The sequence below is a fragment of the Vulpes vulpes genome, chromosome 14 (genome assembly GCF_048418805.1).
Source record: "Vulpes vulpes isolate BD-2025 chromosome 14, VulVul3, whole genome shotgun sequence".
Classification (NCBI taxonomy): domain Eukaryota; kingdom Metazoa; phylum Chordata; class Mammalia; order Carnivora; family Canidae; genus Vulpes; species Vulpes vulpes.
Genome location: NC_132793.1, coordinates 129,345,183 through 129,489,361, shown reverse-complemented (window position 1 = coordinate 129,489,361; position 144,179 = coordinate 129,345,183).

Here is a 144,179-nt window from a genome sequence, read left to right as displayed (position 1 = left end):
TCAACCATTTAAGCCCAGACAGCACATAAAACTTATAGCCACACACACACACACACACACACACACACACATACACACCTACCTCTCTCTCTACTTTTTACTTACTAAATTTTGCAGTTCTATATCATACTGCCATAACCAAATAACATGCAATGAACAAGACAGATAAAAATCTCTCACTCATGAAACTTACATTCTCATTGAAGAAGCAGAAAACATACAAGCTATTTAAATATCAGATATCTTAGGGGCACCTGGGTGGCTTTGTCGTTGAGCATCTGCCTTTGGCTCAGGCTGTGATCCTGGGCCTTGGGATCAAGTCCCACATCAGACTCCCTGCAGGGAGCTTGCTTCTCCCACTGCCTATGTCTCTGCTTCTCTCTGAGTCTCTCATGAATAAATAAATACAATATTTTTTTAAAAAAATCAGTTATCTTAAAATGCTAGATTAAAAAGTAGTAAAGCAGAGAAGGAGGAGTAGAGAGATGGACAAACAGAGAGATTCCCCTGATATTAACAGTGTAGGCCAGTTCTTCTCATGGTACCCTGAGAGATAGAAAAGCACCCAGTAACACACCTTAACAAACCAATACATTGCATCTCCCTTGTGTTCTACTCCTTATAATTAAAATAAATTAAATCAATGTTTTTCCCAGAAAATGCTTTGAATATTTCTGCTCCTATCTTATACGATACAATTTGTTACATGACTAAACAAACTCAAGACCAATAATGACTGATTAAACCAATAGGGAAAAACAAATTCTAGAAGTAGGGCTTAATATGCATTTGCACTACTTATCATCTAAAACCCACATTCATTTAGAGTCAGAAAATGTCTTAGAGGAAGGCTGACTCTATGCTTTATCTTCAGGAACTTGAACTAGAAATCCTTGAACCTCTGCACCCAATTTAAATGATCAAATATATGTAATAAGTTTTAAGTATACAGGGAATACATAATTATTTTCAAATATTAACATTGCTTGAAGTGGATGAAATCACTGGTTATTATTTATTTATTTACTTTCATACGTGCATGCAAGTAATTTTTTACTACTTTTATAGACTTTTGAAGAAAGTAAATATGCAAATAATCTCATTTGACACCCAAATAATGCTTAAAAATTGAAAAATTCTATTAAATTAAATACATATTTTGTTTAAGATTTTATTTTTTATTTAATTATGAAAGACACAGAGAAAGAAACAGAGACATAGACAAAGGGAAAAGTAGGTTCCCTGCGAGGAGCCCAATGTAGGACTAGATCAGGGGACCCAGGGACCCAGGGATGACCTGAGCCAAAGGCAGATGTTCAACCACCAAACCACCCAGGCATACCTAAATACATGATTTTTTAAAGGGACAATTTGTCTGAAGGACTTTTTTAAATGTAAAAGTATAGCTATTAAAAAAGGGAGAGACCAAACTAAAGAGAAACAGAGCTTATTTTTATTTTAAAAGATACTCTTACACTCATGGCATCAAAATAATAAAACTAGTAAAACTCCTGGAAAAAAATCAACAATATCTTTTATTTGGATTGATCTATCACTGCTATATTAATTGTAAAATAGACATGTAATAATATGAAAATGGATAATTTCAGATTCTGAATTAAATGGACAATGGATATTTTAAGAATATTATGCCTGAATCTTTTGTTTGGGGAATACAGTGTGGTCACACGAGTATTTGAATAAATATGGTGAGGTTTTGTTAATTATAATCTCATGATGATAAAGGTTTTTTAAGTAAAAAATAAATTCATAATTGTAAAAATTAAAAAAAAGAAAGAAAACTTTTCCTATCTACTGAATTTAATATGAAAACATCACCAGATCAAATTTTGGTTTTAGATTAGAGTAGATTTATCCTTCTCTAAAGAACAATTATCATTTAGATTTTATTCTACTTTAGAAACATCTCTTGTAGAAAATTTATATTCTCCTTAAAATCATTGAGATCACAAATAACATATAAATGGTTTAGAAATATGACTACTATATGTACCAATAACCATATAGTCTAGATAATTTTTCAACAAGCCTTTACTTCATATGATTTATTTAACAACCAATTAAATATATAATATCAAGTATTTGTCATACTCTGCATAGGTAATGAATTTGTGTAGGGAAGTCTCAGTTAAAATAGAATGAGGCATTCTGCTTAGATTGACTTTTGCATAAATATAAGCTTTATAAGAAAGATACCTTGATTTCTCAAATATAGATGTTATGTTACCATACGCTTAACGTCATGAGCAAGGAATTTAAGTTTCCCAATCATGTTCTCATAAAAGTTTATCTAAAATATCAAAAACAATGACAAATTTTGGAGTGACTGACTGATAATGCATCAGTTAACCATTATTGGCTAATTTAATGGCATTAAATTGACTTGAAAAACTTGATAATTGCTAATAATTACCTTGCAATACATGTGCCACAATCTACTTCCAAATTTTTAATGAAACTGTCTTTTAAAAAATTATTTTTCAGTCATAAGAAATTTACCTCTATGGCACACAGGAATCAAGTAACAAGAGTCCTAAATAACAATAATCCCAACTTATTTTCTGTGTCCACAGGCTTGAAATTTGTAGCAGAGCAGTTTTCCTTTGAGACTTCTGCTGCTGAGATTTGTGCTTAACTTGGTTAAAAAGTGATTTTTATCATCTATTCTCTTTGCCCTCTATAAACATGTTAATTGTGAATATTCAAGAGATATATACATATATATATATATATCACTTTCTTGGTATTTAACTTCTCAATAGTTTCTATATCTTTAATTTATACAACCAAAAGATGGCAGTGCTTCATCAAGTATTTCACTATATGCTTTAGTATTTATTTTCATGATAGTCAAAACCTATTGGGTGCAATTTTTATACTTAAGAGTAAAACTGTATTCAATATTAACAGCTCTCTAATAAATATTTTAATTTTGATCACTAAATTATTTCTTTTAAAAAATATTTTAAGAAAATAAACGGCCCATAATAATGTCAAGTAGAGCATACTCTGAGTGCATATTTTAAACACATTTTTTCACACCCCTCCTGGCTTTATTTGATTAGTCTCATATGAATCTCACTGCAGATGGATCTTTGAAGACCTGTGGAGATACCTCTCTATTAATACAATGATCTTGATTCATTTCAAAGAACTTGAAGCCTGTATTTGTGCTTTCCTATGTGCCACCAAAGTGAGGCTGAATCTTAAAAACTGTCCATTAGCTCAAAAGTTTTGACTCTGCCTCTAACAAAGGCAGCGCCCAAGTATTTCTAGTTAATACAGCATCGATATAAGGGAGAGAGATTGCCATGTTTAAATATGACAGTACTAAAACTCCACTGAAGTTTTGAGAGTAGAATGATAATTAACTGAACTTTTAAAAAATGTCCTGCACTCCCTGTTGTATTAAAAGCTAGTCTTCTCTGATGATCTTTATCCTTTTACCTACCTTTTGATCACCCTAACCAAATCTCACAATAATCCATTTTAATGTAATATTTTTTAGCAATATATATTACATCACAAATGATTTCAACTCTCCATATATATATATATATATATATATATATATATATATATATTTCCAAATTTATTTTTAAATCTCTAATTGGGCCTCTTGCAAGAACCCTTGTCAATACTTAATACTGTATTATTTATTGTTGAAGGTCAAAATCCAGATATTATACGTGTATTTTCAAAGCTGCCTACTGAACATTTCTCTCAACTTGACTAAGTTTTATACACGTTTTTTGTTGACTATTGACCTCCTGACCTCCCTTTTCTTAGAATATTTACTTCAGACAACCTGCAGTTGTAAGTTCTTTCTCTGCTCCTTTGAGATGTAAATCTTCTCCCACCCTATCGCCTTTGTTTTTCTCCAGGAACTGGAAGTCATCCTTTGAAATGTAATCAGCAAAAAGATAAGACTGCAATTTCCCAGTCTCTGTGGGAGGGTAAGAGTCTAATAAGTGCCATTTAGCAAACACACAGGTTCTAATCACATTGATCAACCCTTCCCTTACTGCCCTCTGCTACTTTTCCACTTGCTCACTGCTTAAAAACTCAGTGCTTAAAAACTCTCCTGTCTTTTGCTTTAGCAAAATTGAGTTCCATCTCTTCCCTTATTGCAACAGTCTTGAATAAAGTCTTTGCTTGTTTAACTCCATTTGGTGTAATTTTTCTTTGACATTATTTTGCATTGTTGAAATTGCTGAAAGAAAACATGTCACAAAAGGATCCCAGTGATTCTCTTTATCCAGAATGTGTCTGAACTAGAAGAAACTAGAGCATGTTTTTTCTCTTTGTTGTTTTTCTTTATTAAAAAACAAAGGTCCTGTTGTTTAATTAAGTATGTGCAATTTCCAGAGAATGTGAGGGGTGGATCTTGGGGCTCCTGGCAATAGCATCCATTTCTTTTTTAACCTCATTTTCCAGTTTCTTCTGTAACTTCATGGAATCACTTTTCATTAAGAAGTCATCAAGAAGATTAGAAAAATGCATTACATTAACAAAACCTATCCCCAAATTAGGTAAGTGCCAGTCATAGGAAAGGTGTTGGAGCAATAGGCCAAGCACAAACAAGAACAGACTCAGGTTTTGTGGAGTTTGAACTTCATACAACCTGGGAAGCCTTTATTACAAATACTAACACAATATTTTGAATATAAAAGTTATGAAAGCTGCTCCCTGAGCTTAGACAAGTAAGGTCTAAAAAAATGAAGGGCCCTGAAACTTAGGCTCTATTACCTTCCATTCAATCTTCTCTGAAACGCAGCTCTTTGAAACAATGATAGGTTTAGAGGGTAAGGAAAACCTGGGTAGCTTAGTTGGTTAAGCGGCCAGCAAAGTCATGATCTCAGGGTTGTGAGTTAGAGCCCTGCATTGGGGCTCTATGTTTGACATGGTGTCTGCTTTTAATTTTCTCTCTCCTTCTCTTTCTGCCACTCCTCCCTGCTCATGCTCTCTCTCTCTCTCTCTCTAAAATAAATAAGTAAATAAAATTTTAAAAAAAGAAAAGAAAAGAAAGTGAAGAAAACAAAATAATCCTAACAAGATGACTCCATAGCAAGCCGTTGATCTGGAGCCAGAACTCAGAATTCACAGACTCCCTATGCAAGGTATGAAGGAAATTTAGAGCTCAGAAGCTAAAGCATATCTCAGAAGAAAGCAGAAGAAAAGTGTGAGATAAAAAACAATGATAAAGATTTGTGTTAAATAATTAATGGTTTCCCTTTCTGCCTATTTTTTTGAATATTATCCTATCCAATGGACTATATCCTATAGTTGAAGTCAGTCCAGGAAATACACAAAGGCTGATTAAAAACTTATCTAGAGATAACCTAACAGGATAAAAATATTGGTAAGTATACATTATGGATTTACATATATGCATATATATACATACATATAATATATACACATACATATTATTACTTATATGTATTTATTATCTGCAACATATAACCTCTACCTCCTATGTGTATCTCCATCCCATACTCTCTCAATTTTTGGTACAATTAAAATAAATAGGAGACCATAAAATTAACATCTATTTGTAGAAATTATTTCATCTTGGGCATGAGATTGTATGTTTTACTATAACTGACCATATTTATTATCATAGTTGTATTTAGTACCTTTTTTTACCCTCCACCTAGAAATGGCCTTTACATCACATCAGCCATTACTAATCAGATTACAGATAGAGAAGGATGCCAGGGAAGAGGGTCATTGCCAAAATAAGGTGAGTTTCCTGGGCCATTTACCTACTGTAAGTAGCTGCCAAAGAAAATTGTACTTGAAAGGAGGCCAGGTTTACAGAATTTCCACAGATGAATCTCAGTGTATTTGTATTTTGTTTTAGGATTCCAAAGCCTTCTTTAAAAAAAAAAATTATTCATGAGAGACAGAGGGAGAGAGAGAGAGAGAGAGGCAGAGACTTAGGCAGAAGGAGAAACAGGCTCCCTGTGAGGAGCCTAATGTGGGACTCGACCCCAGGACCCTAGGCTACAACCTGAGTTGAAGGCAGACACTCAACCACTGAGCTACCCAGGCCTAAGATTCAAAAGCCTTCTTATGAGGAAGGGAGATGAGAATGAGAATTTGAGAGCTAATCTTCACTGAGCTCTCACTACATATCAAGCTCCCATAAGTTCTTTTAGCCATTGTGGCAGCTTCATGAGGAGATACTATCCCATTATTATCTCCATGTAAAACTAAGCCTTAGATCCTGGCCATTGTTAGTTGTCAAAGGTGACAAGGCTGGTAAGTGGCAGATTGATTACTTCTTCAGTGTGTCTTTCTTGCAACTTTACCTCCATGACAGCAGTCATAACTGTCTGTTTTGCTTTCTCTATGTGCACCTCCAGACCTGGCATAGTGGATATTTACTAGATATTTATTGGATGACTGAATTATTCAGATAATATGATGGTGAGACAGCTTTATGTGTATGTTATAAAAAGTGTTATGGGATAGGAGAAACCTTTCTGGATGAGAATTACAAAAGGTGTCTTTAGTTCCAAGTGTGATCAATAAAAGACATGTTTTCACTTAACTAGTGGGAGTTCTGTATGTGGCTCTCAGAGAGTAGTAAGTAAGTGAGGATGAGATTTTAAATAATACTAATATTGCAAAATAGGTACTTATTGTCAATTATCTGACTGGAACTATTGGCATTATTCATTACTGCTTTAAAGATTTGAAACATAATTTTTAAAATGAAAAAAAAAGTTCTCTTTATCATTTGCATAAATAACTATACTGGGTTATCTAATATGCTTTAATTGAATACCTTTGTTGCCTAATAATTCAGATAAACAAAAACTATAATAACCATAGCTCAGCTATAATATAGGAAACAAAAACTACAGACAAGTAAAAAAAAAAAAAAAAAAAAAGAGTAATGGGTGTGTCCAATGTAAACTGTTGAACATAATGCCACTGTTGAACTTTGGCTATATTTACTTACCTATAAATCCGCCTTAATTGGGGGATTGAACAATCTGAAACCTATGCAAAATTGTGCTCCTGGGAGTTTCTCAGTCTATTTTTATTTTAAAAAAATGTTAAGAATTATTTCTTTGTCACTGCAGATGTTTCTATGACAGATTTTTGGGCTTGTTTTGTACTTGGTTAGTGTTCAAAAGAGAAAGTAGAACAAAATGTCTTTTCTTTATGCACAATTTTCTAAACAATGTCATTTTCATAGTTTTTATATTTTAATTTTGTTGCCTGGATTAAATGCTAATAGGCTCCCATCCCTCTAATTTGAAATTAAGTAAGTTAATTAATAAAATTATCTTTTATTTGGTTCCTACTATTGTTATAAATCTTTTGACACTATGTAGATTTTATATATGTATCTATGTATTATACCTTTTTAACCCATGTGCTATGTTACATATTATAAATATGTATATTTTCATTTGACTCTTTTTAATGCTTATAAGAATCTGTTATGTTACTATACTACTATAGTTTGATTATGAAATATTTATAGGCAGTTAATTTATTTCTCCTAGCATTTTAAACATTTTAAAGCTGAACAATTGATTTTCTTAAAATGCTGACTTTCATTAAGTCTTCTACTCTTCTCCCATTTTGCAGGAGTGCCAATAAAGTCTAGACTTACCTAAGCATGTCGATTTGCAATCAGAATTAACTTTCTAACATACAGCAACCAAAGTTCTCCTTTAAGCAATTTAGAAAGGCCCATGGAGTCTGCTGACAACAAGAGAGCTTCTTTGTTAAACACATAGTCTAGTAATAAGTGAATGATAAGCCAGTGCATCTAGACAGGTACTCAGCACTTTTATGTGGAGTCTCTTATTTCTTCTGCAGACCCAAAAAATATGGTCATGATGCCAAGTTCTAAAATATTCATTATCTGCTTCATTTGATCTATAGAAGATATTAAGAATCTGTTTTGAATCCCAAATTTCCTGATAAAACAAAAGTCAAAGACTAAATAGTAGGATATGTATATTAGAATATATTGAAGCAAGTTGAAGTTAGTATAGTGACCTTTGGTAATTTTCTTCTGAGACTATGAAACTGCATTGATAAAGTTTTTAATTATTTTTAATAGATGATTAAAATTGTATCATGTTCAAAAAATCTTTTTTAAATGATAGCAAGATAATTTCCTTCTCTGAATATAAAATATGTACATTGTATCATGCCTGAAGAAATGGGCCATTAATGATTTGTCTCTGTTTTTTCTTTTGAGAAATTTATGTTAGGGAAAAAGAAAGAGGAAATATAAACTTAAGGAAAATACAAGATAAAACAATATAAATATGAATAAAGATGATGTTTTAAGAGTTACTAAGATTGAGTAATCACCTCTACTTTAAGGGGAAAGAAGTGTCAGCACAATTTAGTGTTTTATAAATAGGAAAATGTGTGTGTGTATTCAAGTTAAGGGACATATTGTGAGAATAATTATATACAATGAAAATAAGACAAAACAATTGACATCAATTCTTGTCAATGGTGTGGTGGTGATGGCTACCCATAGATTATCAACTTACTGTTTACTAATTATTAAGTATTCCAGACTTAGTGAAGTTACTGGCTAACTTATAAATTTCTGTTCAGTAGGCATGCAAATAATTATGCTATAGATAACGCCAGGAGATTATTACTCTGTAAAAATAGCCAATTTTGTACCTGATGCAACAACCTCATCCTAACATTTTCCTTAATTGCTCCCAAACGAAGTCTTCTCCAGTCCCCTTTGAACTGCTCATAGAATTGCACTGGTTATTATATTTTATTAATTAATGAGTTACATGTAATATTTTAAAGATTTATTTGTTTATCTTAGAGCACATGGAGGGAAGGGGTTAGGGGAGAGGAGGAGAGAGTCTTAAGCATACTCTGAACTGAGTGCAGAGCCTAATATGGGACTCGATCTCACAACCCTGAGATCATGACCTGAGTTGAAACCAGGAGTCAGACACTTGACTGCCCACACCACTCAGGCTCCTGAGTTACATATAATCTTTTATCTTTATGTAAGAATTACTTTTATTAGTGCTCTGAAAATTGTTATACATACACAGACACACACACACACACACACACACATATGTATATACACACCCAAACACATACAAATACTCTCCAGGAAAATGGAAGAGCAAATAGTATGGAAAGTGAAGTGAGAATCAAATGGTAAATAGTTGGACAATGCTAGTTGAATGAAGTGTTACCTTTGAAATAATTATTAATTAATTAATTAATTAATTTTTAAAGATTTATTTATTCATGAGAGACACAAAGAGAGAGAGAGACAGGCAGACACAGGAAGAGGGAGAAGCAGGCTCCTGGCAGGGGTGTGGAACTCGATCACAGATCCCAGGATCATGCCCTGAACCGCAGGCAGACGCTCAACCACTGAGCCACCCAGGCATCCCCCCATCTCTTATTTATTAATGTCATTTTATTATCTCCTGAATCCAGGTGAATTTATTTTTAAAATTTATTTATTTTTTTTTCCTGGATAGGAAGTTGGATATTCCTTTTAACATGAAGGTAACCAATAACTCCATTATTCTGCCACATATTAAAGGAACTTGAACTACCCTCTTCATACAACTTAACTGTTTTAATTTCACCTTGTTTTTGACACCAATCATATTTTTTTAGGTAAATGATTGTTGAGATTTACCAATAGGTTCACAGATGTTTTCATTTGTTGCATCACATCTTTATTCAAATTCTATTCTTTATTCTGAGTTCCTTATTACTCACATATATTCTTGAGTATTTTTTTCTTTCTAGTAAATTTCATAAAGAATTAAACTATCTCATAATTGTTGGATTGCAATCTTTATACTTTCCTTTTATTGTATTTGCATATTAACTGAATCAACAAATGTTTTGAGCACTTTTCATTTGTCAGAAGTTGTTCTAGGTGCTAAGACTAGTACATCCAACCAAGAGACAAAACTGCTTTCAGGCTTGCAATCAAGAAGAGACAGTTCATTAAAAAAAAAATACAGCATACAGTGTGTCTGATGGTCATCAGGGGAAATAATTTAAAAAATAGAGAATATCTGGGCATGGGGAAGGAAATGCCAATTTGTGATAGAATCACTGAGAAAAAAACTGCTTGGTAAAGTGGCATCTGAGTACACATCTGGTGAAATGTGGGTGAACCAGGCAATGATAGAAGTGTCCAAAGGATTATAGAGAGGATGCACAGCAACTGGAAAGCTTCTGAGCCCAGAGAAGAGAAAGGACAGCTATAGAGTTAGGATGGCTGAAGTGAAGTGAGTATGAGAGCAGATAGCTTATATAAGAGGGAAAGAACTATTAGAAGCTGAAGTAAAAAAAGGCATAGCCTTTTAAGATCTTATAGACTTTGTTCACTGGCTAAGAGCTTTGGCTTTTAGAGGAGTGGCTCTATTTGGCTCAGGGAGGAATCAGAGTTCTGTCAGATTTATTGTTAAAAAAAAAAGTTTGGGGAATGTTAGACATGTTCCTTACTTGTAGGCTACTACAGAATATTTTGAGAACTTCCAAGAGTACTATCAAGTCTGTGATATTTAACAGGATGTTTCTTGCTAAGAACCTCAAAGGTAAATTATTCTAAGAGCACATTGTGAAACTCTGACGGCCAGAATTTATTACAATAGCCTCAGATTTGCTCTCTCTTCAGACTGACTTCTTCTTAAACATCCTAATAAGTTTTGCATCTAATTTGTAATAAGGGTTGTTTACTTCCTGTACTTAAACCACTCAAATGGCTCCTTATAGCTTTTAGGATAAATTCAAAACAAGGTCCATGAACCTTGTTTAATTCCCATGACTCACTCTTAAACATAGAGACTTTTAACCATACTGAATCCATTGAAATTCTTAAAATGACTCTGCTTTTCTTTTTTTTTTTAAATAAAGATTTTATTTATTTATTTATTTACTCATGGAAGACACAGAAAGAGAGAGGCAGAGACATAGGCAGAGGGTGAAGCAGTTTTTCTGCAAAGAACTTGATGCAGGATTTGATCTCAGGACCCCAGGATCACAACCTGAGCCAAAAGCAAGGGCTCAACCACTGAGCTACCCAGGCATCCCATCTGCTTTTATTATATCACCATAACTTTCATGTACTTTTTGCTTTTTCTAAAATGACCTTTTCCCTCCTTTGCTATTGACTAAGTTCTGTTCATTGTTTCATACCTGGCCCTTCTTTGGAATAAGTTCTAACTTCCTCCTCACCCTCCATATGTTCATGCACTTCTTTTGTGTTCTCCTACCTCCCAAGCACCCATTGTGCCCATGTCAAAATATTGCTAATCTGTATTTTTTTCTCCATGATATTAATTTCCTAAAACAAAGCCTGATACATATGGGGAATACATGGAGTCAATAAAATAATACATTCATAATTCATTCAGTAATACATTCATAATTTTGTGTTCATGTAAAAGATTAGGTGAACATTTGCAGTTACAATTTTAGTAACTGCTCTTTTTTTTGTGGCTAAGTGCTCCATTTTCCATGCTCCGATATTCCATTCCAGTGTTTTTACTTGTTTTGTTTTGGTAAAATTATAATTGGAATAATATAGTTGGAATATATGTAGAAATTTGTTCTCATTTTTACTTAACAGGTTCTTTGCCCTAAATGGTTTTTGTTAATATCTTTGTGTAGTGTGACTTTGTTTCCTCTTATGTATTGTTATTAATCTTAGGAATCAAGTATGACTGTGATGATCCAATATTTAATTCCATTTAAACTTGACATGTTTTCTTTTTAATATGATTATATTATATATGATTATATATTTCACACTTTTCTTGTAGATAATGTTCACAAAGATCTAGCAAGCTGATTTAGTGATTGCATTTTATATAAGTATTAAAAATGAAAATTATTTTATAAGATATGCTTGTATATTTATATATAAATAAAATAAAAGTATGAATGTGACAAAGACATCTGAATAAAATACATATTGGGAATAATATAATATGGCAGACAAGGTTTAAAATTAGATATCTAAATTTCCACCCATATGCATTTCTCTAAAGAAACTCAAATTCTGCAGGCAGCAGTACTGTATTATTGCATAACTTGTCTACTCTAATTTGAGAGATTGATAGATTAATTTAAAAAACAACTTGGTTGAGTATGTTACTGGCTACCTGCCATTTTTAAATGGCCCCCAATAATGGTTTTGTGGAAATTCTGTTAACTAGTGTGCATTAAATTGAATGCACTTAGGTTGCAAAGACTTTCAGCTAGTTTAATAATGCAGATTAAAATACTACAATACTACAGTATAATATTAATAAATCTTCAATAATTATGTCTTGTGCTTTTAGCAAAACTGTATGAAATGTGTTCTAAAGAAAGAAAATAGACAACAAATTTATGATTTAAAATCTATGAACTTATTGGACAAGAATGATGGTAATATTTGTATCTATCTAGTAAGAATGATGGTCTTATATATTTATGCCTATGGTAATATATATTTTTATGTGGATATTGGATATATATATATATATATTATTTAGGCAGGAAGGAATATATATTCCTTTCTTAGGAAGTAAAATAAATCTAACTTCTATCTATGCATCTATCTATGCATCTATCTCTATCTATCTATCATCTACTTAGCCCTTTTATTTTATTTTATTTTATTTTTTTATTTCGCCTTTCTATGTAATAATATGACATTATCATAATACACTGAATGGCTTCGTAAGAATTTTTAATTGTTAAATTAGATTTGAATATAAAATATGTGAATACATTAAAATATAAAATAAATCTCACTTTATATGCTGTATGTTCTAAATATTTTCAGCTTTTTCTTTTTACTAGAAATAACTTGACAGTAGGAACCGAAATGTAGCACCTGGAAACAATTTGAGTATGGATCTTTCTACCACAGTATTTGTGCTAGGAGGATTTGTTCAATCCATTAAGGTAAGATGGTTCTTGATGAATGGGTACACAAATAGCAGTGCAAACATGTATATAATGTTCAGCAATATATAGAACTACTAGTAGATAGAACCATTTGAAAAAAATCTCAAAGGCATCACTCTAAGTGGAGGATGACAATCTTAAAAGGCTACATATTAATCAATCTACTTATGTGACATTTTGTACAAGGAAACATGTAGGTGCAAAAAGCAGGTCAATGGCCTCCAAGGTTTGATCTGAAAGGAAGGTTTAGACTACAAAGGGGCATCATAAGGGAATTTGGACATAGGACTCTCCTTTATTTTGATCGTATTTGATAGTATTCACTAAATATCCTGCATGTGTTTAAACATATTAAGTTTTCCTGTATATAAATAAAAAGCAGTTAAAATACAGTACTGTCTCTACACATAATTTAGTTTGCTTTCATATAAATTGTTACTAACCATATTCTTCAAATTTTCTTTAGGTTACAATTTCTAGAACAATTTTGATACGTGATTTAAAGATAGATTTATTTCACTCATTAATGGATTTATTTTCTCATACTTTAAATTTCCTCTAATGATTCCATGTCTTTCTGTTTTGAGTCAGTTTACTAGAATCTCTCTCCCAAGAAGAAGAATAACCTTGCACATTTATTATTTACACAATTGATTCTTTTTTTATCATATATGTCCCCCACATATCTTATATACTTAAAAAATTAACCCCCATTAAACAATCTGTTTTGTTTACATCCATATTTTCCTGAGAAAGGAGTGTTTATAGTATGGGTCAAAAAATGTATATATATATATTTTTTTTGTTTTTTTTTTAAAGTGGAGGAAGTTTATTTATGGATGTGGGGAGAACATGGCAAAGGCTCTCAGGCTAGCTGGCAAAGGGACAATCAGTGCAGACCAGACACAGACTCCTCAAGCCAGGTCTGGGGGTGCTTAGGAGTGGTCAGGGGTGGGGTGAATGGGCCTTCAGACCCCAAGCTAGAAGATGGAAACCCTGCTGCCTGGTTCCCAGCAGGGGAGCTGGCCAACAATCCTCAATAGAAGAAAAAAACAGGGAAGGATCCCAAGGTCATGTGAGTGCGTACAATATTTCTTATCTTAAAAATGGTTATTTTATTTTACTTATTGCACGTAGGAAACTTGTTAGTCATTATGAAGCATTGTGGTTACTCCAGTGTGGTTACTACTTTATTTATCTGTTGTTTTTAACATATGTTAAAACAACAAACATATGTTTGTTAAGAACCTACTTCATGTCAGGTACAATTCCACATCATGGAAATAAATGTTTAATATGACTTGAACTCTGCTCCCAAAGACCCAAGAGGCATTAAAAGAATAATAATTTCATGGTACAGTAAATATACATAATTATGGGGGAGTTCATAGAAAGGAAAGAACATCTTGGCTTTAGGATTTAAGATATTAGAGATGCATTAATTAGTGTGAGTCTTGGGGAAGCCTGATTGGCTCAGCGGTTTAGTGCTGCCTTCAGTCCAGAGCTGATCCTGGAGACCTGGAATTGAGTCCTACCTCGTGCTCTCTGCATGGAGCCTGCTTCTCCCTCTGCCTGTGTCTCTGCCTCTTTCTCTCTCTCTCTCTCTGTGTGTCCCTCAGGAATAAAAAAATTAAATCTTAAAAAAAATAATTTGGAAGATGGGTATATGGTTGCCATGGTGATGTAGCATGGCACAGGGCATCACAACAGAGGGAAGGGTATGCTATGGCTTAGAAGACTAACGATAATTCAAGGCTAGTATTGGAGAGTGTGAAATGTAGAGTTTGGGTACTTAGGAATGTTCTAAACCAGACGAAAATATGGTTACAATATTAATTTGGAAAACACTGAATAAGCTGTACACTTCAATATTGGTTTAGAGAGAAGTGAAATTTATTTTCATCATTATACTGCAAATATTTACCTTGGGTTTTGACTTTTCAATGTATGGAATGGATTATGATCTGTTTACTGGTAAAAGTGGTCTATAAATTATTTTCTAGAAAATTTATTTCTAAATATTTTTAGATAATAAATAAAATTCTTAATTTCTGTATGTGACCAATGTACTAATTTGATTCTAGATATTTAGATCATGTATATCTAGCCTTTCTTAATGAAAAGTAATCCAAACATTTCCACATGCTTATCTCTTCTCTGGGCAAGTATCTCTCTTAACATTTGTGTAGTTAGACGACAAACCAAATCTAACTCTTTCCCTTCAAAATCTAACAATTTAGCTGAGAGAATTCATTACTATAAGCACACACAAAAAGATAATCAACAATTAAAGCCATATTTATGTCATAAAGTAGAGAAGTGAAAGATATCACTGATGAGAGGACTACAAAAAATTCTATATTATGGGCTCATACTTTTTTAAAAACAAAAATTTAAGAAAATGAATTATGTCTATTAGATTTAGAAGCAGAGACTATTTTTTATTACTTTAATAAGTATACCTCCATATACACATCACTATTTATCTTAATAAAAATCTTTAATTTAGCTTTTAAATAGCATTTCTCAAAATGTTATCACACTAAAGAGAAGCAATGGAATGTAATAGAATGAAATGGAATGGAATGGGATACAGAGTTTGGCTGAGAGCCATTACTCATAATATACTCTTTTATGGAGTTAGACTTGTAAATGAAGAAAGAACCACTTTAAAAAGCAATAAAAGAAGCAAGCTTAAAAATATTTTGAACTTATGAATAAAATCATTACTGAAATTGAAAAAAAAAGTGAGTATCAAAGGTCCAGAATTTTGGCAATGCAAAATTCTATGCAATTACTCAGAGCATTTTTTTGACTTGTGTATCTCTGAACTGAGGATGTATTTTACCCGTTTTTCATTCATATATTCAATTTATTTAATAGTGTTATTATATTAATTTAAAAATCTTAAGTGTTTGCCTAGCTTTAGTTAGATACTACATCACCTAAATTATTAGGTAATGCGATAGCTTGAATATTTGTGCTTCCTAAAATTTATGTGTTGAAACGTAATTCCTCATATGATGAAATTTGGAGACGAGGCTTTTGGGAGGTGATTAGAGCATGAGGGTAGAGCTCTTGTTGAACTAGATTAACTCCATGATAAAAGAGACCTGGAGAACTCCCTTGATGTTTCCATCTTGAAAGGACACAGAGAGAAGACTCCTGTCTATGAACCAGAAAGTCACTAGACTCAGAATCTGCCAGCATCTTGACCTTGGACTTCCCATTCTGCTGAACTGTGAGAAATAAATTTCTGTTGTTTATCAGCCACTCAGTCAATGGTGTTTTTGTTATAGTAGCCCTAATTGACTAAGACAGAAATACACAGCACAAATATTAGCACCTGGGAACTTAAAATATTTTAATCAAATATTGTAATAGGCTTCTTGTCTGCTGTTCAAAATGAGTCTCATAATTTTGAAATCTATTTCCTTACTTTTTGTCTAACTTAGAGAAGTCATATTACAGGTTTTCAATAATTGGTAATTTTGTGCATTTTCATATGTTAGATTAAATAGATTTTTAAAATATCATGAATGGATAAACAAGTTCAATTATGAAATAAATATTACATTTGATCCTTAAAAATCATGAGAGAGAGATATTGTTATTCTAATTTTGCAAAGGAATAAAAATAAAATATGAGAGTACTAGTGAATTTCTTACATGAGATTTTAAAAGATGCAATTTGAATCTGAGTCTACATGACTTCAACTTTAATGTAGTGAATACCTAAACGCAATAAAACCCATCAATAATGAACACAAGAAATCTGAACGTTTGTAGGTTTTTTACACATGCTAAAAAAATTACCTGAAAAACGCATGACTTAAAATTGCTAAATATATCCACTGATATTCAATGATAACCAATGAAAATACCATCTATGTACCTAGTTTCCTTGTATATAGATAAAAAGAAAGAAAGAAAAAGAAAGAAAAGGAAAGAAAGAAAGAAAGAAAGAAAGAAAGAAAGAAAGAAAGAGAAAGAACAAAAGAAAGAAAGAAAAAGAAGAAGAAAGAAAGAAAGAAAGAAAGAAAGAGAAAGAACAAAAGAAAGAAAGAAAAAGAAGAAGAAAGAAAGAAAGAAAGAAAGAAAGAAAGAAAGAAAGAAAGAAAGACAAGCCTCAAAACTTTGATACAATATGTTAACATTTGTAAAGAATATTAAACAATGCCTAGAACATAGCGAATTCTTTATAAATGTGAGCTTTTACTGTTTTATGTTTACAATGCTGGTATTATGTTGGTTAATGTATTTTTTTCAGATGTAAATGTGAGTCTTTTGGAGAGATACACCCCTGAAATTATGTGGATAAAATATTTTAAGGTCAATTTTCCTTAGCCTCAGCTTCATTATCTCATGTTATCATTAATTTTAAGGTATGAATCCTTCCTTCTTCTATTTTTAATTTTCTCTCATCGCCTATACTTCTTTTTCTCTTTACCTTCTTCTCTTCTTGTAGGACTTCAGATTCTTAACAATAATTGATAACTTGAACCATAAAGGTTTGAAATCTGGCACCCAAAATTGTTCAGCAGTGTATTTCCAACCACTTATCTTTAATAAGTAGAAGTTTGTGTCTTCAGCTCTGTTTCCACAGCTTTCTCACCCCATGGAATTGCCAAATCTTAGTAGGATGTTACACTTGACCCAGACACAGAATACTTCGAAGCTAAGAAAAGTGTTAAATTCTTTCCAGAATTATTTGGAATTCACTATATATTGCATAATAATGTTTAACATGAATCCCAAAGTTTTTACCATATCCTTCTTCCTAAAAACATGAACATTTGGCTTGGAACTGAAAAGTCTGTTAATTAATTTTGAATCATTCCCTTTACTTTTCTCATTATCACTGACAAGAAAGTGGAAAGCATATCAGCTATCAATAATCACAAAGCATCAATAATCCTTTTTATACCCTTTTATGCCCTTTTTAAACCCAAATGCTGCCTCTATTTAAATATACGTTACTTTTGTACATTTATTTAGATCCTTCTATAACATTGCCCTCTTAGAATGTACTATACTCTCTGAATATTATTTTGTTCTTTGCAAAATATCCCATTTATGTTCTATTTTATAAGTAAATGTAAGGAGCTTTCCTCTAACAGCTACATGAAGTATCAGTCTATTTTCTTGCCCTTCTGTCCCATTACAAACTTCTCCTTCCACCTATTACCCTCGTTTTCTTCCTATGGAGGTCTGAAGTTCAGCCTAGATAACAGATCTTTTATTTTCATTTTTATCTTCTGCTCCACGGCGATATACTAAACAGGTTACATTGATGTTAGTAACTTCATAGTTACATTTCTGCAATCACTCCTACATTGACCTATTCCCCCTCTCCATGACAATTATCCTCCAAACTTTCATTTCTAATCGACACACAACCACTGAAATACATATTGTTTATATCACATTCCACCATAAGTCTACTTGCACAAGTTACTAGCCTTTAACAAGCCTACCTACTGGAAGTTAACACAAAATCCACGAAATAGCAGGCAGTGGTTTTCCAAAGAGGCAATACTGCTTCAGAAACTGCTTAATGTTTGTTTGTTTAATTTAATTTTTTCCTAATGGGAGAGTCTATGATACTCAGTATATGGGGCCAGGGTTGTAAAAGTTCCCTTGTGAATTGTAGATTACAACAGAGTAAAAAATTGTCCTGTATACCACAAAATTTTAATTCCCATTCATCAATCTTACTAGATAATCAGATAAGCAAGACAAAACAAATATAAACAAAAACCACCAGAACCATTCATAATGAACTGAGCCTAGAATCTGTTTTTAACATGTGAAGACTAAATACTTTAATGTTTTATATACTATTAACCTTCCTGCAACTGTATGATTTAAAGAAAAAGAAGTTGTACTTTAATTTCATCAGAACATCACTTACAATTATTATTCACCACGTAAAGCACTTCTGACTGGCTTATATTTGAATCATCAGTTTCACATCCACAGTCTGTATTTGTAGCTGTTACATGGGAATACATAACAGTGGAGATGTGGAGCTACTTCTAATAGACTTAGAAGTAAGAACATACTATTTAAGTAGGGACAATCTTGAGAGTGGAATCTAGTATTAAAATAATTGTTACATAATATTTTTGAAATGCTAATTTTGTGATAGTTTTTATTATGCTGATGGATTTATAGAGTGGTTAGATTTAAAAGTGATTTTCAAAAATAAATGCTTCCCAAAAAGTAGTATATGTTACTGTATGTTGAAGCAAAATAATGTTATTGATTTTTTTTTTTTAAGATTTTATTGATTGATTGATGAGAGACACACAGAGAGAAGTAGAGACACAAGCAGAGGGAAAAGCAGACTCTCTGCAGGGAACCCAATGTAGGACTCGATCCCAAGACCCCGGGATCACAACGTGAGCTGAAGGCCGATGTTCAACCACTGAGTCACCCAGGAGCCCAGGTTATTGATTATCTAACATTTTAAAAAAGAGGATATCTGTTTCCATAAATAATGAATTAATTGGGACCAAAGTTACCTGTAAACAACTAGAAAATCAAATAAATGTGAAAAAAACCGTTTCTAGACATTGAATAACAAGGACTTCAGGAAGATGTACATTTAAAAAGGAAAAGATCTTATTTATTTATTTGAGAGTGAGAGAGAGCTGGAGAGATCACAGAGGCAGAGGCAGAGGGAGAAGCAGACTTGAGGCTGAACAGAGAGTCCTATGTGAGTTGATTCCAGGACCCTGAGATCATGACCCGAGCCACAGAGAAGGCACTTAACCAGCTGAGCCACCCAGGTGCCCCAGAAAGATGTACATTTTGAGGAGTAAACAGATGATATACAGACTGAATTAGGTTGAAATAAACTAAACAGGTAGATATCTCTCTATCAACATTTGTAACATTACTTATTTTTTCAGAACCTGTCAAATTTTTGAGGGTACCCTTGAGGCAGAAACTTTGTTCTACCTCTTTTTGACTCTGTATCAAGGGAAAAGCCAGTTTCCCCACTGGATTTTTTAGTCACTATGTAAATTTAAGCTTATGACTTAACAAATGTGGTTCTAAATTTACTTGATTTCACTGTAATTTTTTATAGTCTTCTCAAAAAAATTACCTTTGTTTTCTGAGCAGTCTTGTTAGCTTCTTATTCTTGAGTGTTTTTTTTTAACAGATAGACATTCAAACCTATTTATTCTGTCTTGTTCCATTTGGGATGTATCTACTTTTTATTTATGAACACACACGTCATCTGTCTGAGATCTCCTTGGTCATCACTTCCATTTGTTAAGTGATAATATTGTGGGAGAAATATCCTGAGAGGGAAGACACACCAGCTAAGGTTCCAAGAATTTGTGTGCTAATCCAGTTTTATTCCAGATTGCATTTATACTTACTGAGAGAAAGAAGGCCCATTCCTTCTTACATTCCAGCGGCTCTGGTATAACTGTTTTCTTACGGAAAAAAATTCTTGCTTTTGCTTTAGAATATCTATGTACTCTTCAAATAGAACAAGCTTTTTTCTTTTTTTTTCCTCTATAGCACATATGTTAGAGACCTAAAATTACCACATTTAAGAAAGAGCACATGATGATAATTTAGACATTGAAAGATAAACCTACTGAAGTCTGGCAGTTCTTAATTCTCTATTCTCCGGAGCCCAAATTAAGTCATTACGTTCCCTGTAAAATGTTTTAGGTTGCTGCAATACCAATATGAATCTTCTAATTGCTCATTATTACTGCTTAGTTCTTCCACTGAAGTGGAAGTATCACACGAAACTATTCCAAAATAATAATCCTTTTAGTCATGAACTACTGTACAACAAGGTAAAAAAAATCACTTATTTGTTAGAAACTAAACAAGTCTCTGCAGGTGAAAGGATCCCACTGTGGTTCTTATTTACCTTCCCTTGATAAGAGGACATTTGGATACACAGGCTATCATATTTTATTATCACAAATGTATAATGAATTCTGGGCATTTTTGTGTAACTTATCAACATATTTTAACAACGTAGTGAATTTATCTCTACATATATAGCTTTCCAATGATCATAAAGTTAGATTTTACCAAGATCACATTTCTTTTTCCAGTAGAGAAATTCAGACTCTACTTTAGAATGACAGTAAACTTATTTGAAAAGCAAAAGGCACTGTGTTATATCTAAAAATCATTTATTACTTTACAAATGAGCCATTCTCCTTATATACAAGAGGATGAACTCTTGAGTTAGTGGAACTTCTTTCCTTTGTAAATGTAATATAAATGAAAGAAAAACAAAGAAAAAAACATGAGAAGTGAATTCAGTTCTCTTTACTCTGTGATGCTAGTGTTCTGAAAACACTTTTTAAAATCATGAATGGCAGTTGGGCCATACAAACTTGAATTCAAAATCCAAATTGAATTATGAATTAAAGTAAATAATCTTAGAGATTACTTATTTGGAGAAGTTATAATTTAACTAAGATATGTGTGCCTCTCTAGGAATTATTTTTAGCATCTTGTGATTATCTACTAAGCCATTCTCAAACATGTGGGTTACTTTTCTAATATCAGTAATGAGTTGTACTAATCTATTGACACTCTTTCAGTCACGCTTCACTCTTTCAGACACCTATTCAGTCTTTCTTCTGTGAATGCTCTTGAGGGAGATGTGTGTAGCCTCAGAAATACTTTGGGGAATGGATCAGAGCTCAGTGTTATTTGGGATGGTTCTGAATCCATTGTGAATTCTGTCCTGCCAATGAGCTTGACTCTAGTCAGATATTCTCTAAAAACCTCAAAACATCTGATTATTTTATGGTGTAATGTCTCATTTTGAGTAGTTTCATGAGTAGACAATGTTCCTACATCTCTTCAGTCACTCTCTCAAGTATTCTGGTTTCATTCCTTATGCTGGTTTCAGGGATGTGATTGTACGAAGAGAGCATGTAATGGAGATTCCTTTGGGAATATCTTATGGTCTCTTTTCAAGTCGTTCTTTCACTGATGACTCCCTAGGCTGCATAACCCCGTCACCCTTCAGGTACATAACCCTTCACCCTCAAATATTCAGACCTTCTAATGTCCTTTTATCCATTGATTGGTTGAGTAGAGACTTGAGCAGCTTTTCTTTCTTCTCTATTTTTGATGCTCCTTCATATGAGTTGCAGGAATCACTGAGGCAAAATCTGTATTCTCAGAAGAATGAAAGCAGATACGCTTCTCCATTTCTTCCCAGCTTCCCAACACCATAGTTCTTATTTACCTTGGTGGGAAAGGATGCCTCCACAAACTCCTGATTGCAAAGCAGAATAGAAAAATGAAACAAAACAAAACAATTATCAGCCTTTTTTCTCATATGGCAACAAATTCCATGGAACACAGGTCAAACTTTCTTACCAACTTTTTGATAGATTTTAAGGAGTGATGTGAAGGTGTAACTGGCAAATACCCACCATTTGCTTCAACGTGGATGGAACTGGAGGGTATTATGTTGAGTGAAGTAAGTCAATCCGAGAAGGACAAACAGTGTATGTTCTCATTTATTTGGGGAATATAAATAATAGTGAAAGAGAATAAAAAGGAAGGGAAAAGAAATGTGTGGGAAATATCAGGAAGGGAGACAGAACATAAAGACTCCTAACTCTGGGAAACGAACTAGGGGTGGTGGAAGGGGAGGAGGGCGGGGGGTTGGGGGGAATGGGTGACGGGCACTGAGGTGGACACTTGACGGGATGAGCACTGGGTGTTTTTCTGTATGTTGGTAAATTGAACACCAATAAAAATTAATTTTTAAATTAAAAAAAATAAAAATAAAATAAAATAAAATAAAATAAAATAAAATAAAATAAAATAAAATAAAAAAATAAAATAAAATAAAAAGGAAAAAAATTATTTCCAATTTATTAAAGCTGCAGGAATGAGATCTGGTCTCAGCTTCTTCTGAAAAAGCATAATCTCATGATTAATGCTCTTAAATGAATGGCTAGGGACACTGTAACTTAGAATATAGTATTAATATAAATCAATAATAAACATAGCCAGGATAACCTAAAACATCATTTGCAGTTACATCAACTTGTCAGACTTTGATTTCTATAATTTAAAATTCTTATTTATAGTAATTAGCATTCCTCATCCATCTTTTTTGGTATATAGTTTTTCTAACTCATTATAGGTAGAAAATTTAGAAAGATATAAAGATGTCACATAATTTTTTTAAAGATTTCCTAAACTGGTATATGCAAGGCAGTGATATAGTTGCCCCATCTAAATATTCCCTTGGATCTTCCATTCATTTGATCATTCTTCAAAAAGTATAGAGATCCAATACTAGGAACAAAAAAGTGGTGCTCTTCAGGAGTATCTCCTCACTTGCCTTCTGGGGATAAATGATTCCTCTCTTTTCCTTGACAAATCTCTCCTAAGAAATTGGTCACTATCTTCCGCAGAACCTTTTCTTTTCTTTTCTTTTCTTTCTTTTCTTTTCTTTTCTTTCTTTCTTTTTTTTCTTTTCTTTTCTTCTTTTCCTTCCTTTTCTTTTCTTTTCTGTCCTCTTCATTTATTTTCATTTCTATCGTATAAATCACTATATGCAACCTTTAAATTTATTTTTAACACTATTGCTTATGTTTCCACTTAGACATAAGCTTCTGAAGGCAGATATTTTTCCGGACCTTCTTTCTGTTGCATTTCCAAAATGTAAACACGGACTGACATGTGAAACTATTCCCTTTTAAAGTAAATTAATGAATCCATAAGTGCATATTCTCTAACAAAAATGTAAACGAACAAATTCTTTACCCTGATCTATAAACGCTTTCCTCTAAATTGTAAATCTGCCTAATTTAGCTAATATCCAGGTTAACCTAATTCAGGATAAGGTTTAAGTCCTTCAAAAATTTCAAATTAAGTTGACAGAGAAGTACTTATCCAAAATAAAATAAAATAAAATAAAATAAAATAAAATAAAATAAAATATAAAATAAAATAAAAAGACCAGTTTTGCTCATTCATCATGAGAGATAGATGATACATGAAGGAATTGGACAACACATGAAGTTTTCTAAACAACTTTACAGGTGTGTGGATGAATATAAACTAAAGGGTTCAGTGCAACATAAATGAAAAAGTTAGAACTAATGAAGACCCCCTAAGATGAGTAACATTATATCCATGGAATAAGAAGGAAAAACTCACAGGAATATTTGGAGTAAGCAACAAAAACAATAATAAAACTGGTGACATAAACAAACATAACATGCAGAATTAGTAAAATATTATTAGAATTATCATGGGTTGATTCAAACAGTTTTATGTAGAGGAGATGTGTAAAGTTAGACCAATCCTTGCCAAAATTAATGGCAAGAATAATGCCACACTTATACTCTTCTTCTGTAGGTGGTAGAAAATTTGTGGTTTAACTTTGATAAATGATCCTTTGGGGGTGTTTGGTCAACTAGTAATTATATTTTTCCTTTTGTGTGTGTATGTGTGTGTGTGCGTGTGTGTTTGCTTTTATTTATCTTAACTCTAAAGTTGATGAATCATTACTTCATTTAAATTAATCAATTAATATGCTTATTTACTTTTACCAATAAATTCTACTGATCTTATCTCTTTTTTTTATTTTTCTTCATGTTCTTTTTAATTAGTAATTATTAATATCCTATGCAAGGCATACAAAGTTTTTCCTCTTTTCTTTAAGAATTTAATTTTTCACAAAAACTTTCAGCTTCATTTGTCGCCACACTTATGAGTTTTACATATACTGTAGTTAAATCTTTAATTAAATGAAATTACATAAAATTATCATTTTCCTTGAAGCTGGAGCTCAATTACTTTTTCAATTTTCTCTTCTTTTTTCTAGTTTCCTAAGATGGAAGCTTAGATGATTGATTTTAGAACTTTCTTCTTTTATAAAATTCCCTCAAGTACTGCGTTTTGCTGTATCCCACAAATTTTGATAAGTTGTGAGTATTATTATTATTATTATTAAGGTTAAAATATTTTTCAATTTTATTGAGATTTATTTTTGACCCTCTGTTATTGAGACATGTGTTGTTTAATCTTCACATATTGGGATTTTTAGTTGTCTTTCTGTTGTTGGCTTCTGTTTTTATTCCAACCTAGACTTAGAACAGACATTGTATGGTTTCTGTTATTTTAACTTTGTTAAGGAAGGCATGGTATATGAGTGATATAAAATTATCAAAACATGATGGGATACTTAATAATACAATTTTCTCTTTTAAAGGACTAAATGGGTATTTGTTTATTGTTAACATTTATACTTTCAAACTGGAAAGAAACTGGGGATGTATTTCCATCACGTGCAATGCATTTCAACATAAATGTTTTTAAATAAAGAGAACAAGTCCTTTAATGTGAAATGCATAATAAACAGTACTCTTCAGACGTACTTTCTGGAGCATCTGGATGGCTCAGTTGGTTAAGCATCTGCTTTGAGCTTAAGTCATGATCTCAGAGTCCTGTGATCAAGCCCCATATTGGGCTCCCTACTCAGCAGAGAATCTGCTTCTCCCTCTCCCTCTGGCTCTGTCTGCCACTTCCTCTGCTTGTGCCTGTGCTTTTGCTTGCTCTCTCTCAAGTTCTCTGTCAAATAAATAAAATTTTAAAAAAATTAAAAAGCCTTTCTTCACAAGTAATTTTTATGAAATATACATATATACATATATATATGTATGTATATATATAATTATCATTTGGGTTAGAAGAGCTTTTAGTCAAATGATCTAATTAATATTTATTAAAATTCTGAGTGGAGCTATGCTCCTATCACCTCAAGTCTCCCCTTCAAATGCCAAGTTTCAGCCACATTACCCTTCCTACTTTTTGAACATGCTAGGCACTTCCCTTTTCAAGGTTCTTGCAACTAGCCATTCTTTCTTGAATGCCTCTTCCTATATGTGCATGTGACTCACTGCTTACTATCTATGAGTCTTGGTAGATTCCATACTTCTCATGGAAACCTTTGAATGCTTACTTAAAGTTAATTTTTTTTTTTTTTTACTTAAAGTTAAATTTAAAATCCCAACTACAAAGGCTTTTTCTGTTTCATTTTCCCTACTTCATTGTACTCGAGAGTACTCATTATCATCTTTAACACTTAAAATATTAATACCTATTATTATTTTTTGTCTTTCTTCATCTCTGCAGAAGAATCAGATCTCTGAAGGTAGTGATTCTTCACTGTCTTATTTGCTAATGTATCCCAGTGCCCATTACAAAGCATACCTTCAATAAATATTTCTGAATTGAAAAAAAAGAAAAGTCCTTAAAATACTGTCTTCTACTTCTGGTTGACTCATTTCCATCTATTAGTTTGATCTTACACAGTAAAACCAGTACCTTTCTCCCATAAACTTAAATTCTTCCTTCTCACTAAATCCTAAAGTAAGTACTTATTTCTGCTTCTATCATAATTTAAGGGTAGAGGAAATTATAAACTTCACTCTTAAAATGTTTGGAAAACTTAAATGACACTTTTGTTTGAATCATTTTAACTTCATTTTCTGGTTATTTGTATTGTCTTACTAAAAATATCAAATTTCTAAAATATCAAATGATATTAACTTTTATGAAAATAAATTTCAGTGGCGCTTGTGTGGCTCAGTGGGTTAAGCATCTGACTCTTGGTTTCAACTCAGGTCAAGATCTTATGATCATGAGATCAAGTCCCACATAAGGATCTGTGGTCAACAGGGAGTCACCTTCAGATTCTCTCTCCCTTTCCCTGTCCCTCGCCCTCCCACTCACACACACTCTTTCTCTCAAATAAATAATTTTTTAAAAAAATCTTTAAAATAATTAACATAAACTTCAAAGTTATTAATATTTTCCACAGAAAAGAAATATATGTTGGCATTTTAAGTGCTTTCTTTTGTTTTCCTCTCTATTTCTACCTTACAAAATTCATGCTGCCCTATTTTTAACAAAATTTTCTTTTTTTTTTTCCAAAATTTTCTTTTGATGTCCATTAACATAATAAATGGTTTTCCACCACTTCACTTTCAATCTGGAGGTGTCTTTGGGTCTAAAATGAGTCTTTTGTCAGCAGCATATTGATAGGTCTTGTTTTTGTTTTTGTTTAATTTAATCCATTCCGATACCCTTTGTCTTTTGATTGGAGGATTAAGTCCATTTACATTCAGAGTAATTATTGAAAGATATGAATTTAGTGCTATTGTATTACCCATAAAGTCATTGTTCCTATAGATTGTCTCTGTTTCTTTCTAGTCTTTGTTACTATTGGCTCCTCTTTCCCACTCAAGTGTCCCTTTTAATATTTCTTGCAGAACTTATTTAGTGTTCATGAACTCCTTTAGTTTTTGTTTGTCTTGGAAACTCTTTATCTCTCTTATTCTGAATGACAGCCTTCCTGGAGAAAGTATTTTTGGTTTCATATTTTTCCCGTTTAGCAAATTGAATATATCATGCAACTCCTTTCTGGCCTACCAGGTCTCTGTGGACACATCTGCTGCTAACTTTATGTGTCTATGATGGTAGGTCAAGGATCTTCTTCCCTAGTTGCTTTCAGAATTTTATCTTTACCTTTGTATTTTTCAAGTTTCACTATGATATGCCATGGCATTGTCCCATTTTTGCTGATTTTGAGGGGAGTTCTCTATACCTTTTGGGCTTGAATACTTGTTTCCTTCCCCAGATTAGAGAAGTTCTCAGCCATAATTTTCTTAAATAAACTTTCTGCCCCCTTTTCTCACTCTTTATATTCTGGAACTCCTATGTTATGGATATTATTTCACTTTATGGAATTGTTGAGTTCACTAAGTCTTTTTTTTTTTTTTAATTTTTTATTTATTTATGATAGTCACACACAGAGAGAGAGAGAGGCAGAGACACAGGCAGAGGGAGAAGCAGGCTCCATGCACCGGGAGCCCAACGTGGGATTTGATCCCGGGTCTCCAGGGTCACGCCCTGGGCCAAAGGCAGGCGCTAAACCGCTGTGCCACCCAGGGATCCCGAGTTCACTAAGTCTTACTTTGTGGTCTTGTCACTTCAAGAAATGTTTCTGGTGTATGCTATGTGCACTCTGCTGTTGTATTTTGGCTGTTCTTTCCCACTGGTCAGTATGCTGCAGAGCTCCTCCTTATCTGCCATTGGGAGTGCTTTACCTTTTTGTAGGTACACTTTGATTTGTTTGTTTAAAAAGTCTGGAAAAAAAAGGAAGGAAAGAAAAAGAAAGCAAACAAAAAAGCCTGCTTTCAAAAAAAAAAAAAAAAAAAAAGGGATCCCTGGGTGGCACAGTGGTTTGGCGCCTGCCTTTGGCCCAGGGCGTGACCCTGGAGACCCGGGATCAAATCCCACATTGGGCTCCCGGTGCATGGAGCCTGCTTCTCCCTCTGCCTGTGTCTCTGCCTCTCTCTCTCTCTCTCCCTCTCTCTCTGTGTGACTATCATAAATAAATAAAGAAAAAAATATTTTAAAAAAAGTGAGACAGAGAAAGGAAAGGGAACAGTAAAAAATAAACAAACAAAAAAGACTATAAACCTGATTCCAAAGAAAAAGAAAGAAAAAAGGGAAAAAAAAGGAAAAGAACAAAGACCAATCCAAAAAAGAAAGAAAGAACAAAAGAAGAAAGGAGAAAAAAAAAGAGAGAAAAGGAAATGGAAAAACAAACCAACAAAAGTACTCTAAGCCTGATTCCAAAGGATAAAGAAAAAAAAAGTTGAAAAAAAAAAAAATATATATATATATCCTGGTCCTATTTTCACCAGACAGCAGGGGTCGCTGTGTGGCACCATATGATCACCATATGATCAGACTTGTTGGCTGTGTATGCTGCCTATGTTGCTCCTTGGAAGCAGAGGTCCATTGTGCTGGCTCAGAATAAAGAAAAGCACTTACCTAGTGGCCACTGTGTTGCTCTGATCTATGACCATGTTAGTAGTGGGGTGTAGAATGGGGACATCAGGGGATCTCTCATCATCAGGGGATCTCTCACCTCCTGCTGTTCAGGAAGCCCTCTGGAAAAGCAAAGATTGTCAGCATACCTGGAACCCAGATCAGTTGTGTTTCACCCCTGGCATGTGGCTGGGATTCAAAACCCCAAATCTTAAAGGAGCCAGCACCACTGGGATCTGCTACCACCTCTGATTAGAGGCTCACTGTGCTCTGACCAGCGCCCTTTGTCTCAGAAAAACAGTGCATGCCTGTGCAGTGTGTGGAATCCATGGTGTGTCACCACAAAAAGCAGTGACCACATTATCCACCCTCTGTACCCACCTTTGTCTCCTACTGATGAAAGGCCATTTGCGGGCACCTGCAGGGTCTTTTGTCCTTTGAGAGGCAATATACCCTCTTCCAAATGTACTAGAAAAAGGGGAATGATGTCTTCCAGGGTTAGCTTTCCTCTTCCAGAATTCACTTCCTTGCACCTTGCATCTGCCACTCTATTTCCCTCCAATTGTGGACATTCTTCCAATCCTCAGATCAATTTCCTGAGTATTCCAAGTGATCTAACCTCAATATAGCTATGTTGGAGGGACTAGGAAAGCCCAGGGTCCCTCTACTTCACCATCTTAACTCTCATAAGAAAATTTTCTTAAATAACATGATAAATCATATTATATGGATGTGAAAATTTTAGTAAAAAATTTCCCTGCTTTGTCAAGGAAATTATTTCCAATTAATTTTGAACTAATATTAAAATGTTTATGCAATTTTGGTAAACTATTTAATACTATCTTATCATGATATAGTTCCAAAGACTATAGATTAAACAATGAGAACATTTTAAAGATTTTGTTGTGCATTTCCAATTTTCTTTCCTATCGAACTTCACCAATATACACTTCCTTCAGATATTAATGGAATATTGCTTTTTATGAAAACCAATGCTTAAGTTTCTTAAATAAATGTTCATTAATTCAAGAGATATTGCAACTCTTTTATTATTTTCCTTTTGAGATAGAAGATTAACTAACACTTATCAGGTCTAAATTAACTACCTATTTATATCATTTTCCCAATAATCTATTAATGGTTGAGTGATTTTATCTGAATCTATAAACTGATTTGATATATGAAGGCTACCTTTTTATCATATATATTTGCATACATTTCAACCAAATGATTAACTTTCTATACTATATAAACTTATTATGGATAACAATTTTTAGTGATCCATTTCTTTATTTTTGGTTTATACTCTGCAATATTCTAGGAAAGTGCCACCTTTCAAAACAGTATATCAAAAGGCTAGAAAATTAGGCAGCTAAATGTAAAAAAGAACTTGTGTTTTTTTCATAGCAAAAACAATTAAATGCTTTACAGACATGACTACCTCCTGACCTATTTCTAGCAGAGGTGGTATAGCTGTCACTATAAATTTGATCTCTGTTGTCAGATTACCAGAGTTAAAATCCCAAGTGTACAAATAGCTAGTCATGCAACTTCAGGCAAATTAATTTCTCTGTCCTTTCCTTGCTTCATCTGTTAAAAATGGGAATTGTTATAGGATGGATTATGTCTTACCAAAATTCATGTGTTGAAATCTTAACCCTCAGTAGCACTTCAGTGTAATGCCTAATAGTAGGAGAAAGGGTGTTTAAACAAGTAATTAAAGCTAAATGATGCCGTTAGGTTGGGCTTTAATCCAATATAACTGGTGTCCTTATAAGAGGAACTTCTTATAAGTTAGGCAGGAAAGGAAAGACCTTAATAAGACACAGAGAAAAGAGGTCACCTATAAAAGAAGCACAGGGGCTTTGGAAATAAATCAGTCCTGCCAACACCATGATCAGAGATTTCTCATCTCCAGAACTATAGAAATAGGTTTCTGCTGTTTAAGCCACCCAATCTGTGGTACTTTGCTATGGCAGGTCTAGAAAATTAATATAGGGATCATAGTTTATCTAACTTATTTTATTGTCATAATGATTCAATAACATACAAATAAATTACACAGAATACTATTTGGCACATTGGAAGAGCTCAGTAAACTTTATCATTCATTTTTCAGTGATATTCTAATGAATTTAAAATATAAGTTCAAAGAAGGCAGACAGCAGGTATAGGAATACATTTCAGACTATAGATGATTTACAACTATTTTGTTAATTATATTAATATCATATATTTCCAAGTCATAAATTCCATTTTCAATATACTGTTCCACGTAAACAAATTTGGCAACGTAAGCAGTTGAAAGAAAAAAAGAAAAACAACTAAACCAAAAATCTTGCCATGTGGAGAACCATCCTGGATTAATGTCCTCTTTTCAGAATATTACTAAAAACTAGTATGTTCAAAATGTCCTTTGAAAGATCCAGCTGAATGGTATGTCTAAAAAGAGAGCTAATAAGGAATTAGGAATCTGGGTTCTTTTCTAAAGTACGTTATGAGCTACTTATCACTACTACAGCACCACTGACAACAGATACTATAAATAATTTTATTCTCTTATTTAGTTCTTATACCATGCTAGACACCAAATGAACATTTTCAAAGAAATGCCTGACTTCAAGTTCATAACAAGAGGATTAGCTATGAATTATTACTATTTTCATTTATACATGAGAAAAAAGACTTAAAAAGTTTCAATAATGTGGTTGAGTTCCCATAGGAAGACCTTGAAAGAGCAAGGATTCAAGTCCATTGTACTGAGTCTAAAGATACTGATTAAGGTGCATTGTGAACACATTCACTCTATCAGGGCTTGTCTTTTCTGGGCCACCACTGTGAACAGGAAAACATGAATAATACAATATAACTTTTTTTTTATTTCTAAATTGGTGTAGTCCAATGACTTCAGAGTAAAATATCTATAAATTATACAGGAGTGAAAAAATGATTTGCCAATTGTTCTTTGAGAAAACTCTCTAGAAATTAAAGAATTAATGTCAGAAAATGCTGATGGTGAATATATTTTATACTTTTTTACTGACAAAAATTTATCTCCAAAAAATCCACAGAATAATTTATATATTTGTTACCTATCAACAGAGATACAATTTTCTTCTTCCTATCAGTCACCATAGCTTGAAAAGTATAGAATTTAATATAATATTCACAAAAGCTGACTTTTTGAGGATTTAAGTCTCCACAATATTTGCATGATTTTCTTCACATAAACAGATAAACATACAAAAATAAAAATGTAACTGTAAACTAATTTTCTTATGACATATTTAACATACACTTAGTGCAAGAGACAAATATCAGCAAACTTGATTTTCACTTTCACAAATTCATTAGCTGAGGTTTTTGGGGAAAACTGTGTATAATTAAATATATTTTTTAAGAAAGAAAACTCCTAGACCCTTCATTTTCTAAAATAAAGAAAAATAAGATTCTTAAATCACAAATCTTGTACTCCTGCATCTCCCAATAAAAATGATTTTTCTATTTCTTACTATTAATCTTTCAACCTACTGTTCAAAACAAAAATTATTCTTCCATCTTGTCATGAATCTGTCAAAGGCACTGCTTCCAACAAAATTGACTTCTCTAATTTATGTTTCTTTCCCTGAATCTCTCAAGCCTGTGTTCCCAATTTATAAAATAAAAAATCTTATTCTGTATTTTTGAGGTCTTTGGGTCACAGAAAAATTGGATTTGCATTTTGGTTAAACTTTCTTTCTAGTGAAAATATTTGTAACTAAATAAAATATTTATACTGAATTTGCATATATACTTTTTTTCCTTGCATAAGAAAAAAAATATTTTTAATAGACTATTTGAGCCCATGATCCTTTGAGAACACATAAATGACTTATTCTTAAAACATCTATTTAAAATCATAAAATAGGATATATTTCATGGCTTGTTTTATAATCATATATTACATAAGTAGTTCTTCCATTTTAGCAAGATTATATATATATATATACATATATATATAAATCCTCTGTAAAATTTCATTATTTATTATATATATATTTTTTCTTTTGGGGGGAAGATCTGTAGGTGCAGTGAAGAAGGGAGAAATGTTTTTTAATTGGATACTAAGTGGCAAACAATATTTGGTACGGTATGTCCAGCTAGTCAGATCTTTCCAATATTGTTCTAAATATCTGTATAAGAATTATATCTGTTTAGTGTCTTATAATACAATTTGGGATTGTTTTTTTCTTCCAAAGTTATATTTAAATTCTATTTAGTTAACTTATAGTGGAATATTAGTTTCAGGTATACAATATAGTGATTCAACACTTCCACACCATACCCAGTGCTCATTTCAAGTGCATGCCTTAAACTTCATCACCTGTTTAACCCATCCCCCACCCAACTCCCTTCTGAAGACCATCAGTTTCTTCTCTATAGTTGAGTCTATTTTTTTTTGTTGTTTTCCCCCCCACCCCCCAACCCGGTCATTTATTTTATTTCTTAAATTTCACATGTGAGTGAAATCATATGGTATTTGCCTTTCTCTGACTCACATATTTTGCATAGCATAATACTCTCTAGCTCCACCCATGTCACTGCAACTGGCAAGATTTTTTTTTAAGTGTGTGTGTGTGTGTGTGTGTGTCATATACTTCATCCGTTCATCAGTTGTTTGATACTTGGGCTGTTTCCATAGTTTGGTGATTATAAATAATGCTGTTATAAACATCAGGGTGCATGCATCCTTTTGAATTAGTAGTTTTGTATTCTTTGAGAGGATATCTTGTAGTGCAATTGCTGTACTGTAGGCTAATTGTACCTTCAACATTTTAAGGAAACTCCATACTGTTTTCCAGAGTGGCTGCCCCACTTTGCATTCCCACCAACAGAACAAGAGGGTCCCTTTTCTCTAAGTCCTCATCAATACCTGTGGTTTCTTGTGCTGTTGGGTTTAGCCATTCTGACAGGTGTGAGTTACCTCATTGTGGTTGTGATTTGCATTTCCCTGATGATGGGTGAAGTTCAGCATCTTTTCATGTGTCTGTTGGTCATTTGTGGGTCTTCTTTGGAAAAAGGTTTATCCCTGTCTTCAGTACATTTTTTAATGGGGTTAATCATTTCTTGGGTATTGAGTTTTATAAGTTCTTCATATAGTTTGGTTACTAACCCTTTATCAGATATGCCATTTGCGAATATCTTCTCCCATTTCATGGGTTGCTTTTTAGTTTTGTTAATTGTGCAGAAGCTTTTTATTTTGATAAAGTCTCAATCATTTGATTCTGCTTTTGTTTCCCTTGCCTCAGGAGACAAATCTACTAAGTCACTACAACCTATGTCAAAGAAATTACTTCCTGTAGTCTCTTCTAGGACAGTTATGGTTTCAAGTCTCCCACTTAGGTCTTTCATCCATTTTGTATTTATTTTTTTGTGTATAGTGTAAGAAAGTGGTCTAGTTTCTTTTGAAACTGCTCTTCAGTTCCCTGAACATCATTAGTTGAAGACACTGTCTTTTTCCCAGTAGTCTTTCCTGCTTTTTGAAGATTAATTGACCATATTGTTGTACATTCGTTTCTGGGTTTTCTGTTGTGTTTCATTGACTTTTGTGTCTATTTTGTTGCCAGTACATACTATTTTGATTCTTCTAGCTTTGTCATATAACTTGAAGTGCAGAATTATGCCTTCAGCTTTGCTTTTCTTTTTCAAGATTGCTTTAACTATTTGGGGTCTTTTGTGTTCCATACAGATTTTAGGATTTTTTTTGTTCTAGTTCTATGAAAAATGCTGCTGATATTTTGATAGGGATTGCATTAAATGTGTAGACTGTTTTGACAGTATAGACACCTAACAATATTTGTTATTCCAGTCTCTTATAATACAATTTGAATTAATCATGTAATAAACATTTAATTGTATAACCACTGGCAGTTATTATGTTTAAAAAATATATTTAGAGAAAGAGCACCTGGGTGGCTCAGTTGATTGTCTGCCTTTGGCTCAGGTCATGAACCCAGAATCCTGGGATGGAACCTGCATTGAGTTCCCTGCTCAGCAGGGAGTCTGCTTCTATCTATCCCTTTGTCCCTCCCCTGCTTGTGCTCTCTCTGTCAAATAATTAAATAAAATCTTAAAAAAAAAAGATTTAAAAAAAACTACATTGGTCATAACTTACAGACTACCTCTTATCAGAGTTGGCAGTAGAAATATTTGTTTTATTTATTATTTATTTATTTAACAGACATCATAACCTCCTCACCCTCAAAAGTGACAAGTGACTGACTCATTGTTAATCAGAAGGAGAATTGTTCTCATATGAATGATGTGATATTTCCTACATATTCTACTTAGTGGAAAACAAAAGAGAGAAAACAGAATCATTGCTTCAGCCAAAACCCTCACAAAATCAGTGATAAAAAATTCTCTTATTAAGACTTATCAGGTAGTTATGCCTGCAGGCATGTCCACAGGCATTTTGCAAATTTAGTACAACATAAAATCTTTACACGTATTTGTTTGTTAATCCTTTTCAGGGCCAGGACTTATATCATAGAGAGAGGGAGAGAGTAAGATAAGGAAAAAAAATGCCATTTATTCTTGATGAGCCAACTATTCATTGGCAGAGACAATGGAAATATAATAATTAGGCAGCATATCTGCCATCAAATTTTGAAGAGTCATGTCAAAAAGTAAGTTAATTCAGAAAATTGTTGATACCAAGAGATAGAAATTGAATGAATAATGTATATATTGCAAGGCATATGAAATTATATTATTTTAAATTAATTATAACTATATCAGGATTAAATCAATCATATGAGAGAGTGGCCAAAAGTGACAAAATATCTTGGAGATAGTTTGCTAACAGTATGTTAAAACTATCAAGTTTCCAATTCCAAAATATTACATATCCCATTTATAACTTTCAGTATGTATACAACAAAAATATTTCTTTTTTATCCTTGAGTAATTCAAGAGAAGTCTATGGAGTTTTCAGGAAACTAAAAAGAAAAGTTATCTGTAGAAAGTAACCTATAAGTCAGGTTCTCTTCAACACTGGCATGTTGAAAGAAATTTTAGGATAATTTCAATATGACTTCTCTATATAGAAGTACCACTTGCGTCTTAAACATAATTACTGGTAATAATTTGATATATTAAAATTGTAATCCTTTTTTACTTTTGTTAATATTATATTGTATTTCTCCTAACATTAAGAGTTCTCAAAAATAGTATTAGCAGCTGCAAAATATATTATAGTTGACCCTTGAACAATGCAGGGGTGAGGGGTACTGGCCTCCCATGCAGTCAAAAATACACATATAAATTGTGACTCTCCAAAAACTGAATTACTAATAATCTACTGTTGACTAGAAGCCTTACCAATAACATAGGCAATTAACATGTATTTTGTACATTGTATGTATTATATTCTGTATTCTTATAAAAAGCAACCTGGAGAAAAGAAAAGGTTACTAAGAAAATTATTAGATAAGGAAACACAGCTACAGTACTAATATATTGAAAAAATCCTCATATAAAAGTGTCTCTGTTCTGTTCAAACTCATGTTAAGGGTCAACTGTATGTGAAAAATCATGTAAAAATGAACATTTAAACATCATAACTCACATGTTTAAATAGAATGAATACTTTTTTAGAGGCAGTATATTTTTATTTTAGACAATTGAATGATTTCATTATTGGTTTCTTTTTTCCTTTTTATTTATTTAAAAAAGTTATTTAAATTCAATTAATTATCATATAATGTATTATTGGTTTCAGAGGTAGAGGTCAGTGATTCCTCAGTCTTATATAATACCCGGTGGTCATTACATAACATTCCATCCTTAATGCCCATCACCCAGTTACTCTATCCACCCACCCACTTCCCCTCTAGGGACCCTATTTGTTTCCAATGACTTCTTTAGCAAAATATAGAAAAGTACCTGTTTTACTCCTTTGTAACTTAAATAATAGATTTTAGATTGGTGTGTTTGTATTTTATTTAAATAAATATTAAAAAGCTGCATGTTAATTGCAACATTTCATTTATATACCTTATTTACTTTTTTGAATCACTAACTTACATTGCTTTGATGAAATTGTTAAGCTTTTTAATCAAAATAACATTACTACCTAGTATGAGATAACCATATTTTAAAATTATATTTCAGGAATTTTAGTTGAGATAAAATGCTATAAAACATTTTGAGTGAAAATCCAGAACAAAAATTCACAATTCAAAATCTAATGTATGAGATATGCTAATAAAGTACTTAGTACATCTAGAGGTTATGAAAAAATATGGTCATAAATGGAAATGTGTAGCCAGCTGATATGAAAAATAGTGGGAATTTTCAATATAGTAAAAAGGAGTTAAACAGAAAGCATAGATTATGGTGGGTAAAATGATCCATAGGTACCAGTAAAACAAATACAATGGATGAAGTTCTGCTAAAAGAAAAGTTTTAAAACTTAATGAAAAAATCAAGTTATGTGCTGCTTACAGGAGAAATATCTAAAACAGGGAACAAAAGGCTTTAAAAATTAGCTATAAGACTATACCAACTGAGATCAAGATAGTTCAAAATAAATACAGGTATATTAATATAGTAAATATATATCTGTGAAAAAATATTTTAGGGAAAAAGACAGACCCTAAATAATAATAAAATAGTAAAATTTCCTCAAAAAGAAAATAACCTAACTAAAATTATGGAAATTAATAATTAATATAATTTCAAAGAGAAGTTATCAAAATCCACACAGTGACATTGTGAGGTTTTCACATCTTTCCTAGGTGATTCATAGTGTGCATGTTTGTTGGAAATGGTGGTTAGTGTATTTAATATACATTAAATGTATTTATTTATTCCACATGTGGAAATGTGGTTAAGTATTTAATATATGTATTAATTGAATTGCAAAGTTTGGCTATAGGATTTTCATTCAAATTTTCTAATTTTTCTTTTCTTTTTTTTCTTTTCTCTTCTTTTTTTCTTTTCTTTTCTTTTCTTTTGTACCATAAATCTTTTTAATCTAAAAAAAAAGAAATCTAGTGATAAAAAAGAATAAAAGGATAGGAACAAGTAGAAGAAAAATAGCAAGCTGGATTTGGTGAATACGTTTTGAACTATACATCCAAAAGTGCCAAAAAACTCGCTTTTTTTCTTTCTTTTTAAGATTTTATTTTTAAATAATGTCTAAACCCAATGCCGGTCTTGAAACTATAATCCTGAGATCAACAGTTGCATGCTTTACTGACTAAGCCACTCCAATACCCCAAATTAATCATTCTTCTTAAGATGTAGTAGACTATTTTCAAACCTGGTCTATCTGGTCATAAAATAAATATCAACATATACACAGAAATGTTGACTGTGAAAAATAAAATTAATTTTGACCCTTTTTACCTTCTCTCGTCATATTATAATCAAATTAAATAGCAATAGAAAAATTTAAATTAAATATATTTGGATATAAAACAGAATTATGTAGAGATAGCTCATGTATCAAAAAGACACTTTTTTTGAAATTAGAAAATACATATATTTTCAAATACATGATTTCAATTGTCATCAAAATACCATATTGCAAAATATGTAAAATGCATTTATAATATGGGGAAATGTATCTTTTAATGCTTATGCTTGGGAAAAAAAAAAAAAACCACAAAAAAACCCTAAGCCTGGAAATGAATGATTTAATCATCCCAGTTAAAAGTTATAAAACTAAACGTAAGAGACTCCTGGGTAGCTCAGAGGTTTAGCACCCCCTTCAGCCCAGGGCATGATCCTGGAGAACTGGGGTCAAGTCCCACGTCGGGCTCCCTGCATGGAGCCTGCTTCTCCCTCTGCCTGTGTCTCTGCCTCTCTCTCTCCTTCTCTCTCTCTGTGTCTCTCATAAATAAGTAAAAATTTTAAAACAAACTATAAAAATAAAAATAAGTCCAAGTAATTGGAAGCAAAGACAGCAAACGTAAGCTCAGAATCAAATGATTATTTAACAAATTTTAGAGGATCAACAAAGCCAAAAGCATTTTATATGACAATTATAATAAAATAGAAAAGACCCTGCTCATACAGATTTTAAACAAGATAAGGAGAGGAGAGAAAGAAGAGACAGAGAGAGATCACAAATAAACCTTATTAGAATTGAAAGAGGGCACAATTACATATATGGAAGTAATTTAAAAATCAATGAATATTCACTTTATGCCAATTAATTCAAAACTTTGCCAGAACTAAAACAAGAACAGCAAACCTGCACAAGAAATATAATCATTAAAGAAATGGAATCTATCCACAGGATATAAAACTCAATAAAACAGGAGGCACAGCTCTTTTTACCAGTAAGTTCTGTCAACAATCGACAAATGGATTTTTATCAGTTTTTTGAATATTCAAAATTGGAGTCTCTATGAATTCTTTGAGAAAATAAATAGAAAATGGTAAGTACTCATTTTAGAAAACCATAATAATTTGGTTACCTGTGATGGGCAGAAATCTAGAGGTGGTTCTCCCAGATTTCCTGACCCTGATACTCTTATCAAATACTGATCAAAGTGCTATGAAGGGTTTTTACAGATGTAAGTTGGCTTTAAAATATGGGGATTATCTGGGTGGGTGTAACCTAATCACATGAACTCTTTAAACACATAAATCACAGATTTGGAGCACTTGGATGGATTCAAAGCAGGATTTTTGGTTCCAGGATATAGGGAACACATGAAGAGGAATGCAAGAAGCTTCTAGAAGTTGAGGGCTCCCCCCCAGATTTGAAAAGCCAGCAAGGAAATGGGGACCTCAGTCTGCCAACCTGAAGAACTAAATTCAGCTAACAACCTGAATGAATTTGGAAATACTTCGTCTTGGGGCACCTGAGTGACTCAGCGGTTGAGCGTCTGCCTTTGGCTCAGGTCATGATCCTGGGGTTTTGGGATCGAGTCCCTCATGGAGCTCCCCATGGGAAGCCTGCTTCTCCCTCTGCCTATGTCTCTGCTTCTCTCTGTTTCCTTCATGAATAAATAAATAAAATCTTAAAAAAAAAAAAAGGAAATGCTTCTTCCCCAAAGGTGCCAGATAAAAACCTCCCCTAAATCTTTCTTTTTAGTATCATAAGGTCCTGGGAAGAAAAATCCAGGTGAATCAGCCCATGATAACAATAATTGCTATTATTATTAAAGATTTATTTATTTATTTATTTATTTATTTATTTATTTATTTATTTTTTATTTATGGGATTCCTAGGTGGCTCAGTTGGTTAAATGTATGACTTTGCCTTAAGTCATTATCTAAGGGTCCTGGGATTTGGTCCCACATCCGGCTCTCTGCTCAGCAGGGTAACTGTGTCTGTGTCTCTCCCTCTCCCTCTCCCCTTCGCCCTCTTGTGCTCTCTTTCCCAAATAAATAAATAAATCTTTTTTCTAATACTTATTTATTTATTTTTTAGAAAGAGATTGTGCACATGAGCAGATAAACTCCGCTTTAATATGATGAAGTAGAAGGAAAACACAGAAATTACTGGAAGACCTGTTTTTATTGGTGGATACAGCAGAACTGGGATTGGATTTTAGTTCCCTCTTGACCATTTTGCTAGTTCTTTTGTGCAAAAGACAGCGGGCAGATCTGATGGCTCCCACAGGTTGTAGGATAATACCTCACAGAGGAAATGATATTATTTCTATAAAAGACTGGATAATTGTACAAGACACATCTCCTGAGACATGACATGGTCATCTCAGTTTCCTTGAGGTTTCCAAAGCAGTTCCTAATCTAGCTGATATCTTGGTACACCAGAAAACCATTTCCAAAATACAAATTCTGTCAGACTGTGAAGCCCGAATTCAAGCTGCCAAATAAAAGTGGTTTCTCTGTTGTGTAAAAAAATGTTCAAATGCCTGAAACTAAAGCAGTAAATACATCACTTTCCTTATTGACTGGCTTGATGGAGATTTCTACCAATGTATGTCGGTTTTAAAAGAACTTGCGGGCTTCCTCTTTATCACAGTGTTCTTTATTGCTTTGATATTATCATAAACAGTTAAAACACAATATTTTGTATCCCAGTTAAGAAGCCCCTAAAAGCAACGAAAGGAAAGAGAGCACAAATTATGTATCATGTGTATCTGAATATAGAAAATCATTTGTTTAAATAAAGTCAAACCAGGATCACTAATTGTTGCATCTTTACCCCCTAAAGCTGTGAGAAATTACTGCTGTGCATGTATATAACAATTAAAATGTGTTGACAACAATTTAGTTAGTATCCACTGAAATTGTTGAGCACTCTTCAAAATAGAAATCAAAATGAAATTGGTCAGACATACTATCATATCTCATAATTTTTGGTATCTGGATAAAAAGCAGTCATTAATATGTGTGTATTTCTAGCTTCTGAATTAACAAGGATATGGATGATGGCTTTTTGTGGTTTCTTATCTCAGCTCTTCTTTCTTAACAGATGAATGGCATGCTGATGTAACTCAGCATTTCTGTGGACTTTTGTGCCAAACCAAAAATATTATGGATTCAGGTTGACTGTATGACAGCTCTTCTAATTTCTAATCATGTCAGTTGTTTCTTGAGTCATATTCTAAGTACTAGACAAACGTGGTTAGACAAAGAAGCCCTTTGCAAAAAAGCATATGTGTGTGTGCCTAAATTTCTTTTTTTTTTTCTAAATTTCTAATTTTCCAGTTTTTTATTGTCATTGGGGGGAAATATTATTTTTTTCCAGAAAAAAAAAAAACTGGCTGAGAATCAGTGTGACTCCCAGCCAACATACAACTTTAGTCAGTGTCTGAAGTCTTACTTTGGCTCATAAAATACTTAAATCTAAACTTAGATAAAAACCACAGAATTATCAAAATAGTTCAAATATTAATATTTGAAATACTTTTAGTGCATACAGTTAGTGGAAAATATTTGCTAAATGAGCACATTAATTATTAAATCTTCCTGCACCTTACTATGGGAAACCCTGAGAGATTCAGACATATGTTGTAGTCCTGTAAATTTGGTATACATTAAATGACAAAAAGTGTGTAACAAAAGAAACAAAGCAGAGTTATCTGTCAATCCTATAGCTTATATTGTTCAATTGAGCAAATAGAAGTTCAGGACATGCGTATGTGAATGCATGTGTGTTCTGTGTTGCAGTATCTGCTCAAGAGACAAAGCAGGGTGTTACATTGCTTTGGGGAAGTGGACTCCTTAGTGGAGCAAATAGACAAATACACCAGTAATTTCCATGTGATTTGAGTCTTAAGGTATTATAAATAGCAAGCCAGGCTGACGGAGAGGGAAAGCACAAATGTAACCTGAGGGAAAGGCGTTTTGGAACAGTTGATCCAAACCCCTAATAGCAAAGGACAGCATGAAAATTGGGTATGAATACTTTAAGCTACGAAAATATAAATGGTGAGATCTTAGTAGTAACAATGATGAGGTTAATGATCATAATAAATTATAGTTAACAATACATAAAGCTAATTGAGAACTTATTAGGATTCTTTATGCCTTATTACATTATTAATCTTCACAGTGTAGTTACTATTATAATCAACTCCATTTTACCATATAGGAAGACTGAAGCAAAGAAGAGCTCATAAATTGCACAAAAGTACACAGATAATAAGTTATAAAGCCAGGATTTGAACTAAAAAATTCTTGAAATACCATATATAGTTTATGAGGTAACCATTAAGCACTTATCACTGTTCTAGTAATATGTCTTTGTAAATATTATTTTATTGTGGTAAAATAAAGATAAAATTGAGCCTTCTAACCATTTTAATGTATACAGTTGAAAAGAATTTAGTGTATTCACAAAGTTGTAAGACCATCACCAGTTTCTAGTTCCAGGACATTTTCATCATCCCAAAAAGAAGCTTTATATTCATTAAGTGGTCATTCGTATGCCCTCCTTGTTTCTATCTATTTCTATCTATTTCTATGCATAGGGCCATATACATTTATGTACTCATATATTTAGCTTGCTTTCCAATTAGTGTATTTGGCTCATTCTTACTGATACAGATGTGTTGCAATAATTTTATCAACTTTTAATGTGACCTTGTTTCATTCTTGATTTTGACCATATTTGATTTTTATGCAAGTCTAGATAAAAGTCATTTGAAATTAATCCTTTGAGTTTTTATTCCATTGATATTCACTAATAGTATGAGCAGAAGTGCTCAAACCTATGCTTGTTCCCTTTGAAGATCATATATATGTTTTTGCTAATTTACTTAAACTCTTTTCTTTGTCGTTGGCATTTTGCAGTTACTTGGTGATGACTGTAGATGTGGAATTCTATTCATTTGTCTTGCCTAAGATTCATGTAGTTCCCAGAATCCCAGTTTTATTGTAAATCAATTCTGAAATGTTCTTATCTGGTATATCTTTATATCTAACTTCTTCATCTCTGTAGATAAGTATAAAATCTCTCATATTACTCTCCAATCTCTCAATTCCCCTTTTATTTTTCTACATTCATTTCTTCATAGTGGACTTGGAGTAATTCTATCAAGATCTATATTCCATTTCATTCATTCTTCCTCTTTCTGTCCGTTCTCATTTTTCTCATCTGAAGACCTCTTTTTCCATTTCTAAAATTTTTGTTTTGTCTTTTTCAAACCAGATTCAGCATTTTGATAGCCTCTTTTCTTTCACCTACTTGAACATCACATTTTATTATTAATGCATATCAATCATATTTTTAATATTCTACAGATGATTTTGATTGCTTTGTATATTCTGTTAACTCTTGCATGGAGTAGCCTGTTTCTTTGATTATTTTACTTTCTTATAATTAGCCCATGCCTATTTTACTCACTATATTATTCAGAAAACTTTGAAGGCCTATGATTAACATCTGTTGCTACAATGAGTCTATGTTTACTCCTACAAGGTATCTGAGTATTGACAATACTCAGAAATTCTACATAAATTTTGTGCTTTAGGTTTGGAGTTCTTAAGTAATATATTTCTTGTCTCAAATCCACTGAAGGCCAGACTGAAGATTATGATGAATCACGGAAAGTTCTCTGTACCCCATCTCCTCATTTGTCAAGCTTAATTATGGTCTCCTTGTTTGGGGGCATGTTTTCTCCCAGTTAGATATTTTATTGAGCAATCATGTTTAGGAGTCATGGCTTTATATTGAAAGGCTCTTGGTTTGACTTTTTACCTTTCAGTCCAAGGATTTTTGTTTATCTTTACACTTGTGGGATTAAAACAGTAAACTAAAACCTCTTATAATTTGCATATTTCCTCAGGACAAGTGTAGCTTTTTTGTGAGTTTTCCTCTTTGAAGTTTTGTTTTCTTACAGAAAATTATTTTTTATTTCAACTTATTTTAATTTTTAAAAACTTCCTGGCTAGTCATACACTTGTAGATTTTTAAACAGTATTCAGTATTTTGAGGTAGATTTCAGAATAGTGTGCCATATTGCCAGGAATAGAAGTTCTGTCATATTTCTTCATTTTAGTTAGTATTTGAGGCATAATATTTTTTTTTAAAGTGGGGAAAGAGTAATAATCCTGACAAATTCTTAATAGGCATTCAACATCTCAGATTTCATTTTTTTCCGCTTACAATTAATGATGTTGATTTATTTTATAATCAGTAAATTATATAATTTGAAATAAATTCAAAGTAACAAAGACTATATGACATGCATTTTCAATTATTCAAAAGGAATAATTTCCAGATAATCTCCAGATGCTTTCACTGAGTGCAAATCCCCTGAGGGGATTTGTCCATCCCTGTCTTTGCCTAACAGTACAGACTGTTTCTATTCTCTGCTATTCTCTGTTTCTTTGGCTCCTACCCAGATTTTCCCCTCTTCGCCTACTACTTTCAATTTATGACTCATTCAGGTTTATCCTTTTTAATTTGGCTGCTCCCCAAGTAATTGCCTTTTGGAGTACATACTTCTCTACCTGCTCAAAAGTTCTTAAAAAAAAAAAAAGTGTGCTTTACTTTCTCATCTACTTCTGACTTGATAGAAAACTCAATTTTCCTAGTTCCCCAAAACACAAGTCACTCTGATTCCTTGGGGAATAAAGTATTCAAATTATGTATTTATTTAATATGGTTAATTGAAATGAGAGGCAATTGTGGTGAGCACTCTAGTTTATTATTTGACTCATGTTGAACTGGTGGGGTGTGAATCCTTCCTCTCGCATTAACTAATTAACTGTATAACCTTGAACAAGTTAGTTTCTGAACCTGAAAAATGAGAATAATGATAGTACTTCAATGATAAGACTGTGTTGGTAATTAAATAAGAAAAAAAGTTAGGGTTTTGTACAGTGCTCTACATCTAGATATATACTCAAATGAGCACACATACATACACGTATACATATGAAAGCATAAGTTTAGTATGTATAAATTATATTGGAAATATGGTTATGAAAATATATTATTTATATAAATTTATATTTTAGAAAATATGTAATAGTACATAAATGAATAAGAATATAGATATAATATGGGCTATAGTAAAAATGCCATTTTAGATATTAGAGAGAAAGGAAAGGAAAATAAAGATATTTGCATGAATTTTTAAATTTCTTTAGATCATCTGATAATAATTTAATTTGCCTAAAATCTATATATTCTTGCTCCTTTCTCTTCACCCAAGTTTTATTCCACTTCAATAAAGTCACTTTAGTAGCTCCAATTCCCACTGATGTCTATCTATTCCAAAATAGCATAAGTCTATATCAATTTCATTTTATTATTTGATCCTCTTTAGATATATGTAGTTTTCCGTGATCTTGACTATAAGTCTCCTAAAGGAGATAACAACAAAGTCATCCTTCATTTAGCACAATATTTGAAACATAGTAGACATTTAATAATTATTTGCAAGGAGGGACTCCTGGGTGGCTCAGTGGTTGAGCATCTGCCTTCAGCTCAGGGCATGATCCCAGGTGAGGTGATCTGAGTCCCATATTGGGCTCCCTACAAGGAGCCTGCTTCTCCCTCTGCCTATGTCTCTGCCTCTCTTTGTGTCTCTCATGAATAAATAAATAAAATCTTTAAAAAATAATTATTTGCATGGAAATTATTGAATCTTGACTTCTCACACTTAAGTGTCTCAAAAGAAATAATCTTAGCATAAAGTTAGATAACTAGTGGACAGAGGCAATTATTTTAGCAAAAGAACACCCAAACAATTACAAGTAACCTCTCCCCAAGAGATCATTTTCAACATTTTATTATCATAACCCAAGGCAAAAGAGAAATCAATTACCGTGTTATTTACTTGATGATTTAAGGGAGAACAAAGGAAAGGAAGAGAAATTATTGCTTATGTAAATTTTTCTAAGCACTTTTCCACACTAGGTACTCCAGAAAATATAAGTTAAAGCATGGGAATGAAATATGAAATAATGTTTATACAACAGTTGTCTCCCCACCTTCCCTCAGCCCCTTCCCTTGAACATCTTTAAGGGTAAAGGGAAGGTTTATTTATGGAGACATGGCATCAAGAGTCAGTAAAACTAGTCAAAACAGCCACTGTGCTGGAAATAATTTTTAATTAGAAGCGTTCATATAGAATTTTGAGATGACCAGCTGCCTTTCTCTAGCTCATTGGAGAATTCCTTTTACTAGGTATGTATCATGATACACTCACAGATTCTGAAAGACCACAGAGATAATGACTATGACTGGTTACTAACTAGGATATTCTCAATGGGGAAAAAATGGAAAGATCACTCATTGTCTGATTACCTTACATCAATGAATCTCCATCTTCAGCTTAATCAGAACCACCTATAGGGCTTATTAGGACATAGATTGCCAGGCATTTGAAGAATCTCATAGATATGAAGACTAACAGGAGGGAAATGGCAAATGAATAGTTAACTCTAGAAAGAAAATAAAACCTATATGTAACAGGAAATATACATCTGATTCAATATTTTCATGTACAGAATAATTAAGCAGTTTTTAAACAAATGCAATGAATTTTGAGGAAATGTCAAGATGATTGAAAAAAATGAAAATCTTAGTTTGCATGATAGAAAACAAATAATATCTAAAATTAATAAATAATAGAAATAGCAGACAAGCTATGTTATTTAGAAACATGCATTTTAAAAACCATGAGAAAAAAAATTAAAAATTTTTGAATATGAAGTTGCTGGATTGAGTTGCCTGGGTAGCTCAGTTAGCCTTAATGCTTGATTTTGGCTCAAGTCATGATCTTGGGGTAATGAGATTGAGCCCTGCATCTTCTCCCAACTCAGTGCTGAGTCTGCTTGAGATTCTTCCTCTCCCTCTGCCTCTGCCCTTTCCCCTGCTTGGGTGCTCTCTAAATAAATAAATTTTTTTTAAAGGAAATATTTTATTTATTTGAGAGAGAGAAGGAGGAGGTGAGGAGAGTCAGAGGGAGAGAAAGAGAGAGAGAGAGAGAGAGAGAGAGAGAGAGAGACTCTCAAGAGACCCTGTCCTTGCTGAGTGGGAGCCAGAGGTGGGACTGGATCCTACCATCCTAAGATCACGAACTGAGCTGAAATCAAAAGTCAGAGACTTCACTGACTGTGCCACTGAGGCAACCCTAAATAAAAGTGTAGAAAAAAGAAAAAGAGTTACTGGATCAATGGTACTAGGGATAGGATGGTGAGAGACATAGGGCATCCTGTGAACTTGGATATATTCTTTATATTTCTGCTTGACTTATAATTATATGCATGATTTTTACTAAAATAAAATCAATTTTAATATACATAATTTAAATACATCCTCTGTAATTTAATTTACCCCTATGATAAGCTACATTATTTTCTTTATGTAAAATCTTAATACTCTAATATTAATTTAAAGTAACATTTAATGTAGTCAAGTCTCAGACTTAGAATAGTGCTCCTTTTAATTTGAATAGCATGTATGAATTTCAAAGAATATGAAAGTTGTTTTGTCATTTTTCATATTTCTGAAAGTGTGAAAACTTTAAAGGTCATTCTATAAATATTCTTCAATTACTTTTTAAAATTACATCACATAGTGATAGATATACTTTTAAAACATTATAGAGCAAATAATTGCATTTTATAATTGCTAATTAGTTTAGTATTCAAAAGTATTTACCTTTAATTTTAATCCTAATGCTATATTTTAGTGCAAAAAAATAGAATTCTGTATTAGATTCTCTATTTCCTATATCACAAATATGCCCCCCCAATATTCCTTTTGGTAGATCAAATCATTTATGAGCATTTATAGAATATATGTGGGCAGTGAATTTTTGAAATTTTATGTGCCTTATAATACTTTTTTTTTCTTTTTTTTAATAATAAATTTATTTTTTATTGGTGTTCAATTTGCCAACATACAGAATAACACCCAGTGCTCATCCCGTCAAGTGCCCCCCTCAGTGCCTGTCAACCATTCACCCCCACCCCCCACCCTCCTCCCCTTCCACCACCCCTAGTTCGTTTCCCAGAATTAGGAGTCTTTATGTTCTGTCTCCCTTTCTGATATTGCCTACCCATTTCTTCTCCCTTCCCTTCTATTCCCTTTCACTATTATTTATATTCGCCAAATGAATGAGACCATATAACGTTTGTCCTTCTCCGATTGACTTACTTCACTCAGCATAATACCCTCCAGTTCCATCCACATTGAAGCAAATGGTGGGTATTTGTCATTTCTAATGGCTGAGTAATATTCCATTGTATATGCCTTATAATACTTATAATTCACTCTCAAACCTAAATGCTATTTGGGAGAGAATAAGAATCCTTTGTAAATCCTTTATTGGAAATCAATATTTTAGAATTTTCAAGCCCCCTTGTGTTATTGTCTTCTAGCAACCATTGTTGTTTTTGAGATGACCCATGTGATTTTGTTTCCCAATGTCTCCCTCTCTATCTCCTCAGTATATTCTTCTGTGTCCTGTCTCTCTCTTTGTCACTCATTCTTATAGAGATAGATGGATAGATAGATAGATAGATAGATAGATAAATAGATACTTTATCCAGTATAATTGAATTTGCACGTTTGTTTGTTTTGTGTGTGTGCGTATGTGTATTTTTTTCTTATTTATATTTGGGGTGGGGCTTAGAAATAAATCCATACCAAATCAATCAGGATGTTTCTTAGGTGTGTAAATCCTTTCCTAATAAAAAAAGGAAACTACTTCTTCCAACTAATATTTACTTAATTGTTATTATCTATCATGTAAACACATATTATAACTACTGTACTATATAAATCTAGTAGGACAAACATAATTTTGACACAATTATTCCTCACCTTAAAAATTACATGAGAATGTTCTAACTGTATTTAATGAAAGAAAGGAGAAAAGCAAGCCAGCAAGAAGAAAAAAAAGATTGCTTTTCTGTCAAACATGTCAAGCACTTAAAAATTTAATACCATCAAATTTAGACCATCATATCATATTGAGTTGCTCTTTCATAAAATCTATGCCCTTGTTTATGATTTTAATCTACCTAGAGATCTATGTATAGATAAAGTAACCATTCATTACTGTGATGGTTAATTTTATGTGCAAATTTTACTGGTCCATAGGGTCCCCAGGTATTTGATAAAATATTATTCCAGGTGTGTCTGGGAGGTGTTTTTAGATGACAATAACATTTAAATTGGTAGATTTAGTAAAACAGATGCCCTCCTTAATAAGAGTAGGCCTCATCCATTAAGTTAAGGTGTGAATAGAACAAAATGACTCACTTTCCCCTAACTAAAAGAAACCCCTCTTGCTTGACTTCCTTAAATTAAAATATCATCAGCTTTTTGCTACCTTCAGACTGGGGCCAAAACACCAATTTTTCCTAGGTCCTAAGACTGCTGAAGTTCTGAGTCTGGATGAGATGGTGCTCTGCATTGGAAATACAAAAATGAATAAGATACAGTTGGGGGTTTTTTCGAGCAGCTTATGGAAAACAAGACATATAAACAATTAAAAATATGTTCACTATAGGTAAGAAAAATAATGAATAATCCCAGAATTTAAAAAAAACAAACAAACACACAAGAAATGCTTAATAAAGTGTGTGGGCTTTAGAATCTAAGTGTGGATCTAGGTGATTATATTCTATATGTGATTAAAAAGTTGTGTTTTTTTGTTTGTTTGTTTTGGAAACCTTCTATAGAATTAGAAAAACTAGGGCAATAGCTCTAAAACAAAAGATTTTATTATGGCAGGGAGGCTATGCTCAGAAAAGGGAAATACAAGAGGAAATAAAGATATGCTAAATTCAAAAAATGTTTCACTGTTTGTGTGTGATTGATTTTTGTGAAATTGTATCAAGTGTCTCTTTCTCTTCCTCAGCTCTTTTTAAATTTTTTGTTATAAAATATCCTTTTCCAATTTTCAATCCGTGCTTTTCTCTTTTTGTTAGAGAAGAGATTTGGGAAACATTTGCCATGGCTAAGATTGTGCTGTAGGCACAGTTTTCCACTTACACAAGTTTGAAGCTACTTCAGTATTCTCTTAAGATTCCATGAAATTTAAGTCTGCTGGCTGGACTGATAATCATTGATCTGTAAGGCCTTTTTCAGTCCAGTTACATATGATCCGGGCAGTTGTCAGTTAGTGGAAGTTTCTCTGAGTGCTTTTCAAATCATATTAAATCACAGATCACTTGGAGTGCTTTTTAAATCACAACATCAAGAAAATGAAAAAAAAAAAAAAAGGAAGCTGGGGATGTTGAAGAAGTTAAGAACCAATTTCTCCAGAATATGTCACATTGGCATGCTGACCATTTTGAATGGGAGGAGATTAAGGCCCCAAAGATTCTAGAAGAGCTTTTTACCTTCCCCTCAACTACCTCTAAGAATTTAGATAGAGGACCTGGTCTAGGAATAGAGAGAGGTTTCAGCAGAGACATCCAGAGAGTACAGACTAGATGTGGTAAGCTGGGGGAGCCTGGCAGACTTTTATTTGTTTAAAGTCCTGTATCCCCAGGGTGCCTGGGTGGCTCACTCAGTTGAGTCCAACTCTGATTTCAGCTCAGGTCATGATATCAGGGTTGTGAGATTGAGCCCTGCATTGGCCACTGCACTGGGTGTGGAGCCTGCTTGAGATTCTCTCTTTCTCTCCCTCTGTCCTTCCCCTCCTCCCTCTCTAAAAAATAAAAATAAATAAAAATAAAAATTAATTAATTAATTAATTAATTGATGCAACATTCTGTTTCCCATTGTCTCTTCATTGCATGACAAATGTTCATTTATCAAATATTTGTTCTTCTCAACTTTCTGAAAACTGTCCTCCTTTCTTAGAAGCCCCAGATCCCAACTCCCTTCTTCTTAGCTCAGAACAGTATATAAGCCTCAATTGTCTGACTGTTGGGGGAGCATCTCACTGTCTTTGTGGGGCTTATATATAAAGGAATTCAATTTCTTCTTCTCCTATTAAACTGTCTTATGCCAATTTAAATAATAAATCAATGAAAAAAAAACATGGAAGAGAAGAAAAAAATTTCTTCCCCTATAATGTAAATACAAATTATTTTGAGGTATCTGTGTGGCTCAGTTGGTCGGCCTTCTGCTGAGGTCATAATCTCAGGGTCCTGGGATCAAGCTCCATGTGAGGCTCCCTGCTCAGTGGAGAGTCTGCTTCTCCCTCTCCTTCTACCTTTCCCCCTTACCCCCCCACCATGCACTTTCTCTCAAATGAAAAATTTTGGAAAAAATGGCTGCAAATATACATCTATCTGGCATTTATCTTAGAGAAAAGTAAATGTGAATTAAAAAAGCAAAATTTATATAAATAAAAGATATTTGATAACACATGATACACGTTTTAAGTCATATACATTATGTTCAAAACAGTACTTCTTTTTAAAAAATATTTTATTTAAATTCAATTTGCCAACATAATGTATGACACCCAGTGCTCATCTCATCATGTGCTCTCCTTAGTGCCCATCATCCAGTGACCCCATCCCACCAATCCATCTCCCTTTCTGCAACCCTTTGTTTGTTTCCCAGAGTCAGGAGTCTCTCATGGTTTGTCTTCCTCTCTAATTTTTCCCCACTCAGTTCCCCTACTGTCCCTTACAGTCTCTTTCACTATATCTTATGTTCCACATATGAGTGAAACTACATGATAATTGTCTTTCTCCAATTGACTTATCTCACTCAGCATAATACTGTCCAGTTCCATCCATGTCAATATAGATAGTAGGTATTCATCCTTCCCGACAGCTGAGAAAATATTCCATTGTATATACACTCCACATCTTCTTTATCCATTCATCTGTCAAAGACATTGTGGCTATTTTCAAAGTTTGGCTGTTGTAGACATTGCTGCTATGAACATTGGGGTGCAGGTGTTCTGGCATTTCACCACATCACTTTGCTATATCCTTGGGGTAAATGCCCAGTAGTAAAATTGCTGGGTTGTAGGGTAGCTCTATATTTTAACTTATTGAAGAACCTCCACAATGCTTCCCATAGTGGCTACACCAGCTGCATTCCCACCAAGAGTATAAGAGACTTCCCCTTTCTCCACATCCTTGCCAACATTTGTTGTTTCCTGTCTTGTTAATTCTAGCCATTTCCACTGGTGTGAGGTGGTATCGCATCATGGTTTTGATTTGTATTTCCCTGATGGCAAGTGATGTGGAAATCTTTTCATGTGCTTATTGGCCATGTGTAGGTCTTCTTTGGAGAAATGTCTGTTCGCGTCTTCTTGCCCATTTCATGACTGGATTGTTTGTTACTTGAGTATTGAGTTTGATAAGTTATTTATAGATCTTGGATACTAGCCCTTTATCTGATATGTCATTTGCAAATAACTTCTCCCATTCTGAAGGTTGTCTTTGAGTTTTGTTGACCATTTCCTTTGTTTTACAGAAGCTTTTTATCTTAAGTCCCAATAGTTCATTTTTGCTTGTGTTTATCTTGTCTTCATAGAGGTGTCTTGCAAGAAGTTGCTGTGGCCAAGTTTACAAGAGTTGTTGCCTGTGTTTTCCTCCAGGATTTTGATAGATTCCTATCCTACATTTAGATCATTCAAGAATTTTCAGTTTATCTTTGTGTCTAGTGTAAGAGAATGGTCCAGTTTCATCCTTCTGGATTTGGCTGTCCAGTTTTCCCAACACCATTATTTGAAGAGACTGTCTTTTTTCCATTCGATGTTCTTGCCCTCTGTTGAAGATGAGTTGACCATAGAATTGAGGGTCCATTTCTGGAATCTCTATTCTGTTCCATTGATCTATGTGTCTATTTTCAACCCAGTACCATACTGTCTTGACGATCACAGCTTTGTAGTACAGTTTGAAGTCAGGTGTGTGATGCCAACAACTTTGGCTTTCTTTTTCACATTCCTCTGGCTATTTGGGGTCTTTTCTGGTTCCTTACAAATTTTAAGATTGTTTGTTCCAACTCTGTGAAGAAAGTCCATGGTATTTTGATAGGGATTGCATTGAATGTGTAAATTGTTCTGGGTAGAATAGACATTTTAACAATATTTATTCTTTTAATCCATGAGCATGGAATGCTTTTTTTTCCCCATCTCTTTGTGTCTTCCATGATTTCTTTTGTAAGTGTTCTGTAGTTTTTTAGGGTACAGATTTTTTACTTCTTTGGTTAGGTTTGTTCCTAGGTATCTTATGGTTTTGGGTGCAAATGTAAATGGGATTGATTCCTTAATTTTTATTTCTTCAGTCTCATTGTTAGTGTATAGAAATGCAACTGATTTCTGTGCTTTGATTTTGTATCCTGCCACATTGCTGAATTACTATATGAGTTCTAGCAATTTTGGGGTGGAGTCTTTGGGGTTTTCTATATACAGTATCATGTCAATGGCAAAGATGGAAGGTTGACTTCTTTGCCAATTTGAATGCCTTTATTTCTTTTTGTAGTCTGACTGCTGAGGCTAGGACTTCTAGGACTATGTTGAACAACAGTGGTTAGAGTGGGCATTCCTGTCATGTTCCTGATCCTCAGGGAAAGGGTCTCAGTTTTTCCCTATTGAGAATGATATTCACTGTGGGCTTTTCATAGATGGCTTTTATGATATTGATCCCTATGCTTTGAGGAGTTTTAACCAGGAATGGATGCTGTATTTTGTCAAATGCTTTCTCTATATCTATTGAGAAGATTATATGGTTCTTGACTTTTTTTATTGATGTGATCTATCACACTCATTGTTTTACAAATGTTGAACCACCCCTGTATCAGAGGGTTAAATCCCATTTGGTTGTGGTGAGTAATTATTTTAACGTACTATTGGACTCTATTGGCTAGTATCTTGGTGAGAATTTTTTCGTCCATGTTCATTAGAGATATGGATCTGTAATTCTCCTTTTTGGTGGGGTCTTTGTCTGATTTGAGGACCAAGGCAATGTTGACCTCATAGAATGAATTTGGAAGTACTCTTTCCATTTCTATCCTTTGAAACAGGTTTAGTAGAATAGGTATTACTTCTTCTTTAAAAATTTAATAGAATTCCCCTGGGAAGCCATCTGGCCCTGGACTTTGTTTCTTGGAAGCTTTTTTGATGACTGCTTCAATTTCCTCACTGGTTATTGACTTGTTCAGGTTTTTTATTTCTTCCTATTTCAGTTTTGGTAATTTGTAGGTTTCCGGGAATGTATCCATTTCTTACAGATTGCCTAATTTGTTGGCCTATAGTTGCTCTATATGTTTTAAAAATTCTTTGTATTTCCTTGGTTCGGTTGTGATCTCTCCTCTTTCATTCATGATTTGATTTGATTTGATTTGATCTTTATTTATTTATTTTTAAATATTTTATTTATTTATTCATGACAGACACAGAGAGAGGCAGAGACACAGACAGAGGGAGAAGCAGGCTCCTCACAGGTAGCCTGATGTGGAACTTTATCCCCAGATGGGGATTACACCCTGAGCTGAAGGTAGACACTCAACTACTGAGCCACCCGGGCGTCCCAATTCATGATTTTATTAATTTGAGTCTTTTTTCTTTTCTTTTTAATAATCTGGCCAGGGGTTTATATATCTTATTAATTCTTTCAAAGAACCATCTCCTGTTTTCATTGATTTATTCTATAGTTCTTCTTGTCTCTAGCTCAATGAGTTCTGCTCTATCATGTTATTTCTCTTCTGCTTGGTTTAGGCTTTATTTGTTGTTCCTTCTCCAGTTCCTTTAGGTATAAAGTTAGTTTGTGTATTTGAGATTTTCCAATTTTTTGTGGGATGCTTGTATTGTGATACATTTCTCTCTTAAGGCCACCTTTGCTGTATTCAAAAGATTTTGAACAGTTGCGCTTTAGTGTTCTTTAGTTTTCATTAATCTTTTTAATTCTTTTCCAATTTCCTGGATGATCCATTCATCTTTTAGTAGAATCCTCTTTAACCTCCACAATGTTGAGTTCTTTCCAAATTTCTTCTTGTTATTGAGTTCTAGTTTCAAAGCATTGTGGTCTGAAAATGCGCGGGGGATAATCCCAATATTTCGGTATTGGTTGAGACCTGATTTATGACCCAATATGTGGTCTATTCTGGAGAGTTCCATGTGCACTTGAGAAAAATGTGTACTCAGTGGCATTAGGATGGAATGTTCTGTATATATCTGTGAAATCCATTTGGTCCAGTGTGTCATTCAAACCCCTTGTTTCTTTTGTGATCTTCTGCTTAGAAGATCTATGTTTGGGACACCTCGGTGGCTCAGCGGTTTGCCGCCTGCCTTCAGCCCAGGGCATAATCCTGGAGACCCAAGATCGAGTCTCACATCGGGCTCCCTGTGAGGAGCCTGCTTCTCCCTCTGCCTATGTCTCTGCCTCTCTGTGTGTGTGTCTCTCATGAATAAATAAATAAAATCTTTAAAAAAAAAGAAAAGATCTGTGTTTTGCTGAGAGTGCCGGGTTGAAGTCTCCTGCTATTATTGTATTTTTATCTATGTATTTACTTTGGTAATTGATTGATATAATTGGTGGATCTCACATTAGGGGCATAATTGTTAGGTCTTCTTGTTAGATAGAACCTTTAAGTATGATACAGTGTCCCTCTTCATCTCTTATTACAATCTTTGGTTTAAAATCTAATTTATTTGATATGAGGATTGCTACCCCAGCTTTCTTTTGAAGACCACTTGCATGGAAAATGGTTTTCCATTCCCTCATTTTCAGTCTGAAGGCGTCGTTAGGTCTAAAGTGAGTCGCTTGTAGACAGCATATATATGAGTCTGGTTTTATATTCAGTCTGATACTCTGTTTCTTTTGACTAGATCATTTAACTTGTTCATGCTCACAATAACTATGGAAGGAAATGAATTAGTGTCATAGTATTACCTATACAGCCTCATTCCTGCAGATTGTTTCTTTGGGCTCCATCTTCACTTACAGGGTCCCCTTTAATATTTTTTACAGAGTTGGTTTGGTGGTCACATACATATTCTTTCAGTTTCTGTCTATCCTAGAAGCTCTTTATCTCTCCTGCTATTCTGAATTACAGCCTTGCTGAATAAAGTATTCTTGGCTGTATGATTTTTCTCAGCACCCTGCATAATATATGCCAGCCCTTTCTGGCCTGCCAGGTCTCTGTGGATAGATCTGCTGTTAATCTGATATTTCTCCCCATATAAGTTAGGAATTGCTTGTTTCGAGCTGCTTTTAAGATTTTCTCTTTTTCCCTGAAATTTGTAAGCTTCACTATTATATGTCTGCATGTTTATCAGTTTTTGTTGATTTGGGGGGGGGTCCGCCCTATCTCTTGAATATGAATGCCTGTTTCCTTCCCCAGATTAGGGAATTTCTCAGCTATAATTTCTTTAAATATATTTTCTGGTCCTCTCTCTATCTTTCCACATCCTCTGGAATCCCAATAAGATGAATATTATTCTTTCTCAAATTATCACTTAATTCACAGAGTCTCTCCTTATTAGCCTTAGTAGTTAGAGCATTCAGTTTAGACTTCATCTCAGTTAAAGTATTTTTAATTTTGTCTTGATTAGACCTAAATTCTGCAGTTAGAATCTCTAGAGTCCTTTATGCTTTTTTTCAGAGCCACCAATAATTTTATAACTGTACTTCTGAATTGTGTCTCTGACATCTTACTTAAATCCATATCCATTAGATCTGTGGTAGTGAGTATTACTTCTGGTTCTTTTGTGGTGAATTTTTCCTTTTAGTCATTTTTCCCAGTGCAGAATGACTGTCTGAGTGAGCAGACTCAAAAATATCAACTATGACCTAAGTCAAATGCATCCTAGACAAGTCTAAAGAGATCAGGGACCATGAAATAAAGGAAATAAGAAAAGAAAGACCACAAAAGTGAAAAACGAATTTAAAAATTAATAGTAAAAATTAAAAAAAAAAGTGAGGAGAGGAAGTGGTGAGGGAGAAGAATATAATCTCAGAGTGAACCAAGACAGTGATCCTCTTGGTTCTGAGTATACTTTAGACTGTATGGTAGAAGGTTCTAAATTCCAAAATTATAAACAAAACAAAACAAAACAAAAATATGAAAAAAATTATATAGCTACAAAAATTAAATTGAATATGTTGAAAAGAAGCCAAAAATGAATAATATATCTATGACCTGTAATTGTAAAAATATGAAAGTCAAAACGGAAAAAAGCTTAAAAACAAAGAGTTGATAAATATTGTATTTAAGGCACAAAAAAGAAAGAATATTGGAAATTTTTATCCTGAAAGAAAAAATGAATCATAAGGAAAAAAACCTCAAGTTCTATATACTATTTTCCCTCAGTCCTGGAGCTTTCCAGTGCTGTTTGGTCAGTAAATTTGCTGTTCCCCTGTTCCCAGTTAGTCTTCTGGGGGAGCAACCTCCTATGCTAATTCTCAGGTATCTGTGCCTGGGTGGAGCTGCTCCACCCCTTGCCAGATGTCCAGGCTCAATGTAAGCTGCTTACCTTGTGGGGCCTTTGTTCCCTGGGGGCTGCACCTCACCAGGGTGAAAGGAGAAAAAGAAAAGTGATGGTCATACCTCTAGTCCTGGAGTCAAGAGTTTCCGGTAAGTACTAAACTGCAGTCTCTTAGCGTGTCCTGGCTCAGACCCTCCTGGGGGCAAGCATTGGGACACTGCTTCATACAATTTGAAGGATGCCTCAAAGTGGTAGAGCTTTCACCATCTTGTGCACCCACCAAGTTGACATTTCTTGGGAAGAATAGAGGATAGCCTGCTTCTGTCCATTGCCAGGCCCTTGTAAGAAATGACTACTTTTTCTCTCTGTAGTGTTCCAGATGTTCTTTCTTTACATCAGATTGAGGATGTTCAGGATGTTTTGAATGTTATCTAGGTAAGTTTGGGGGACCAGATGAAATGAGGACCCCTACTCTTCCTTCATCTTGCCTCCTCCAACTGTACTTCTTAAATATGTATTTTTCATAAATGTCTGTGGAAAACTCTATTTTTCTCTTCTTAAAATCGTACAAGTTACTTTTGGCAATACTTGCGTATCAAGGCAAATGGATTTGACTAATTCAGTAAAGATGGTATTCCTCTCATACAGATAAATATATAAGAGAACATAATTTACATTAATGTCATTATGATAGAGCCAAACTTACATTTTTACTATAAGGCTGATATTTTTCAGGCTATGATCAATCATGTGTGTATATATATATATTTAATATACAAGTACCCTTAAAAACTAAAGCATACAAAAGTAAATCAAGACGATATCTTTTAAATTGTAATTCACATTTTAAAATTTCAGTAATATATAGTTGAATAAGCTATGAATTGGATTTTAGATTGTATTTAACATGCACTGAATAAATATAATCTATATTATTCTTTTATAAGTGATTTAAGTTTAAAACAATTTAAATACACTATTGATCAATAAATTGCTTTTGTTCCATTGGGTTTTTACATTGTCAACAAGTACCTGGAAGTCTAATTACCTATAAAAATATTAAAAACATTATAAAAGAAGAAAAATCTAGTAAGAATTATTTAAAAGTTTTAAAATAAAATGTGTGAGCTGTTATTTCACTTTCCATATTGAATAAGGTAAAAATTTTCAAGAATCTTAGGAGCATTTCTGAAGTCATTATTCAGGAACAAACAATATTTAGGTCAACAAATACCAAACTTGATTTTGTTATGGTTTAAGTATGTAACTCATAGAGAATCAGTGGTCCTATTACCTGATTTTATAGCTATGAAAATATGTAATGAAATGTTCCCCCATAAAAATATAGGGGAAAAAAGTAGTTCAATCTATAGGATTGTTTTCCTTCTATCAAAATTGAAGCAACTATAATTCAAAACAAGAATTCTGATTGCTTGCTCTTTTATAATAGCTGGTGTTATTAAACCAAGCCTGCAATTCCTCTGGAAAACATTTTCTATATCTGAATGCACTTGAGTGCACTTTGTCTTTTTCTCTTCACTCTCTCTCTCTTTATATTAATATATATTAATTTATTAAAAAACTTTTTGGTTGAGGGGATGGATCATGAGTATATTCATACTCTTATTTTAAAATGTATCATTGGCGTTTCTGTTTATACAAGGGCCACCATGTAGGGCATAAATAAAGCTTTATAAAGCTGTATGTGGCAGCCAAATGGAACAGCAAGGTTGATCAGGAAAATAAATAGAAGTAAATTTACATCTAAATAGCTATCAAATTGAATTATAATCCACTTATTGAATGCTTTTTACATATAGAAATATCTGTGGAGCATTGCAAGGAACATTATGAGTTATAATATCCACTTAGAAGAAGCATTTATCTCTTTTTGAGAAATGAGTAAATAAAGAGAGGTAGATTAGAAAATTAACATTCATTTAAGTAATAGTTCAAGAAATGTCCAAGAAGCATAGGCTTATGTGTCATAAGCAGAGCAATTAATTTGATTGAATGGCAGAAGATAATGTGACCAGTGATTTTTAGGGAAAACAAAACAAAACAAAATAAAAACCTTTTAAAAAGATAATATACTAGTCAGGGCTCTCCAGAGAAACAGAAACAATATCATGAGAGAGGGTGAGAAATAGAAAAAAGATTTTAAGGAATTCAGTGTATGCCAAGGACATCTTGCAGGTCTGAATTTTGCAGTGCAGTCAACATGCTGGAGATCCAAGGCAGAGTAAATGCTGCAACTAGAATCTGAAGTATAGAGACAGGATTCCTTCTTCCTCAGAGGATTTTCTTTTTTGTCTAAGGCCTTTGGATAAGGACCTCCATACAGTGGATGGTAGTTTATTTTACTCCAAGCCTACTGTTTTAAAGTTAATTTCACCTAAAACATACCTTCACAATGTCATCTAGATGGTTTTTGACCAAAAAACCATCTAGATGGTTATGGTCTGGGTACCATAACCTAGTCAAGTTGACACACAAAATTAACTATCATATATGGTATTTGAAGTTAATTTGAAGAATATTTGGCTGAAAAAAGTGTCAGAAATCTAGCCTGGTGCTTCCAAACTCTCTGTAAGGCAATATTTTAATATTATAACACTAAGTTGTATATTCCAATAAAACTCTTTGAATGCCCATACAAATAATTGCTATTTATTTCCTATATTTTAAAAACCTCTTCTATACATAAATTTTAAAAAGAAAAACTTAAATATTCAAAATGTCTGGATTCTTTCTTCTATATACCTTTTCCCCACCAAGATTTCAATTCAGTTTTTATAGTGCTCTCCAACTATGGAATATTTTGTATTCATTGACTTTCACTTGCAGTCTCTGAAATCAGACACTATGCCTCTGATGCCTAACAAATCACCTTTAATATATTTAAAATGATGTTAGAAACCAATACAACCATTCACAAACAATGTATTCCAGGATATTCTTTATTTGGTTACTATACTGATCTCTGGGTTTAGTTAAGAATCCTCTTGGAAAGAGTTTTTCAAATATAATATTTCTGCCTCATTCTTCAGTCTCTTCTTGACATGCACCAGCTGGAGATTTATCTATGTTATTATGCAAATAGACATAATTAAAAATTAATAAAATCTCACATTTATTATATGAAACATTAGTTTGTTGCTACATACTTGTTTTTTTTTTTTACTTTTTTTTACGTTTTTAATCCTCATCACCTATTTCACCCATTTCCCCAACTCTTCTCTCCTGTAACCATTGATTTGTTCTCTATAGTTGAGTCTGTTTCTTCCTTTGTTTCTTTCTCTCACACACTCTTTTCTTTACTTATTTGTTTTTTGTCTTAAATTCCACATAATGAGTGAAATTATATGGAATTTGTCTTTATCTGACTTATTTTGCTTGGTATTATACTCTATAGCTTCTTCCATGTTATTGCAAATAGGAAAATTCTATTCCTTTATAGCTGAATAATATTCCATTATATTCCAAATATAATCAATATTATATATATTATATATATATTATATATTATATATATTATATATATATTATATATTATATATATTATATATATATTATATATTATATATATATTATAATATAATCTGGCCAAATCATGCTGTGGTCTCAAGGAAAGATAAGGCAGCTTCTATTTGCAGAACGCTCTTCAATCAACAGGAGCTCTTTGGAAGAAATGGGTTTAAATACAGGATATTCCAGATGTTTCAATCCTCATCCAAGGACCTGCTCTTCAGTGATGACATGGCATGTTTGGCTAACCCTCAGGATGGAACAACTTATTGAAAATACTTAGGACCAGAGTATCTTAAGGCTCTTGATATCATGGGACAATGTTTACACTCTGAACTTCAAGATGCCTGTACATTCCATGTACATTAAAAACTGATCAAAGTGGGCAACCACAGAGATGCTCAGTGTCTGCAAATACGATGGAGACACATCCTTGATTGTCTGCATGTGGGCTTCTATTAACCTCAGTTGTTTTATAATGTGTGTTATAACTGAAACAAAAATTAAAATGAATAAAAATTATTGTGTTTTCTCAGAAAACAAATATATTCCACAATTTGGCTATTGTAAAAAATGCTGCCATAAACTTCAGGGTGCATATATTTTGAATTAGTGTTTTTGTATTTTGGGGTGAATACCCAAAATATTCTGGGATTATGGGATTGTAGGGTAGTTCCACTTTTAACTTTTTGAGGAAACTTCATACTGTTTTCCACAGTGGCTGTACCATTTGCATTCCCAAGAGTAGTACAAAAGGGCTCACAATTCTCCACATCCTCACTGACATCTGTTGTTTCTTGTGTTTTTGATTTTAGCCATTCTGAGAGGTGTAAGGTAATATCTCATTGCAGTTTTGATTTGCATTTTCTTGATCATGAGTGATGTTGAGCATCTTTTTATGTGTCTGTTGGCAATCTGTATGTCTTCTTGGAAGAAATGTCTATTCATGTCTTCTGCTCATGTTTAAATTATTTATTTTTTGACAAAAGACATTTTTTGCTCCAATTTTTTTTGCTAGATGTTTTTCCTCCCAGCAGAAGGAAGGAAATAATAAAGTGTGGAAATAAATGATATAGAAACTAACAAAATAAAACAAACAAAAAACCCCACAAACAAAACCAACCAACCAACCAAACAAACAAACAAAAAAACACAAGACAAAACAAAACAAAAAAGCAATGGTATTTTCTTTGAAAATATCAACCAAACTGTCAAACCTCTAGCCAGACTCAAACAAAAAAGACAGAGAGAGAGAGAGAGAACCTAAATACACAAAATTACAAATCAATATCACAAAAATACAATTGTAAGAGAATACTATGAAAAATTATATGCCAACAAACTGGACAACCTACAAGAAGTGAATAAGTTTATTGAAATATCTAACATACGAAAATTGAAGCAGGAAGAAATAGAAAATTTGAACAAACCAATTGCCAGCCCTGAAATTGAATCAGTAATAAAAAAACTATCAACAAACAAAAGACCGGAAGCAGATGGCTTCATAGAGAATTCTCCCAAACATTTAAAGAGAGTTAATACCTATTCTTCTCAAACTATTCCAAAAAATAGAAAAGGAAAGAAAAATTTCAAATTCATTCTTTGAGGCCAAAACCAGATAAAGACACCACAAAAAAGAAGAAAACTATAGGCCAATATCTCTGGTGAACATAGTTGCAAAAATCCTCAACAGAAATAGTAGCAAACTGAATCCAACAATATATTAAAAAAAAAAAAAAAATACACCACAATCAAGTGTGATTTATTCTCAGGATGCAAGGCTGGTTCAATTTTCACAAAACAATAAACATGATACATTACATCACTAAGAGAAAGGATAAAAACCATATGATCATTTCAATAGATTCAGAAAAAACATTTGACAAGCACAACATCCATTCATGATAAGAACCATCATTAATTAGAGAGAACATATCTCAACATAATAAAGCCCTTATATGAAAAACCCACAGCTAATACCAGTGGTAAAAGAAAGCTTTTCTCCTAAGGTGGGGATGAAGAAAAAGATTGGGTCTACTCTCACCACTTTTATTGGACATGGTTCTAAAGTCTTAGCCACAACAATCAGATAATGAAAAGAAACAAAAGGCTTCCAAATTGGTATGGAACAAGTAAAGCTTTCACTATTTTCAGATGTCATGATACTCTATATAGAAAATCCTAAAGAGGGACGCCTGGGTGGCTCAGCAGTTTAGTGCCTGCCTTTGGCCCAGGGCGTGATCCTGGAGTCCTGGGATCAAGTCCTGCATCGGGGTCCCTGCATGGAGCCTGCTTCTCCCTCTGCCTGTATCTTTGCTGGCTCTCTCTCTCTCTCTCTATCTCTCTCTGTGTCTCTCATGAATAAATAAATAAAATCTTAAAATAAAATCTTAAAAAAAAAATCCTAAAGACTTCCCCAAAAAACTACTTAAGCTGATAAATGAATTCATTAAAGTTACCAGATACAAAGTCAATGTACCAAAACCTGTTGCATTCCTATAAATGAGTAATGAAGCAGCAGAAAGTGAGGTTAAGAAAACAATCCTATTTACAATTGCACCAAAAACAATGAAATTATCTAGGAATAAGCTCAACCAAAGAGGTGAAAGACCTTTACTCTAAAAACTATAAAACAGTGATGAAAAAAATTCAAGTTGATTCAAAGAAATGGAGAGACATTCTATGCCCATCAATTGGAAGAACAAATATTGTTAAAATGTCTATACCGTTGAAAGCAATTTACATATTTAATTCAATCCCTTCCAAAATACTAATAGCATTGTTGCTACATACTTTTCCTCTCCTTTCATACTCCCCAATGGATGTATTTGTTATTTGGTTTCTTGTTGAAAGTGAGGAGTCCAGCTCTAGGCCAAAATGCTATATGACTTTCACACCCCTCCCTTGGGAATCACAAAAGTTTTGGCAGGCGGGCCTCATGGGCTGCCTTCTCACACCAGACTCAGTGAACAGGCAGTCAACACTCAGGATACCTGGCCAGTCATGCTCTTTTGTTGCATATTTGCAGTCTTACTCCCTGGGAGTTAATTCCTAGGTCCCTTTATCTGAGGCTGTGTCCAGAGTCTTCTTCAGGAATCTGCTGAAGCTTCTTTATTAGGAAGAGAGAAGGAAAATACTGAATTCACGCACTCAGTAGTTTCCATTCCCATTCATTATGTCTTATCCTCATCGCAGCCCCAGGATCTATACATCCACCCCAATCTTCTGTTTGGGGCTGCCTTCGTGGTGAGATGATCCCCACATCTGTCTTTGCTGATTTTCCTGACCCTCCACTGGCATTCCGTTCTATGGGGGAAAATGAAACAGGGGGAGTTGGTGTTTCCTCAGGTTTTAGCCTCCTATTTATAGCATTACAGTAAGTGATTAAAGCCTTCCCTCTTCCATTTTTTGGCTTGTTGCTTTAATGGGCTATTCTGATATTTGGCAGCTCAACTGAGCTCTTGACAAAATGTAGTGATGAATTAGAACAATAGCTTCAAGTCAAAGCACTTGGCCAGGATGCTCTCTTACTTTCCCTGGGGATCTTTAATATTTCTCACTTAAGACAAATTGATAAAGGTACACAAATATACTCCTACAACTAATTTGAGAATAAATATTATTTTTTAAAATTATTCAAATTATCATAATTTTATCACCATCATTTCAGCTCTATGGAAATAGATCTGGGAAAGTTTGTTGGCAGGAACTCACTCTTCTTACTGATGCAAACATTCATTCATTTACTCATTCATTCATTCACTAACTATTAAATATTTATTGAAGAAAGTCCATGTAAAATTATATAGAATATGGTTAGCAAAAAGATAAATAAGACATATCTTTTTTTTTTTTTTTAGAAACAGAAATTTGGTGTAAGACAGATTTATAAAAACATAAATACTTTATTCAAGTATAAGGAAACTTGAAAGGGGTCACAGAGGTGATAAATTAAGTTTGGGTATGTAAGATGTCATTTAGAAGATAACATGCCACCTTTTAAAGAATAAGTAGAAGTTTTCATAGACAGAAAAAGTGCTAGAAGTGGTAGACAAAATTTAGGGAATGTAAGCAACTTATATAGGAGTATACAGAAAGTCACATGAGTGTGAAAATGCATGCCATGCCAGTGTCTAGAGAAAATTCAATGCTGCCAGAGAGGACATAATTGGTGCAAGATGGGACTGGCAAAAATACATTTTGATAAATCTCAGGTATCATGCTTACAAGTTCTAACTTTATCATCTAAGAAAGGAGGTAATAGAGAAATGCACAAATGGAGAATTAATATAACAGCAATTTTTAAGATTAGGCATTCTGAGAACCTTGTAGGTGATGTATAATAATGAAGAAATAAATTATTAACAAGAAGGCCACTTAAGAGTATATATCAATACCAAAAGCCGGAAAACCAATACTAGTCTTCACCAAAAGGCCTCATTAGCATAACATGCAAAGCTTTTAGAAAAGATAGATATTTGGGCTCCCATCCAGGCTTTCTGAATCAGAATTTTAGGAGAGGTCTGATTATGTGTATATTAAAATTTTCCATAGGCTTATCTGATGTCTATAATCTGTAAAGTACCAATGGAAAATCACAGTGAAGACAGAAGTCAGAAATAGTTTACATCGACATGGATGGAACTGGAGGGTATTATGCTTAGCAAAATAAGTCAGAGAAAGACAATTATCATATGGTTTCACTCATACGTGAAATATAAAAAAACAGCAAAGAGGATCATAGGGGAAAGGAAGGAAAACAGAATGGAAAGAAGTCAGAGAGGGAGACAAATCTTGAGAGACTCTTAACTATAGGAAACAAACTAAGGAGTTCCTGGAGGAAAGGGAGAGGAGATGGGGTAACTGGGTGATGGACATTAAGGAGGGCGTGTGATGTGATGAACACTGGGTGTTATATGCAAACAATGAATTATTGAACTCTGTATATGAAACTAATGATGTACTATATGTTGGCTAATTGCATTTAAATTTTAAAAAAGAAGAAAAAAAAGAAATAGATTCAAGATGTCTTTCTGAACTGGAATCAAAACACTTTGATGTATTCTTATTGTTGTGGTATAATATATTGACTATAACTAAGTAGATAGTGATGATATTTGACAATATTAGAACATAGAAGAGAAAAATCTTTGGAATAGTAGAAAAGAAGTTAAGTTTTCAATATATAGATACTAGATTTTATCAGCATAATAAATTATACACTTAATTCTTGTATAGACTCCTCGCTATCCAAATACGTTTATACAGTTTTTAAAGCATTTATATAATTTTTTTAAAAAAATATAAAAGCATTTACATATATTCTATGTCAAATTACTTACACATTACTGGTTTTATTTATGTGATATTATAGTTTCGATAATATTTCGACCCAAGATTCCTTTTATTTCTTTTACAGGAGAGATTTTTTGTTATTGTTTATTTTATTATTTTTTAAGACTAGGTTCATATTCCATTTGAGTACTTTGTGTTGAGTAACTGATTTCCAGATTTGATATCCAATGACATAATTCCATTCTGAATCCTCAGGATAATGCTGCTCATTGCCTGCAACAGCTGATTACTTTCTCATATGATGTTTACTGTCATCTCATAAATCTCCTTGGATTTGTCTAACCAATTACTTTTTTTTTCCTTTGGCAAGGCATCTAATTTCTATAAAATTCTTGAAATGATCTGTTCCTGTTCATAGTATTTCTTAAGCTATGTGTTCGCTTTATATTCTGGTTTCACATGGTATATACTTTCTAGGAATTGAAATATTTTCCTAGGAATTGACATTTTTACTATAAATTTTCATATTTCTAAAGTCTAGAATTACATGAAATAATTTTTCAAAACATATCAAAATTATTTGTATACAGTATATCATTGTAAAGATGTTAGTATCACTGTCATTTAAATGTTAATATGCAATTCTGACAGTTCATTTGTCTGTCTATATTATTAGCAAATAGTCAGGCAGATGTGCCAGAGAATGTTTTTCTATTTTATAATTGTAAGGACTCACTATAGGAAATCACAATACCAACTTTAGCAAATGCAAAAGTAATCTAGGATTTCATCTTTTAAAATGGCTTCAGGAAATCACTAAAATGAACTTGGAACTATTTATTGGTGCTATATACAAAACAAAGCTTTGTATTTGAAAGCACACACTCTAATTTTGGTAGACAGGATTTTAAGATGCCCCCCATAATTTTGTTCCTTGCTGTATAAACCTTTCATAACCCCCTCCTCAAGAGGCTGAAAAAAGTGAATATGATGGGTATCAGTCCTGTAAGCTTTTTTACTAATTAGTTAACTTTGATTAAAACAAAAGAGATATAAGGGCTTGATTTAACCAAGTGAGCCCTTAAAAAGACTGAGCCCTTTCTGAAGTCAGAGACATCGGAAACTGAGGTGGACTGTTTGGGGGCCAAATGGCTCAGGACTGCAGATGGCTTCTAGAAGCTGAAAGTGGTTCTCATTGAACAGACAGCAACAGAGAATGAGGTTCTTTGTCTTCTTGTATTGTAAATAAATAGAAGAGAGAGGCTTCTGACCAAAAAAAAAAAAAAAAAAAAGAATTTGAAAGATCTTGAGCTCCACAAAGGAGAAGAACTCAGATGACACTTTGATTTCAGCCTTATGATTTCCAGAGCAGAAAGCTCAATTCAACCATGCATGGGTTTCTGATCTATAGAGGTCGTGAGATAATAAGTGAGTATTGTATTCTAAGTTGCAAGTAGCTAAGCTTGTGGTGATTTGTTAAACAATATTGAAAATAAATGCTTCACTTTTCTCTGGAAATGCAAATGTGACTTGAAAGTTGTACTGGAATATGAATATAAAAATGCAAACCCTCGAATTTAAAGGTGGCCCTGAAAGTGCACTTTTGTCTGTTCGTCTCAAAAGTATAAGCTGGCCATCAAAAAAGGGTTTTCTCGGTTCCTTCCTAGAGATATTTTATTTCCTTTCCAGTTGATGCCATCGTATTTTAAATTTCTTTTACTGTCCTTGTTGAATCAGGTATTCCAAGAAAGAGGAAAACAGCCAACACGTTGGTCGAGTTTATTCAGTGAATGAAAAGTGAACTAAAAAATAAATCTTTTAAGTTTAATATTAAATTACTTTCAATACTAAAAATGGAAGATATTTCTTAAGGATTTATTAACTGTGGAATTCACAAAAATAGTGTTACCTTAGCAACTCATGACACAGAAATTAAGCTGTCAAAATCTTGATCATTCAAAAAGGGTCACTGATCTTCGTGTCAACACAGCAGATGAAAAAGAGCTGTAGTGATGTACTTTGCCAGGTTTTTGAACTCTAATAAACAAGCCAAGCTGTGTTTATGAACTGCCTAAAATAGACAAGTGGAGAATACAGCAGTATCTCAGTATGCCAAAGCAGATTTACAGGTAGTTGGGCACAGCACACCTGCCAACAGAGTCTTCCTTTACTAACTCCTTTTGTAATGAGGGATACCAGATGTACCCCAAAAAGCCAAGCAAGACAACCTCTGCACTTGCCAACTCATGGCTTTATCAAACTATCTGTCATTAAAAAAAGATCCATTGATCCATTAGGTCAGTGTTTCCCTTCGGGAACTCCAGGGTGCCTTTTGACTTGAACCTTGGAAATTAGCATAAAGTTTTCAAGTCCCTAAATATATCAAGTAAAGATATCACTATTGCCATTATGCTGAGATAAAAGAGAGGTCAAGAAATAAAAGTTAAAAAAAATCCCATTACTCATTTCTCCAATGCATCTTTACATGGGCTACACAAGTTTATTCTAGCTTGCTTAGTTCTTGATAAATTATTGGGGAAATTATTCCAGAATATACATTTCACGTGGCTTCAGTGAGGGCCACCTTTTGATCATATCATGCCATGTACAATAATTTTAGCCAAGAAAAATAGGAAGGATTAGATTTGTTTCTGATCAGTTTATCTCTCAGAAACACCTTATTTCTTAGGAATCTCTCAATGATATGTTTGAAACAATAGTATTTTACTACTACTCTGGGCATCCAATCTTTGTGTCAGCGGAATTAGTAAACGAAAGACTGTTTCAGTTTCAGCACAACTGTTTATTTTGACCACATTCCCGATTCTCTTTTTATTCCAGATTTCAAAAGAATGAATGTATAGATTGTTTAATTCTATTAGCCCACTGTAGATTAATAATGGCCAAATAATAGTCTTCCAAAGATAGCCACATCCTATTCCTTGGCAGCTGTGAATACGTTTTGGTTACATGGCAAAAGAGACTTTATAGATGTGGTTACAATTACAAATGGTGAGATGGGAAGATTATTTGGAATTAGTCAGGCTGGCTGAATCTAATTACATGAACCTTTGCAAGAAGGGACAATTCTCCAGCTAAAGTCAGGGAGATGAGGTAGAAAAAGAGGCAGGACTGATTTGAAGTATAAGAGGGACCTCATCTGCTCTTGCTGGCTTTGAAGATGAGGGAGGCTGTGTACCAGGTAATCAGGCAGTCCCTGCAACTGAGAATGACCCCTGAGCCTAGAACCAGAAAGTAAACAGGACCTACAATTACATGAATCTGAATTTAGCCAATAATCTGAATCAGTTAAAAGTGTATTATGCTCTAGAACCTCTAGACAAGGACCAAGATCTGTGGACACCTTGACTTTGGTCCTTTGAGGCTCTGAGAAGAGAAACTAAGAAATCCTACCAGATTCTGACCTACAGAACTGTGAGATAATAAATTTCTTTTGTTGGAACGCCTGAGTGGCTCGGTGGTTGAGCATCTGCCTTCAGCTCAGAGTGTGATCCCGGGATCCAGGATCAAGTAGCACATCGGGCTCCTTGCAGGGAGCCTGCTTCTCCCTCTGCCTATGTCTCTGCCTCTGTGTGTCTCTCATGAATAAGTAAATAAAATCTTTAAAAAAAATAAATTTCTTTTGTTTGAAGACACTAAATTCATAGTAATTTTTATGGCACCAATAGAAAACTAACACACAACAAATTGCTCATTCATGACATTTGCTATCTGACTCAGTCTGACCCAGCTCTATTATTTAATGATTTACTCTATATTCTTATTATTTCCTATGGTTTTTCTTGCTCTAGTCCCGAGTGTGCTGCACATTTCCACTCCAACTGTAGAAGTCCTGGCATTCACCTTCTGACCCTTGGAAAGATGAGGGGAAGTACAGTTTTGTAAGGCCATACACTGTTGACCATACCTGAAAATCTAAGTGCTGTGCTATTTGCCATTGTGCTCACGTTTCTAAATAAAATCTCTCCAGAGCATTCCACAGAACAACAAGATAGACCTGGGCCAGGAGCCAATTCCGGGAGGCCAGCCAGCACTGGATATCCAAAAGGAGTCTGGATTGTGGCCACAGTCAAAGGAAACAGATAGAATACTATCATATTGTAAGTGGGCACATTCTATTGTTAGCCGACTTCCTTCCCTGAATCTTGATGAAATGGCCTCCATTCCGATATGAATGCCCTTCTCATTGAGCACAGCTAGTGATGGCGGCTGGTGATGGCGGCTTCTTCTTCTTTATCTTCAGAATGTTCTTTGTTGCTGCCTCCTTCTCCTTCTCCTTTTCCCTCTTTTCCTTTGAGTGCTGTACAAGTGTGTGTGTGTGTATGCATATATACACATATATAATATTATATTATGTACATCATGTTGTATAATAACATATAGTAATGTATAATATGTACATAATGTATATTATGCTGATATCATATTTAGATGATTCATAAACAACCAAGCCCATGTGATATATTAGAGAAGCTAGTATGCAACTTAACTATTTTCATTTATTCTCCTTTCTTTAAGATTTTATTTACTTATTCATGAGAGACACAGAGAGAGAGGCAGAGACACAGGCAGAGGGAGAAACAGGCTCCATGCGGGGAGCCCGACGTGGGACTCGCTCCTGGGACTCCAGGATCACGCCCTGGGCTGAAGGCAGTGCTAAACCACTGAGCCTCCCAGGCTGTCCTTCATTTATTCTTTTTAAAAAATTAACATATTTTTATAGAATGGTCACTAGGATAGATGCTAGGGATATAGTAATCATCATAGTCCAACTTTCATGGAGTTTTAATATAAGTGAAAAGTAGGTATGAAACAGGTAAGCACATATTTAATATGCTATAGGGTACATATCTCCATTGTTATTCCAATATGTGGAAGAATCAAGGTATAATGACGAAAATTAGGCAGAGTCAAGATAAAATTAAACACAACAACAATCTTTGAATGAAGTAATATTGCATTATTGAATGTAGATGTAAAGATTCAATAGGAGCTAACTAAGCAAATTCATGGAGAAAAGAATTGCTAAAAAGGGAAAATAATACTATGGGGATCTAAAGATGGAATGTGCTTGGCACATTTGAAATAGGAGAAGGCTAATGTGATTGGAGCCTAATGAAAGTGGGGGAGAATTGGCAAAGAATGAAACGCATATAGGAACCAGGTTATGACGGGTATCAAAGGAATTGTTAAATTTTATGAACTGTAACCTAAGAACACTAGAAAAATATTAAAGTGATCTAAGCAAGAAAGTTAAAGAATCAAACACACACATACATACACACACAACTAAAACTAATGCTTCACGTATACACATAATTTCCTAATGAAATACTTGTAGAGCTAAGAATTATGCAATGTGGTGACAGAGGCTTATAAACTATTTTTACTATTTCCAAAATAATGGTTAATAAGATGCTAAAGATTCTCCACATTACATTTCATTGCTTTGGCAGAAACTCTCATTACAGGAGGTTCATACTGATCAGAAATTCTGAATACAATATTTCAGATAATCTTCAGGGAAAAATAATTTTTATATAAATAATGTTTGTGGAAAGAAAATGAATGAGCAAAGTGCTAATCGTGTGAATTTTGGAATGATTCTTTAGTACTTTTCAGTATGATATTTTAGGCAAATATTAATTATATTCAGTGAAATCTGGTGCTCCTCCCCTTTCATTGACAAGAAGGACAATCTTTTCTTTATATTTTTTTATAGGGCACAGCTATTTGACTAGTTCTCCCAATGGCTGTGAATAGAAATGAGTCCTTTGCTTGTGAAAGTATTTAATTGCTGGTGTGAGATCCTCTACTGTGTTCCCCTCCCATGATAGTGCTGGCAAAGGGCTTCAGCTGAGAGGATGGAGCCACAGAAACAAAGAATTCTGTGTAGTGGACACTAAAGCACCTAGAACCACACTAGTGTCTGCAAGATTGCAAAATAAGCCTTTTGTCTTACAACAAATAGCTTAGCCTATTGTAATTTATACATTATTATTTTGGTTTTACCTTTTATTTTAATTTTCAATAATAGAAACTTTAATGGTTCATGTCCATAACTACATTAATTTTAATTCAATAGCTAGTTGGCCATACTTATTCAACATTTTTAATTGCCAAATGACATAAGAACTTACCTGCATTTGTTCTAGCTCCTTAAAATTGAGCTTCATTTAAGAGGTGCTCCATTAAAGCCTCCACAATTCCATGTTAAATTCAGGTTTAAGTGGCTCTGAAAGTATTTCCATCTGCCTTTTAAATTTTACAATTGGATAATTAGAGGGAAAAACCTCAGACAACTATACAACATATAAAGATGACAAGTGAACCTGAGGCTATTAGATCAGTAATATATAGAAAGAAGTTAATACTCAAGTTACATAGACTATTTAAAGTAAATAAGTCTTATCATTTCTTGGTTTTGTTCCTCTGAAATATATTAGAGAAACTATTCATTCCAAAACGTTCACTATTGACTTTCTTATTTTCTTTTTCCCCCTTGGGCTTTTGTAACATTTCACCCTCCTGATGTAAATGAGTTTAAATCATTCATCCAATTTTCTGATTGTGCTTTCAAGGGGTATTCCAAAATGGAGCTGTTTTCCATATTTCTGTGCTCAATTTATTAACACTTTATACACGCAAATTAAAAAGTGTCAGTTTCTGTTGACATTTCCTTCTCTGAAAATAAGCAGTCATTAAATCATCAAGGTTTTCTTAAAATTTTAAGCATGCTATATTGCTCCATGCTTGTATTTCTCATAGCCATGGCCTTTGGAGCTATCCTAACTCATTCCTAAAACTTTACAAAGATTTCATGTCAGGCACATAAGTCGACCTGTCTCAACAATCTTCACGTTTTTGTGTATCTTCAAACTGCTGATTATCAGTCTTTACAAAGCACTGTTTGAATTATCATAACTTTCTTCCTGATGGCTTTTGCTGACTCTCTTAGTCCTACTAAACTAAGTATATATCGCTTTCATTTACAAATGTATCTACAGCCTCAAAATTTGTCTTCTTTTCATTCTAAATACCATTGTCCATTTTTGTAAAAACTAACTATCTCAGAAAAAAAGTTTTATTTTCTTCATCCATGCCTGGGCTCACAGAGTTCTCATCCACTTATTTCTCTATACTCCCAGGTATGCTTTATGTTAAAGTATTCAAGGAAGGTCTAAACAATTTATACCAATTATTCCATTCTCTTTCATTGTAATTAACTCTTGAATATATCTTACAATAAGGCCCAGGCAATTCACTCTCTCTGTTTCTTTCTTACTGCTGTATATAGTTATTTTCATATTAATGCTCAATATCAATGTTTGATAACACTAAAAATTGTATGATTTATTTGTGATCAAATATACTATATTTTACTTGCATGACTTGAAGAGCATAACATTGTATTGTCCATTTTATAAACAATAACAACCAAAAAAGAAATGCAGTGTTAGCCCAACTCAATTGTTTTAAGAATGGATCATCTCTACTTTCTCGAAAGTTTTTCTTTTTAAAGAATGCTTGCCTGTATGGTAGGGACAAAATAATAATTAGCATTTGACAATTCTGCCTTGAGACTTGGAGTCTTAAAAATGCACTGAAGTAATTTATAAGGCATTTGATAAGGTGAACTGATGATTAGATGTAGGTTACATCCCAGCATAAACTTTCTCAAATTGTTCTACTAAATTTAAGGCACTGATTGAGAGAGGATTAAGTGGTGTTCAAGAACTACTTTATAATCTGCAAGGTAACACAAGGGCTGTTTTATTCCTTTATCCTACTTTTAAAAGCTATTTTAAGCAAGAAGTAGCTCAGACAGCTATATTTTTTTTCCTTTGAGTTTTTACTATCTTTAGGCATTATATGCCACTACAGTAATCTGGTAATTTAAGACTGATCAGACAAATAAATCATTATCAGTTTGTATTATGCTCAGACTGCTTGTATTCTCAGAAAAGCATTTAACCATTATAAAATTATTCTTTTTTCTATTAATTGCAATACTTCATGGTAATAAACTACTATATAATAGTGGGGCTATCCAAACTAGCTTAATGGTTGCAAAAATTAGAGTTCATAGTCACAGGATTATGCTTCAACTTTTAATATGATACAATATAATGTCTTTCAAAATTTGCTCTCACTAAATTCTCCTAAGGAATTTTCCATCGGCCCCCTCTCACCTCTTGAGAATCATCAAACTACTTTCTCTCTGCATAACATACTGTAATTTTTTTTTGCTTGCCTTTCATCACCTCAAATATTTGCATGCACTATTTTCTCTATATGCTCCCTCCACCTGAAATGTCTTTTATTTCTTTTTATCTATGTAGGAGATTTCCCTATGAGAAGTGCTGCCTAAATACAGTTAGGGTCTTTTATTAGGCTGTAACTTCTCTAAGAAAAGAGAATATACAGAAATTATATTACCTATCTTTGACCATCCAAAATATGATGAATTATCAGATACAAAATAAGCATTTAATAAACACTTGTTGTATGGAATGATTAATGGAAAAAGGACTACTTTTATTCAAAAATAGATGTCTAGAAGACAAAAAGGTACAGTAAGAGATGAAAGGTTGCTACCATCTGTACAGTTGGGAAGAGCTCAGATAATTTTTTCATTGTGTTCAGTACTTTGTCATATATATATGTGTGTGTGTGTGTCATATATATGTGTGTGTGTATGACAACATATATGTGACATATATATATATATATATATATATATATATATATATATATATTATTCTTACCTTGATGTGGAACAACTGTAACATGCATTTCAGTTCTCCACTTTAGAGGTGCTCCTTTGACAAGTTTTAGGGAATTTAAAGTTTAAAAAATATTGAGAAAATCATAATAAGGGAGAATTATTATATGTAGAGTTTTAGTCACACACATGATTTCACGTGTATTATCTTGCAGAAGTCTGACACGAGAGGGGTTGCATGCTCTGCAGAAGCTTGGTCCTGGAAATTTCACACACAATTCAGGAGCTTGGCACTAACAAAACCAAGGAAATATAAGAGGCTGCCTCTCAGAAGCCACCTGTGCTGTAGAAAGAAGCCTGAACTAAAGAACCTGCCAGTCTCAGAAGCTTAGCTCCAAGAAGACCGCCCACACAGCAGCAGCCAGATGCTGGAGAAGCCATGTCACTGCAGAAGCTGCTACAGAGGAACACACCAAAACTAAAAAGAAAAGCCTTCCACCTTGTTAAATCTCTCTACTGCTTTCAACTGACAAACATCATTCCAGTTAGCAAAGGAGAAATATTAGTATCGCCAAGCTCCATTTTCACAGAACAGGCAATAAAGGGTAACAATTTGGTCATGGGAACCCCTATGAAATGAAAAGTGAATGAAGGGAGAAAAAAGAGAAAAGTAAAGAGGATGCACACAATAACTAGAGAAGTTATCTATTTGCTTTATAGAAGTCAAAATGCTTAAGAAGAAGGAAATTAAGACAAGAAAGGAAGGTGAATGTCATGAGGTGGAAAATAAATGGCAACGAAATCATGAATACAAGAGCAGGTGAAAATATCATGGATAAAATTTTAAAAGTTATATATATTTATCTTGTGTTTATAACAGTAATCCTAGCTACAAGATTGATTTTTCTTTTTTAATGGCTTTTTGTGTTCTATATCTAATTCTTCCTAAAACATTATATTTGAAATACAAATTTTATAGTTGTTTAAGATTTTAGATAGGAAAAATGTAGAGAAGATATATCACAATACCAACATAGACTTAAGAAAATATAGTCCTTAAAAATTTACTATGTTTTATAATACCTATTTAGCAGATAAAGTTCACAGGCCACAGCTTTAGGAATGTCCAAGATTAATTAGATTTCACTTCTTCGAAGCCGTATATACAGTGCATTAATATACTTATTTAAATAACTAAATAGTCAGGGCTATTAGATCTTAAACATAATGACTTATTTCTCTGAAATAGGGGAAACTATGCACTGATAAAAAAATTTTAATGGGGAGATATCACAAGCATATTTAAATAGGAATTATGTAATATTGAATTGGATTCAATATATATTCATTAATAAAGCAAAATTATAGGGCCTGTAACTTGACAGGAATATCTTCTCTAAAAATTTAACAAGCAGGATTTTAAAAGTTATTAGGATTTCCCTTCAACCATATTTAAGATAAGCTTTAAAGAAACAACAAATTCCTAACAACTCTTAACAGAGTCTATTCTATATGCTCCACAAAATGGAGATACTGCTTATTATTATTTAAGTGGAAGTGCTAACAAGTCTAATTTTAATCTCAGTCATGTATGTTTTCATTTTGTGCTTTTTCTTCTCATCATGCAGATTATTTCCAATCTGGATCCTAGACTTTTTTTTTTTTTTTTTTTTTTTTTACATTTTATTTATTTATTTGAGAGACAGAATGAGCGCGAGAGAGAACACAAATGGGTTAGGAGCAGAGGGACAAACAAACTCCCCTTTGAGCAGGGAGCCTGATGCATGCAGAGCTTGGTGCAAGGCCCCATTCCCGGGACTCAGGGATCATGACCTGAGGTGAAGGCAGATGCTTAACTGACTGACCCACCCAGGCACACCTGGGTCCTACTCTAATAGGACATATAAAAGGCATCTGCATGAAAAAATCAAGTAAACATTTTAATGATTTAATATTTGGTATTTATGCTACATAATGAGTTAAGTTTTTTTAATTTAATCAATCAATTTGAAAAAAATTGAAAAGAGGATATATCTGTAGTTATTTATGTTCCTAGTGGTTAGAGCACATCATTGACATAATGTTTATAGAAACTTTACTAGTAAAGTAATTGAGTTATCTAATAAAGTAATCAAAGGGTTATTTTATTTTTAACTAATAAATATAGAGTGTGTTATTTGTGAACAAAATATTTCTTTGACTATTGTTAGGTCAAGGAAAAAATTCACAAACAACAAATACTTTAATAGAAATGTAAAATGATTATTTTGTCTCAAATCTTTTATAAATGCATAAACCACAAATATAAGTACTTATACAAATAAAATAAAAATAAATAGAAAAGTGATAGTAAGGTTAAAATAGTTATATTTTAGTTTTTGTACTATATTATTTAAATGACTGACGAGTTACATAAAAAGTGATGTTTAGCGTCTCCCCACAGGAGGGATTTGAGCTGAAACAGAAATCTCATTTGCTACTGATAGTGATGGGATGGATGGTCTCTCTATGAGTAATAATCTCCACTGACTTCAGAAATATACTTTTGTCGAAGCAGGTTTTTATCCTTACCTGACAAGAAAATGTGACCACTGCTTTTGTCACCAATATAAATTGAGCTGCCCCAATTACAAACACATGGTCATTTTCTGTTTGTTGCAAAACTAATGTTGTCTATTATTGCGATGTATTACTTGAAATGTACCAACATATGTATCCTGTGATTATTTGCCATCTACCGTTGGTATCCAAGCATCAGTCATTTTGTATTTTATTCTTTTAGTGCTCTTTCTGATCCGGTGCTCAGATTTATGGTAAAGTGTTCATCAATCAAACTGGCATTGCTTTTAGTCACATTTAGGGGGAGAAATGGTTTAATTTAATCAACAAATGCACATGTTCTACTTCTATGTATGTAACTATAGGCCCCATTGCAATTTTAATAGCTTACTTCAGTGGTTTTGGGAGGGCTACCATTATTTATACAAATACATTTGAATGCTATTGCCAATTAACACCTCAAATGAAAAAAAGGATACATGAGGATCTTCCAGAAGTTTTGTATGCCAATACTTTTACAACTGCTACTTAGAGCTGTCCTCAAATAGTAGACTATTTGACTGTTGCTGCCAATTGGATTTCCTTAACTATTATTTCCCTTTAGCCAAAGGCACAGAATGTAGAAAATCTATATGTAAGGGCTTTGGTAGGAACTTAGCTATTTATCATTCGTGTGAGCATCAAGCAGGCCAGGTGTACTGTTTATTTTAATGAAGCCAATATTGAGAAGGAAGTTCAGGATAACAACACAAAGCATTATTCACTTTTTCCCTTGTTTGCAATTGCAAGAATGTTGCAAAATAGCCTCAGCTTTAATCCTTTTCACAAATGCTCATAATAGAGAAGCCACTTCTATTTAGGTACCACTTGTGCAGCAATATATATATATATATAATATATATATGTATATATATAATATATATATTGAGTATAAAGCTTCTTCTAAGAAATTGCCATATTTTCTGATATCCAGACCATAAGACAAAAAGAAAAAAAATAGATTTTATTCTGAGGAAAAGAGATGATTGAAGTCTAGAGGCAATCTAAATAGACTGTTTTTGAGTGTGGAATCAGTGTGTAGCGGTGATCTGAAGGTAATTTTAAAGTCCTTTGCCTTCTTTCATGCATAAATGTTTGGCACAACCTGGTTCCTCCACCTACGCCTATACTCCAGTATCAGGCAGGAGGGGAAAGTTATGGTGAGGCTTCGAGCTGATAAGCAATAATGCTGATTCAGGTAAAGATGCCTAGTCTGACACCGAAACAATATGGGGCGGTAGTAATGGTGAGAGTACGCAATAGAGAGAAAGGGGTGGCATTCTGTAGAACACAGATACTACTCTAACACCCAGCACCCTACTGTGCTCCTCCACGGGAACATTTGGGAATGTCTAGTGATTACTGCTCCGTTACTGTGTATATTAGAATAATATTTTAGAATAAATAAGGGAACACTTCAACATTTTATCAGAATGAGAAAGATACTATAAAGGATATACAATAGTTCTCCCTTACACACAATTTTAATTTCCATGGTTTCAGTTATCTGTGGTCAATTGCTGTCTGGATGCAGATGAATCTCCTGAAATTACATCAGAAGGTCAATAGTAGTGAAGCGCTATGTCCCATGCCTAAGTCATTCACCACCCTTCATCTCATCTCGTAAGCATTCTATCATCTTACATCAATCACAAAAACACGAAGGGTGAGTGCAGTATAGGGTATTTTGAGAGAAAGAGTGAGAGAGGGAAACTGTAATTTTATTGTAGTAATTGTTCCAATTTAGAGTTGATTGTTGTTAATATCTTACTGTGTTTAATTTATAAATTAAACTTCATCTTAACTATGTATATGCCAGGGGAAAAAAAAAACAGTATATACAGCATTCTCTACTATCCATGGTTTCAGCATCTATTGGGGTCTTGGTGGACTGTTGAATTTTCTCCTAATCCCACAAGTTCAGTTGCTTTTTGGGTGTTTTACAGAATAGTAGACTTTTGATTTTGTGCCTTACGGTCAACAAGTTTGAAAACACATGGAAGGATGAATATTAACTCCATCTATACATTCCGATAGACTATCAGCACAGGGTTGGGTTCTAGGCAACATGAAAGTTTCAACTCTGGTAGGAAAAAATTGAGAAACATCGCAGTTCTTTCCAAATTATCCATATTTGCATGACTTTTTACAGTACAGAGTACCTTTAGGGGTAACATATATATTGAAGAAAACCATCAGAGAAGGGATAGTTTCAGGAGATAAGTAGAGCCCAGGATTATAAGATATTTGAAGCTGTTACCAAACCAAGCATCTTTTTAATTCAGAGCTGCTTACTATCTGTCTCCCTCTTGAATTCCCTTCCTGGAGAGTTGCCTCCAGAAATATCTCATTTCATTTGGATCTCTTCAAGTGTCACCTTGTCAAAGAAGTCTTTCTGGACTACAATATACTATTCGATTCAATAGTCCTATCCTGTGTATTTTCCCTCATAATGCTCTTACCATCACGTAGATAGGCAAACACTTTCTCATTCACACTCACATTTAAACATATACCCATTATAACCTCTGTCCCTCGAATGGAATGAAAGCTTGATCACCCTTGAAGCTCTCTCTGTTTCACTATCCTCGATGTCTAGAACAATGCCTGCCAGGATAGGTCACACTCAATAAATATTTGCTGAATGATTGATTATCGATGTATATATCAACCATTTTCTTCATGAGAAAATTAGTTGCATCCTTTCAATTTATGTGGTATATAACATGACAATTACTGAAACTTCGCCCTTAATTGCAAAATATTATTCAGCTTTAACTACCACAAATCAATAAATACATATACCCACAGTCCCTTTTAAAAAATAATATAAGTAGCTACCATGATGAGTACTGGATATTAGTATCCCTCCAAACACACATATATGAAAATAAGGGTGAACACATACAATTCTACTCTTTATTGACAATTGTAAAATGAAAACAACAAAAAAACTAAATATTTTCATGGAACTACCTATAGCTCGATATATTATTGGATGCTTTGCTATGTTTTGTTTCTTGACAGCTTTATTGTGTATAATTGAAATGTCATATTAAATTACACAGATTTCATTTTTTTAAGATTTTATTTATTTATTCATGAGAAAGAGAGAGAGAGAGAGAGAGGCAGAGACACAGGCAGAGGGAGAAGCAGGCTCCATGCAGGGAACCTGACGTGGGACTGGATCCCGGGACTCCAGGATCACCCCCTAGGCTGAAGGTGGCCCTAAATCGCTGAGCGCTGGGGCTGCCCAATTACACAGATTTTAAAGTTTTGATATATGGATATACCTGTGATGCAATCAACACATTCAAGGTAATGATCATATCCATCACCCAAAAAAACTTTTCTCATGCACCTTTGTCATCACTGTCACTAGCACATCCTCATAACTCCCTTCCCAGGCAATCACTGATCTGTTTTCTCATTGTAGATTCCTTTGTTTTTCTAGAATTTTATATAAAAGGAACCACATACTATGCATATTTATGTCTTTTTTGTTTTGTTTTGTTTTCTCTTAACTTACTTATTTTTTATTTTTATCATTGTTGAGAACATCAATTATTATTTTTTGAGAACATCAATTATTTATTCCATTTATTGCTGGGTACTATTAGATGAGCTTGTGAATTCATCCATTCCTTTTATTGATAGGCATTTAGGTTCGTTCCAGTTTTAAGCTGCTATGAACATTTGAATTTGAGTACAAGTTTTTGTGTGGACATGTGCTTTTAGTTCTGGTAACTAAATACCTATAAGTAGAATGGTTAGATTATATACAAGGTATACATTTAATATTTTAAGAAGTTGCCAAACTTTTTTTCCAAAGGGATTGTTTCATTTTACTTCTGGCTACCCAGTAAATGAGAGTAGTAATTTCTATACACCCTCACCTACACTTGGTATGATAAGTCTTTCTAATTTTAGCAATTCTAATGGGTGTGCAGTGAACAGCTCACTGTTTTCAATTGCACTCTAATGGCTAATGATAGTGAGCATTTTTTCTTGCACTTATTTGCCATATCTAAATAATTTATTCCACAGGGCATCTTTTAAATTTCTTGCTCCTTTTTGACTGGTATGTTTGTATTTTTTATTATTGAGTTTTGAGAGGTCTTTATATATTATGAATACAAGTCATCTTGCAGATAAGTGAGTCGTAAATCATTTCTCCCAGGCTGTGGCTTGTCTTTTTATTCTTTTATCAATGTTCTTTGAAGATCAGATGGTTGTAATCTTTATGAAGTCCAATTTATCAATATGTTCCTTTGCAGCTTCTACTTTTGGTCTTATATCCAAGAAATCTCCATCTAACTTAAATTCATAAAAACTTCCCCTTATGAGCACTGGGTGTTATTCTGTATGTTGGTAAATTAAACACCAATAAAAATTAATTTATTAAAAAAAAACTTCCCCTTATTTTATATTCTACAAGTTAATAGTTTTCAATATTGATATTAGGCATATCAATGAACTTAAATCATTTTTAAATATACATAATGTGTAAATCAAAGTTCATATTTTTGCATATGGATATTAATTATTCCATAGCATTTTTGGAAAGATTGTATTTTCTTCACTGGATGGCCTTTGCGATTTTATCATAAATATAAATAATGTGTCAAAATGTGTAAGTATAGGGCCCAACTCTATTCTGAGGTATTAACTTGTTTCTTTTTCTTATTGCCAATATCACACTCTACTTCATTCTGTAGCTATGTGAATTATGTAATGTTACTCCTTTAATTTTCATGTTTTCAATTTTTTACTATTCAATGCCTTTTGCAATCCCATATGAATTTCAGAATCAGCTTGTTAATATATACAAAAAAAAAGTGCCAGGATTTTGATTAGGATGTATTGAATCTATAGATCAGTTTGGAGAGAACAAAACTCTTTAGAAAATTGAGGCTTCTGGACTGTGAAGAGGGCACCACATTTAGATCTTATTTAAATTCTCCAAAAAAGTTTTGTAGTTTCCTAATAGCTCTTATATATCTTTTATCACATTTAAATCTAAGTGTTTATATTCATGATGTATTTAATTGTTCTTTTTAAGAATTTTATCATTGTTTATAATGTATGCAAATACAATTGGCTTTTTATTTAAGTTTTTATGTATTTATTCATGAGACACACACAGAGAGAGAGAGAGAGGCAGAGATACAGGCAGAGGGAGAAGCAGGCTCCATGCAGGGAGCCTGACGTGGGACGGGATCCAGGTCTCTAGGATCACACCCACGGCTGAAGGCGGCACTAAACCCCTGAGCCACCTGGGCTGCCCCAGTTGGCTTTTTCATATCAATGTTGTACCCTATAGCCTTGTGAAATTTACTTATCAGTTCTAATATTTTAATGTTATTGTATATTTCACATAGACGACCATGTTGTCTGTAATTAAAGGCTGTCTTGCCCTTCCTTCACAATTTAAATATCTTTTTGGGGGTAGGCACCTGGGTGGCTCAGTGGTGGAATGCCTAGCTTTGGCTCAGGTTGTGATCATGGGGTCCTGGGATCGAGTCCTGCATCCGGTTCCCTGCATGGAGCCTGCTTCTCCCTCTGCTTGTGTCTCTGCCCGCCCCCCTGTCTCTCTTTCTCTGTGTCTTTCATGAATAAATAAATGCAATCTTTAAAAAAGCCTTTTTTTCTTCTTGCCATAATTATTGTGCTCCCTACCTCTTTCAGGATCACATTTAATAGAAGTGGTGAAAGAAGATATACATGTTTTTTTTCCTAGTCATAAGAGAAGAATTCTTCAGTCATTAACCATTAAATAGGATATTAGGTATATACTTTTTCATAGATGTCTTTTATTAGGTGGAGGAAGCTTCTCTTCATTTCTACATGCTGACAATTTTTACATGGAACAGATGTTAAATTTTGTTCAGTGATTTTTGTACATCTATTAAGATGATTGTATGATTTTCTATTTTAGTTTAATATGGTAAATTGCCTTGATTAGTGTTTTGATGTTAAAACAGTTTTTAATTTCTGGGATAAAATTCACTTTGTGATGAAGTTTGTTATTTTTACATATCATTGGATCCCATTTGCTAATCATTTTTTTTCCTTTTTAAGAACAGTGTACCTATATTCATAAACTATATTGATCTATAGTACTTTTATCCTATATTACCTTTGCCAAGTTTTAATATAAGGCTGATGTTGTTTTTTTTTACTATCTTGGGAATTTTTTTTAAGATTTTTATTTATTCATACGACATGCAGAAAGAGAGGCAGAGACACAGGCAGAGGGAGAAGCAGGCTCCCTGTGGGGAGCTGGATGTGGGACTCAATCCCACGACGCCAGGATCACGATCTGAGCCAAAAGCAGACACTCAGCCACTGAGCCACCCAGGTGCCCCACGATCTTGAGAATTTTTAAGTTATTTTTATTTTTCTGGAAAGTGTATGCTAAATTTTCATGACTTTTTGCAAAAATTTTTGCAAAACGTACCAGGGAAGCCATCTGGGCTTTAAGATGTTTGTGTGTGTGTGTGTTTGTGTAGGAAAGTTTTAAGTACAAATTCAATATTTTTAAATTTTAATATGCCGTTCAGGATATCTATGTCTTCTTACATGAGCTTTGATAGTATGTGGCTTTTTATTATTATTTTATTGTTTTATTACTGTCTGTTATTTATAGCTATTCTTTTGGTTTCATTGACATTAATTTTTGTTTATTTTTTCCACTTTATTCTTTGTTTTTGACTTAGGTTGAGTTAATTTATTCAGATGGAAGCAGTTGAGAACTGAGATCATTGATTTGAGTCCATGCATCTTTTCCTATACAGCATTTTAAGACAGAAATTACCTCACATGTATTGCTTTACCAGAATCCCACAAAAAGTAATATATTGTGTTGTCATTTTTATTACATTAAACATTATTTTTTTCCTCCATTGGGTTGTTGGCTATAACTCTTAGCTTTGTTATTTTAGACGTTATTCATGTGATATCATACCACTTATTGTATAAAAAGTATACAATATACTTCCCTTTCTATCCTACATTTTTTCTTCGGTTATCATCAAACATTTTTACATAAGTTAAATAGTCCAAACTGAATTGCTAGCATTTTGGTTTAATAGAAAATAATATGTTATCCTTATGTTTTATTGTTACGATGCTATGTTTTTATTATTATGTTCAAAGAGCCAATTATTTTTAAGGATGTGAAAGTAAAAATACATATAGTTACATTTTCTATCTGTTGCTCTATCTATATTTCTACCTACCATTATTCCTCTCTCTAAAGAATTTCTGTTACACTTCTTGAAATATAAATATACTTGTGATGAATTCCTTCAACTTTTATATTTCTCAAAACCTTAGTCCTCAAGTTTTTTGTTTCTTTTTAGAGAGAGGGAGAGAGCAGAGCTAGGAGGTGCAGAGAGAGAGACAGTCTTTTTTTTTTTTATAATAAATTTATTTTTTATTGGTGTTCAATTTGCCAACATACAGAATAACACTCAGTGCTCATTCCGTCCAATGCCCCCCTCAGTGCCTGTCACCCAGTCACCCCCATCCCCGCCCTCCTCCCCTTCCACCACCCCTAGTTCGTTTCCCCGAGTTAGGAGTCTTCATGTTCTGTCTCCCTTTCTGATATTTCCTACCCATTTCTTCTCCCTTCCCTTCTATTCCTTTTCACTATTATTTATATTCCCCAAATAAATGAGACCATATAATGTTTGTCCTTCCCCGATTGATTTACTTCACTCAGCATAATATCCTCCAGGTCCATCCACGTCGAAGCAAATGGTGGGTATTTGTCGTTTCTAATGGCTGAGGAATATTCCATTGTATACACAGACCACAGCTTCTTTATCCATCATCTTTCGATGGACACCGAGGCTCCTTCCACAGTTTGGCTATTGTGGACATTGCTGCTAGGAACATCGGGGTGCAGGTGTCCCGGCGTTTCATTGCATCTGAATCTTTGGGGTAAATCCCCAGCAGTGCAATTGCTGGGTCGTAGGGCAGGTCTATTTTTAACTCTTTGAGGAACCTCCACACAGTTTTCCAGAGTGGCTGCACCAGTTCACATTCCCACCAACAGTGTAAGAGGGTTCCCTTTTCTCCGCATCCTCTCCAACATTTGTGGTTTCCTGCCTTGTTAATTTTCCTGCCTTGTTAATTGGAAAAGTGATTCAATAAATAGGTGCAATAGAATTCATGTGTGAATGGAGAATTTTTGTTTAACTTAGTGTTTGTTACTTAGCCACCTCTACATTTTTAAAAGGATATTTTATGCAAAGTTAAAATATCTATATGGTATGCTGTGTTCAAGGGCACAGCTTATAAGCTCTTATAAACTACTTAGTTTTTAGGTTACTTACTGATTTATTAAGGGTTATTATCAAAGGAGAAGATAAATATATAAACTTAATCATAATTTCTTGAGTGTTAATATATCATTTGTATATTGCAGTAATGCATAAAATTTCCTTTTATTAGAGAAAGCTTAACTAAGCTCACATACAATTAGCTATATTTAGAGAATTGTGTATCAAATCTACAAATGCAGTTCTTGGTTAGATTGGAAACTCCTTGCCCCACCTCCCTATTAGAAATATATAATTTTAAAAGTCATAGTTATAAAGAAATAGACAAACCACCAGTAAAGCTAAAATTATGTGCAGCCTCATTTGAGGAAAAAAGGAGTGAATAGGATAATGTTACATCAAAACAAAATCACTGATCCAAATATAGAAGTATAATGAATGTAATTTCCCTTTCTTTAAGAAAATCTTTGTCAACAATCTCTTTACTTTTGCTTTTCAACTAAGTTATTGCTTGCAAAGTTAATGTATCTTTCACAGAAAAACACTCTCATTTTTAATGTAAAAGAGCAGTATTGTATAATCTACCATAATGATTTTTGTTGTATATCCAGATTGTACTTCAAAATTTATCTTTGATCATAAAACCACAACTATATAATAGAGTGCAAATAATGCAAATTAATTTTAATATGTAATTACATGTATAATGGCTCACTGAATAAAAGTTAAGTACAAATTAATGCAGCAGAACATAAAAAAATATTAACATACCACAATGCCTTTACTAATTTTAGCATCATCCCTGTTATTTTTCAAGATAATTATATGTATGACGGTTCCATTTTGTTTTTCATTTCTCACCCACCCATTATTAAAAAATAAAATGGTTATTTAAAATCTCTGAAGAATAAAATCCATTGTTGATAGAACAAATTCAAACTTCATTACCAACATTTGTCATAATCACTACAAGGGTCTAATCACAGATTTCCATCATTATCATTAGCCCCATCAGAGAGATAAATTGCCATCACAGAGGATGATATAAAGAGTAAAACCAGGTGATCTGAATGCAGGAAATTTTTTCTGTGGCAAAGTTATTGAGACGTAATTAAAAGAATATTCACTATTTGGCAGCTTCTCATATGTGTATCATCTAATTTAATAATCATAAAACCTTGTCAAGTTGTAATTTTTTCAATAGTAAAACTAGAACTTGAAATCGGAATACGTGACTCTGTAGTCTGTGCTTCTGTTATTATACATGAAGCCAAGTAATTGATACTTTTCATAGTGCCAGTGCTTGTGAAGTATTTAAATAATTTATAGCAAATTTTTACTCTACTCTTGATTCCCAGTTTTTCATTAGAGAGTTTAGGCATGAAATGTGATTAAAGGGTTATAATAGAACATTAATTTCACCTTGAGTTATTTTTACATTACTTTTTCTAAAAACACTGTCAAAGTGCTACATATGGTGAATAATAGTGGTAGCAATAAACATTTTAAATAATTGTATTTGAATTAATTTTCACCTAAATAAATGAATTAATAAATGTAGGTTTTCAAGTACTTCTGCTTGAAAGATTGCTTCAGACTCTCTCTGTTTCAGAACACTTTATTTGGTCTTGTCCTCTCTTTATCACTTTCTTTGTCTATCTTATCTATGGGAGGGGATTGACATTTTATAATTGTTCATTATTATTATTTATTATATATACTCCTATTTTTTAAAGACCTTATTTATTTATTTGGGGGAGAGAGAGAAAAAGAGGGGAGGAACAGAGAAAGAGAGAGAATCTCAAACAGACACCATGCTGAGTGCAGAGCCTCGGGGCTTGATCTCACAACACTGAGATCATGACCTGAGCTGAAGTCAAGAATCAGATGCTTAACCAACTGAGCCACCCAGGTCCCCCCCTCCCCTGGGTTAGTTTTTAATATGAATGTAGATCAGATGATTGTTTTGTATTTTCATACATTAAAAGTTCCTGAATTTAATCATAATTTACAGTTGTATCATACGCCTTTTTCACTCATTTATTCATACTATTTTTCACTAATTTATTCAATAAGAAATAGTTGTATAACTACTATATAGAAATGGGTGGGAGACATCCCCAAAAGTGTAGGGCAAGAATGCAATGTATTTAACATAAGGTGGTTCAAAAGACCATGGTTGACCTGAGAGACTAGGTAGGGCTTCTTACTCTGCCTGACAAACAGAGGCTAAACGATGGCATGAAAATAGTCCTATTGTATTCATGGCTGATGGAGGTACAGAGGCTAAAACTATTGGAGGCAAAATTGGTTTTAGAAAAATAGGGGCAAACTTTGATTTGATATGATTTCTCATGAATTCTCAAAGTGTCAATTAATTTATGTTCCCTTTGACAAAACTAGTCAAAAAGCTAGAATTATTCCTATTTTGATTGATTGATTGATTGATCAGATTAATGGAGCTCTCTTTACAGGAAGTAAGATTTACAAACTGTAACTTTGGGCAAATTACTCAACCTTTCTAAACTTCATTTTCTTTATCTTAAACAGGGTGTGATCATATTGCATAGTCTCTTACCTTTATATACTTGTTCTGTGGTTTAAATAAATTAATTCAAGAAAGAAAGAACCTACAACATTCCCTAATATTGAAAGTGCACACTCAAAAATATTAAGCACTGCTACTTTGTATTAAAATTGTAAAGTAGAAATGAGGAAGTGGTTGCCAATTTCTCATTCTTTTTTCCCCCCAATGATGTGCTTTATCCTTTCTTTTTGTTAAGGTTCATATATGTATCCACATTCTACTCTCCTTTTTGCATGATTAGTATCTTGTTAATTTTTTGGAACTCCGTAAAACCCTCTACGTTACAATTTTTCAATATGTTGCTGATTTATTAACAATCTTTGTGTGTTCTTTTTAGCATGGGATGCTCTCTATGTATATATGGTGCTGATTTTATTTAAGATTGTTTTAGGAGACTTTAATCAAGGATGTTTTTACCTTCTTGGGTTAGCTTGCATTTTGGTTGATTTAAAATTATCACTGAGGAAAGATCTGTAGGGCCAGAAACTTCGGGATCATTCAATAAAGATATTTTTCCAGTATTCTATTCATTATCTAGATAATACTATGTTGATTTATGCCCTCTCTCCCTCCCGTATATCTAAATATTTCTGGAACCTCTGCCTGAAATGACAAAGCACATCTATTTGCCTACAGTTCTGCATCTGTTAACAAGGGTTTGGGAGTGACTATGATATTCTGTTTCTTTAACATAGATGGTGTCCAATAGCCATGCCTATTCTACGTGTCTTTAGTCCCTCTTCCTTCTTGCATAGTAAATAGCAATAAACATACTGGTAACATTCTGAGCAGACCCCTATTGCACAGAAGTAAATGTTGCACTCATTTCAGTTATTTTAAGATTGTCTATGAGAGATATATCCACTTTTACTGTATTGGTTTGAGAATATTGGTTAAACCATAACTTACTACTTTATCTCTTTAAAAATTTTCTCTTCAGAGGCACCTGTGTGGCTCAGTGAGTTAAGCATCTCCCTTCAGCTCAGGTCAGGTTCTCTGGGTCCTGGGATCCAGCCCTACATTCGTTCCCCACTCAGGGCAGAGTCTGCTTCTCCTTCTCCCTCTGCTTTCTGCCTCCCTCCACTGCTTGTCTCTCTCTCTCAAAAAAATTAATAAAATCCTTAATTTTTTCCCTTGAAAGAGTGGGAAAAATCACTAAATGTATGGTAAGTATTACTTATTTCTTACATTTAAAACATTGTTTTAAATAATTTATATGACCTGGCTATGTTTTGATAATTATTTTGATGTTTGCATATTGAATATCTACATATTTATTTTCTGTGTGGAATGCTTTTCAGGATAAACATCACCCTGGTAAGTGAAAACCATTAAGACTGGAACTACTAATTTTGCTTAGGACAACATTTAATGTTTCAGGAAATGTGAATGGGTCTAGGTCTTTGCAAAAGAGGAAAACAGAGAACTGCTTATCTCATTAAAAGAAAAAAAGTGGAAAAAATAAAATAAAATAAAAAAGTGGGAGGAAAAACTTGGCTGGAAGAAAAGAATTGCACCTTGAAATATATCTCAATATTTAACTAATTGTCAGCAAATACTTTTTTTGGTCATACTATAAGAGATTCATGACAGCTAATAAGAACGTAAAGATATAACTGGCTTCAGACTCTATAATATATTTGCAGAAGCAATATATCTACATATAAAAAAAATTAATCATAGTCAATATAAATATATAGGACATTTAAATAGCTCCCTATCTCCTACCAACTTTCCATGTCTTTCAAGTAACAGTCATCTTTTAGTAGCTACTGTATATCATGACCCAGAAGGTTTTCTTACTGCTTAACAGTAGAAAGCAAATAATTTATTCTTATTTCATCTTAGTGCACAAGGTGAGCAGCCATCACTCAAAAACTGTCTATTTTATTTTAATTGACCTTTAGCCCTTTTGGAAAGTGAATCCTTAAATACACATTAATGAAGAACATTTAAAATCATTGTCAAAGCTCAATGTACAATTTATTTTATCTATATTTTCAATGAACCAATGACACCACACCACTATTGCAACTTCACCTAGTTTTGTTTAGAGTAAAAACAGAGGTCTGATTGTTACAGGTTGTGAGAAAGAAAACCGGCAGGACCAAAATGACATCACTTAGGCCAAGTCACAAAACCAGGGCTTAATACCTAATCTAATTGCAGTTGCAATCTCCCCCAAAGATGTAAGTCTTAACCTGTCAAGCCAGGAATTTTCTGATCAGGGCCAATGAGGCAAGCTGTCATGTTATCTCTCTCTATTCCCCAAAGATGAGGTCATTTGCATGATGAGACTCCCTAGTCTTCCACCTAAGTAAAGGTGACCTTGCCTGGAAGAATTATTTTCTTTTCCTAATAACTTTCTTGCCCTACCATCCTTCTTATGAAAACCTTACATTTTGTTAAACTCCTAGGAGTTTCCCTCTATTTGCTAGATAGGATGCTTCGCAATTCATGAATCATTTAATAAAGTCCATTAGATCTTCAAATTTACTTGGTTGAATTTCTTTTTTTTAAACAAGGTCAATCCAGATATCTATGAACATGAAGTATCTAAGAAATTTAAATCATTTCAGAATTAAATACAATAGGACAGCCTGGGTGGCTCAGCGGTTTAGCACCACCTTCAGCCCAGGGTGTGATCCTGGAGGCCCAGGGTCGAGTCCCATATCAGGCTCCCTGGATGGAGCCTGCTTCTCCCTCTGCCTGTGTCTCTGCCTCTCTCTCCCTCTCTCTGTGTATCTCATGAATAAATAAATAAAATCTTTTTTAAAAAGAATTATATACCATAACTGATGATTCTATTTTAACAATGGTATTTTTTTACCTATAATACATGCACAAAGCCAAAACAAATTCTATTGCTAATATTTTAAGGGAAAAGTAAGATTATGTTGAATAATTTTGCCAAGTTTCAAATAATATAAACAATACAGACAAAATAATGATCTTCTAACATCAATTGTCTTTACTAGAAACCCACAGAGCTAATAAGTGATAGCTAAGCCAAGTGGAAAACTAACATATTTCTTCTCTGCAAATATTTGTTTAAATTAAATTATGATCTCCAAATACAACAGAAATTGAAAGGTCCCAAATCACTAGTCAAACAATAGTTCTCAACATATTTTATTCACTTTTTACTATGGAATTTAGGTACCTGAATCAGTTGGATTTTAATTCAGAGCTAAGAGAAGAGATAAGCAGAGAAGTAAACAGCATTGTCAACATTTCTAGAGATATATCTGATTAATAGAAAGAGCTATGCTGGGGGGCACCTGGGTGGGTCAGTCAGTTAAGCATCTGCCTTTGGCTTAGGTCATGATCCCAGAGTTCTGGGATAGGGCCCCACATCTGGCTCTCTGCTCAGTGGAGAGCCTGCTTCTCCTCTCCCTCTGCCCCACCCCGCTACTTGTGCTCAGTCACCCCTTTTCTCTCTAGCTTTCTCTATCTCAAATAAATAAATGAAATCTTTAAAAAAGAAAGAACTTTGCTGGAATATTGCTGTATCTATTCTTCCATCAAATTATATATAAAAATCAATAAATTGTTTATAGACAAAATGCTTTCCATTTGTAATCCTAATACTAGAAATAAAGTTCAAGGACACTGATGTGTTTGGCCAAATGTACAATTGCTTAAGATGTTTGTAAATATCTTGAAAAAACTGAATTCTTGCATCAGCCATTCCAAATATATCCCTAACATGAAAAATCTATCTGTCAATTCTTCTACTTTGGGCTACTCTTTTGCAAGTGTCTTGGTTTGTGGCATAAACTACAGCTTCCTCTGGAATCTTCTCTATGACCTCTACTCTATTATATTTGCACCTTCCTGTTCCATAGACTTCTTACCTTCAGCATCTCTTTTTTTTTTTTTTACTCAAAAGTTAACAACAACAACAACAAAAAAAAAACACATGAACAAACAAACAAAAAGCATCTATACCCACAAAAATGTCTCTCTCAAACTATTATTTTCCTTCATGTTGCAGCCAAGCTTCTAATATTTTCTCAGTGTGCACTTTCAGCTTTAGCTCAAATTGTCTCTTCAGCTTGCTATAAAGTGTCTTCCACTCAACATCTGTGAAACTTCTTTGAATATGTTTAATATCTACCTCTTGTTTTATACATAGATAGATATATATAGATCTATCTATAATTAAACACCACAACCAAGTGGGATTTATTCTACTTCATATATGCAAGTCTGTTTTAACATTCAAAAATGAATTATTGTTAATCCATTATGTTAACAGACTAAAAACGAAAAATACCACGATCATATCAATTGATAAAAAAAAATTTTTTTTTTGACAAAATCCAGCACCCATACATGGCTTTAAAAACTCTCAGTGGGCAGTCCAGGTGGCTCAGCGGTTTAGCGCCACCTTCGGTTCCGGGTGTGAATGTAAGAGGACTTAGAGCAGCTGCAGGCATTTCAGTGCCCTAAACCACTAGTGCAAATGGTGACTCAGAGAAAGTGGAGAAAGCAGATCAGGGGAGAAATATCTGATTTGCATATCTGCGTTTGAATGAGCAGAGTGATTTCCAACGTAAAAGGCAACTTTTGAGTTTTGTTGGCCAACTTTTATACAATCAATTAGACTGACTTTGTGACAGTCCAGATCAGTCATCACAATGAGTGAAAGCAGTGAATCGACCCTGCTACAATCCAGTGTTTGGGTCATACAGGCATAAACTGGAGTCATATGTCTGAAGTAAATGGATGAAGAAACAGCAGTAAGGTCACTACATTTCACTGGCCTGGTCTGCTTCATTTAGAATCCCAATAGCATCCATACCAATGCACTGTGGGTCAGTCATTGAGACAGCCATCAAAAACTTCTCTAGGAATGAAGCCGTAACGCTGCAACATTTATGAGAGTCTGAGGTTGAGTAGATCTAGAAAGAACTTTTCACCTTAACCTTAACCATCCTTTTCTACTATCCACCCCCTTTCTTCCAAAGCTTGTAAATAGCTAACTTAAAACCCAATATATACTATCAGCTAGTGATCTCTGAGTAAAACACTATACTATCTAAATATAGCAGGCGGGTCCAATATTGGAAAAAATGGTGCATCTAATTATAAACGCTGTGATATATCTCCATTGCTAAATAAAGCATGGTTGGAGATCTGTAAAAATCACACATTTAATTTAGTTATATTATTCACTTTAATAAAATCCTCCTCTGGAACATTTACGGTTTTTAGAAAATATAACTCCTACTCTTTTCCTAGACTATTTCCTAAATTCTATATTTCTTTTAAAATAACTTTTGTTCACTGCTTCCTTAGGTGTTCTACTGTATCTCTCTTCTTAAAACACCTGTCAGGTTCACAAACATGTTATGCCCTTATGGTATTTCAGAATGGAGATTGGAATAATTCAAAAAGACCACCTTCTTTCAGACCAAATGCTATTGTTTCCTAACAAATCTATTTCTAACATTTCTCACAGCAGGTGACTTTTATATGTACATATATATTTGTGCTCCCTAGTGTTTCAAAGTCAGTCTTTATAGCAAATAAATGTACCTTGCATGATTCCAGAGATTCCAGGTTTCCCCTCACCCAAACATTTATATATACAATTTACATGGACTTTTATCTGCTTTCCTTCAGTCTCAAGAATAACCATAAATTGTTGCCTTTAAATCCAAGACAGTTGAGGCACCTGGGTGTCTCAGTGGTTAAGCATCTTCCTTTGGCTCAGGTCGTGATCTTCGGGTCCTGAGATCGATTCCCACATCAGGCTCCCCTCAGGGAGCCTGCTTCTCCCTCTGCCTATGTCTCTGTCTCTCTCTGTGTGTGTCTCTCAAGAATAAGTAAATAAAATCTTTAAAAAAAAATCCCAGATAGTAAAAATAAATTCATCGTACACACATTTTAAACATTTTGCAGAAAATGAATGAAATAAATGAATGAAATATACATAGAGAATTTGTATTTATGAATTGCATGTATGTATACATGTGCATATAAATATATGTACAAGATGACAGCAATAAGTACCCAAAGACCACCAGTGATTCAACTCAATTCAATTTATTTATTTATTCATTCAACACACGCTATCAAACAATCACAATATTTATAAGTAATATTCTTTGGTCCAGAGGTAGAGAAAAAAACAAAATAAATGAAGCCCTTACTCTCATGATGTTAAAATTTTATTGGAAGAGGCAATGAATAAACAATTGAATAATGAAATGTATAATATAACATCAGTTAGCTTTTGAAAAGAACTCTGAAGATTAACATTTAAAAAACTAGAGGGTAAAGAGTATCCGCTTTTAGATGATTCGGTAAGGGAAGTTCCCCCTGATGCAGTGAGATGTATTCTCATGTGTGAATGAAATGAGGAAAAGCCAGAAAGTTATGTGTAGGAAAAGCATCCTACACAGAGTTAATTAGGTCTTTATGTCAGAAAAGTACAAGGGACACTTGTCCAAGGGGCAGCAAACATGAACAAAAAGTAGAGTCATATTTGAGGATGTTGGAAAGATAACTAAAAATAGATAAGGTAAGGTTTTGAAGGGCATACAAGTGTCTTATATGTTTGATCTAAGTGTGATGAGTATTGCTCAGGTATTACCACGATAATTGTGGGTAACCAATCATCAAGAATCCAGTGCAAAAATTAGCATGTATGTTTCATGTCTGCAGTGTTCTATCTGCAAATGAGGATATCATGCCTTTCTTGCTGCATTATGAGGTTCTCATGTCAATATTGCTTTTGATAGTGTGTCTCATCTTTGAGTAATGTGAGAAAGTGACTTTTCAGCTTTTTGTTTTGTTTTTTAGCCCCTTTCTAATAATTCTTGGCTTAGACAGGGGTTCAAGACTAAGCCAATGCAGAGTAGCAAACAAACCAAAAACTGTTTATTCAGCCCGTTTACTAGGTGTGCACAGCGAATGGGCAATGTACCTGAGATAATGCACAAAATAGATAATAGTGGTTAATGTTTGCTACTGGAAGATCAATCTGTGAATTCTGACAATTATAATACATTTCAGATCTCCTACCCTAAGGTCAGCCACACGGGTTGATCAAAAGTTTATTTGTAAAGCTTCCGGCTTATAACAGAGAAAAGCAGGACAGGTTTATAGTGGAAGTTGTTAATTCTCCTGTATTTGCTTCTCTTAGAGATGAACTGCATATTCCATGTTTTACCCCTCTAGATTCTCTTTTGAATCAATCTCTCTGCAGAAAAGGCTCACAAACCTAGGTTCTATACCTGGAGAAAGAAATATCCAGCTTTCTCTGGCAAGCTCAAATCAGGAGAGATACATGGGGGGCCGCAAAGTAGCCAAGGATGGCACTACATTCTCCAAATTAACCTTACATATACTTAAACTGATATTTCGTATCTATCTGCTTCATTCATCATTCATATATTACAACAAATTCTGAACTTGGGTGAAGACAAACATGTAATTTATTAGTTTTCTTTAACTCTAAAATTTATTATCCAAATATAACATCATGATGCGGTTCAGATATGCATAGGAAAGAAGAGAAAAAGATCCACTCTAATGAATTTACAAAACAAGTTTGGTGTTCTGGTAACGCGAAGCATCACAAAACTGTATGATTGAAATTTTACGATTACCAAATTAGAGTTTTGTTAGTAATGTTCATCATTACTCCTTTATATTATTTGCCTTGTTTATTAAAAAGTTATTCCAAGGAGTATTTGTATTCATTATAGAGTAACTTAAGAAATAAATGCAGAAGATATGCTGAATATTTTTATTCATTTGTAAAAGAAATTTCCTTGTCCCCGTTGACTTAATAGATTGCTCTACCTTAGGCATAATCCAGCTAGAAATTCCCTAACTGGTGAAGTTGATATGTGAGCATTTTAATGTGGTTTCATTTTCCTAAATGTAAGGTGGAGAAACAAATGAGATTGAAAGTAATGAGGCATGGATTTTTTTTTTCCTTCTAGCAGAAAGCATTACATTATAAAGATAATAAACTCTTTTAGGAATAAAGAAGACACCTGTCACTATGGGTACAAAAAAGAGACAAGCAAAGTGACTACCAAGCTGGTAAGATTTCATTGTTATTATTATGCTGAACAACTTATTTTCTTTGCCCCACTTTATGTTATCTATGAGTATTTTTCATAATATTTATCTCTTCCTTCCCATTCACAATCTTTGATCTATTTGCTCCACCCTTCAGGAAACCTTGGATAGTAGCATAATTGCATGCCAAGGTCAAAATCACAGAAGCATACAGAAAGGTAGTATTGTGGAAGCAAATGTATTGTGGCTAGATTTCAGGTGACACTTACTGCTGGGTTTGCATTATTAATGATTCTCTTCAAATTAATTTTGCATTTAAGTATTCTGCTCATGAAGGTTTTCTCCTGGCAAAGAATTTCATTTGATTTTTATGGAATATACATTTCAAGAAATAAGTTCCTATTTATCAATCGGCTGAGGAAATGTAGATGTATAGCTGACAATAATTTGTATGAGTAATTAATACATTATTAAGTAATATGGCATTTCCAAAATTTACAGTAAAAATGTCATTAACACTTCGATACCTTACTGGAGAAAACTTTTATATGTTATTCTGATATTATTAATCTTTGAAGTCAAAAGAGATTGGAGGGCTTGAAGTACTGCAAATGTTATTGTGGAATTTAACACTATGCAAGACTGTAGACGATTGAAAGTATACAAAACTGGCTGGCGTTCTTACAACGGAGCACTTCTTGCTAGTAGTTCTTTTCTGTAATTCTGTGACAGTGACTTGTTTACCTGTCCATTTATTTCCTCTACAGCTTTAAATGTGTAAGAAGGTAAATAATACCATGGGGAAAATTTATAGACATCTGTACTATATTCATATATATGCATTTATTGAACATTTAGTTTTTTACATTTTACAGTAAAGTCAGAATAGTCCTTAGGTCTTACATCATTTGTGAAGGATAATAGGGTCCCTGTGTCAAATTGGGTATATTTTTAGAATGAGTATACTTCCTTTTAGTTATAAAAGCAGAAAGTTAGAGTATGATTACAGCTTCCATGAGGTTCCAGACTGATGTCTGTCATTAAACTAGCTGCATGTAACTATGGGTTTGAAAAAGAATTCATATTGTCACACTGTATCATTAACAAAACAAGTAGGGAACAGAAGTTAGGTCATTATTACATAAGTATCCATGAAAATGAGATTTTCTGCTTTGTTCAGAGGTGAGATTAATTTTTATTTTTATTGCTGATTATTAATTGCATGACTCTTAATGAAATATTATAACAAATAGAAAAGAATTCTGAGTTTGGAGCCAAAACCAAGTTCTTCCAAGCACTAGCTACATAGTATAATAACAAATTAATCTGACAATGGATATGCTTAAGCAAATTGTTCTGAGTATTGGGGCACCAGGATGGCTCACTCAGAAGAGCCCGCAACTCTTCATCTCAGAGTCAGGAGTTCGAGCCCTACGTTGGGTATAAAGATTAATAAATACAACTTGAAGGGAAAAATAGAATTGTTCTGAGTATTAAATATATAATTTTATATGTATATAAATGGCACCTAACCCACTGTTGTGGGTACCTGTATCAGCTACTATGTTGTTTGTTTTATTTTGTTTTTATTTTCTTTAGATAGTATGTTAAGTTTTAATAAATTATACTATTATTTAAAGTTAAATGACATATTCATGCATTTCATTAAAAACATTACAGTTCTGAGACGCCTGAGTGACTCAGCGGTTGAATGTCTGCCTTCGGCTCAGGGTGTGATCCTGGAGTTCTGGGATCCAGTTCTGCATCAGGCTCCTTGCATGGAGCCTGCTTCTCTTCCCTTTGCCTGTGTCTCTCATGACTAAATAAAATCGTTAAAATAATAATAATAATAAAGTTTATAATTTCAACAATAAAAAAATCCAACAATTATTTATAGGCACTTATCTTTTTTAAAAATTGATTCAACATTTAATAATATGATTATGAACTTTTTTAGATAGTTATTGCATTAGAATAAAGAATGGGCACAGGAAAGAGTAGGAATCACTGAATCAGTGGTTCCCTAAGTGGGCTGCTAAGGTTTTTAAAAAGGTTTTTAGGGTTTTAAAAAGGTTTTTAAAAGCATTAACTCATATGCCCACCCCAAGCATTCTTATTCACAATACTAAGATAGTAATCAGATACACAGCTAGGTTTGGGACTGCTGTCCCAGCCCCCACAAATATTCTCACTAAGCTTAGGTGTGTATTTTCTTTTTATGTGTAAAAGAGAAGCGAATAGGCAATCTATTCACTCATTTATGAATCGTATCTAGGATGGGCAGTTGAAGAGGTTGAGAAGAAAGCAATGGATCTGTTCCTATTTCCATGGTGCTGATTCATTTTCTTTATTTCCTTCATGAGATCAAAGTATCATAACATAACAAATGTGGAAGTAACAAAAATGGTACCTAATTTCATCATTTATTCAAAAAACTCCTACTAACATTAAGCATGTAAAAAAACCCAGTGGCATTGAAATTCAATAATAAGATAGAAAGATGGAAAGGGAAAGCCTCCTCTATACTGTTTTTCTTTCCTAAATCATCTAAAAGGACTCCAGAGGACCTGTCTTACCATGTTGAGAAGCCATGTCTGTTTGTTTTTAAAGATATATTTATTTATTTGAGACAGTGACAGAGAATGCATAGAGATGGGCAGAGGGAGAGAGAGAGAAAGGGAAGCAGACTCCACTAAGTGGGGAGCCCACTGTGGGGCTCAATCCCATGACCTTGAGAACATGACCTAAGCCAAAATCAAGAGCCGGATGCTTAAGAGACTGAACCACCCCAATGCCCTGAGAAGCCATGTTTTTAACATTTATGTATTTGTCTGTGCCCCTTCATCTGACCCTATCCCCCTAATTTCATCCTTCTTAATGTATCAGTGACCTCCTTAAGTAAGGTCATGGTGTCAAGTAGGAACTTGACACCATGTCAAGTAGGAAGGTTCTGAATAAGAGACATAACTCCTCATCAATGTAAATATAACCCCTGTTCATGTTTAGTAAGAGGATTCTTATTAAATGGATTCTTCTTAACACATCTAGATTGTTATGGACGTTATATGGATTGTTGTTAAATGGATTCTTCTTAACACATCTAGATAGTTTTAATATTTGTGTGATCTCATTTTATGAATTTTTATCTGAACATAAGAAAGTAGAATTGTTTTAAAATCTGACTCCTATCTAGACTATTGGCTTTAGTTAAGTGTGATGTGATATAAAACCATATTTTACTAAATGCCCACCCCCCTCTGCTAGATCTTAAAACAAAGCAAAACAGAAAGAAAACAACTGAGTCTAGGTTCATAGTTGTTTTCAAGGGCTGACATAACAAAGCGCCACAAACTGAATGGCCTAAAACAACAGAAAGAATTTTTCACACAATTCTAGAGGCCCAAAGACTGAAATCAAGGTGCTAATAGGGGTGGCTCCTTCTGATGACCGTGAGGGAGAAGATTTTCATGGTTCTTTCCTAGATTCAGGTGGTTGTCAGTAATCCTAGTGTTCCTTGGCTTGTTGATATAATTGTTCCACTATCTGCTTCATGGTACTCACTCTCCACAGTTTGGGACTCAAAAAAAAAAAAAATCAGTTTGGGCCTCATAGATTTTTATTAAAAAAAGGAATAGGTATCTTCTGGGTTTGTTTTCTGCTTTTTGTTTTTCATTAATACATTTTTACATTGATACCTGTGTGTAGCCTCACATAAACTCTGCTGGTAGATTTTGTTTCTGATTGACTGGCATATCTATCCATGGTGCTGCATGGTCAAATTTTTTCTAAATGCTTTTAAAAAAACATATTCAATGCTCTTTTATTTTATTTCATTCATTTAAAGATTTATTTATTTATTTTAGAGATGGGTGAGGGGTAAAGAGAAAAGGAGAGAGAGAGAAAAAGAGAGATTCTCCAGCAGTCACCCCATGGAGTGAGGAGCCTGATGCAAGGCTGGATCCCTGGGCCCTGAGATCATGACCCTAGCTGAAATTAAGAGTTGGACACTTAACCGCCTAAGCCATCCAGGAGTCTCTTCAATATTATCTTTAAAAAAAAAACATCTTGGGAATCCACCCTTTCCCCTTCGCCATCAGTGTAAATGTAGTCTTCTTTAATCTGTTAAGGTTTAGCCTTTTATCCTTTCCTGTTTTTATCCACCATAAATTCAGTTATGTTTATGTTACTCAGTCAATTTATATTTTAAAAATGAAATAGTTCTTCATTTTATTATTAAAACACTGCAATGTATCATCATATAGCCCTGCAGAGAATTTTAGAAAAACTAGAACTAAATATATCTAATGATTACGATATTTGCATTAACTTGCATTCTCAGTTACTACAGTCTGAGTGGTTGCAGAGTATAACTTAGGTAGTAATTTCTGAAAGAAGAATTTAATTTTAATTTTCTTTAATTTTTAGGTTACTTTTTTTTTCCAGGTAAGACAGGATCTCAGGAAGTCCCTAATTGTGGATCATAGGTGAGAGTTTTGGAAGGGTTAATGTAGTTTATATGAGAAAGAGCTACAGGCATTGAATACAATAGAGAATTCATGCAGGGTTACATAGTGCAGTGAGTTTCAGGGAGGGAGTTAGTGTTTTGTTTCATCTGATTATAAAAGCATAATTCAGTGAGAGATTCTCCAAGGACTTTTGGGAGTCTAGGACCTCTGAGTTCCCCAGAAATATATAACCAAAAGTTTCATATAGAATAAAATATGTGATCAGGATAACTTGCATGCCCTGTGGCTTCTGTTCTTTCATCAAAATATGTTTTAGGGACTCAGGAGGATTTTACTCTCTCTTACAAAGATACCAGAGAAGCCCGAGGGTGCCATTGGCTAGAAATGTATTTGGCAAAATGTCTACAATGCAGTCTACCATCTGCTAGGAATTACCTGATTATGAGATAAATCCCCAGCCAGACAAAATCCTAAGGGTTATTATTGCCCTAGAGAGGTGTGAACATGTAGAGATGTGCTCGTGGCAATGGCCTACCTGGGGATCTAGAGAGTTCTCTGCCTACAGCTTTGGTTTCTCCAGTAGCATCTAGATCCGTGAGAGACCAGGTACTGAGAAAAACAGGATGAGGGAAGGGGAACTGATACTCTCACATTGGCAATGTACCTTCATGTCCAGAGAGGCAAATTCCTGTGATATGTAATACCTTGAGATGGATGTTTACTGAACCACAAGTTTGAAACTTTATTGTGAATTCTGAATTGTAACAAATATTTGGAATGTGTTTTATGGAATATATTTTTGGTGGTAAGCCACCCAGCTAATAACAGAAAGCACATCCTCTTATTCATCATTTTGGCATCAGTTTATGACCAACTATGATGTTTTGTATTCACGTAAGACTATATGACATATTTATTGAGTGTATATGTATATGCATACATATACTAAAACTATGCCAAACAAGCTAATTATATTTCAAGTACAATTAAGTCAGTTATAAGTAGAAAGGAATATAAGATGTTACTATTTTTTTAAAGATTTTATTTACTTGAGAGGGACAGAGAGCATGAGCAGGGGGTAGGGGTAGAGGGAGAGGGAGAAGTAGACTCCTCACTGACCAGGGAGTCCAAAGCAGAACTTGATACCAGGACCCTGAGATTATGACCTGAGCCAAAGGCAGACACTTAACCAACTGAACAACCCAGGCACCCCCAAAATAAATTATTATTAACCTGGAAAATAGTCTTCTTTTTCTTTAGATACACCATTACTGAAAAATAACCACAGCATTTAAGTCGGCACTGGATTTTATACTTTATTTGGTAAATACTTTTGAGAATACAGCAACAATAAGAAAAAGTTAATTTGTAATAGGTAAAGGTCCAATATAAGATGAATAGATACATCATTTCAACAGATTTCCTACATATATGCTTTGATTGCTCTTTAGACTTAGGAAGACTTAAATCATTTCCAGACATTTTTGGTCAAATTTCTGCTCGCTGGTTCTGAGTTAATAATAGTGGTCTAAATGTTAGCAGAATCAACTATGAATTGGCATGGTCCAAATAACACTCACAAGTTTACAACTTCAGCAACTGAACCAGTATGACAGTTCAATATTTTAAATGTTTCACATCTTATTGACTTACAGCCACTCCAATGCACATGCTTTCGAATCAACTTCTATACACCCATCACTAAAAATGGAATCTAGGATTCATTTCTGTGCCTTGTCCATTTTCCAAAGCCTCTCAAGCCAGTAGAAATATTTTGAAGAGGGAGCTTCACATGTCTGAATAAGCAATTATTTTCTTTATGTAACTGCATTAGTCTGCTAGGGCTGCCGTAACAAAACATCACAGATTAGGTGCTCAAAAAAACAACTTATTTTCTCACAGTTCTGGAGGTTGGATGTCTAAGGTCAATGTGTTGGTAGATTTCATTTCCCCTGCGGCTTCTCTCCTTATCTTGTGGATGGCTGCCTTCTCACTACGTTCTTACATGATCTTTCCTCTGTGTGTGTGTATCCTTGATGTCTCTTTCTTTTCATAGAATGAAAAGTTCTATTGGATTATGGCCCCATCCTGTTGACCTCCTTTAACCTTAATTATCTCCTAAAATGTCTTGCCTCCAAAAAATGGTCATGTTGTAGGTTAGGGCATCAACATAAGGAGTTAGGGAGGACACAATTCATTTCATAATGCAAAAGATCCTGATGACTATCAATATATTTAGAATAAAAAATATTTTGGAGACTTTTTTTCTGATCATAAGTTTTGTTTTTACCAATCCATCATTGGACCTGTTGAATATGATAACAGAGTTCCAGATTTCCAGGTAGTTTTCTACACATATGAAGTGAGCAGGCATTTTTTACTCATTTCATAGAAGCTTCCAAGTTTATCTTTTAAAAATACCTGAATATTGGCAAAAATCTTTGTACAGGTTTTTAAAGTAAAGGTCAAACATAGTCGATGATAATGTAACAGTGATGTATTGGGACAAATGGTAGCTACACTTGTGAGCATAGCATAATTTATACACTTGTTGCATGACTATGTCATATACCTGCAACTAATGTAACATTGTGTGTCAACTTATTTTAAAGGATAAAGGACAAACATAAAACTAAATAACTTGGATTTTGTATGTCACTATGGAATTAAGTATGCACTAATTTGCCAACTAAAATTTCTACCTGCTATTCACAGACTTGGAAATCCCATTTCCATCTTGGGTCTGTCTGAGGCTGTCATATACCTTTAAAATGTGTGGGGGAGAAAGAAGGTTAAATACTTAGGGGTCAATGTGGTTCATATGGAAAAGATTTGCCTAAGCAAGCCCAGTCGCCAGCCATTCTTCTCTCTCATGACTCACTACATACATATGAAAATTCTGTGAGCCAATTAGCTCTAATAACATAGTACACTTCCTGACAAGGACAATGCTTTAGAAATTGGCCTGTTGTTTAGCATAATTTTTAGGTGCAGATCAACCTTACAGCTGAAAGACAAGCATGCAATCTAATGTATAAAATCAAAACCAGTTGGCAAAAACTATTTGAAGAGGACAGAAATGAAGTTTGAGTGGGTAGGGGAATGCAAAGCCCTGCCAGCTTCCTTCTAACTTCATTCCCTGTGTCAGCTTCAGAGATCCAGTGACTCAAACTTATCTATTCCTGTAGAATGTGAAAACCACTAGGTGTAATTAATTTCACATACGGTATCTGATACTGATCTCAATATGTCATAACTATGTTTATATAAAATGTAGCAGAAATTTTCAAGAAGTGTACTCATTACCATCCACAGAAGCAAAGTCCCTTAATATGAGATTTTTTAAAAGTGCAACAGAGTTCTGACTTGAATCTATGTAAATTTTTTTCTAGTCATACCTACTATATCCTCTCAAACAATGTAAATTAGTCTAATAATGACTTTGTGATTTTTTTTTTTTTATATTTGAAAAAACTCACCATTCTTACTGCTTGGAAACCCATTTTCCTGTGCTTTTTTTCATTTTTTCATTAAAAACAGTTTTAGTTCTCTCAATTTTTAAATAAAGTTTGAAAGGGCAGTCATTTTGAATTTGCTTTCTCTGTTCTTGCACTTATGTCATTAAAGATCTCAATGTGTGTTATAATTATAGTTGGTAAACTGTCTCTGGGCTGTACTGCACTTTTGGTTAATCTTGTATATAAATTATATATATATATATATTGTTGTATATATCATATATATATATATATATATATATATATATATATATATATATAATCTTGTATTTTCAAAAAAGCATGGAACACATATACTTCTTAAATATGGTAACCCGAAGAGGTCTTCCCATCTATGAACTAAGCATCACAACACAACTCTAATGCTAGGCTAATAATGGTATTTGAGGAATATTTTCTAATCAAACTTGTGGTAATAATAAATAAAAATGGTAATAAAATTAACATGTTTTTTGCAGCACTTTCATCAAAAAGTTGCCACTTTTTCCTTAAGGTTTACAACTTTGATCCCTCACTATGTGCATTTTTTTAAAAGAATATACTTTCTTTCTGTACTGTATCTTCTGTTTCTTTAAAATACAAAATTGAAATAACTGTTCCATTTGTGATTCAAAATAAAGAAGTTTGTTTATAACACAAAGACTATGTTCTTTCTTCCCTTTGAAAAATCAAGGATGTAATTTATCTGCTAAATAACATGATTGATCCTTTCTTACTATGGTCTTGTCTGAGTTAATAAATCAGGACATAGCTACCACCTCCAAATGTTCAATTCTGACCCTACAATTAGCTTTCCACTGACTCTGGTTCCTGATTATCAGCACAAACCTCTACTTTAAGCTATCCCATAATTAGTCAGACAATACAGTGTCATGTGCTAAAATACCCCAGTTGGTAGAACACTTGCTAACCACTGATTTGTCACATCCCCTGGATGAGTCTCATGCCCTTGTTTAGATAAGAGTATCATCAGGCCTACTTCCCATTACATTGACATTAATGTGGCATCCGAAATTTAAATGCAGCAATTAAAAGTTTTTTAAGTTTTTCTTAAATGGCACCAGGCCAAATCCTACATGCAAAATGTTTGACGGTCTTTCTCAAGTATGAATAAAATTTACCAAATGTTACACAATTCTGAAGGTGCTACACCAACACACCATATGTATGGAATTTTGGTTTTGTTGTGAAAAAAAGAGAACAGAACTTAAACAGAGCTCTCCAAATGAATTGGAGAAAAAATATATTTCTTTACTGTTTGTCTTTTATTGATACTTTTGTGTTATTTTCTTTTCGATTATCTGTGACTTTCTAAAAGTATTTTCTTTTCAACTTGCAATCTCAATATTGGTATCATTTCTTAATTTTATTCTACTTGTATACATATATAAGAATATGTGAGGATTATATTCACTATATTTGGTCTTTTAGAAATGATCAGGAACAATTATTAGAGATGTTAGAATTCAGAAGAAGATCATTATGTTATTTATGATTAAAATGAGGTATTTCAGGCATATTTCATGAACTAAACTACTGTCAACAATAAACAAATTTTAATATTAAGCATCACAAGTTTACAGGTTACACTGTCATATGATAGGTAGTTAAAATACTAGTAAAAGCAATTTAACATGATCCTAGTCTAATTATGTTTGCCACGTATTTATGTGAATCCTATCTTCTAAGATAATATATAGTATAATTGATTCTATTTTTGATGGCTAACTGCTTTTTTGAATAAGAAACCAAGAAAGTTCAACAAGAAGAGCAAAGTCTATTAACAATTGATAGGAGAACAATTGGATATACAGGGAACAATAAAAAAAGATAAACTTTAACTCCGTGTTATACCATTTGCTAAAATTAAGTGGAGATGAATCAAAGATTTAACCATTAGAATTGAAACTATAATATTTACATGGGGAAAAAATAGAAGTGTTCATGTCTTTGAATTAGTTAAAAATGTCTCAGACTGGATAAAATGCTAACCATAAAAAATAAAATTGATACATTCAAACTTGATCAAATTAGAAACACTGACTTCAAAAATTATCAAGATGAGAATACTATTTTTATAATTGAAATTTACTAAAAAGGCAGATCATAAGTCTTCTTCAAAGACTGATCAAAAAAGAAAAAGATAACTATGTGAAGTTGGGTGTTAATTAATGATGGTGAGAATCCTTCCACAATGTATACATATGTCAAATCACAAAATTTTATATTTTAAATACATCACAATTCTATTTGTTAATTACACTTCAATAAAAAAATGAAGAAAAAAGAAAATAAAAATTCAAGTTACATACTTGGAGAAAATACAATATCTTTAAATGACAAGCAAGTTGTATTCAGAATATGTAAAAAAATTTCTTAAAAATCAGTTTTAAAAAAACTAGCTTGAGAAAAACAAGCAAATGTCTTCAAAAGAATGTTCATATTTGAAGATGTAAAAATGGCCAAAAATAATATTAAGATACTTGTCACCATTGACCATAAGGAGAATACAAGTTAAAACCACCATGTATAGGGGCACCTGGGTGACTCAGTCAGTTGAGTATCTCTCTGACTCTTGATTTTAACTCAGGTCATGATCTCAGTGATGTGACCTCAGAGTCGTGAGCTCAAGCCCCACATCAAGCTCTGTTGCTCAGTGGGGAATTTGTTGGAGAGTCTCTCTCTCCCTTCTTCTCCCTCTACCCTACCCCCAGCTTGCACTCTCTCTCTCTCAAAATAAATAAAATCTTAAAAAAAAACACACACACAATGTGCCATCTGTTAAACAAACTAACATGTCTAAAATTAAAAACAATAAACCTCCAAGATGTCAGTGAGGATACAGAATACCTGAAGTGACATACATACTATTGATAGGAGTATTATTATTATTTTTTTTTTAATTTTTTTTTATTTATTTTTGATAGTCCCAGAGAGAGAGAGAGAGGCAGAGACACAGGCGGAAGGAGAAGCAGGCTCCATGCACTGGGAGCCTGATGTGGGATTCGATCCCGGGTCTCCAGGATCGCGCCCTGGGCCAAAGGCAGGCGCCAAACCGCTGCGCCACCCAGGGATCCCTTGATAGGAGTATTAAATTATATTTGACAACTCTGGAAGAGAGCATGAGATTTCTTATGATGTTAAATATACTCTATTATTCAGCAATTGCAATTTTAGGTATTATCTAAGGTAAAACGTATGTCCACACAAAGACTTACATGCAAATGTTTATAACCCTTTCATTTATAATAGGTCCAAACTGGAAACAATTCAAATGTCCATCCCTAAAATGTAAGCAAACAGAGTTTAGTATATTTGAAAAAAAGAATACTACTCAGCAATAAATAGGAAAGCACCAATAAGTTATGCAACAACATAGAGGAGTACAAAAACATTAGATCAAGAAGGAGAAGTGAGGCACAAAGTAGTACATTTCATGTGATTTCGTTTGTATTACTTCTAAATAGGTAAAACCAACATGTGGAATAGATATCAGAAGTGTTTCTCCCTAGATTAAAGGCAGTTTGCCTAAATAGAAACATAAAGGAACTTTCTGAGGTGATAAAAATATTTCATATTTTTCCTGGGGTAATTGTTACTTCAGTTTATATATTTGTTAAAACTCACCAAGCTCACAATAATTAAAATCTCTGCATTTAGTTGTGAATAAATTTTGTTTTGTGCAAGTCTTATGCCATTTAAATATCTCAATTAAAATAGTCAATCATCTTGGTATATTAACAGAAAAAAAAAAAAGAAAAACTATAACTTTCTCAGTAGATTTAAAGCCACAATCATAAAAACAACATTCACTCTTGGATTTAGTATCTAAAAATTTAATTCCCCATCAACATCATGTAAAAAAAATGTAAGATTGTTAGGAGTATTAAGGAATTCATGTAAAACAGAAAACCTAGATATCAGCCAATACTCAGTAACCTAAATATTATTGTTGTATATTATTACTTCATAATGAAATAAGTTGAAATCTAGATTTACATCTATTACATTAAAATGTAGTTTTCTCTTATCCAAAGGATGAAAAAAAAAAGCCATGATAATAAGTAAAACAGCTGAGAACTGCCATTCAGCATCCTTTTCAAATCTTTTGGTGGATTGATTAGTAAGATAGTGACATTCTCTGCAAAACTTTTATTGTTATTACTAGAAACATTGCAAGAAAAAAATTCAAGAATGAATATGTATGTGTCTCAGTATATGAGACTGTGATAGCCTTACACAGTGGTTTATATCATGTCATCCTCAAAAAATTATTTTAAAAATGATGTAAAAAAACAAAAGAGCCACCACAAAACCTAATTTGTAAATGTCAGAAGACCTAATGAAGAACAACTAACTAAAGAAAAACCGCACTTGACCTCACTTGCCTCCTCTTGTTGTTTTCTCCCCCCCAAGTCTCTGGCAACCACCATTCCACTCCCTGCTTCTGTGAATTTGACTATGTGAGATTCGTTATACAAGTGATATCAGGTAGTAGTATTTGTCCTTCTGTGCCTAACATTTCAATCAGCATAACGTCCTCCAGGTTCATCCGTGTTGTTGCACATGCCAGGACTTCCTGATTTCCTGTGTGTGTGTGTGTGTGTGTGTATGCACACGCACGCACTAAATAATATTCTATCTACTGTGGCACGTTATTATTGTCTTTTCACTCATCCATGGGCATTTAGGCTGCATTTAGGTGTGAGGTGATACTTCATTGTTTTATTGTTTTTTGTTTTTATTTTTTTAAGTTTGTTTATTAAGTTATTTAATGATCTCTACACCCAATGTGGTGCTTGAACTCACCCTGAGATCAAGAGTTGAACCCTCTCCTGACTGAATCAGCCAGGCAGGCCTCATTGTTGGTTTTGACTTGCAATTTTCTGATGGTTAGTTATGTTAAGCACCTTTTGATATTCATGTTGACTATTTGTATGTCTTTGGAGAAATATCTATTTAGCTCCAAAATAGTATTTTTATAGTATTGAATAGACCTTCCAGAAAAAGCATTAAATCAACATATATACCCATTATATTCTTCTTACTGATGACATTAGAGCTTTTATATTTCACTATGCAGGGTATTTTTGCGATTTCCTTTTTTTTTAAAGATTTTATTTATTTATTCATGAGAGACACAGAGAGAGAGGCAGAGCCATAGGCAGAGGGAGAAGCAGGTTCCCTGTGGGGAGCTTGATGTGGGACTCAATCCCAGGAGCCCAGGATCACTCCCTGAGCCAAAGGCAGGATGGCTCAACCACAGAGCCATCCAAATGTCCTAGATTATAATATTCTTTATTGAATTTTGTCTTTGACAAGAGAAATAAACTCAATGAGTCATTTTTTTAAATATGACCTATAATATTCTTTAGTAACCAAAATTACCAATTTCAACCTTTTTAAAAAAAACAAGGTACTAGATATCCTGTTTTCCTTCTACCAGAAGTTGTTGCTCTCATCACTATTAAGAATCTCCAGCAGGGTTGCCTGGGTGGCACAATCAGTTAAGCACCCAACTCTTTCAGCTCAGGTCATTATCTTGAGGTCATGAGATTCAGCTCCACTTTGGGCTCCTCACTCAGCACAGAATGGTCATGATCTCAAGGCTGTGATCTTGGGGTTTTGAGATGGAGCCCCATGTCAGGGGCATGCTCAGCACTGAGTCTGCTTAAATTTCTTTCTTCTAAAAAAAAAAAAATCTCTCTTCTTTCTGTCCCTCTCCCCTAGGTATTCTCTCTATCTACATTAAATAAAGAAATCTTAAAAAAAAAAAAAAAAGAAAAAGAATAGCAGTATACAATCAAGAGTTTCAAAACTAGGGTAATTTCCTCTATGAGGGTTTTTTGATACATGATGTATGCAGAATCAAAGGCATACTTCTCCTAGGCCACAGACAGACCTTGTCATTGCTGCATGAAGAAGCAATCCCAGGCTGAAGACCACTGTCAGCTAATGGCAGCTTTGCCACGTTAATCGACTTTTGTATATTTAGTGTTAGTCATCTCAGTTCCTTTACTACCCAGCAGCCAGATGTGGCCACCAGTTAATATGTTCAGATAAGCTATATCTGATATCTCAGTCTCAAGAGGTGTGAGGTCACTATGGTTCATGTGGTAATTCATACTTTGCCCTCTTTGTAGAGTATATCCATGTTTCAGAAGCTGAACCCCAAGCTAATGAATGAATCTCAAAGCAAAAATCTAGTCATTAAACCAACAAAGTTTAGGTGAACATAGTTTAGAGGGAGACAATCTTAGTCTAAAATTACCCATAAAACAAATAACTACCTTTTCTAATATATATCCTCTCAGGTAAATGAGTACATTAATTTTATAATAATAAAACATGATTCATAGGATTGTATTTGCTTGGGTTTGCGTAGGTGGACAATGAATGCTTGCTGATTAGATTCATGTTAAAAATTTTGCTTTTTTTTTTTTTTTTTTCCAAACCCAAATTACTATTTGACTGATTTTCCTGGTTGGTAATTTCAAACAATGGAAAAACAGTGTATTTTTGTTCTGTAACTTATGATAGATGTTTTAAATGACAACTGAAGTATTCCTGAATATACATATAGGGTTTTCTCCCAAATGTTTTATTCCATATCTATTCCTTCATTATAACACTAACTGAAGCCTGGTGCCTTCTCAACCTTTCTGTGGTTGTTTATCTACACTATCATCTATGGCTAATCATTTCACTCTATAAATACTGTGCTCTAGCAGCTGGTCACCATCTCACTTTACCCTTTTGGTCAGCTCTGTTTGAACTTTAAAGGACATGTGACTTCCAGGGCCCATTTTTTTCATTTTCAGACCTGGCCATTTCACAAGGTATAAGAGGAGAATCAGTAGAGGAAGAGAATTCGGAGCTATGAGCACTCCAGATATTAGGACAAAACTAGAGTAAAATTAGAGGGTTCTAACTGTCACATCAACAGTACAGCTTTATTTATAATTTCTTTTTTAAAGATTTATTTATTTTAGAAAGAGAGAGTGAGAGAGCACATATGCATCAGAAAGGGGCAGAGGGAGAGGAGAGTCTGAAGCAGACTCTGGTGCTTAGCACAGAAACGGATGCAAGGCTTGAGCTCACAACCCTGAAATCATGACCTAAGCCAAAACCAAGAGCTGGATGCTTAACCAACTGCACCCCGCAGGTGCCTCTATAATTTCTTAATTTTCTATTGAAACATTTGGGAAGTGGTTAAGATTATGTGCTGAGATGTGTTTACAATATTGACTAGGTTGATCAATCCACTCTTGTTAGGAAAAAACATGTTTGCAGAATTTCATAATAAAACAGTGAGAATATGAGCTATTGTTTGCCTGACTATATGCAAATTAAAATCAGGTCATCAGAATATACTGCTAAAATGGTAAGAGTGTTACATCCTTCAAAATCTTGATGAAGTCAATAAATATAATGTTTCTAGAACTTGTGAGCCATACACACAATAGCATATTTGTAAACATAGAATTTTTTTTATTTAAACATTTAAATAGAATGTTCCTTCTATTTTAAAGTAATCAATTTTCTATCGATTGTGAATACCAAATATCTAAAATTCAAACTAATCTTAGAGGGAAGTCACTAAGTATATTTCTATTTAATTACACAAAAAACATAATTGATAAGAGAGTGGGTGGAAGTTCATCCCCATGACCTCACTACATGACAGTTCTATCCACAAATGGAAATTTTATTCCCTTCAATTCATATATGCTTCCCAGAAGTCTCCATATTTCCTAGAATGTACATTAGAGCTCTCAAGTATATCAACAATGGCCTTTAAACATCACAGATTTTGATGCAGGGGTTTACTTTTCCAAGTCTCTGGGGAAATGATTTGTCCAGATTACTTAAAGTACTTCACCTGATACAAGTTTTTCTGAAATAAGATGAGAAAGCCTAACTTGAAATGAGAGGAGAAGAAAACTATCACTAGATTCTCTAGTAACTTTTTCCTTTAGCTAGTAACTAGCCTTTAGCTAGTACAAAATGAGACTTTGTGTGTACTGGAAAGGGATCTGTGAAGACACATTATCATCAGACAAAAAAATAAATAAAGCATTCTCCCTGCTTTGTAATAAAAGTTTGTTTGCTCCAGAAAATCTGTATATTGAAGCCATAATTTCCAATGAGACAGAATTTGAAATTCTGGCCTTTGAAAAGTAATGAAGTTTAGATGAGTTCATGAGGGTGGAGGTCCCATGATGGGATTAATGGCTATGTAAGATGACAAGCCCAAAGCTCTCTGTCTTCCATGTGAGATTATAGAAAGGAGACAGCCATTTGCAAGCCAGAAAAAAGGCCTTCGTCAGAAACCAAGGCAGCCAGCACCTTTGTCTTGGTACTTTCTAGCCTCTAGAACAATGGGAAATAATTGTTTTTTATTTAAGCCACCTAGTCTTTGATATTTTGTTATAGCAGCCCCAGTTGAATAGTACACTCCCCTACTAGTTATGAAAGGTATATTATTATGATTATTCACTCATAGTATTTTTATAAATAGCAAATATATTCTCTAATTAGTAACTAACAGTTTCCTTTGTTCTCTATGTTTTGCAGCCAGTTCATTTGAGTAATATTTGTAATCTTGATCTTTCTTATCATTCTGTACTTTACCATCATACTCAAAGCCACAAGAGACACAGAACAAGTAAAATTTTCTTAGTACATAGTCTTCAATACCTGATTCACAGTATAGGATTCCCCTTTTCCTTCTTCAATAGAAAATATTTATTTCCTTTCCTTGACAAAAAAAGGACAGTTTTCTACTTTTTACTGGTTACAATGCTCTCGCAGAAAATTCTTCATTTCTCCAGAGAATGAACATCCCTTCAGCTCTACTAATTTACTAATTATCTTGAAAAAATAAACAAAATCTATCTTTCTGGAAAATGTTTGGATACTCACAAAAATGTAATATCTACCACTCCTTTCTTTTGCAAATTGGAAGTTATTTCAACCACCCATCTCCTATTTTCATTTATAAGATTACTTTGAACTTTTACTTTCCCACCTCCTTACCTCTGAGAGCATTTTTCAACTCAATCTCACTTAACTTTTATTTATTGATCAATAACTATGAACCAGAGACTCTATTAGATGGCAGGAATCTACAAGCATCAAGACAAAGTGAGCTTATTCTCGTAAAGTATACATTTGGGGTTGAGAAGGAGAAACAGATGAAAACTCAGTTGCCAATATATATATATATATATATATATATATATATATATATATATAATACAACTTTTAGAAAGAATAGTAAAAAAATAACCAGGAAGGGGAGTAACTGGGGTAGAATGTCCAACATAAAAATTGAAAGAGGCTTCCTTTTACTTAAGGATTTCCAATATGCTATCACTAAATCCGGTATTTCTTCACTTTATCTTTCTACATATTTTGTACAAAAATGGGAATAGGTAGGATATTTTTTGAAAAGATTTTATTTATTTATTCATGAGATACACAGAGAGAGGGAGAGAGAGGCAGAGACACAGGCAGAGGGAGAAGCAGGCTCCATGCAGGGAGCCCGACGTGGGACTCTATTCTGGGTCTCCAGGACCACACCCTGGGCTGAAGGCAGGTGCCAAACTGCTGAGCCACCCAGGGATCCCCAGGTAGGCTATTTTTAAAAGGGAAATTTGTACATGAAAGAAAATAAACTACATTAAACAGTAGAGATTACCATAGTGTTCAGAAGATTTGGATGCTAGCTAGTTAGTTAGATCTGGCACTGATGTACCAATTCAGGCAAATCATTTGTCCTCTTGCCTCTGTTTTTTATGTTGTCAAATGAGGGAAGTGGTCTAAGTTAGTGTTTTCAAATTATGCCCCACAAACTCTAGGTTTTGAAGTTTCATGATATTGATTTATTTGGGTAGCATTGGTGGTGATCAGTTCACTAGACATCCCTCTGACACTTTTTGGACCAGCTCTGTTTATAGCCATTAAATGTTTAGGAAGTAAATATACATTTATTTTGAAAACGTTTTTAACGCTAAAAATAAAATTTCAAATCACTTTAAATTCTAATGTCCCATGATGCTATGACATATAGTGTGAAAGGTCAATGTGAACATTGTCATTTTTTGTCTTTGTCTTCCACATTACATCCACCACATTCCTTTGCTTTCTTCTCATACTGACCTATTGTGAAAGGGTCTGTTTTAAGCATGAAATCTTTTAAAAGTATGCTACAAACTCTATCAATAGTACCAACAATATGCTTTGCTGTTCTTAGAGAAAAACCTAAGCTTGCACTCCCAGAGAACACCCAAAGAGCTATTATCTGTGAAAATTTAAAAGGACTCTTCAAGATAGAGGCAAGAAAAAGACCTTACCAGCCTTGACAATCTAGGTCATGAACAGTATAGTTCAAGTTTTCAAGGTGGAGTGCAGTGGGGTGAGGAGAAGACTTGAGGATTATAAAATAGGCAAAAGAGAAAAGGAAAGTAGAAATAATTGATACTGACTCTACATGTTAAGAAAGGTCATTTGAGGGGATTCTATGTGTATTCTTGGAGAAGATGCACTAAAGACTGGATTCTTTTTGATGGACTGTACTTACATGTCTTTTCAGATATTATGAGGTCCTCAAGAAAGGCTACACATCTTTACATTCAGTAAATGTTAACTAGGTACTATGATCAACAGTGTGGTGATAAGACATTAAAAACATTTGAATTGTATCCTCAAAAACTAATAGTCTAGAACTGTGATGTACACTACCCACTAGCTCATGTGCTTATTTAAAATTAAATTAATTGCAATAAAATAAGACTAATAATGCAGTTCATTGGTCGTACTATATGACTGTATCAAAGGCTTCACAATCATATTTGGCTAGTGATTGCTATTTTGGACAGCTCAAATTATAGAATATTGCCATCATCGCAGAAGATTTTATGAACATCATTGGATTAAAAGATAATACAAGAATGAAATTCAAAATTGCAGTTGCCAGTAACACACTGAAATAGAAACAGGACATTTTGGAAGCACAATAAGTCTCAGAAGAATTTAATCAGCCTATGGCTGGTATGAATGCATGAAAATAATATTTGAAAAGAAATCTTCTTTGAGAAAATTAAGGTTAAGATAAAAATAAAAATTAGTTTGTATGATTGAAAGATAAAGATTAAATGGGAGTAGGATAAGACACTACTGTCAGAGAAAACACAATATGTGATTCTATAGTTATTGGAATCAACAAAGTAAGTATATGAATGGCAAGAAACATTCCAAATCATGTTGGATAATAAAAACTCAAACTTCAAGCATCATAAAGTTTATCTGAAAAGTCCTAGGATAACTGTAAAGATTTTTAAGTAGCGTAATGTCACAAACAGTATTATATCTTTAGAGATATATCTGGCAGTAGAGAATAAATATAAATGGACAAAAAGTGTACTCAAAGATTATGTAGAAGTTAATTGCTCTGATCCACTTGAAAAATAATGCTCATTTCTTAAAAATGATGAAAACTGTGGGTGCAGGATTAATCTGAATGCCCAGAAATTATTGAAAATTTGGATTTGGGAGATGTAGGAAAAACTGTCCAATTGATCAATAGGCTCTTGGATGTTTTAAGACACTAAGTTTTAGAATAGGTTATTACACAGCAATCATTAAATGACACCATTATATTGAAAAAAGGAACAATAGATAAAGTGTCATTTTTTGATGAGAAGATAAAGATAATAATTTAAACACCTGCATCCTATGTTTGAAATTTCTTTGAAACTTTGAAACACATATGACTTGTGAATGGTTGGGTGTTAAATGTTAGAGATTAGTACAAAGGTCTATGATTGTTGGTGGAAATGCAGGCTGGTATAGCCACTCTGGGGAAAGTGATATGGTGGTTCCTAAAGAAGTTAAAAATGGAGCTACCCTATGACCCAGCAATTGCATTACCAGGAATTTATCCCAAAGATATAAATATAGTGATCTGAAGAGACACCCGCACTTCAGTGTTTTAGCCACAATGTCCACAATAGCCAAACTGTGGAAAGGGCCAAGATGTCCATAGACAGAGGAATAGATATAATGTGGATAGAACTGGAGAGTATTATGCTGAGTGAAATAAGTCAATTAAAGAAAGCCAATTATCATATGGTTTCACTCATATGTGGAATATAAGAAACAGCAGAGGATCATAGGGGAAGGGAAGGAAAACTGAATGGGAAGAAATCAGAGAAGGAGACAAACCATGAGAGACTCTTAACTCTAGGAAACAAACTGAGGGTTAATGGAGGGGGAAGTGGGTAGGAGAATGGGGGCTGGGTGATGGGCATTAAGGAGGGCATGTGATGTGATGAGCACTGGGCATTATATGCAACTGATGTATTATTGAAAACTACATCTGAAACTATGATGTTCTACATGTTGCCTAATGGAATTTAATTTTTTTAAAAAAGGTCTATGGCTGAAATATATGAGAGACATCTCTTTTTTTTTTTTAATTTTTATTTATTTATGATAGTCACAGAGAGAGAGAGAGAGAGAGAGGCAGAGACACAGGCAGAGGGAGAAGCCGGCTCCATGCACTGGGAGCCTGATGTGGGATTCGATCCCGGGTCTCCAGGATCGCGCCCTGGGCCAAAGGCAGGCTCCAAACCGCTGCGCCACCCAGGGATCCCCATGAGAGACATCTCTATGTAGGAACTAACTGAAACCCTAGAAGGAAAAAAAATATATATATATATACATATATATATATATATTTCCTTGGGAAAAAATGTAGCATGAGAAGAGAGGCCAACTATGCTATATTCCTTGAGAGGTCAATATACTTTGAAAGCAGGCTTACTTGAAAAAGCTCTGTTCCCATTAAAATATTAGTATACCTTAAACCTTTTACTCAATACAGTGGGTTCAAATGAAGAAAAGACAGAAGGCACAACAAAAAAAAAGAGAGAGAGAGAGAGAGAGAGACCCTATTGAATATTTTTATTCTTCATAAAAATTCTTATCAATGTCAAATTTATACTGTACTGTTCAACTTATGCTAATTGTGCTAATTTCTGCCCCCAAAATAAAAAAAGATTGTGACCATGTAACTGCAGTTTCTCAAGGGAAGGAAGTCAACAGCTTTTATTTTAGCTTTGAATGTTTTTTAATTTCCCTCTGATTCTCTTGGCCTCTTTTAGCTGTCAGAAATTCACTCACTGACAATTAATTTAACAGAAAGAAACCCATGATCTCTGCTTTAATATTTCTTAAGCAGACTTTCATTGTGCTTCTTTGTGAGCTGGAAAACCTTAAAGATGACCTTTCTGGCTAAGATTTACCTTAAAAAATGAAACTGTTAAATGTCAATAAGGTGCAGCTAATGATAAAATATTATTAATCAAAATTTAAATATTCTTAACAACTTGAACTCTTAAAAATATGTATTATGGAAAAGTGAAATATAAAATGAATGCATGCCTTTTATTCATTTATGTAGTAATTTAAGCTTGATAAGTAATAGGCTACACAGGTGGATACATTTTATCTTTCTAAGTTTAATACATCTATAGTGATTTGGAATTCACTTTAAATACAAAGAAAAAATATGAGGCTGCTCTCTACAAATTCTAGGGTCATAGAGGGGCTCCAGCTACAATAGGTGCCTACAACAACTATGTGAGGAACAGAAGACAGAAGAGCTAACCTAGAGGACTGGAGTCAGAATTTATTTAAAATGGTACCACAAAGGAAACAACAAATGAATTAACTCTAAATTATGCTTAAAAGCTTTTTACAAAGTTACATTGCTAATGGTGAAAAGCAGGCTTTCACATGTTTCAGCTTAGGAAACACTATATACAGAAACATTGCCTGTTAACATACCTTAGTGCTATCTTTGATGACTTCTACATTCTCTGCTCTTTTCCTGGAGCTGAATGTATTGAAAGCTTGGTTCATTTTGGTAAATAGGAGACACACAGGCAAATTCAACAGGCCTGAAGAGACTCATTCTTCCTTAGTCATAAAGCCATTCAGGGTTTTAGCAAAAGGCACCTGTGAAACTCTGAATTGGCATCAGGCATCCTCACAGCAATCACTGGGATTAGCACTTCTAGTGCCCGAGGTAATTGGTAGTAGTTTCATGTGACTCCTGCACTTCCTAACGTTAGGAATGAGTGACTATTACTCTTCAGCACTTTTCAAGTACCATTCACTTCACAAGGCATAGCAAATATTTACTGGTATTGTTTTAATGATTAAAATCTTCCCTCAAAATAGACAGTTGACTTTGTGACCAGTCTACCTTTTGGAGAACAGATGTGGAATGCTCAAGGACAGGCTGAACTATTACATTGTTAGAAAAGGATAACAAAAAATTAGAGAGTATGAAGCATGGATTCCTGAGTATTTTTTAAATTATAAGATTAACATAGATAAATTTTATACATAATAGTATATTTTATTTTGAATTTATTCATATTTATTTTTTAATTTATCTAAAATTTATATATATACATTATATAGATATTTTATATATATATACAAAATTTATGAAAATGTATAATATTTATAGCTACTGTTTTTCTACTGGGGAATAGAATTTCAAGGAATAAAAGTTTATTCTAAAGCCTTTAAATATAGAGCTGATGTCATTTGCTAAATTCCTTTCAATCAGAAAAAAACAGATTTTTTTTTTTCTTTTAAGTAGCTACTTTGAAGGTGTCAAAATTTAGAAATTTTTTCTGGACTTTTTTTTGGGGGGTTCCCTGGGTGGTTCAGTTGGTTAAATGTTTGACTTATGATTTTGGTTCAGATCACGGCACAAGGTTGTGAGATCAAGCCCTTCATCATGTTCCACACTGAGAATGGAGCCTGCTTAAGGTTCTCTCTCTCACTCTCCCTCTGCCCCTCCCCACTCTAATTTTTATTTTCCAGAACTTTTTGAACTAGCCAGGGTTTATTTTTCCCCACATACTTGTAATTCAGAAAATGTTTACCTTCTTCATTTAAAGAAGCAGAAAACAAAATTCTAATTAATTAATTAATTATTATATTAAAATATATACTAAATACCTGTACAATCCATTTTAGAAAGGGACACATCCTGATAATAGGATAAAGTGTATAAAACAAGACTATTTGTACTGTACTTTATTTCAATAGTAGGATGCAGAAATATCTTTCCAAGAACAACAAAAAAGAATGAACTAGCTTGCTGACAGCCAATACCACCATTCTAGGGCTGCTTCAGAAGAAGAAGAAGAAGAAGAAGAAGAAGAAGAAGAAGAAGAAGAAGAAGAAGAAAGCTAATATATAGAAAAACCTAACAAAATATTATGAGAGGCCCTCGAGAAAACAAACAAAAGTTGATAAAATTTTTTTAAGGTGATGACAATATCAGCTTGCTACATGGAAAAAAAAATCATGGTCACTATATAAACCCCAATGAATTTTTAGAATATTTTTTTAAAGAGAAATCTATACAGTCAACAGTAGAAGAGCAAATAATATATTTTTAAATGTATTAAATTATTTTCATTATTTTAATTCCAGTATAGTTAACATACAGTGTTATATTAGTTTCAAGTGTACAATACAGGGATTCAACAATTCTATCCATTACTCAGTGCTTATTATGATAGGTATACTCTTTAATCCCCATCACCTATTTCACCTATCCCCTCACCCACCTTCCCTCTGATAACCATCAGTTTGTTCTTTGTAGGTAAGAGTCTGTTTCTTGGCTTGTCTCTCTTTTTCCTTTGTTCATTTATTTTGTTTATTATATTCCACATATGAGGGAAATCATACAGTATTTGTCTTTCTCTGACTGACTTACTCTTTTTGATATTAGGTAAGAGGAGTATATTTTTTTTCAAACAATGCCCTCAAATTAAAAATATTATAAAGGGGAAAGTGATATATATTTTAGTTAAATCTACTTAATATAAACCATGTAAAAATATGGATGGCAAACTATATCTGGAATATAATTCAATTAAATTCATAAAACATCTAGGATTTAGTAGCTATATTGTCAAGTGGATAAGTAGGCAAGTCTTAGAAAGGCCAACTGGCATTTGAAGAATCACTCACCCTCTTTATGGGCAACACTACAAATTTAAGCAACAACCTACAGATACAAGACATTATATTCTCACATGAGTTTCTATTTGGACAAGTATTTAATCATGGTAAATTATTATTTGGAAATATTGCTGAACTTAAGTTAACACTAACTTATAATTTGTATATCCTTTTAAAGAAATATGATTTGTATTAGTAATTAGGGAAAGAGAATTTTACAAGATGTTTGTATTAGTGTCAAGTGTCAAGGTAACTTTTTAGTACACTAGAATGTAAATGTTCGCATACAATTGGATATTTTATGTTTTACCCTCTCTTCATGTTTGAATTCCAACTGCTTGACTTTAAGCAAATATAACAGATAACATTGGAATAATGACTGATATTGACCATTAAATTCTAAATAGAATTAAAATTTTTGGGGAAATCTACTATTGAAGATAATGAAAAATGAGTATTGATTTTGCATGTGTGAATTTTGCAGGGTGAAGAAGTCTTCATAAAGCTGCCTGAAGAGATATTATGCATTACAAAGGAATAAATATATAAAAGAGACTGTTTAATAGAGAATTACACTGATGAAATACTAGCCACACATAGTACACACACACACATGTTATTTAACTATGTGCTTTATAAAGATTTCAAAATAGATTGTGTTGTTCTTTTGTTTTTAAGATATTTATTTATTTATTTATTTATTTATTTATTATTTATTTATTTGCAAGAGAGAGCAATCAGGGGGAGGAACAGAGGGAGAGGGAGAAAGAATCTCAAGCAGACTCCAGGCTTGTCAAGGAGCCCTAAGTGAAGCTCAGTCACACGTCCCTGAGATCATGACCTGAGCCAAAATGAATTTGACATTCAACTAACTGACCTACCCAGGAGCCCTAAAATTTCAAAATTGTTTCATGTGAATACCTGTACTCATATCTTGTTTGCAGAACTGTATAAAATTGATTCTATGTATTTTTATAAGTAATATAATTTATAAGCAATGAAATTTGCACAATGAGTGCTGATATTAATTTCCAAGTTATCTAATTGAATAACAATAAGGAACAGGTAAGAAAAGACTTTTATCAGATCTAGATATATTTCTAAAAGCTTTGTTTTTGTCCCATACTTCATACAATGCTATTGCATCTGTCAGGGCAAGCATTGTTCTCATCTTTTTGTACTTTTATCTCATATTATAGTCTTTAAGAATAGAACTTTTATCAGTTGATTGATACGGAAGTCTTTTTTTCTATTAAATTCTTGCAGGATAGTCTCCAGGGGTAAGCCTGGCCTTGATTCTCCTTAGGGCTCATCTAAAGCTCAGTATTTAGAGTACTCTCTATACTTAGAAACTTGGTTCTGAAGTGCAGTGGAATGTGGGATATTTTAAATATTCTCTAATTACTTCCTGCTTAAAGCCTCTTCTAAAAACTGATTATGAAATACACAGAGATGGAGGCATTACAATATATCTTGGGAATGTCATTAAAAAATAAATCTTTCCCTCAGAAATAGTTCAAGAGAATTACAATTACTATTTAATAACTTTTTACACAATATCATATAAAGCATATGAAAGTATAATTTCATAAAATACGAACTTTAATTTCTTGGTGTTTTAAGGGAAATGTGTAAAGGAGATTTTCCAATGTTCTCTCACACCTCCATGTCATGTAATATCTGACTGATTTTAAACTAAGCAATCTAAAATAACTGTAATGGCTCCATGCCTATGAGTTGATGCTAGAGAAGTATGATCATGAACAAAATTCAAGGACAATTTCTACCCTAATGTAGCTTAGTCTGCCTTACTCAGTGTAGGGATTTTGTAATTTTTTTTTAATTAAAAAAGGTGGTTGAAGGGGTGCCTGGGTGGCTCAGTCAGTTAAGTGTCTGCTTTTGATTTTGTCACAGGTCATGGTCACAGCATTATGGGATAGAGGCCCAGGTCAGACTCGGTACTCAATGGGGAGTCTGCTTATTCCTCTCCCTTGCCCTTGGGCTCTCCCTCCTCTCAAAAATAAATAAATAAATAAATAAATAAATAAATAAATAAACAAACAAACAAACAAACAAAAATCTTTTTTAAAATGGTAGTTGAAGACTTACGGACAAGAATTTGTTTGATTGTGGTTTTCTTTTCAAGTCAATGGTAATTTGTGATCAATTACATTGATGTATTTAGTCCAAATAAAATTCAGCTATGACCAGAAATATTTTCCAAAGCATATTTTATCTCCAAGTCCAATGAGTTTTTCTTGCATATGTTTTGGTCATGTTCTAACTCAGTTCTCAATTCTGCAGCTTCATGGTCTACCCTTGGTTTTACATTGTCCATTGTTTTCTCTTTTCTTGATCAGGGTTACATCTCATAATACCCCCTTCAGTTTGCTTCTGTCTACCTCTTATTTTCCTTCTCACTTATTCCAAGTTTTCTATAACTTCCATCTCTTGCACTGTTTTAAGTTACATTATACCTCTGCCCCCTCCCCAAACTGGAATAATATACCATTAGAACAACTTGTAAACTTCTTTGTATTAAGATTATAAATTCCTTCAGAATTATCAAATCATGGGGTATAAAACATTTTTGTTTATTGGCTTATTATCAATTTTTGAAAAGCATCATTACCAAAGTTGCTTTTCTGTATGAAGACATTTTCTCTACCCCCTTTTTGAATCCTCTCAAGGATTCAAATCTTCAAGTACTTGAAGAAGAATGGTTTACATCATACTAGTTTCATCCAATTCTGTTGATCTCAATCAGTTCTTTGAATTATGGAAAGGTGTATTTCTTTCCCTAAGAAATATGTTTTAAGAGAAAGAAAAGGAGGATTTCAGGCCCTCAGTAAATCTACTGAAACAAATCATGTGATTGTGATCTCTGTGTGAAAATGATAAACTTGCCTCATAATGACTGAGCCACTGACCTACAGATGGTTTGGTTCAAGCTGAAAATAATAGGCAGTAAATCTAATATATTGTGGACCTTAAGTTTTACCATGCAGAGTGCTGTTTAGAGATGTCAGTTTATTAATCAGACAAGACTAAGTTCTTTTATCACATTATCTGTACTAGTTATGGCAATGATACTTGCAACAACAGATAAATCACAAACTCTCAGTCACTTAATACAATATCTTGCTCTTATAAAGTGTAAAACAGGTAGGGTATGATCAGTGAGCAGGTGTCTCTCCTATAAGCAGTAATTAAAAGCAGTAGGGAACTTCTTTTTAATGGTTCCTCCATCTTCAGTGTGTGGCTTCTATGTCGGTCAAGCTGGTTTGCATCAAGATCCAGAAAAGAAAAGAGCAAAATATCAAGTTTGGATGTGGTTCTACATTGTTTTGTTAGATCTCAGGCACAAATGGCTAATGTTAACCACAAAAAAACAACCAAGCAAGGTAGTCTATCTAGCTGAATACCTGGAAAGAAGGGAAGGTGGGCCTGGTGAGTAGCTAGTTATTCTGTGCCACAATATCTTTAACTGAAAAAGAGTGTTGGAAATCGGAAATGAAAACTGACTGAACACATGCACTTGGAGGGGATTTTTTCCTATGAAATATTTAAAAATAATTACTTATATAAATTATATGGATTAATGACATTAGACACATTTCATAAGATTAAGTAAAACTGGCCATTAAATTGAGTAGCAAGAACTTTGGCTAGCAGCCAGCTAGCCAATCAGTTAATTCAACTTTTAAACATAGTGTGTTTGGAAAGAAATGTTCAATGCTGATGAGTAGCCTCTGAGGAAATGCTCCTTAAAATACATTGGCACTTTACATAAAACCGAATTTTATGTGTATGCACATGTATTTTGGGGAGGCAGTAGCCAGGAGACTGTGAGAGATTGGGGCAGGGATAAAGAAATAAGAATACATTTCATTCAAAATATTGATTTGGATATATTTTAGAATGTCTATAAAATTTTTTTGAATATGCAATTATATAATTAATTTTATTTCATGCTTTTCTTATTTTTTGGAAGATTTTATTTATTTATTCATGAGAGACACACAGAGAGTGAGAGGCAGAGACACAGGCAGAGGGAGAAGCAGGCTCCATGCAGGGAGCCCGACGTGGGACTCGATCCCCAGTCTCTAGGATCAGGCTCTGGGCTGAAGGCAGTGCTAAACCACTGAACACCCAGGCTACCCCGTGCTTTTCTTTTTGTTGTAACTTACTAATTATATCTCTGATAGAAACAATGGAACTGAGATTTGAGGGTAAATATTATTGCCTTAAATATTGGCTAATTAAACATGAGAGTAAACAGTAAAGTTGGAGAAAAGCATAGAAAATCATATTGTAGGCAGAATTCTTCACTCCTCAATATAGGGAAATTATCCTAGATTTTCCAGTTGGACCCAATTTATTACTGACCTTAAAAGCCAATAATTCTCTCCACTGAGAATGCAGAAAAAATGCAGTTGCAGGGAAAGTCAGAGATATTCAAGGAGTTCAGACTTCACCCACCTTTTCCAGATGGAAAACACTAAAAGGAATTAGGGCAGCCTTTATGAACAAAGACTGTCCCCTTATTGAAGCCAGCAAGAAAATGGGCCGACAGAAAATCAAGGAACTGAATTCAGCCAACAACTAAAATGAAGTTTGAAAATAAATTCCTCCCTAGAGCCTGCAGAGCATTATGCAGCCCTGCTGACACCTTGGCTGCTGCCCTTTGTGAAAGTGCAGGGACACCAGTTTGAACCATGCTATACCTGGTCTTTTGACTTGCAAAACTGTGAGATAATAAATTTGTGTTGTTTTTAACCATGAAGGTTTTTGTAATTTGTTATGATGGCAATAGAAAACTAGGCAATTATGAAATAAAAATAAGAACGACATAGTAAAGATGATGAGTCCCATCTTGGTTGTCTGAAAGGCTTCCAAGCAACAAGATGGCATACAATGACCAGAAACATAGTTTATATGGTTCAGTAAAAATTTAGATAGACATTTTTAAAACATGGTAATAAAACTTCAAGTGAATTTGAGATAAGAATATTGTTCTACTTTTCATATGGCTTAAACTTGAAAAAAGTGACAAGTTAAACAAAATTTCATATTTTATTCCCTTATATACTTCCTCAACAGTAGAAATCCAGCTCTTTAAGCTAAACCATTTTAAATGGCACAATTTGGTGGATAATAGTTTTAGCTTTTCATCCAAACTAGTGAATTTCATTCTATTCTAAAATTTCAATTACAGCTCTTTTCTGTAATTTAATTTTTCCATTATTATTTTATATGTATATATATTCATTCCACTAGGCTGTGAACCTAGTATCAAATAAATATCTCTTTTCTCTTGATCCACTTTTTTTTATTTAAGATTTTTTGGTTGTGATTATTGCAAATATTTCTGTGTCTCCTTAAATTGTTACCATTACTTTTAAACTTTGATAAATTGTTGTCAGGAAATTTGACCTTTACAATAGACATTTTGTATAAAACTTTCTGACATAGATTTTAAAGAAAAGAACAAAGATGAAACATAAATGAAGTAATTTAACTTTATACTTTAAAATATATAAATTATCCTTTTGGTTTGAGAATTCTGGTTTAAGTAGGCACTTTAATGTTTTGTGTTTAAGTCATATGGTAAAAAGGAGAATAAGAAAATAATTTAAAAATATTTTTATGAAAGTAGAAGTGACTTTACATTCCAAATATCATATTTAATAGGAAAGAAAGAATAAAAAAATTAAAAGCGACAAACATACGGGGTGCCTGGGTGGCTCAGTTGGTTAAGCATCATATGCCTTTGGCTCAGGTCATGATCTGGGAGTTCTATGATGGAGCCCCATGTCAAGCTCTCTGCTCAGTGGGGAGTCTACTTCGCCCCCTGCTTGTTCTCTCCTCTCTCTCTCTCACTCTCTCTCAAATAAATATGAGGATAAATAAATCTTTTAAAAAATTAACATTGGAAATCAAGAGTGCTATATGTCAGATGAAGCCTAGAAGATGTAAATACTTGTCCTAGAAATATCCTAAAACCCATACTTCTTTATGATCAGAAGCACCGGCTGAGATTCAAAACCCAAATGTATTATTTGGAGCAAGAGGAATGACAGCATGCTGCAATCACAGATACTCCCTGGGCTTCTTGTTTCTAAACTCTAAAAGGTGAGACCCAAGTGAAGATTGACATGGACAAATAGTAATTCCAGAAATGGTTTTATGTGGCAATGGAGCCTAAAGGAGACTTCAAATTGTAAATATTCTCTAGTTGAATATTTCTTGTAGGTGGAGTAAAGTGATGTCCAAGTGGACTTCCACACAATTCCATCTGTGACAAACTCATGTTTCAAATATAAACATGGCAACAGATTGTGAATATAGAAAAATATAATAAAAATTTAAAAAGATATGGAGTACGAAAAACCAGTTGCAAGTAAATAACACTTTCCAGAAAAAAAATGGGATGTGTATATATGTATGCATGCATATATACCAATATGCATGTAAAGCTCTTCTTTTTCCCTTTTTCTCTCCTTTATCTATGCATAATGAGATAAAATTCTATATCAAAATTCCAAGAGCTAAAATGACGATAATGGAACAGGTCAATTGTTTATCTATAATTTTAAGCATAACAATGTGGAAACGAGTTTATATTGTCATAAATTATCTGCTCTCTGGTAAATGGACCCCGCTTTAATGTTATTCATAATTCTGACTTCATTATTTAAAAATGTTCTTTAATTGTCATATGATTTCAGAGAATAATTATTTTTTATTGCAATTCTTCTGTGAATTAAATGAGCTACATGAATTTCTCTAATAAAAGCAAAGACATTTTTGAAATGCTTATATCAAATCTACAGAAACTTGCTTAACTTGCTTATATTCTTTCACTATTGATTTTCTTCACATCTTGACATAATGAGAGAATTCAGAAATACACTGATAAAACTATAAATATGAGATTGTCTAACAGTGTTATAAAATATTTCAACAAGCTCTGCTTCCTCCCACCCCCCCCCCAATAAGCATAAAAGTGTATTAAAAACTGAAATAACTATGGCTAATACCTATTAGTTTCAACCTAGTTTCACATAGTATTTAGAAGTTGTCCCAGTTAAATCCATCAAAACACAAACCCTGCTAGGACAGGGGAGTTTTGTCCCTAAGGGCCCTTTCTTATAATTGCAGACCCATCAGATTTTTAAGTCGTATGGGAAGTCAATATGGAGTCTCCAGGGAAGCTCGTTCTTTCCCAACTTTTTTATTTCTCTATTACTATGTTCACCTCATTTCAACCCTCATTCAAATTTTAACAACTGCAAGAGTAGGCTTATTTCAGAGCCTCCTGACATACATTTTTACCTGGTAGAAGATTCCAATACCCTTAGGGACCACATCAAAAATGCCCCACTTAAAAAGAATTTGCTGAAGTGCATTTATGAACTCAGTCTCTCTGCATTTAGCAGTACAAGTCTATAATTTTCCTCAAATGAAGCTTGGCCTTTGAGCATAGTTATACTTTGTATCAAAGTCATATGCAATTATAAAAATGCATGAAAAAAAATCAGCAGCCTTTAGGCAGCTGTTCTGATCATCGAGGTTAAAGAAGCACCAACAGATTATTTCTTCAAGCCCCGCCTCCAGTCAGAGATCCATTACAACCACCCAGATTATTTTCTCTTTAAAATAAACTCTCCAGCGATTCTCTAAAGAATGATATAGAAACACTTAATATCCTAATATATTGCTCCTGATTGTTAAGGGAAAAAAAGATATTTGAGTAAGAAAATGTATGGTTGCTGATTATACATTTGGATCAGGAAAACCTTTTACAATGAATAGCAAGAGACCATAATTACTAAAGAAGGGGCAAATTAGTTTTACTATCCTGCAAAGGCAGGTAACTACTATGTGGCAAATTATAATCCATGAATATTTAATTTCCCTTAGGTATTTCTCTCGTAACATGGCAGAGGGTATATCAAGAAATGACTCTTCTAAAAATGCAAATTCTTCTCTTGAATGTTTAACTCCTTTGTTAATCTGATGAGCGGTTCTTTTTTCAGTCTTTAGCTATTATTCAAAAAAGAAAAAAGAATCCGGCTGAAAGCAACCAAGCTGAATTTCAATCATAAAAGTCTTTATAAATCCACACTTCTGTAGATATTTGGTGATATTTTTATAACAAAACTGAAAATTAATTACTTCAGTTGAAAAACTCTATTAAAATTTCAGATTACCTATAAAACAAAATTTTTAGAATGCTGTAATTATATTTCTATGATAAATTTATAAAAGTTACACATTTCTGCCACTCCATCTTAAAATTAGCTATGGTAAGAATAATTATACTCTGTTATTTTATATTTTATTAATTTTTGTGATGAAATCTTACTATGTACAGAGCTAGCACCTGAACTAGAGTCATATATAAAGATTTATGGAGAAAATTTTTATTCATATGATACAAAACAAGAGATAATAAACAAAATAAGACTCATCACAAAGATGCTGCTTTACTTTTTAAAAGATCTCCTATAGATGGATAGATAACAACTACCAGCACCACCACAACAAACGTTTCTCCCGAAATAAAATGCCAAGGGCTCAGAACTAACCAATGGAAATATATATAGGAACAGGAACCATATGTCCTCCTAGAGAGTTCAGCACAAAATGCTACATTCTGTGTTTATCTCTAACCCAATTATCAATGTATTCAAATTAACAACAAATGCTCACAGTGTGTAACAAATTTTGATAGGCTCATGAGTGTGGAAGGCCAAGAAAATCAAGGCCATTCCACCTTAAGTTCAGGGTCAGCACAAGTACAGCCATCCCAGGCCCCTGGGAATAAGAGCAGAACTTTACCTTACTTCAGTTACAGGAAAAAAAACAGCTTAATGTCCTTGAAAGCCCCATATCAGAATGTAAACAGAACTTGAGAAATTCCTCCCCGCTTCTGGAGGTCCCCTAGACCAGCCCATAAAACTATGCTGGAACCCACCTGGGGGTCCAAGTCCCTGCTCTGCTGTGTCAGGTATACTTGGACCCAAGCTCGAGCTTGTTCATAAACCCTCGTGTACTTGCATCCGTGTGGGCTCCTCGTGGTTTCTCGGATTTGCAATCTTGAGCACAACAATGAGGATCTCCGTGAATAATGAAAACATAGTCTAGGTGACTAATACAGTGCTTAAAACACATGGATGTGAAATAGAAATATGACAAAATTAAATGGATGTTCTTTGTGATATTTTCTATCTTCTCTATAATGTCAACTTACCACATCTGTATTTTTACTTCAAAAATGTGTCAAATTGTCATTTCTTTAGGCCCAGATTTTTATGGATCATTACCTTAATATATTTTTTAAAGATCTTGTTTATTTATTCATGAGAGACACACACAGAGAGAGAGGCAGAGACATAGGGAGAGGGAGAAGCAGGCTCCCCAAAAGGAACCCAGTGTGGGACTTGACACGACTTGATCCCTGGACCCCAGGATCACACCCTGAGCTGAAGGCAGAACCTCAACCACTGAGACACCCAGGTTTCCCCAACCATTACCTTTCATTTTGTTTAGATTTCTTTTAAGCTTTCACTCCTATGTTTGACAAATACCCGTTCATCCTTCTGTCATTTGTGTATCACTATTAAAGCCCCAGATTTCTGTGTTTTTTCTGGGTACAAATGGCTTAACAATACCTCTATCTTTTATGTAAAAATGTAAATGCATATGTATAAATGGAGATATATTTCTGAGATATTCCAAAAGTTCAAAATTTCAAATCCATCCTTCCATGTATGCCTCTGTCCAATTATTTCAGAAACAATATTTGAAAGACCAATGATGTCAATGATTAAATGGATGTTCTTTGTAATATTTTCTATCTTCTCTATAATGTCAACTTTATAATGAAAGCCCAGCTGACTTCCTGCAAATACTGTTTGTCCCTCCATTCTCTTTCTTAATTTATTTTTGACTATATTCATTGATGTCCTGTGTATGAAAGTACTGGTATAATCTGACAAGTGGTGGACAAGGTAAGGTGGACAAAGTTTTTTTCCTGGAGTTAAGAGAGAATGTACCTGCATGGATTGTGGGATTTTTGTTAGGAGATGAAATACTTAGGAGAACAAAAGGAAACAAATAAAAATAAATCAAATAAACTGGGTTTTCAAAGATGCCTGAGGAGAAATATGACTGTTTAAATCAAAATTTCTCAAGTCATCTTTTAAAAAAGTTTAAAAATGAAGGGAAAATAAAACTAGCCCCATCTCTTCACTATAACTGGAGGCAAAAGATGCCAAAATCATAAATAATTGCATTCTGAAAAGAAAGACACACACACACATTCAGATAGAGACAAGGAAAGGAAAAATTAAGGGTCTTGCTAAAACCAAAAAATTTAAGACCATAAAAATTCAAAAGATACTCAATATCTCCCTCACTACTTCTATACCCCCCCCACAAAGAAGTATTTAGTAAAGAAATCTAATTTAGTAAATGGATAGAAGAGGATTTTCCACATCCAATTTATACCAAAAAAGGAATTTATAGTTACAATTAGACTTTAGAAATTAGAAATAAAATTCCCAACAATTTAGAAACAAAAATTGATCAAAGGTAGAAGTAAAATTAGAATTGATTGAATTCATAAAAGAGAGGACAAAAATCATAAAAAAAATGAAAAGTTGGTTACAAAGTGCCAGATGAAGAATAGATTTGGATTATAATTAAACAGAGAATATTGTAAAAAACAAAAACAGCAGGAAAATAACCAAAAGATGGAAACTAAGAAAAGAAAATTTTAGAAATTGCCAAAAAATCATGGATAAAAGAAGAAAGATAATTGAAACTACTAGCTTTAAAAAATAATGAAGGTCACAACCACATATTTCATTGTATAATCTAGTTATTTAGAAAAGTGACAGATATGTTTATTTATAAACATTTCTATAAAAATAAAAGACAAAATATTTGAATGAAGTTTCCATCTCAATAAGTTGAGAAAGTAACAGAAACAACCAAGAAAGCAGAAAGAAGGCAAATTTAAAGATAAAATAGAAATCAGTGATGTAGAAAATAGAAACCTCATAAGATGCAATTATTAGTAAACTTTTTTTAGTAATTATATTTTTAATATCTATTTGCACAGTTGATTTAAATATTATGATTTATATATTTCTGATACAGTATTCCTATTGCAGTAGCTCACCTTTTGGAGGATTGGAGTGATTTACACTGAAAGATTAGATTATATGGAAGAAGCAGTATTTTAGTATTAAACTCTAAAATAATATTAATTATTATTAAATATTATTAAAATAATATTAATTATTTTATTATTAAAAATTCATGATACTCATGGTGGTTGAAAATAGTGGCAACAACTCAAATACAACGAACTTTCCTAGTAAAAAAGAAAATATCCACAATTAGAATTTAGTGGTCACCTTGAAGTGCAATATGAAAATAAAGATATCAAAATTATATGCTATCCTAGCAGTTTTTCACCAATGGGCTTTATGCTTATCATGGAGAAGAAATAAGACTACAAAATGCAAAAAAGACTACAAAACAATAGTCTAACCTTTGTTATAGTTCCACTGGAATAAGGAGACTGAGATTGTGTAGAGGTGCTACCAAGAGACAGCACTTTAGAGCAAACATCTCAAATGAAAGTGAACTTCAGAAAAGTACACCCAATATTCTGCACCTAGCACCTTTTTGAGTAATTTGATGTTACTCATATGCATATGTTCAGTTGCCACCAAAACAAAGAAAAGAAAAAAAAAAAAAACAGAAAGAAAGAAAAACAAGCAAGAAAGCAAGGAGTTGCTAAAATACTAAAAACAAACAACAAAACAAAACAAATACCTCAAAACAAAGAAACAAATCTAAGCAGGATTTTTTTACAAAGCAAAAAATAATGGACACGTTCAAATATCCATTAACAATAGGACAGATAAATAAAATATTGTGTATATTTGTAGTGAAAGATTTTACCGTAATGAAGTAGAAACTTCAACTACTTGCAGTAATAGTGATAAATATCATAGATTGTGGAGTGAATAAGACAAGACATAATGAGAAAACTGGAATATACCCATTATAGAAAGCTCATAAACAGGCAAAAGAAGTGAATGGTGATAGAAATTAAAATAATTTGTAACTTTGCAGTGTACACAATAACTGGGATGGGACATAAGCTCCTGGGTAGGGGCTCCTGGAGTGCTGGAGTGTTAGTAATGTTTTGTACCTTAATCTGGTCATTCTGTGTTAGTCTGGCTGGAATTTTAGTCTACGTAAAAATCAACTAACCTATATACCTAGGATCTGTCACTTTTTGTATGAAAAAACATTTCAATAGAAATGTTAAAAATAAATTAATAAACTCGGTGTCCTCTACGGAGTAGTGTAAAAGTCAAACTTGATTGTTAATTCTATTAATGAGGACTCTATGATTAAGACATGCTTTGTAGCATTGTCTGTGAAATAAATATTTGATGGTAGTGAAGATAAAATGTCCAAGTGTAGCCAATCTATTGACATAGTGGAGAACAAGAGAAAAGATAAATGATTGAAAAGGGGATTTCTGAGAGAGTCAATTTACTTAGATAGATCTGTCAAGTTATATTTTATTTTAAGTGAGAAGGACTAGGGTAAATACCAAAATAAAAATACAGGAAAAGAAATTGTCTGTGTTTATAACCTGCTTCCACAGACCAAATGCACTCAGCCTTAACTTAGATTTTGACATGTCTACAGTTTTTCAAACTTTCTTTGAGCACATGAGAAAATTCTACTTCTCCTTAATGTTATTTGGTGAAAGGTCATTTCAAATACTGAAGTAACCAGACATCAACCAATCAGAGTGGATGACAGCCTTGATCAATGGCTAGAGCCCCGCAGAAATCTCCTGGTTGTTATATCAGCCAGGCCAGGTGTTCAAAAACGAACATTGGTAATGTAATTTGAATCTAAACATCATGAATATCACAACGAGAACTGGAGCAATTATGAATTATTTGTGCAAAACCCAAAAGATCATCAGTGCTTTCGTATATGTCATTTTTGAGCAACATTCAAAAGTTATAATCTGAGCATATATTATCCCAAATTAACATTGCCATGACAAATGACCAAAAGAGGGCTTTCCAAACATATTGAATGCCAGATGAGTTTCCTTTGCTGATTTTTATGTTAAATGTTTCTGTTTCTGCAAATCAGGTTTTAGTGTTCTTCAATAGAATATATGCAAGTGTTGAAAAATCTTGGGGTGGGGGGTACCTGTGTGACTCAGTGGTTGAGCATCTGCCTTTGGCTCAGGTTGTGATCCTGGGGTCCCAGGATAGAGTCTCACATCAGGCTCCCCATGAGGAGCCTGCTTCTCCCTTTGCCTATGTCTCTGCCTCTCTCTGGGTGTCTCTCATGAACAAATAAATCTTAAAAAAAAGAAAAAAAGAAAAAAAATCTCAGAAAAGTAATATTTCTTGAAGTATATTATGTGTGCCTGTCAAACATTATCTGTTTACCCAGGTAAAGTGGTTCATCTATTAATATACTACTGGCAATATAAATAGTTGCCACACTGAGTGATCCACTTAGCAGTTTCTATCAAAGTTGCCACAAAGTTCCCTTTCATTTGTCACTTGAATTGGATCACTTGGGTTCAACAGAAATAATTTGTTCAAATATTTTACTTTTCTGTCTTTATTTTTAGTGGACTTTGCCATATCTTGAAGGTAAGGGCACTGGGTGGCACACAGCCCTCTTTGAAGATGCATTCATTTTGAGGTTTGTGCAGTGCACAACCATTCTGCTAGCCCTTGTACTATGTCTGTTCAAGGATTTAAGTATTGGAGAGGGTTTTTGTTTTTTGTTTTTCTTTTTAAAGATTTTATTTATTTAACTCGTGAGAGACACAGAGAGGCAGAGACATAAGCAGAAGGAGAAGCAGGCTCTAGGGGGGACTCGATGCAAGGACCCTGGGATCATGCCTGGAGCCAAAGGCAAACCTCAACCACTGAGCCACCAAGAAGTCCCTGTTTTGTTTTGTTTTGTTTCTTTAGTTTCTACAAAGCATATAAGAAAATAGTATTAAACCTATCTCATGACTATAAATCTCTAAAATTTTGTAAAATAATAAAATTAAATTCTAGCTCCCAAAAATGAGACACAAGTGTACTATGCATGATTTTATAAAGCAATTCTGATGCACTGTAAAGTGTAAAAATAGCAATAAATATAATTCTACTTTTTAACGATTCTGACAATCTGATAACTAGTTACTGTAAACATTCAGGAATTAACTAATGAAATTCTAGTTCTCATCATCTTAAATTTTGAAGAACATAGGGGAATTCTTTTTTTTTTTAAGATGTTTTTATTTATTCATTTGAGAGGGAGAGAGAGAGAGTAAAAGTATGAGCAGGGCGAGAAGCTGAGGAAGAGGGAGAAGCAAACTCTCCACTGAGCAAGGAGCTTGACTGGGCTTGATCACAGGAACCTGGGACCATGACCTGAGCTAAAGGCAGTCACTCAACCCACTGAGCCCCCAGACATCCATTGTGGAATTCCTTACATGTCCGAGTCCCATGAAAAAACTCATTACAAGAAAGTTTGATTTGATTTATCATTTGCTTTGGTTTTTATAAATTTCTATGAAGCAAGCATACAAAATCAGAAATATTTTTAAAACTATATACCACGGTAATGTTAATTCAACTATAAAGAAAATAAATACTAATATGGAAATATATCTGACTAGTCATTATTTTTGTTTGTTTTGTTTTGATATATTTACTTAGCAGCAACTAAATGCAAAGAAGTAAGTATGGTGTTAGGATTTACAAGTTCACAAACAATAAACTCCCTGATTTTAACTCTTGTGCAAAAAATTGAAGACATAAGATCCAACAAAATATAAAATACAGGTAATAATTGCTTTTTAAACAATATTTTTGAGAAGGGGATCCAACTTACCCTCAAGAAGGCTCAGTTTTCTTTCCTTCATTCTTATTCACATTTGTTTCTTTTACTGTTCTCTATTACGTGGTGGATTCAGATACACTTAAATATGGAAGAGCCCTTCCACCATTATTTGTCATTGTCATCTCTTTACTCTGAAAGCCTATGAAAAACTCAGTCTCTATCTCAGGTTGGTTATTATAGACTGGTGTTAATTACTAAAGAGCAGTGAGATCCAAGCTTCATATTTTTTTAAAGATTTTATTTATTCATGAGAGACACAGAAAGAGAGGCAGAGAGGCAGTTGGAGAAGCAGGTTCCCTGTGGGGAGCCCGATGCGGGACTCAATGCCAGGACCCCAGGATCATGACCTGAGCCAAAGGCAGACACTTAGCCACTGAGCCACCCAGGTGCCCCCAAACTTCATATGTTTAATGTAAAAGAGAAAATTAGAAATTTTACCTTACTTTATTTCTAGACTGTGAGATTCTCTTAGACAGTGGAAAAAGTTGCTCAGTGTTTAAGTCTGAATCAAAACGAATTACATTAAGAATTAGGGCTGACTTTCATCTATTGAAGTATGATGTATATCTATGTTAATCTGACAATAGTATGACTACTGGAACTAATTTAACTAATGTTTTCTGCTAGTGCTAGCTATCCTAAGAAGTTTTCTAATTTGAAGTATATTGTTATATGTTATATTTCCCTTGTCTGATAACTGAAGAGAGGTATAATTGGAATAAATTGATGGATAAATGTTAGTTAGATGAATAGATATTTTAATTAAGCAACAAATATACTGTACTTAAGAATTAAAGATTTTCAGAGATATCAAGTAAAAGAAAAAAATGCTCAACTCACTTTTGCTTCAATTCCTGACTTTTTGAAGAGAAAAAATTTTAAATGTGATTCAATGCTAGAACTGTGATTGGAAAATGAAAGGAGTGAGGATAAAGTAAGAAACTTAGGTCTCTGAAGAACAGAATGGCAAAGATCTTTGATAATTAGACCAAAGTCTTTCCTAGTGGCCAGTTCAAATCTAGTTGATTTTAACAGAGGTCAAAAGTGCTTTGATCAGATGGATGTTCAATATAATCCATGAAACAAAGACAAAGAAGTGGCCCTCTCTTGGGTCATCGATGATCATCACATCTTTAAATCTACAATAGCAATTGTCAGACTCATTACCTAGCTCTAAAAATTTGGCAAGCATTAAAATAGAAAAAGAGAGTGACCTATTGAATATAGCACAAAAAGAGATTGTTAAGGAAGTATTAACTATTCTGTTCTTTTTTTTTAAAGCAAGCTGAATTTGACCTACTAGTTTTGAAACTAAACTGTACTTTAGTAGGCATAGTGTAACAGAGAAAATGCTACTACCTCATCTCCCAAGTATAATGTCTCTATTAATTAAAATACTTTATCCCTAACCTAATAGCTTACTGTCAGAAATACTATTTTTTTTCCGTCAATATGATGTTGAAATTCCTGGTTTGTGTTTTTTGGTTTTTGTTTGTTTTTTGGATTATTTATTTATTTATTTGAGAGAAAGAGAGAGGATGAGCAGGGAGAGAGAGAGAGGGAGAGTGACAAGCAGAATAGCCCCTGAGCAGGGAGCTTCCCATGAGGCTCAATCCCAGGACCTTGAGACCATGACTTGAGCCAAAGTCAGATACTTAACCAGTGGAGCCACTCAGGTGCCCCAAAGTTCATGCTCTGAAGCTTTCCCTCGGCTGTGAACAAATAGCAAAGACAGATAAAACACAATGAGACGTAACTATAACAAAAAATATAATTAAAAGTCATAACCACCAACAAAACAAAACAAAAATAAATAAATAAAAATAAAGCAAAGTGGTGAGCCCGGATAAAGAAATGCCTTATTGACTGATGGAAATTGAGAGTTAAGCTCATATTTGTAATGAATGGAAAGGTATTCCACATCGTTTACTTATTAGGATTTTCATTTGTTATCCTTCTTCTTTTTATAAGGAAGTTAATAATTTAAAAAAGGGGGGGGGATGCCTGGGTGGCTCAGCAGTTAAGCATCTGCCTTTGGCTCAGTACGTGATCCTAGAGACCCTGGATTGAGTCTCACATTGGGCTCCCTGCATGGAGCCTGCTTCTCCCTCTGCTTGTGTCTCTGCCTCCCTCTCTGTGTGTCTCTCATGAATAAATAAATTAAATCTTAAAAAAATAAAAAACCTGTTATAGAACATTGATGCTAAGCCTTATATATGAAAGGAAGCAAGAGAACATAGTTACAAATCAGCAAACAAGACCTGAACCAAGATTTGGCTCCCATATTTTTTGAATTCCTTAATGTAAATATTGGGCAGACATTTTGAAATATGATTTTAAGATTTAATACTAGACAGAGGCCCAAAAGTATCAGGTGAATGAAATGTCAAACTATTAGAAATTATAAGAACCCAGAAATAATAACTGAGAGATACAGAGTCAGACAGAGGAGAGGGGGGAAAGGGAGAGAGAAAGAGATGTACAAATTCCAAAATAAGTGGAGAAAATTAACACTAAGAAGGGTATTCAATAAATTCAAACCTAGGAGTTCAGGTCAATGATCGTAAAATTCAGATAATAAAATAATCTAAAAAGATTTGAATATAAGTGTAATCAGATACAGTAAAACGTCAAATAATGGAATACATCCATAAAATAGTGTTTTTTTAAACAATGAAATAAAGAATATCTCGCTATAAACAGAGATTGGTAATCCAAGCTCTAATTTAAAAACACAAAAATGTAAAAAAAAACAATTAATTAAAAATACACACATCTGGCTGGAAACCAGCCCTTAGCACAAAATATATTGAATAGTTAGCTCAACAGTTTGTGTGTCCTTGGATGGGGAATCTGCAGAATGAGTGAGAGGGGAGGTGGTACTCCAATGAGGGAAAAAAAATGCAGTGAATAGTTTGATATTAAGTGTTCTTTGTTCATCTAATATTTAGCAGACTTGTTACCATAATGATCATTCACTATTGAAAAGGTTTTAGGAAACTGAAGACAAGAAAAAACAAATATAACAGCAATTCTAGATATAAAAGATATAAATGCTTGGCATAATAGGAGCATCAATGCATCCCCAAATTACTGTGGCTAATGAAATTTAAAAGATATACACCGTCAGGCTATATGGTCTCTTTGAAAAGAGGAAGATTTAATAAAGATTTCAAAAGCACCCAAAGTGTTTGTCTTATATGAAAGATGTGCTTCAGTTATGCATTCCAATTGAAAAACAAATGGAGAAAAGAGAGGCATTTTGAAACCAATGGGGTGGATATATTTATAAATGATACACAATGAAGAGTCAAAATGAGCAAAAAATGAAGTATGAGGAGAGAAAGATAGAAAGGGAAATGAGAATTGCAAGGAATAATGAAAACATTCTGTCTTGAAACATTGTTTAGTGTAGTAACAATTAGCTTAGCAATAAAATATTTTGTAAATGTGCTAGTTTGCACTTAGAAATAGGGAAACATATCATTTCAAATTGATTTTTTTTTTTTTGCTTGTCATTTAACAGAAAGAAAATAGTGCTCCTTTTAACTAGGAGCTCATTCATTTCAGTGATAGCTTTAATGATAGTTAATCAAGATAATGGCAGTGGCTGATGTAACCACTCGTGATTAGTTCAGGCTTGTTTTTGTGTATATTTAAAGCAAAAGACAGCTTTTTCCAGAAACTTCAATTCTTTTTGCTCTATTTCCTCTCCTAAGTTAAAATGCAGCATTTAACACACACATATCTTGTCTCCATATCTACATATCAAAGCATTCAGCCCCATAAGGTGTTAAAGTATTTTCTCTTTTTCGTAAGTATTTTTTTCATCTTATTTAAATTCAATTAATTAACATATTGTGTATGGTTTTTGAGTCAAAGAGGCAAGGTTATTAGTGAATTCTAATATTTCACCAAAAGTCTACTTCTTTGTCCCTCACATTCCCAGAAGCTTCGAACATATAACACATACAACAGACAAATGAGAGAATGAGAGAGAGCATGAGAGAGAGAAAAAGAGAGAGAGAGAGAGAGCATGAGCAGGGGGAAGGGCAGAGGGAGAGGGAGAAGCAGACTCCCCACTGAGCAGAAAGCCCCCATGTGGGCTCAGATCAGATCTGCAGGACCCCAGGACCCCAGACCACATCCTGAATGGAAGATGGGGGCTCAGTGACTGAGCCACCCAGGCACCCCTGACCACTGAATTTAAAAAATAAACAAACCAATAACCGGTAGCAATGACCTAATGATCCGGTAAAGCTGTTTCTGTATGTAGCAGAAGGGAGTAGTATATTGACTTTTTAAAATTCAACTTTAATTATAATTTCAGGATAAAAATTCTTAAACTGTAAAATATTTGCATAGTTTCTTTTCCAAATTGCATCCTCATGAAAGTCCTCAGAAACCGGACAGGTCCTATAATTAATAACATGGACATTAAATGCTTTAGTTTTATATGTATGATTTCAAATAGGAGGAAGAAACTAAGATCATTCCTTTTTTTTTTTTTTGATCATTCCTTTTTTCAAACAGACAGACATATTCTGTGACTGTTTTATTTCTGCCTTAATTTTGCACTGTGAGAAAAATAATGTAGCTTCTAAGTTACATTATTTACGTTTACATTTAAGTTTCATTCTACAGTTCAGCCCCACGCTGCCACCACCACCACCCTGATTCCAATAAAAAACTTAGATGAGCGAGTTTGCCTCTGGGAACTCTCCTTCTCACTAAAGTGAGAGTGTTTGATTATAGAGAACCAATGAATTCCAGTTTACTTTTATAAAAAAATATTAAAGATGTACCATATGAAGATACAATGTGTGGCAAGTGAAAATATAAATGGACAAGTTTTGTGTACCCTGAGATAAATGTTTAATTTATAAAGGAGTTTCTTGACATTTAAAAAATATTTTCTTTGATCTTCTCCTGACAATGATGTTTCTGTTTTCATACTAATTTTGTCTGCAAGACCTCTGGGAGTGACCGAACTATAGAATGACTAGAATGTTCTTATACACTTCACAGATGGTTAGAATTCAAATAATTTAAAAAGTCCTTGAAAGAAAAAGGCGTTTAAACATCAGGATACCACTGTTAGTTCTTAGATACATGTGTAAACACGTAACCTGGAAAATTTTCTCTTTATTTCCATTTTCTGCCCTTCGAGTTATTCAACAAATATTTTACTTGGATTTTCAGCTGTGTGATTAGTTATCTGAGTACATATACCTAGAAAACAAAGTACTCTCTATAAAATAAAATACTAAACAGAGTGTTTCTGTATTGTGAGTTCCATAGGAGAGACTGTGATATATTGTCATTATATAAACTTCCAAACGATTTTGCTACTAATAACAATACTCCACACATATTCTTACCTAGAGGCGAACAATAGATAATTTCTATGTACTTAAATGCTCAAAATAATTTTCCTCTTTCTTTGTAATTCCCAAGGTATTTAATGTTTTCCTACCAGCTCACACAGTGTAATTTGAAACTCTTGTACTTCTATTCTTTGTTTCTTATTTTGTTATAAATACCACGTTTCTTATGTCTGTGACTGTGCTCTAGTGGCAAATATTCTTTACTACCTGCAATATATATACTTGTTCACAGCATGCGTCACATCTACCGTTGGGAAGCTTAAAACGAGGGTGGCAAGAAGCACGAATAACACATAGTAGGCATTGACATGTGCATTTAATTCAAGAACGAATAAAAAATTGAAAAAGAAGGGACTGATATTGAATTGGTAACACCTGAGAATTATGCGAGTAATAAGTGAAATATGCTTGAAGCAGCTGTTACCTGGTGATATCAAGAGGGAAAAAAACGGTATCTATTTTGACATTGAGTCGTGAAGTCGTTTCATAAACATGAAGAGTTAAGATCAAAACTTAGACATGAAGAGGAAAGATTTAGAACAAACAAAAAGATTTAGAACACAAAAAGGTAAGCTTGAAGATATGGTTTGTGTCTGAGTGGAGGTGGAGAGGCTGCCTAGGACTGGAGCAGAAGGTGAACAGCTTTGAAGGCCATACTTAGATGCTACTATTTGATCCAGGGAGCATTGGGAAAGCACTCAAAAGCCTGACTAAAGAAATATGTGGTTAGAGCCGCCAGAATTGAAAGAGGTTTAGATGTAGAACAGAGGACACTGTGGATTGGTTGCGTTTGAATTGATCAGGAGCAGGAGTCAGGATTTAGCCGTGGAAATAAAATGGGTAAATTAGAGCAAAGATGAGAATACAAAGAAAAAATAAGGTTAAGAGAAACCCTGGATAACACATCCTAGGGGGTAGAAAGAAGAAAGGATATCAGAATTGAAGTTACATTCCTTTCAATACATACATTTGTGTTACCACCTAGACTAGTTATCCAAGGTGGAAGGCTTCAGGGCAGAAACACGTGGGATTTTCCATGTCATGCCTAATTTTAGTCCTAAATTCATTCTGTTAATAGCTCTCTTCACTTAGACAAGTTAATTTAATTTCTACGAGCCTGAGTTTCCTTATCTGCTAAATGTGAGTGATACTGTCATTGATATTACATAATTTGATATGCTAATGTAAGGTTCGACTGAGAAATTAAACATAATATCTTTGTGCCAACTGAAAATGATATTACAGATATTAGCAATTATTATAAAAGATTTTAAATTCTTCTCATTTAGATAAAATCAGGAGTTTGTATGTATGCATATCTATGTGTTTGGTTAATTTACACACATGTTATAGTTTTATTTATTTTATGTATGTAATTTATATATATATAACAAAATATATATATTATATATATATAATTTATATACACAAAATAGTCACCATTTCATTGAAGCATGGCCAATGGAGACATCTAGCAGAAACAAAAATCATCAATCCAAATTCAACCCCTAAGAGGTTCACGGTAAGAATAAAGTACCAGTTTTAAAGTGGCTTATGAGGTTATTTTTATTAAATTGTCCTTTTTCCTTTAAAAAAAATTCTCTAGAGAAAGCATTAACATATGAAGCTCTCTGGTTAAGGAGGGAGAGGAAAGTGAGAGCATGATCTATACCTGTGTCCCCAGCTGCACTTCACTGAGACAGTGCCCTTAAGACCCTCTTCCAATACCAAGGGGAGAAAGTCCTTCATGACATTAGAAGAATGGCTCACCAGTACTTACGATGATATGAATCTGAAGGCCGTATGTATTCTCCATTTCTCCCCTCTTTGTCGGAAAAGTACATTATATTTCTATGAATGGCATCATTCATTCATGTGTCTCTAGTGAGTCTCATAAATGTTTCAGGTGCAGTATAAATGATCTCTTACAAATCCCTTCTTCCACTTTCTTACCTTATCAGGGACTTGACTCTTCTCTGAGGGAACCACTTGTTCTGAAATCTCTATGATCAGAGTTTATGATCTCCTCTGGCTCAGGTTCTAATGACATATTCTTAACTCTCCAGTTGTCAATACCGTTACGCTTTCTTGAAAAAATAAAGTCTCTCTACTGCTTTTTGTGTGATCTGCCCTAGTACGGCGTGTGTTTTCTTCATTTTGACTCATAATCAAGCTTTTTAAGCTCTTTTTTTTTGTGCATGCTCTCGTCAAGATCATTAATAATTATCTGATGGCCAAATCTATGTTCCCTTTTCAGTTCTAATCACACCTGACCTTTTTTGTAATATCTGTCATTGGTATCCACTCTTCTTGAATCTTGTCTCCATCAGCTTCCATGCCCCCATATTCTGCTAGTTTTTTCTCTACCTAATAACAGAATTATTCTCAGTGTCCACTTCAAGTTTCCTCTCCTTTCCCAGAGAAAAATGTGGGTGTTACTCAACTTTGCCCTTACTTATATGTCACTCGGACATTTTCCTATAGCCATAGTATTTTGTTTTTGATGCCAGTGATTAATTATAAATTAGTTCTTTGCAAGTTTTATTTCTATATAAAATTATCTTCTGATATTTAGGCTTTTCTAACATTTTATTTGAAATTCCACTTGTTTTTTCCATAGTAAGTTTTATTCTTCCTTCTCATCAACCCTTCTAATTGCCACTGAAACTTGCATAACATTTTGATTTTTTTCTAAAGATTTGATTTATTTTTTCATGAGAGAGACACACACACACAGAGGCAGAGACATAGGCAGGGAAAAGCAGGATCCCCATAGGGAGCCCAATGAGGGACTGGATCCCAGAACCACAGGATCACGCCCTGAGCCAAAGACAGATGCTCAACCACTGAGTCACTCACGTGCGCCAACATTTTGATATTTTTCTTAAATATTTATGAGCTATTTTCCATCCACCTCTCACTTCTACATGTCCACAAAACTGCTATAATTTAGATTCTCATCATTCATCACCAAGAATTTAACACTAATCTTAATCCTTATTTGTTTTATTGAATTGATCTATCTCCTAATTTAGCTTCCTTTCAGTGGTTGTAAATCCTTCTATTTA